This window comes from Hypanus sabinus, chromosome 2 (genome assembly GCF_030144855.1).
Source record: "Hypanus sabinus isolate sHypSab1 chromosome 2, sHypSab1.hap1, whole genome shotgun sequence".
Classification (NCBI taxonomy): domain Eukaryota; kingdom Metazoa; phylum Chordata; class Chondrichthyes; order Myliobatiformes; family Dasyatidae; genus Hypanus; species Hypanus sabinus.
Genome location: NC_082707.1, coordinates 48,891,826 through 49,036,004, shown reverse-complemented (window position 1 = coordinate 49,036,004; position 144,179 = coordinate 48,891,826). Strand labels below are relative to the sequence as shown.

General features: G+C 39.4%; 1 long non-coding RNA gene across 2 annotated transcripts; it reads left to right on the top strand.

Annotated features, from left to right (window-relative positions):
• Positions 1-40,516: 40,516 nt before the first annotated feature.
• Positions 40,517-100,871, top strand: LOC132404680 (uncharacterized). Of its 2 annotated transcripts, none has more exons than XR_009515643.1 (3): positions 40,517-40,636; positions 76,451-76,518; positions 81,365-81,675. It is a non-coding gene; the product is annotated as an uncharacterized LOC132404680 (long non-coding RNA). The 2 variants fall into 2 exon arrangements; XR_009515642.1 differs by lacking the exons at positions 40,517-40,636; positions 81,365-81,675 and adding exons at positions 60,481-60,549; positions 100,813-100,871.
• The last annotated feature ends 43,308 nt before the right edge of the window (positions 100,872-144,179 follow it).

Genomic DNA, 144,179 nt, shown 5'->3' with positions numbered 1-144,179 from the left:
TATTAATTTTCCTGTAATATTCAGCTCATTCGAAATAATTTCTTCCACCTTTATCAATATTTAGAAGAATGAGGGGTGACCTCCTTGAAACCTATCAAATGTTGAATAGCCTCAATAGAGTGACTATGGAGAAGGTGCTTCCTATGGTGGAGGATCTAGCCTCCTCCGAATCGAGAGGCATCCTTTTAGAATGGAGATGAGGAGGAATTTCTTTAGCCAGAGAGTGGTGGATCTGTGGAATTCATTGCCATGGGTGGTTGTGGAAGCTAAGACATTGGATATATTTAAGGCAGAGGTTGTTAGATTCTTGATCAGTCAGGGAATGAAGAAATGTGGGGAAAGGTTAGGAGGTTGGGGCTGAGAGGGAAAGTGGATAGACAGACAGACAAACAAACAGACATACTTTATTGATCCCGAGGGAAACTGGGTTTCGTTACAGCCACACCAACCAAGAATAGTGAAGAAATATAGCAATATAAAACCACAAATAATTAAATAATAGTTTAATCATGCCAGATGGAAATAAGTCCAGGACCGGCCTATTGGCACAGGGTGTCTGACACTCCGAGGGAGGAGTTGTAAAGTTTGATGGCCACAGGTAGGAATGACTTCCTATGACGCTCAGTGTTATATCTCGGTGGAATGAGTCTCTGGCTGAATGTACTCCTGTGCCTAACCAGTACATTATGGAGTGGGTGGGAGTCATTGTCCAAGATGGCATGCAACTTGGACAGCATCCTCTTTTCAGACACCACCATCAGAGAGTCCAGTTCCTTCCCCACAACGTCACTGCCCTTACGAATAAGTTTGTTGATTCTGTTGGTGTCTGCTACCCTCAGCCTGCTGCCCCAGAACACAACAGCAAACATGATAGCCTTGTAGAACATCCTCAGCATCGTCCGGCAGATGTTAAAGGACCTCAGTCTCCTCAGGAAATAGAGACGGCTCTGACCTTTCTTGTAGACAGCCTCAGTGTTCTTTGACCAGTCCAGTTTATTGTCCATTCATATCCCCAGGTATTTGTAATCATCCACCATGTCCACACTGACCCCTTGGATGGAAACAAGGGTCACCGGTGCCTTAGCCCTCCTCAGGTCCACCACCAGCTCCTTAGTCTTTTTCACATTAAGCTGAAGATGATTCTGCTCGCACCATGTGTCAAAGTTTCCCACCGCCGCCCTGTACTCAGCCTCATCTCCCTTGCTGATGCATCCAACTATGGCAGAGTCATCAGAAAACTTCTGAAGATGGCAAGACTCTGTGTTGTAGCTGAAGTCTGAGGTGTAGATGGTGAAGAGAAAGGGAGACAGGACAGATCAGACATGATGAAATGGCAGAGCAGTCTTGATGGTCTAAATCACCTAATTCTGCTCCTGTATCTTATGGTGTTAAAGATTAGCTAACAGGTGATTTTCTAGTTCCTCAACATAAAGGATGACTTACTACACTTCTATGGCTGTTTTTGAGTTCTAAGTACAATGTAGTATCAGCAGACTCTGATGCAGGTAGTACTTTACAGAATGTGACTGGTGAGCGGGTAATTTGCTTATTTCATTTGTTTAACAAGTGCACCTGCTTCCCTTCCGGAGCCCTGTAACATGCAGCAGATTGGAATATAGACATACTTTCTTGCAGTATTCACAAATCACCATCCAAAAATTGGGCACACAGTGTATAATTAACTCTCATGAATTTTATGTGAGGAAACAGCAAAGAAATCAACATGATACACTTTATCAGCTAGCATTTCTTGTACATGCATTGATGATGTAACTTTGCATTATGGAAAATAGCAATGTGGGCTTTTTTTGTAGGAATGCAACAGGATCCCCATCCTATACTCTCAGTAATGTGGGGTGTCACCTGTGGACAGTCTGCCATTGTCTAAATGGCCCAAAACTTCGACTGTACTCTTTTCCATAGCTGCTACCTGGCCTGCTGAGTTCCTCCAGCATTTTGTGTGTATCAGCTCCCTGGTGCTTCCTCTTTTCTAATGTGTCCTGTCTATGTCCTTGAAGCAAAAATGAGGGTAGAGAAAGCTGTTGTTCACTAAGACATGAGGTTGGTGCTAAATCTGGATCTCAGTGTTTAAACATTTGTTTTCAAGTGGATGAAGGCTGTGCTGATGGAAATCCACCTTTGATGACATGTAGCTCCCGAATGGTGGGAAATAACCATATTTGGTCATAATTGTTGAGATTGAAAGGGTTGGCTTAAGAATGGTGTTTTGAGGTAGTGGTATGATGTGCCGAGAACATTTGTTTTCTCATTTCTTAATGTACAAGCCATTCTCTTGTATACAATAATGAAAGAAAGAATGAAAGCTTTGAGCTTTGCTTCCAGATGTGCACAAATGTAATTACCATCTCCATACTCCAGCTCCAGTTGAAGTTGCAGGGACCTAGGTTCCAGAGAGGAACTGACAAACATTGAGTATCAGTTTCCTGATTATTCAGTAAATCAACTCCAATCTTGTGGTGGTGCATGTAGTAGTCTTGCGAGGAGGACTTGGGAATGGATTGGTCTTCTTTAACCTCAGACTGCAATGGGATTGGTTCTGCGGTAGATATGACGCTGGGTCTTAACTCAAAATATTGATCATCCCCTTGCCTTCTACAGACGTTGCTTGTCCTGCTGAGTTCCTTCAGCAGTTTGCTATTTGTTCTCTCTCCAGATTCCATTTTCTGCAGCCTTTTCTGGATCTATTAGAGAATTTTATGGTTTGCATTTCACCCAGAGCATATAGCAAACAGTGATGAGTTCCTGAGGACAACTACATGTGTGAAGAATCCTCCATAATCCCTCTCAAGTGATGGTTAAAGGCTTTTGTGAGATCAAAAATCATGTGCAGTGGTTGATGCTGCTTCCTACAATTGTCTTCAATTTGAGGTGAAGCTAAACTCACGTCCATTTTGCTGCAAAGATTCAACATTGTAATGTTGGGATTAATTTTTCAGTCATTGGGAGGAGATGGCTGAGGAGAACATTTGTGATGACTCCCCTGTGACATACTGAAGGAATAACCAGGATTTGTCTTTCAGAAAAATGTTGACAGTTACGACATTGCTGAGATATCCTGGCTTACTTTCCTCTTCCCTGATGACCGTCTTGTTGTCCTTGATAACCTTTCCACCATTTTCAGCTCTTAAACTGTGGGTGCATGGGTGGCTGAGCTGCATATAATCTTGGCCATACTGAAGAACAAGTCATGTTTGTTGACGAGATACTGGATCACTTGTAGTCTTCTCATCCTGCATGCGTTCCTTCAGTCACAAATTTTTGTTTATTGCACTTTACCTTTCACAAGTACACCAATAAGTTACCTTTTCACTGAAGTTGTCATGGCCTTTCAAACAGGAAGGTACATATATTAGCTTTTATGATCCGTCATTTCTAAATCATTCCCATCAAACTAGTGAATGTGCACTCTGATAGAAGAGCCAGAGTATAGTATTTCTTTGCAGACATCTCTTCTTTTGATTGCTTTACCACATTGCCAAACATTGAACAAATTTTATAGTTTTGTTCTGCAAGCTACACTTCTAACCTGATATCATCTCCAACACAAAGGTGGTCTGTATCTAGCCCACTGATTTATCAGCTCATCTACCAGTGAAGCCACCATCCACCTCTGAATTGTCTATGATATTTCCTCCCACATTCCACATTCTTTATCGATTCTCTCATGTAATCTTTTTTTGTCATTTTCCAAAATTTATCAATTTTTTTTGAACAGTATTGATTTCTAGTCCACTAGATAAATTTAAAAGCTGAATGTCAGGGTCTTATTCCTCCATATCTATATAATCTCCTGCATACTCTCAATTTCCCCCAGACTCTACCTTCCATTGATTCTGTCTGCACCATTCCATACCCTTTGAACCCTTCTCTGCTTCAAAATGTTTTGTGTATCCTAAAATTGAAATGAGTCTCATTATGAATGGAACTTTTTTGTACATATCACTGATTGTAATGACTTTGCGTTTGGCTCACTCTGGAATTCATTAAGTACAGAGAAAGTGATAATATATTTTCAAAAAATTGCTATTATTTCGGCAGACTTACTCTGCAAGGTTTTCACCTTGTATGGAATGATGTTATGATGATGCTCTTCTGCCCTTGCAGTATGGTTTAAACATTTCACCAGAGAAACCTGGCTGTGGAATGAACAGATGTTTATTTTTTTTCACGAGAGCCAAGCTTCTGTGGAAGTTCTACAGTCCAGCTTCAGAGCATAAGTGGGTTATGTCATCTTGTCCATATACTGTGTCAGGAGAATCCACAATTGCATCTCCCTGGATGGAATAAACAAGATTACAGGTTATACATTTCACTAACACAGATGTGGTTCTAAATGCGCTGAAGGTGTTTGTGTTTTGCTGAGAAGAACATTCATCCATGGATTCCCAATAGAAAGATGTAGACATGCTACTGTTTTAAATGTGAATGCTATGGAAATCTTTTATGATTAAACAATATTATTCTCTTCATTCAGCATCTTCAAAATTTCCCTTAGGATTGTTTGTTTGATATTTTTCATGATAAATATACAGCCATGATTGACTTCACTTCTTTATTTGGTATTTTCATGAAATAAGCAGCTTCCATGCTGAGAGAATATAGGGTATCCAAGAGAAACAAATAGTCTGGATATGAATAGCTCTCAATAATGCCTCTGATGTCAGTGTTTAAACAAGCACAACAATCCATTGCTAAGAATCCACAAGCTTTTTTTGTAATGTGAACAAGGTCATCCATATCGATGTGTAATTTGGGGTACAAGCACATCGGCTAGAACAAACTCAGCCAGCACTTGGGCTGTGAGAAATAACCAAGAAGTGGTAGACAAGAGCACTGAGTTTTAACGTGCAAAGTCCCTAAAGATCTAATCAGCTGCTGCAAGTGTGCTCCGCTTTTTGTGATTGAAGGTTACAGAAGCCAGCTGGCACACCTCACTTCACCATGGGGTGGTACAGAATCAGCCGTGCAAAGCCTTGACAGCTGTGAATCATACTGCCACATTAAGCTTTTAATTGTTTAAAAAAAACCTTTTTGGCATTATAATATGCCACCTTGAATTATGAAAAACCCTAAAGCATGAGGCACATTGCAACTTATACATGTTTAATAACATTCCTGGCATAGTTTTAAAAGAATTTAATAAAAGCAAAGATGCCTTCTTGGCCACTGGGAGACTACAACATGTTGGGGCTTTGTATGAAAAGTGAAGTGATTGACATTGACAACTATCTCATTATGGAAAGCTGCGAAATGCCTGCTTTGAAAGAATAACAACCATTATCATCACCATAATCATAAGGGTAGCAAAAAACAAATAGAAACAAGTTATGTCTGTGTTATACACAACACTCTTGCTAAATATGTACTCCTACGATTATTTTGGAATATAATCCTGTGGTACAGACCAACTAAATCTAGTCTAGCTCTCTCATCTTGAGACTTCAAAGTGCTTGGATCAAGACTAGAGCTGCACTGTCACTTTGTATGCAAGTACTGGAAGTGTTGTTATGGGGACTCATAATCAGCAGGGAACCCAAATGGTTCTGTGGTAGCTATGTTGCAGTGCTCTTCTCCCCATCCCGTGACAACATATTATATTTCTTCAGTTCCTGGCAAATTGGATGAGTGAGCATGATGGTAAATCTCATGAGTTTATTTCAATTCCAGTAGGTAAAGGGAGTTTGCAGCTGTATGATATCAGGAGGCAGTGATATTCAAAAAGGGAAGCAAATAGCTGAAATAATGGAACTTAATTTCAAAGACAGCTTTACACACTAGCTTCGGCACCCAGCAACATGTTATTTCCTATTGGAAAATGAAGCAAACCTAGTAAGGAAGTCATGGAGGTTGCTTGAAGCAAATGTAAACTACAGATCATAATGCTACTATCTGGGATAATGCAAAAACACTCTAATGGCATAACCACCATGCAAAAATGAATATTATTGCATGTTCAGCCAGACCCTAATGTGTATATTGTCCCAGCTACCCTTCAATATCTTAACACACATCACTCTCCTTACATTCACTTTTTTATCACACCCTTATCATTTTGACCCACACAACACACTCATAATATTCAACCAAATCTTTATGCTATGTCCTGACCATACGTTTGTGTCATTTAGAACAAATACGCTCTATTCATCCGTATAAAACAAAGTCCTTGCTCTGAGACTCGTATATTTTTTTATTGCATGAGGAAGAATCAAAGAATGTCAGGGAGAGCCTGAGAACAATTCATGGTCCTTCAACAGATTGTGCAGATGATTGAATTGTGCAACTCAATAGAATGTCAGACTGTTTAGTCTTCTGAGATGGAATAAAGGGCCACCAAGCACATGGTGGATGTGTTAAACCTTATCCACTCACACTCCATACTACTCTTAATTAATATTGTCCTCAAGTCAGCTATCAAAGGCAAAATCTAAGTGGGTAAACTGCCGCTGGATAGAAGCATCAAGTTAGCTTCCAGAAATCTTGTGTACATTTTCAGAAAGAATTTTCGATGCATATAGACAGAAAGCTTCTGAGATTGAATGGTGGGGTTTCTCTTCATTTGCTCAAAGGATGCCATATGTGAAGACCAACACCAAAATTCCGAACTAAATGTCCATTCATTATGACTGACATGTATGTGCTAAAAATCATATTACCGATCACACTGACAAAGAATTCATAAGTTTTGTAATAATTTTTGGTAGGAAACTGTTCAGTCCTGTAAGCATCTTTGGAAAGGTCTTGGAAGGATTCCAGATGTAAAAGATACTGTGAATTTTCACAACAATTGATAAAAGCAGATCTCCAGGTTCACTTGACAGTGTGCCTGATGCCTGGAGGTTGAAGGCATTTCCAATCAATTAACACAGCAATATGAGCATCTTCAGACACTTGGATTTGGTTGAGAGGGGGTATTTTGTTTTCAGTTTCTACATCACATATTTACATATCTGCTGCACCCCCCCCCCCCCTCTTTCCAGGCACTCTATAATCAGCAGGCTGTTCATGTATCTGCTATTGCTTGTCCTGCCAATAGTTACCTTTTCTCTTCAACTACATAGAATCATAGAACACTATAGCAAAAACAGGCTCTTTGGCCCATCTAGTCTGTGTCAGATTGTTATTCTGCCTAGTCCCATCAGCCTGTACCAGGCCCATAGCACTCCATAACCCTCCCATCCATGTTCTTAACCAAATATTTATTAAATGATGCCTTTGAACCCACAGCCATCACTTCTGTTTGCAGGTTGCTCCACACTCACCTTCCCCTCTGAGTGAAGCTTCCCCTCAGGTTCCCTTTAAATATTTCACTATTTACCCTTAACCAATGACTATTAGTCCTAGTCACACTAAACCTCAGTGGAAACAGGCTATTTGTATTTACTCTATCTATAAAGCTCATAACTTTGTACACCTCTATCAAATCTCCCTTATTCTTCCAAGTTGCAGAGAATAAAATCCTAACGTATTCAACCCTTCCCTTTAACTCAGCTTTTCAAGATACGGCAACATCCTTGTAAGTTTTCTTTGCATTCTGCCAATCTTTTTGATATCTTTCCTGTAGGAAGGTGACCAGAACTGCACACAATATTCCAAACTTGGTCTCATCAATGTCCTATACAACTTCAACATAACATCCCAACTCCTGTTCTCAGGATGTTGATTAATGAAGGTCCAAAGCTCTTTTTATGACTCTGTCTACATGGGACAGCACTTTCAACTAATTTTGGATCTGTTCAGATCCCTTTGTACCACCACATGGCTCTGTGCCCTACTCTTCACTATATATGTTCTACCCTGGTTTGTTCTCCCAAAGAGCAACACCTTAGTCTTCTTAGCTTTAAATTTAACTGCCAATTTTCAGCTCATTTTTCCAGTTAGTCTAGATCATGCTGAGATCTTTGATAGCCTTCCTCACTGTCAACTATAGCTTCAGTAGATGAGCCCTCCAGTATGTCTTATCTGAGCACTGTTGTGACAGTTTCCCTGAATAGAAATGCCACTACTTTCCCTTTAATGTTTCCATCTCAATCATTTCTAAAGCAATGGATCCCCAGAACACTGAGCTGCTAATTCTGCCCCTCCTGCAACCAAGTCTGGCTAATGGCTCCAATATCATAATTTCTCAAGCTGATTCTTTCTCTAAGCTCACCTGCCTTACTGACAATCACTAGATCACTATGTGATGTGCCGTATGATGTGGGTGATTATAGTCTTACCATGACCAAGTTTGTTCTTGGCAAATTTTTCTACAGAAATGGTTTGCCATTGCCCTCTTCTGGGCATTGTCTTTACAAGATGAGTAACCCCAGCCTTTAACAATATTCTTCAGAGATTGTCTGCCTGGCATCAGTGGTCAAAAAACCGGGACTTGTCATATGCACCAGCTGCTCATCCATCTTCCCACCACCTACTCCCATGGCTCAAGTGACATTGATTGGGAAGCAGGGGGGTGCTAAGCAGGTGCTATATCTTGCCTAAGGCTGTTCTGAGAGACCTATCTCCACCCCACCACCCGTTACTTACAATATTCCTTGCATTGAACTTGACGGAGCTCAGAACATTAGCTCTACTGTGCTCAACATTTAAGTTCCTTTTACTATATAAAGGCATAACATCTACTTTCCCCACAACTACCCCACTAGCTGCCCTGGCACTCTGGCTCTCAGCCACCTATACCCCTGTAAGTCTAGTTTAAACTCCCCAGAGCAGCGCTATCAAACTTCCCTGCAGGATATCGGTTCCCCTCCAGTTCAGGTGCAAACTGTCTTGTTTGTACAGGTCCCACTTTCTCTGGAGGAGAGTCCAATGATTCAAATACCTGAAGCTTCTCCATCCTGCATCATCTCCTTAGTTTCCTGTAAAAAAGTATTAACTTCCTATTTCTAGCCTCATTAACACATGCCACAGGCAGCAATTCTGAGATCACTACCTGGTTGTCAAGTCCAGCTTAGCACCTAGCTCTGCCGGATCTCATTACCCTTCCTGCCTACGTCATTGGTACTGATGTACACCATAACCTCTGGCTACTCTCCCTCCCAATTAAGAATCCTATGGACTTGATCTGAGATGTCCCTGACCCAGGCACCAGGGAGACAACAAACCACCCAGGGATCTTATTCTTGTCCACATAATCTCCTCTCTGTCCCCTTAACCAACTACTTCTGTGCACTTCTCTTCTGAGTCACAGAGCCAATCTTAGTGTAAGACACATGAATACTGTGGCATTCTTGTGCTAGACTGACCCTCCCCCAATAGTATCCAAAACAAATGGTTGTTATTGAGGGGAATGGTCCCAGGGATACCCTCTACTGATTGCCTATCCTTGCTTCCTCTCCTGATGGTTATCCAGTTACCTGTGTCCTGTACCTTGGGTGTAACTTGCTTCCTGTATCTCCTGTCAATCAACCCCTCAGCCTCCCAAATGATTGGGAGTTCATCCAGTTGCCTAACTCAGCCTGTAGGAAGCTGCATCTGGAAACAAGAAAGCACAAATGGCACATGTAGTATTGTGAGAGAGCTTCTAAGTGAAGATCACATAGGGGGAATGCCAAAGGATTCCTCTTCAAAGTTTCAAAAGGTAACTGTCTGTACAAGTTGTGTGAACAAAGCCTTTTGGAAATGCCCCATAAAGCTGTATGAAGTTATACTGGTGAGTGACAGGTTTCAGTTCCTTTCATTGCTGTTTGTTCACACTTTGATTTCACTGGTGCATGCAAAAATCATGGACCCAATCTAAACATGATTAATCTAGCCTTATTTGACCTTCTAACACATTGTAAGTGGCCACTCACTTCTCAAAAAGAGCATACTCAGTCCTGACCTGACAGGTTTTGGTCAACTACAGAAGCAAATATATAGGGGTGGATCCCTAATGCACATTTAAAGCCTAGAATCTCCTCCCCCTCTTGTTTTCCTCCATCCCACACCAATTATTGCCAAGCTTTCCACTCAGCTATTGAAAAATTCAGCCCAGTGCTCTGGCTGTGTGACTTGTCAAAATTGCAATTCATTTTTATTCGAGTTTGATGGACTCCAGCTTCACACCCTTACAAAGTGAATCAACATAACATCTGCATTGCAGGGTTAAATCAATCATGCATGAGGTCCTCCAAGTTCTGAATATGCACATGAATGGCATCTGCATAAAACAGAGGCTGTCTTGGTTTCTGAGAAACTTGAGATCGGCTGCCAGTGTCAAGCTTGAGTTGCTAATATAAATGAAAAGCTGACTTTCTGTGTATATATCCATCATTCTTTCACTTAATAATTGTACAATACTGATGTCCAATGTTCTGGTTTTAACCTGTTACTAATATTCACTTTGTTATATGGATTATAGCATCTAGTTTAAATTATTTAAACTGTTTTAAGTATAATTCTTCCCATTAAACAGATTTTGTTACTACCATGGTAAATATTTCCTTGCTGTGAGGATCCTAATATCTAATAATTGAAACAATTTTGCTATTACTCTTTCCCCACAGACACCCATCATTACTATAGCACTAAAGCTTACAATTTCCTCTCCTTAAACATTGGAAGAAGACAAAAGTCTTCAAGCATGATCCAGGCTCTAAATTCTCACTCCCACCCATTGTTCTGACAGAAACCTAAATGGCCTAGTAACTCAATTTTGCTGGAGAGGTATTCTTGAAGGGTTGCTACATGGCACCAACAATTTCTTTTGGTTGTGAACCCTCAGAACAAAATTTAGCAGTAACTAAGGGGTTAGGTGCAGCTGAATGGTCCAGCCACATCAGACTTCAAGCAAAATGCCTTCTCAGAGTGTTCAAAGAAAATTAGCCAGTGATTTCAGAAAATTCAGGAGTGGGTCCAGGTAGTGAAGAAGTGGGTGAGGAGGATGGAGTAGATGGCAACCAGTTGGTTATTGGTGTAGTTTGAGTAACATCTATAAATCTGGGGTAAATGCTTAGAATGCCTTGAAGTTCACCTGGAGTGGAAACATGAGATGTCTAAGTGAAGAAGACCAGTACTCATATTCAGAAACTTATTGTAACCTGAGGTGGAGGTCAAAGTTCAAAGTTCAAGGTAATTTTATGTCACCATGTGTTACACTGAGATTCATTTTCTTGAAGGCATTTGCAGTAAAAATAAAGAAACGCAATAGCATCAATAAGAAAGCTTCTCACAACTATGACAGACAAAGAACCAATGCGCAAAAGACAGCAAGTTGTGCAAATACAGAAAAAAATAATAAATAAGCAATTAATATTTAAAAGATGTGGAGTCCTTGAAAGTGAGTTCATAGGTTGTAGGATCAATTCAGTGATGGGGTGAGTGAAGTTATCCACTTTGGTTCAAGAGCCTGATGTTGAGGTGTAATTTCTGTTCCTCAACCTAGTGGTATAGGACCTAAGGTTCCGGTACCTCCTTCCTGATGGCAGCAGCAAGAATAGAGCATTTTCTAGATGGTGGGGTCCTTGATGATGGATGCTGACTTCCTGTGGCAGCACTCCTTGTAGATGTGCTCAGTGGTGGGAGGACTTTACCCGTGATGGATTGAGTTGTATCCACTACTTTTTGAAGGCTTTTCTGTTCAAGAGCACTGGTGTATCTATACAAGCCATAATGCAACCAGTCAATATATTCTCCACCGTGCATCTATAAAAGTTTGTCAATTTTTCTGATGACGTGCCAAATCTTCACAAACTTCTAAGAAAGTAGAGGCACTGCTGTGCCTTATTTGGAATGACACAGAGGACAGATCCTCTGAAATTATAATGCCGAGGAATTTAAAATTTCTGACTCACTCCACCCCTGATCTGCTGATGAGAATTGGCTGATGGACCTCTGGCTTCTTACAACTGTAGTCAATAATTATCACTTTGGTTTTGCTGGTGCTGAGTGACAGGTTGGTGTTGTGGCACCACTCAGCCAGATTTTCAATCTCCCTCCTATATGTTGATTTGTCACCACCTTTGATTCGGCCAACAGCAGTAGTGTTGTTATCAAACTTAAATATGGCATTGGAGCTGAGCTTAGCCTCACCAACACAAGTATAAATTGAGTAGAGCAGAGAGCTAAGCATACAACCTTGCTGATGGTGATTGTGGAGTAGGTGTTTTTGTTAATTTGAACTGTTTGCAAGTGAGGAAGTCGAGGTTCCAATTGCCCAGTTAGGTATTGAGACCAAGGTCTTTGAGGTTTTTGATATTCAATATAGAGCATTATTAAAACATAGTTTTTCTTTAAGTGCCCAATAACAGAGCACCCTGGAGCAGCACAAGCAATTTCCTGGGCAAAGTTCTAAATGCCCCAATAGTGGCCTTCATTCCTGCTCGTACTAACCCTGGAAGAATATTTAAGATTCTTCTGACACGCTTATTTTTCAATACTAGAAAACAAAAAAATATATAAACGCAAAGCACACATTGAACAACTATCTTGGGAAAGGTTCAGTGTGTGGGATTCAATGGACTTATTAGAAGCAAGACTAAAGGAGAAGCTGACGTAAGTGAAAATATTCTGTAGGTGGATTATGACTTCAGGATCATGAGAATGCAGAATTGAATTAACCTCACATTCAGCAGTGACCTACAGTATCAAAAAGGTCCTGTATAACCATAATAATAATAAGGTCCTGTATAACCATAATAATAATAATTCATGGTGAATTAATAGAATGCCTTCCCCACTCCACCCACAAAACCTCAAAATTCCAATTCAATTTTAATTAATGCATTTAAGACATGGAAATGTATGCTGATGGCAATTGAAACATGAGGTACAGCAGAATTATGTGTAAAGCATAAACCATTCATCAAACAATATTTCTGCAGATCATGCCTTTCAACACTTGTACAATTGCAGAGATTGCAGAAAATGAAATATAAATCTTTTCACTTTGGACTTTTATAAATTTATGTTAGTTTTATGTGTGCACACTATAAAGTGGCTGCACAATCTTTCTTTATTAAGTGCAGGCTTTAGTTTGGGGTTTGACCATCACTACAGCTGAAATAGAGATGGTGGTACAGTTCTAAATATTTGGTGCATTAGCTGTTACTTGGGAGAGTGCAATGCAAATTGAGACAACAGCCAGAGGGGAAATGAAGGAATGTGGTAGTAGATACTTTTCATTTGCAATCAGCTATTGAATTACTAACTCGAAGAAAAATCAATAGAAATAAAAATGATAATCTCACCCTCATGTCTCAACAATAGTGGCAGCATAATGCAAAGGTTAATTATTTTCCTAACCTATCTAAAACATCCATTAAAAATACTGATATCACTACTATATGCTACAAGATATGAGGTCATGACAGAAGATTGAGAAAGAAATGTTTACTTCTGCTAGGTTAACTACAAGCCACTTGTCTACTTCTCTTTCACTCAATCAGATGAACTCAGTGGACCTTTATTAGTACCTCCTGTGCTTAGTCAAGTGGCCACTAAGTGTATGTTCATGTCTTCTGCTGTTGTAGCCCAAGGTTCGATGTGTTGAGCATGTTCTATGTGTTACGTTCCTGTACTCTTTTCCATAGATGCTGCCTGGCCTGCTGTCCTTAGTATTTTGTGTTGTGTTGTTTGGATTTCCAAATTCTTCAGATTTTCTCTTGCTTGAGCATTCAGAGTTGTTCGTCTGCACACCACTGCTGCAACACGTGCTTATTTGTGTTACAGTCATGTTCCTGTCAGCTTGAGCCAGACTGGCCCTTCTCCTCAGACCTCTCCAACTCACAAGACATTTTCATCCACAAAACTGACACTCACTGGATGTCTTTTGTTTTCCACACAATTATCTGTAAACTCTAGGCACTGTTGTGCATGAAAATCCCAGAAGAGCAGCAGTTTTTGAGATATCAAATTATCCCTTCTGGCACCAACAATCATTCCAGGGATAAAGTCATTTCTTTCCCATTTTGGTCTGAAAGAAACTGAGTGTCCTTCCATGTCTGCATGCTTTTACGCATTGAGTTACTGCTACATGATTGTCTAATTAGATATTTGCTTTAACAAGCGTGTGTACAGGTGTACATAACAAAGTTGCTACTGGGTATGTATATGAGCACCAAATATTATCTTCCTTGCTTTTTATAACAGAACATGAGACTATCTGGCACATCAGGCTCATGCTAGTTCTTAGTAGAGTAATCACATTGGTCCCTTTCTTGCTTTTTTTATTTCCCTGAGGTTCTGTAATTTATTCTACCTTAATTACTCAATAACTCCCTGTCAATTCTTTTACCACTTATATCCTCAAAATAGTAAGTTATAGCAGTCTACTAACCTACAAGAAAATGATGGAATATCTCTGTAGGTCAGGCAGCATGAATTGAAATGGAAAAAGAGTTAATGATTCCAATCAAAGACCTTTCAACAGAATTGGAAAGTGAGAGAACAATTTTTATCCTTCCTCAGTTTCCAGCTCTGAAGAAGGATTTTTTTTACCTGAAGCATTAGATCTGTTCCACCCTCTCATATCTGCTTAGGACATAGAAGAGATAATTTAGCTAATCAAGTCTACGCAGCTTTTGGAATTCTCCACTTAACTGCCTGCAACCTATGTCACAACCATCAGCTCCCATCCACTTATAGGAAAGATGTGAGTACTGTAAACTGGTAGCAATGCAGAAAAGACGTACAAGGATGCTGCAGGACTTGAGGAACTGAGTCACAAGGAAAGGTTATATTGGCTAGGACTTCATTACTTGGAGTGCAGGAGACTGAGAGGTGATTTGATAGGGGCATTTAAAATCATGAGGTGCATTGTTAAGGTGAATGCACTCAGCCTTTCCCCACGATTGGGAAATCAAGAACTAGAGGACATTGGTTTAAGTAGAGAGGGGAAACATTTCATAGGAATTTAAGGGGTGAATTATTTTACTCAGAATATGGTATATATGTAGAATGAGCAGGCAGGGGAACTCATTGAAATGAGTTGAAATACAGCATTGAAATAGGTCCATGGATTGGAAGGATTCAGAATGTTATAGGCCAAAGGCTGACAAACAGTATTAGCATAAATAATCTTGGTTGGCATGGGCCAGTTTGGCCAAAAGGCCTGCTTCCATGTTGTATAACTCTATGACCTGGAGTAGGGGTAATTTATAGGAGCTAATTAAATTACCAGCCAGATCTTTAGAAACCAGAGTACCAAGTAGAAAACCATGTAGTGGTAACAGTACAAACTTAGGAAAGTCAACCTGAGGGCACATTAAAACACAGGTGCCCAAGACTGTGAGGTAGTAGGTAGCAGTACTGACTGCTGCACTACCACTCTGCTTCATGCTGTACATTCGGCTGGTTCTTTGGGGAGGGATTGAGGCAAGAGAATGGCTACAGTTGTCTGAGTGCACTAGCTACTCCTGTTTGCATCTTTCTAGTTCACAAGCATTTGGTTAGCTACATCTTTGTCCATTGCCGAAGCTTCCAGTCAGAAAATAAGGGACTCTCCTACAAAGTATAAACTGGATCCTTAGATACAACCAGATTTTCGTACATTTTGAATCTACACAGCTTAGACATGCTAACCATCAGCAAAGCTGGCTCAATTAACATCTATATCGATTTTTCTAACTTCTGGTAACCACTCCCTTTTATTTTCCCTCATTCCTATGGCCTTCTTACTTTGCTTTCCCTCCCCTGCCCATCACTCCCTTTGATTTCCTACCTCCTTTACATTATCCCATGGTTTACTCTCCTCTCCCATCAGCTTCCTTCTTCTTCAGCCCTTTGCCCTTTCCAGCCATCGCCTTCCAGCTTCTCACATTCTTCCCTTTCATCCTCCGTCCTCCACCCACCTACCTCCACCTCATATCTGGACTCACCTATTACCTGCCAGCTTCTGCTACTCCCACTCCTCCCACCTTGTTATTTTGACTTCCACCCTCTTCATTTCCAGTCCAGACGAAGGGTCTTGGGCTGTAATATCGACTCTTCATTGATTCTGCCTGAACCTCTGAGCATTCTGTATGTGCTGCTCACGATTTTCAGCATCTGCAGAATTTTTTATAGCTTATTTTAAAGTTCCTTGGCCTTTTGATTGAAGATTGTGCTTTCAAGTTCCACTTCAGGAGTTGATTATATTTTGACCAGGGGTCTTTGTAATACACAGACTGATGCTCCAGACATTTAACATGAGCTGCATTTTTAGAGTTTCCTTCTTTTGAATGGCTCATTAAATTTAATTTCAACTGCTTGATCAATGGAATGTAAAATAATCCAGTACCCCGAAGAATAATCTGTGATACTTTGTTTGCAAATTCATTAACTGGTGATGGGGAAAACCTAGAGGTAATTTACCAGTGCTTATAAAATCCTCTAGTTCATTCATTTTCATTGAAGCCCAAAACTAAAAAAATGAGCAGATGCTGTGGTTTGAAATCACTCATATGAAGAAAGTAGGTTTGGATCTGGGATAGAGAGGACTGAAAACGTTAACTACTCTGAGAAGTCAGCTGGGGTGGGTGTGGTAGGTTCTTTAGCTTGGCGAACGTGGGACTACTATCAGGTTAGTATAGGAGAGTGGTTGATGGTCCATGTGGGCTCAGTGAGACAAAGCCCAAGTCTCTGTGTTGTTCCTCTCTGTGACTTTATGGTCATTAAATCTCCAGAAGGTGTTGTTGCATTATAAAGCTGTGTGAAACACACAAAATTTGGGATTTAACCTGAACATGTCAGGTTCAGAGAAACACACCTGAGAAGTATGTATGTTGGCAATTTTAATCTTACGTATTGGACACAATGCTAACAGCAGGTCTGAAATTTCAGTGGCTCCATGCCTTTCCAGTTGTTCTGGAATTTGCCTGTGAAACAGGTGAGACCCCTCAACCATTGTTTTGAGTGACCCTGAGGAAGCATTTCTTTGTAGGAAATAAGTTAGTCATTTGTTTAAGAAAAATTTTGAAAATTCTGTAGGTTATCTTCCCACTGAATAAACTTCAGAATTTTGAAAGTAGTTACTGTACTTTTCAGCTCACTTTATGTGTAGGTGTCCAGAGGAGAACCATGAAGGGCAACAAGCAGACCCGTCCTAATCTACCTGCAGATGGACAAGGGAGAGGGCAGCAGCAGTGCGGAAGAAATGGTATAAAGGATTTACAGGCTGCAGCTGTGTCCATGACATGTCCACGGGAGTTCAGGGTACCATGGCAGATGGTAGCAGGTCTCTGCAGACTTTGAGAGGAGGAGCTGCAATCTCCTGGAGCTAGTAGACTAACTCTTACCAGTAGCTATGAAAGTGGATAATGCCCTACATCCTGAGCCTTGAGATCCTTTCATTGCTCGGCTACTGAGATCTGAAGGATCCCAAAAATGTCCACCCAAAAATAGACTGGCAGGTGATGGATGCCTTGCTAACAAAAGTATATCAAATTATTGAGATCAGTGAGCTAGAGCTAATGTCTCAGGTGGAGGAGACTGCACGAGCTCTCAAGGTACCCTCTACATCAACTAGGAACACTTAATATTGATACCATGAAAATTCTGGTGGTCTGTTTGCTCTTTTTCTACGAAAGTGCCCAATATACATGCAATGCCTCAAATGTTCATTCATCCTGTGGCAATCCCCTAATTCTGGTCCATTCATCCACCAAGCATATTTCAAGGCTGTCTGCTTGGAAACAAGAGTTACACATTAAGACGAGAATAATAACTCTAAGCAACAGGTCAGGTTTAGCTTAAACCCACCCACAGACATACTCACCAAATAAGCTGTTGGCACACTGTCTTTTCAGTTCAGGCTGAAGATTGCAGTTATTTTCAATATGTAGCTTTTGAATGGGATTCACAATATGCTGCACTCAACATAATATTATGCAGTAGTGCTAATTGGAAGCAGCCTACTTGGATGACAGGAAGAGGAAGGAGAGCATTAAAAAGGTCTATTTCTATATTTGATATCTCTTTTTTTCCTTTTCAGGGTTCTTTTGAAGGCCCTGACCTGGGGTTACATTCTGACTTTTGTTCTTTGCAGGAATGGTTCCCGCTCTCAGGGCCTCACAACCGGCTGCTTTTTAATATATCAAGGATGTGACCTGGAAGACCAGTGCACCTTCAGGATAACGGATTTTCGTGGCTCTGGAGACGGGCTGATTCAAGGCCGGTGCCCCTGACTGGGGCATTGGGAGCAGTGGGTTAGCTGCCAGTTGTATGTCCAGGGCATGGAGCTCAGAAGAGGTGATGCAACAGACTTCTAACATCATGGATAAGTGAGTTGATTATTACGTCTCCCTTCTTGCTATGAAGCAGGGACACCTCTTTTTCTCCCCCCTTATTAGCAAGAGAGAGAGTCTGTCGAATTACCATGTGAATGAGTAGTCTTTGGGGAACTACAGGTCTGTATCTTTATTGATGCCTTGCTGCACGCTTGAGTGCTCGGTGGAGGGCACCAATGCTTGTTTGTTTTGCTGTTGGGAAGGGGTCATTGTGTTGCTGCTGCTGGTGTGTGGGAGGGGGAGCTGGGGGGGGGTTGGGCTCTAATGTTTAACTGTCATTCATTCTTTGGATCACTCTTTTTTCGTGGATGTTTACGAAGAAAAAGAATATCAGGATGTATATTGAATACATTTCTCTGACATTAAATGTATCTTTTGAACCTAATGAAGAAGTTGCACACCAAATCATACACAATATAGTCATGTCCAGAGGTGTCCTGAGTCCTCCAAGATCTATTGAGCCTCAAGGTATTCACCCATCTGCCAAGATGGCAACCAGATTTGCCTTTGCCAAATTGCAACAAGTTCTATGCACAGTCCATGCTTGCCTCTTCACCCACCATGACTCAGTGTCTAATCTCTATTGACATTTGAAAGCCATTAATGCATTAGAAGGGAAACGATAGAAACAAATAATTTTCTTATGTGAGCTGAATGGGGTGAAAAATTACAATTTATTCTTGTATAAAGCCCCCTTTTAGAGTCCCTTGCGCAGCAAGTAACCGGCAGCTGTTATCTTCCTTAAAACTCCTCCCTGGTTCAATCGCTGTAAGTTCAACCAGGACCAGCAGCACAGATCCCTTCTCTGACAGCTGAGATGCTCTTGTCTGCCATCATCTGGGCTTGGGAGCTGCCGGGATGTCCCTGCCACGTCCAACTGCAGCTGCATATTTGTGGGATAAAGCATCAACCTGTAGAACAAGGAATAGTAATCAGGGCAGATAGAGGGTAAGTATTTTGATAAATTCACTGACTTCAATGGACCTGTATATATTATAAATCTTATGGACATACCAAACTTCACTACTCACAATTACCTGCAGATCAGAAAGGGCACGTAAAGACAAGGGCACGTGTATTCCAGCCGAGGTGGCATTTGTAGTTTGTCCTCAGGGAGGGTCTGACGGCTGGCAATTATCCAATTGCTTGCTACAACAAAATTAGGCCACTTGCTTCAAACTCTCTGCAACTGTGGAATCCTATTATGATGCATGAAAACACCTCTTACATTGTCTGCTGCCACTCTGAAGGGCAGTTCTGCATTCAACTGAGCAGATCTTGGAGCATCCTGCAACCTCCAGAATGGTAATTCTGTCTCTGTTCCACCTCCATCGTATACTCCTCCTCATCGGATGTGTGATTTTATGGATGATAAATTAAAAATCTCTTTCACTGGCCCTTAAAAGCTGAGAATGTCTGAGCCGGTGCATGGCTCGCAAGTGGCCTGCTCTGAGAGGAGCCGTCATTACCTGCCTATTGCTGAGGGGAATCTTCTGTGGGAGCTCAAAGATATGAATGATCTCTGAAAGCTAGAACAGCTAAGGTTTATCTTTGCATATTTGTCACTTGATATTGATAATGGTGACCATGAGAAGCCAGCATGATATTGTGTAAGGAAGGGATTGAATGCAAAGAGCAGCAGGCAAGAATCCAGAAAATAAATATATATTTAGACAGAGAAGAATGTTTGCAAAGTAACTTGACATTTAAAGTGCCACACTGGAACATGTGCAAGAAAGAAAATTGAGGACTTGAAATCACATTTATATCAAGGCATAGGTAAATATATAAATGCATTTGCCTTTCCAGATCTGATGAAGGCATAGAACATTTTACTTTGGTGAATCCAGCAGCAAGCCCCACAATCCTGCTATCTATAGCAATTACTTCCTGTGTTAGTTGCTGGATTCCTCTTTCTATTCACAGGGAACATGATATTCCCACAGCTCCATACAGCTCACACTAAGGTATCTGAAAGGCTTAGGGTAACTTTTGCTTATCTGCAAACTGTTTTACCTGTATTGATTTTGCTGTACAGCTAATCCCAGAGTTCATTAGGTGTGATACTTGTGCTGTATGCTTAAATAGTAGGTAAAAAATTGTGTTATGTGTATTGCCATCACATGCACTCAGCTGAGTTTGTCAGGAAGCCCGGATATCTTAGGCAGGGTTAAGTGACTTTAACAACATGTTGTAAAAAAAATCTCTGCCTCTCCCTGCATATTGCAACTCTTCCCATTATACCAGCCCAGCAGTTTGCCATATTGTTCCCTGTAGTAGTTTACAAGTGTTCATTAGTTCAGCAATGTTAACTTTTGATATCTTAGAAGCCATTATCAGACTAAGCAGGACTGGACTATCAATAAACAATACTGTGATATAGCTACTAATATAATTAAAACACTTCTTGAAAACTTACTCTCCATCTCAGTGTTAATCTGCCTGTCAGCATTTTCATACCACTGAGCAGCACTAGATGGGCATGGGGCTTCTCATGTTCGACAAAGTGAGCTGGCTGGAGAATCAAATCAAATAAAGGAAGATGATATGTTTCTTCTCGTTACTGTCTGTGAACTCTAAAGTTTAAGACTAATCCAGATCCAGATTGCACATCTGCTCATAAGATGTTTTGTCTTGCCCCTGGTCCTAACAGGAAGTGAAACAATTTATTCCTTTTGTATGTCTTATAAATCTCCTTCAGGATTCATCTAGCAGTTTTTACATATGAGATTGCATTCATTCAGACCTCTCAGTATGATATGCAGGTATTCCAAAAACAAAGATTTTTTTTGTTGTGATTTTAGACCCATGAAGATTTATGGCAATATTTTGAGCAATTTTATTATCAGAATATCTAGTTGGGCCTCAAAAATATTATTCCTTACTTTATAAGCCATTACATGTCTAATATCCAGATAAACTGGTGTTAAGATACAAGTCATGTTTTACAGTTTTCTTTTTGGATATGAAAATACTTAAATATGGTAAACTCAGCCTCTGACTTAGCCCTGTGGCCATAATATTTTTCTGTGCCTGGCACAGGTTGGTTTTGGTCAGTGAAGTCTTATGGGAGGTTGACGATATCTAAAAGCTTGTTTCCCCTCCCAACACAGTCAGCTGAGAAACGAGGGCAAACTGCAGTGTGAATGTCAGTGTAGTCCAGATTCCCACACCTACATACTCATGCTGGAGGTCAGATGTGGGCACATAGAGGCCACCATTGAGATCAAGAGAATAGCTTATGCTATATATTTGTCCCTAGAGTTTTATGACACTCATAACTCATATTTCCAACAGCACTGTTCGTTTGCTTATCTTTAAATAAAGTAAGATTAGCCAATTATGTTTTATTTTAACTTATTTTTGTAGTTGTTGAAGGCTCAACATATATTTAAATAAATGCCTAACTTCAACAATAAGGAATCAAATGATTTAATATTAAATAATAATTAATAGTAAATAAGTCAATTTCAACATTTTATCAGGGAAGTAGGTCTTTGGCAGCTCCTTGTGAAATGCTGTCTGTCAGTATTGGCAGTGACATCTCGCGGCCTGCTCGTGATATCAGCCACCTCCACTCATGGGAGAGCTGTGGAACTGAAGCCTAGAATTCTTTGGAAGTTGTGCCACTGCAAAAGGTTAATGCAGCCCTAAGGCTGGAGATCAGGCCCATTAAACATTTCCCATTTTGAACTAAGTTTTCTGAAGAAGCAGAGTTGTTTGCATTTCCATTTTGAAAACCCCTTTGATGATGGGTATTAATGATGTAATATACTGGGATCATAGAACATAGAACAGTACAGAAACAACACTTTGGTCCATGATGGCTGGGCCGACCATGATGTCAAAATAAGCTAATCATCTGTCACTGCACATGATCCAAATCTCTTCATTCCCTGCCTGCACATGTCTAAACACCTCGTAAACATCACTATCGTATCTACTTCCGCTGTTTCCTTGACAGTGCGCTCTGGGCACCTACCACTCTGCATGAAAAAAAATGCCTTCACACATTTTATTCAGCTTGTATAATATGATTTCTTGATGTCTACACTAAACTCTATCTGATAAAGGCAAGCACACTAAATGCCTTCTTATCTATTTTGTGTAACCCACACAAAATGCTGAAGGAACTCAGCAGCCAGACAGCATCGATGGAAGAAAGTACAGTCAACATCTCAGCCAAGACTTCAACTGTACTTTTTTCTATCGAAGCTGCCTGGCCTGCTAAGTTCCTCCAACATTTTGTGTGTGTTCCTTGGATTTCCAGCATCTGCAGATTTTCTCTTGTTTCTGATTGGATTATCTATTTGTGTTTTCAATTTTAGGGAGCTATGGGCTTGCACCCCAAGGTATATCTGCACATCATTGTTCTTAAGGGTTTGACCTTTCAAAGTAAGCATCTCACAGTTGTCCAAATTAAGCTGCATCTATCATTTTCCTGCCCATATCTCCAACTGATCTATAGGCAGCTATACCCTTTTACAACCTCCTCACTATTCACATTTCTGCCAATTTTTGTGTTGTTAATAAAATTATAATCAGCCCTGCTATATTTACATTCAATCATATATGTCACAAATAATCCAGTCTAACAAGATACAATGGGTCCCATGTGCTTTAATCTTCTGGATCAATTTAACATGAAGGATCTTGTCAAGTCTGCTATCCTACCCTCGTCAATCACCTTCATCAACTCCTTTATCTCCATTCTGCAGGTAAAGCGATATGCCCCATCATAATTCCACTTCTGCTTTCTTTGTAGTGAGTAGAATGTACAGCAAGTTACAAAGGAGGAGAGGGTTGTCTGAATGGACCAGAGACTTAGGATTCTGATTTGGTTAGCTAGCTTATTAGTTGGCCTGAAAGTAGAAATAATGGTGATGTTGTCATTGAGCAGCAGATCATTTCACTATTGGCCATACATTGAGTGTTTTCTTGGTGTGTCAGTTTAAGTCATTGATGCATTCCTCAAAAGGACAGCAAATCACTGCCCACCATCCTTTCTCTGAAAGTACAGTCACACATGCCCACAGCTAGTTATCTAGGCAATTCTTTCAATTGGTCACATGAAACTGTCTGAAATGGGGAGATCAAGGGCAGGGATGTGTCACTGGTCACCAAGGACTATATTGACTCAACTACAACCCAACAGCCTTCCAATAGCCAGAATGCAACTACAGAGGGACTATGTGTTATCAGATTAAAATGTGCAAGGTTGTTAAACCCAACTTCTATATCTTTTCAATTTTTATATTGTTTGATTATTTTCCTATAAATTATACTGAACATGAACACAGCTGAACTGTATCCATTTTTATGACAATTCACATCATTCATTAAAAGAAGACAATCACACCTCACCGAAGTATTCTCATGCAGTGGTACTAATGGAATCACTACTGAGTTACCCATGGAATGCATGTCAATAAGCTCTGTTAAGTTCAGTGCACTCTATGAAATTTGGTAGATGTCTGAACAACCTATAATGTTCTAAAGTTGTACATTAAGATGCACTGAAGTTAGCAGATTGTTCAACAAGTAAGAAACAAATAAAAAACAATATCTGTTCCACTTTGTAATATACAGCATCTAAGCAAGTCCTTTGATGCATGGCAAATGTGTGTTAATATACACAAGAAATGTTTTTAACTAAATAATAACATCATTAGGAAAGCAACTAATGTTGGAAAAATAGCAATGCATTAATGTGAATAGTGTACATAATTTGCATATTAAAAAGTCACCTGTTAGCCAATTCAATTTTGAGGCAAGTGTATCATTTTTTTTAAAAAAGAAAGCTGTTTGAACGTTGCTTCTTGAACCTTTGACAACCTCATTCCATCTGCAAATGTAAATACATGTTTTTCAAATATGTGGCTTTGGAGATATGGAATATCATTAGTTACGAATTCCCAATGGCTTGGAAGCCTTTTGAAGGTTTTATTTTTGCACTTAATGTGAATGTTAAAAATCAATCAGAATGCAGCTTAAAAAACATGGCAAAGTCATCAATTATAGAGCACTGTGTATTATTGTACTGAAAATTAAATATAACCATGGAATGAAAGGAGGAAATTTTTGTGTATTTTCATTTTACCTTCATGACAATCTTTCCTTTAGATTAATGAATCTCATCATCCAATGATTATTATTTTAAGGCCATGATCATTAGCAGTTGTTGACGTGCTCTTTGCTAAGGTAACTAATGACAGCAATTAATACATTCAACCACAAAAAGCAGAGTGAAAAGGAAATTGCTTGGATTTGTACAGCTGACGGTATGGCATAAGTGACTACAGAGGCAAATTTGATGTTCCTAAAGTATTAAATGTTCACTGGAGTAGGACCTCCTGAGTAGGTTTGGAATTCCGTTAACCTCCCTCTTTGCTAAGTGCCTCTGTGTCATTTTTTTTACCTGAGTTGAAAAATGAATTCTAAATTAATTGTTGATGGTGGAGGAAATGGAAAGGATTATAATGCCATTGTTAACACTGCCATATGTTATAGGAAGGTAGTTTTATGCTCAAAGCAAAATCATAATCTCTAGTGTTATGTACACCTGAATTAAACTGTAACACACATAATGAAACCATGCTTGGAATCATTTGCAATCTCAAATTAGTTCTGCAAGCAGGTGTTAACATTTTTACATTGGGGATCAGATGTAAATGCACTATTATGTTCAGCAAGCTTGGAAATAACAAGGCTGCTGTTTTTACAACAGATTTATATGTGTATCAGTCATCTTTGCCATCTCGCTTATCATTTATTAACTGAATGGTTTTACTCAGTAGTCCTTTAACATGCAGTCAAAATGCCTGAATTTCCTGAAGCAAAATTAATTAAATACCATGAAACTGAAGAGCTGATTTTAAGATGCTGGTGTAACAAGGCCAGCAATCTTAAGCAGCCTGCACAAACTAGCCAACAATATAGTGAGCTGAATCCCTGGGACTGTCTGAAGTGAGTTCATTTCTATAATTAGTAGGAGCTCTCTGCACTGTCACAGCCTTGTCATGGAAGCATGTTTGGTGAGGAATACAGAAAATATGGTGAGCAGTCAAAAGGGATATGATTATTTAAAAGTAAGAGGCCAGAGACGGGGGTAAATATTGTTTCAGTCTTCATCAAGGCTCAGCATGAATCTTTTATGTTTCTATCTAGCTTTACACAGGCTGCCAGCAAGCAGGGAGGAGGCTGAAAGAACTGTCAGGCAAATATTGAATGCAGAAAACCCGGTGTGGCCTCAAGAAATGGTGTGTATGCAGAGGTGATGGAAAGAAATGTCAACCACCCATTGCTTTGATGGCTGGTGATGTTGATTTACTGCCATACAAGGTAGGCAGATGAGAGGAAGTGCTCTTACTGCTACTTTAAAGCAACTTCCTCAGCAGGTGATGAACTAGTATGCCTGTCAGAAGGTAGCAATTGGACTTGATATTCACTGAGGCATCCATAGTAACACAGCTGAAATTGTGGTGCATTTCAAGATGTGTAGCAAAATAAAAGAACTAAACAGCAGCATATGCTCAGTCAAATATTCTAGTTCTTCCTTAAAAATTGAAGCTCATTTGAGATCTCCATTATGCATGTCCCCACTTTAAGATTTTTTTCTCATTTCTCAATGGCACTGACCTTCATTTTTTGTTTAAATCCTTATTTCTCATAACTTAATCAGTACCATATTTTTAAATTAAGAGCATCATGATGATGAATATCAACCAAATTCTGCTGGAAACTGTTTCAAAGAATATAGTGAAGTCTCCTCTGCAATGCAGGTCAGTTTCCATTTATAATACAATCTTACTCTTGGCAGCCCAACTCAGAATAAAGATCACACTTTCAAACCTCTGCCAGTCCCCTTGGTCACTACAGCCGTTCAGTACTATCTAATAATAATAATCACCTGAGTGAATATATCAACTTTAAGAGACTGCATCATTTTTGACCCAAATTTTCATTTGTAACAAAACAGCATATAGTACATAACCTTTGTAAGTAAAGTGAAATTCAAAGGCAACCTAGCTTTAATGGCTGCGCACAATTTATTTTAACCCACTGTTTCCAATAACTTTTTCAATCAATTTCTGTGGATCGATGGTTCCGCTTCAATGCCACAACAATTCTATATTGCTCTAATTTTATCAAGCTCCTTCTAAAGTCGACACAAGGACCAGGAAAATGGTTGGCTCTTCTTGTCCTATAAAAAACTCCTGGGACTGAGGTAGTTATTCTTTGTCTGCTCACAGTTTGTTTCAGACATGGAGATATTGCTGACCTCATTTTTGGAGCTTGTTCAAGTCATAGTGCTGTTGCTTCCCACATTTTGTTGGTGCCCCAGAAGAAAAGGGGTATGCAAAAAAGGTTCACAAAGGAAATTCTCGTCACCTACACAGTCAACAGTGTTTTTCCTTTCCCTTTTAATGAAATAATGTTGAAGCATTGCGCAACAACCAAAGCAATTAACCGGATTTCCCTTCATCAATTTCTGAATTTCTGTTTTTTTGTTTATGTCTGTGGTGCTGCTTTGGAACTACATCCTATTTTAGAAGCTAATCTTTTCCCTTTGTGAGTAACAATGTTATATTTTGCATTTCATGTTAATGTGTTTCAAACTGGAAATCTACTTGCAAGCCTTTGTAAAGTTTTGCTCTTTTGAACCAACTTCTATTTTCATTTAAACATCATCATGTAATGTATGGATCTACTTCTTTTAGAACAATGGCACCCCACCCACCCAGCACAAAATGTTGATCTACACATGAACGTTGTTCCCTATCCCTCTCCCTGAAAATGGAACTGGTTACAGGTTCAGCTTTGCCTATAATTCCAGAGACTGACTACAACTGATTGCTTTCTAAGATACCATTAGAGAAAACCTCAGTGATGCTAAAGACTTACACAGGTGAACTGGTGTCTCCCAAAGGCAAACTGAAAGTAAATGTGATGTATGGAAGCCAAATACAATAGTTAGAGCTTTATGTATTGAAAAGTGGACAGCCAGCTGCTTTTGGACTTGAATTCCTGAGAACAATCCAACTAGACTGGTGCTCAATCAATGTTCTCAGTGTGACATCAACAGGCAGCGCCAGCCTAAATGGTAGCACTAACCAGAGACTGGCATGCTTAATGCTAATTAGAAGGTATTTGAGAAGGGGATTGATAAACTCAAAGGCATGAAGGGCAGATGAAACAGATAAACTGGATGAAACAGCAACTGCAAGATTCCATAAAGCGCATCCAGTGCCTTAGGCATTACGTCCTTAAGTAGATGATGAACTGAAGATCTTGGAGGCATCTAGCATTCTCTCCAAGGTTGAGTGGAGAAATTGGACCATGGCCATTGTCCCAGCAATCAAGAAAGGGAAGGCTGGAACCATTTGCATATGTGGGGATTTCAAGGTGAGCATCAACCCAATGCTGTGTACTGTGCAGTATCCCCTGCCATGAATAAAAGACATTTCTGCATCTTAGGCAGTCAGAGAGAGATTTTCAAATATTGACTTGTCAGAAACCTATCTGCGAATGGAGGTTGAGAAGTCAAGCAAGAATGTTTCTTACTATCAACACTCATATCAGCTCCTGCAATTTGGCAAAAAGCAATGGACCAGATGCTCCAAGATATCCCTGGATCACAAGGTTACCTTGCTGGAATCATTGTGACTAACAAAAATGATGAAGAGCGTCTCCAGAAACTGGGTAAATGCTTACCAGGCTGAATGAGTATGGTCTGCACACAAAGAGAGACAAATGTGTTTTTCAAGAATGAAGTCTCATATAGTGGACATGTCATTGACAAGTATGGCATACATAAGTCATAAGAGAAGAATGAAGCAGTGTTACAGGCACCCAAACAGGTAATGTGTCAGAATTCAGGTCATACTTGGGCCTTGTAAACTATTATCACCAGTTTCTACCAAACATTGTTACAGTGCTGCATCCATTGATTGCACTGTTACAGGCAGGAACAAAGTGGGAATGGTCAGAAAGATGTGAAAGAGCATTCAAAAACACAAAGAGACTATTAACATTTGATGAACTGCTCACCCATTATGACCCATCCCTGCCCATCAGACAAGAGTGTGATGTATCCCTTTATGGCATTGGAGCTGTTTTGTCACACATTATGAAAGATGGAACTGAATGGCCGATTGTATTTGCTTCAAGATCACTGACGCACGGAAAATGCAACTACGCACAGATCAACCGAGGGGACTTTATGGGGAAGTTCCACCCACTACTTCTACAGACAAACATTTGGGCTGGATACTGATCATCAGCCTCTTGAGTCCATTTTCATCCCCAGGAAGGGAATTCCAGTAATGACTGCTACCCAGTTACAATGTTGAGTACTATTTCTAGGAGCCCACTCTAATGACAGGTGTACCAAACAACACAGCAATGCTCATAGATTGTCAAGTCTTCCAGTATTGGTAACTGAAGAAGAAAAGTCTTCATGCTGTGACCCAGAAGAAGTGTTTCACTTCTGGTCCATTGGTGGACCAGTTGCTGGTAACAAATTCTAAACTACAAAGGGACCAAAGAAACGACCCGAAGTTGTCGGAAGTCTGTGATATCATGATGCAAGAATGGCCAGCTCATGGTAACCCTATGCTTCCAGATTTCTCAGCGAGATAAGACCAACTGTCGGTATGTCAAAGAACGCTGATGTGTGGATCTTGTGTTGTGATTCCCTCCACACTGTGCACTAGAGTGTTAGTCAATAGGTACAGTCAAGATGAAGAGTCTCACCTGGAGCTATGTGTGACAGCTGAGAACAGATAAGCAGACTGAACACTTGGCTGAATCTGTTTGGGATGCCAAAAAAGTTCAAAATGCAATCCCTCTGGCACCGTAACACCCACGAGAGTGGCTCTCTTCACCATGGGAAGGAGTGCATATTGGTTTTTCTGGTCCATTCATGGACTCAATGTTGTGGATGCTCATTCAAAGTGGCCGGAGGTTGTACCAATGAAGTCAACCACCTCAGCAAAGACTGACTCTGCCCTGAGGACTATCTTCACCAGAAACTGCTTGTCAGAACAAATAGTGAGTGATAACAGATCACAACACACATCAGAAGGATTCCAACTGTTCATGAAGAAAAATGGCATCAGACTTTTCAAGTCAGCTTCTCGTCAACAAAAGGGTTAGCTGAAAGATTTATCCAAACCTGCAAGAAGTCCATTAAAGCAACTGACAAGGAGGACTTCTCTCTACAGCACAAGGTGGGCAGCTTCCTTTTTGCGGGTCAGAATTCTGTTCATGTGATGACAAATCAAACACCTGACATGCTATTCATAAGCAGGAATCGGAGATCTCAGATAAACCTCCTGAAACCAGAACTCTGGAGGGATGTTCAGCCAGTAGCCAAGTGAAGCAGCAAGGAGCTTCAAGATTGGACAGGAAGTCCTAGCACATGATTACCGAGAAGGCAAGTGGACACCCAGTAGGATAGATGCAAGAACTGGACCACTGATGTACACGGTGGATGCTGGATATTAGACATGGAGACATCATGTGGACCAGATACTGGATGCTCAACCAAAGAATGCACTTAAGTTGATTGCATCCAACCAAGCAGACTCATTGCAGTCACTGGACTTACCTCTCAGTGATGATGTAATTGACAGCAACATGACACTGTAAATCAAGAATGCTATCTTAGAAAAGACACCTACTAAACCTGATGCCACTCCACAGGTCCAGAGGCGCTATCCTGAAAGAAACAGAGTGCCACCCAAAGTCTGAATCTTTAGAACCGTGAAGTTAGTTATGGACTTTTATTGTGAAAGCACATTTACTTGGAATATGGGTTAATGAAAGGGAAATTGAATGTTCTGTACAATATAATTTTATGCTGCTGTAATCTAAAGGGGGAGGAAATTTAATGTATGGATTCATTTCTTTTAGAGCAATGATCCTCCCCACCACCTTGGCACTACATATTGATCTGTTGTCGATGCATTCGCATTGTTCTCTCTCTCTGTCTGCAATGTGAATACAGCAGTTAAAGCCATCTTCTGTGTGCATGCTTTTATTTAGTTGATATGAGTTGTGCACAAACCCAACACATCATATGTGATTTTTGAGACAAATATAAATAACTATTGACTTCTACACAATCAGGAAAACTCACCAATGCCTCCATATTGTGAGGAGGTTGAAGAGAACTGAACTGTGTACATCTATACTCATTTTGTTCTATAGATGTGCAGTAGAGAGCATCCTAGCATACTGCATTACCACATGGCACCAAAACTGCACTGTGGTGAACAGGAAGGCTCTACAATGAGTAGTCAAAACTGTCCAGTGCATCACCAGCACCAGCCTACCCAAGGATATATATACAGAAAGGAGTTGGTAGCATACAGGTGTTTTTGGGCCAGTAACATCATGAAGAATCTCACCCATCCTGCTCATGGTCTCTCTGTCCTACTCCCATCAGGAGGAGGCTTCATAGCGTCCACGCCTGGACCACCAGATTCAAAAACAGTTGCTTCCCCATGCAGTAATGCTGATCAACACCTCCACATCCTTCATCACCATTACTTTATCATTTTCTGTTAGCCACCTTATGTACAAACACTTCTGTACCTAGCATTACTTTATGAACATACAATCGATCTATGCATTTATATTTATTGCTGTTTTTTTAATTATTGTGTTGGTTATCTTATTGTATTTTTTGTGCTGCATCAGATTCAGAGTAACAATTATTTTATTCTCCTTTACACTTGTGTACGGTAAATTACATTAAGCAATCTTGAACCTTCAAGTGCATCTTAGTCAAAATGAACTTTATACAACACTGAATAGTAGTAATTCATATTTAGATAGTAAAATATATAGCTGAACCTTGTTTTTACATAAAAAATGTAATACATGCTGAATATATTGATGACACATATCATTAGCTTCAATTTATAGCTGCAGTTTTAGATCTCCAGGATCTTCATTGCCATTAATTGCTGTTAATATTGGGCAACTTTATTTGCTAACTGTTTTGGAAAGTAAAGGAACATTGTCAAATTAGTTTATATAAATAAGGTACAGTGTCTATTGAATAACTGTTGATCAATCAAATATACACTCTCTAGTCACTTTATTAGTGACATCTTAGTAACCCAGTGTGAACTTCTGCTGATGTACCTATTCACTTCAAGGTTCAAAGTGTTGTGCATTCAGAGATGCCCTTCTGTGTACCACTGTTGTAATGCATGGTTATTTGAATTACTGTTACCTTCCTATCAGTTTGAACCAGTCTGGCAATTCTCCTCTGATCTCTTTCATTAACAAGGTGTTTTGACCTACAGAACTTTCACTCACTGGATGTTTTTTGCATCTTACTCCATTCTCTGTAAACTCTAGAGACTGTTGTGCATTAAAATCGCAGGAGATCAGCAGTTTCTGAGACACCAAACCACTCCACCTGGCATCAAAAATTATTCGGAGATCAAAGTCACTTAGATCATATTTCTCCCCCATCCTGCTGTTTGGTCTGAGCAACAACTGAATCTCTTGATCATGGATGCATGGTTTTATGCATGGAATTTCTGCCACATGATTGATTGAAAAGACATTTGCATTAACGGTCTGGTGTACAGGTATTCCGAGTAAAGTGGCCACTGAGTATATATTAAAAAAATAAAACCAGTATTTCCTTCTGCTTAAAGGCTGGTGGATCATTTATAATCAGTTTTATATCAAGGGAGTTATGAAAAATAGACATAAAGTGTATTGGTAGATATGACTGTTGTAGAAAGTTGAAGATACATATTCAGGTAAGAATATAGGTCCTAGTGTTATACAATAGTTTATATGCACAGATACTTTAACTTACTTGACTAAGACTACAGAAATAATTTTGTAAAGAAAGTTTGTCACTTGGCATGATGCCTAAAAAATAGGAAATAATACATATATTGATAATTTTGAAAAGTAAGGACATGGCTGTTTGAGTTATAAACTAGTTGGTGTAACATTCAGGCTCATCTTTTGAAAATAAATGCAAAAAGTCAACAGTTCTTTCTGCTCTGTGCTGGAATTAAACAACCTGTATCAATGCATGGGATATTAAATAGTATCAAAGAATGCATTGCCTGAAATAGAATTAGATGAATTTTCAACATTAACAATTGAAAACAAACATTAACAATTTGTTAACCAATAAGAATGCTTAGGGGTCTAGCACATGGGATCATCTTTCTCTATGCTGCAGAATTTTAATTTTGCTTCAGAAAATGAAAGATAATATTTCAAGCCTCAAAAAATAGGATATTGATACCAAAATAGATTGTACATGCTCATATACAAAATAGTTGAGGAAATCAGCAAGTCAGACAGCATCTATGGAGGGGAATAAACAATCGAGGTTTCATGCTGAAACCCTTCATTTGGACTCGACCAGGATCTTGTGTTTGAGTCATACAAGCAGAATAACATTTTGCACCATTTGAGCAGATCATCTACCTACTTACATTCTGTAGTCATTAATTTCCTGATTTCACATGTCTAGTTGATTGAGGCACATTTGCCATTTTGTCTGTAGCCAACTCAGCTAGAAGGGCTCAGGATTCCTTTTACTTCTTCTCTTCCTGCACAGCTCTTTTCTGTATGGCCAGTCCGAGCACCCACGATCTACTCAATATGACACAAAAGCAATGTTTCAGCCATTCATTTTTGTTGCTAAGTAGCTGTTCTTTGGTTTTTCATCATGGGCTGAACTACAGACTGCTTTTGAATGAAGACATAATGATTATGGATAGACAACACCTGCATGATTCTTCATGTATTGTAAACCAACTGGACCCTGATGAGGAGAAGTCCGTTTTGTTTTCAGTATATCTCTATTGAACGGAGTAATGCAGTGAATGGAATAAAGTTTTGCAGCAAATGGAGATGTGTTGTTCAAGTGTTTTCTATATTTTTTTTAGCTAAAAAAGAAAGTATTATATTGTGCCACAATTACAATTCCGCTTTAATCTCTAAAGGTTCAAAGAGCAAAAGAGAAACCGTGGAGCACACAATATTTGAAAGAGAATAGTTATAGAACAGATGTTCTTTTCTGTAACATCGAATGTGAAACTTATTTTGGGACAGATGGCCTTTGAAAATTTCTCAGTAGTTTGAGATTAAATTCTATCAGATTACTAGAATGCACAAATATTGCTTTTCTATAATGCATTCTAGAATATTGCAATTATAAGGGTTGGGTAATTATTGAACATGATCTTTTTTAAAAATAATGTTGTGTATGTAACTGTACCTTGCTGATAAATGCTGGCATTCTTGAGAATCAAGCAGGTGAAGTGTTATTGGGGACAGGCAGGAATGCAGAACAGATGTAATAATTAGATCAGCAGTGATGTTATTGAATGGCAAATCAGATTTGAGGAGCTGAATGGTTTACTGCTGCTCGGTTGTGCTCCTGTGGTCGTATGTTTCTGCAACTAAAAGGCTTTGAACTTCACCATAAATATATCCAAAACATGGAAGTTCTGAACTTACTGAAAGGCTCCAGATGAATCTGTCAGTACGTTCTGCTATTGGACTCTGGATGAAGTACACAGACTCATCTTGCTGAGAACTTTCACTAGAAACCTCTTTATGGACTTAGTGCCAGGTTAGATGACAGAGGCTCTGCAAACCTCATCATGTCCATGGAATAGGAATAGTTGCATGGAAAAAGTAGGTGCAATTAAAAAATATTCATTAAAAAATTAACATCCTAAAATTGCTTTTTAGATCATTTACATGTTTTACTTTTTAATGAAGATTTTCCTGTTTATTTCTTTTTTAATATTTTGTGAATGTTTCTGAAGACAAACAGGACTTCACTAACTGTTGAAAATTGCCATATTGTTGATGTGGCTTGTTTTGGCCTGATCATGTGACTGTTTAATCACATGACCTATTAAACAGATTGGGCCTTAATGGGTAACAGTGGAGTAAAAAAGAATGTGCATATTGAATGGAAGTTGGAGAGTCCTGATGAAGAGTTTTCAATCATAGCATTGACGGTTTATTCTTCGCCACAGATGCTGTCTGACCTACTAAGTTCCTCCAGCATTTTTGTGTGTGTGTTCACCGAGAGTAATCTACATAATTACAAGGACACTATGCATTCTCCACGCTGACAACACAGACTGTCAGGGTTAAACCCAAGCTGACTAACTGGACCATTCTCCAGGGGACTTTCCTCTTGTAGCTTCTGTCATTTCCTGGTTCTCTTGCTTCTGCCATTCTTCGACCAGACCTTAAAACCTCTCAGAGTTCTGGTCTTTATCAATGTGTGTGTTGTGTGGTTCTCCCTCGACATTAATTACCATCTTTGAATTGAAAGTAGGTGGATCATTGTGCACACAATGATACAGCTGGGGCGGGGGTCCATACACTGCAGGATTCAGGTTTTGGAACCTCTTAAAAAGTTGATGGTCTTTCATCAACATATCTATTGTTTGTATGACACTCACTCAAGGGCTTGGTGGGGCTGTTGATTAGATCCCAGACCTAGGGAATTAGAAGCCTTTGTCTCATGGATTAATTCCTTCAAGGAGAACTAGTTGTACAGTATTTCTAATGATATGATTTCTCTGAGAATGAACATGTTCTGCTGCTTCCTCAGAAATATGACATTGTCCATCAGAAACGTGGTCCACAATCAGTTGAACATTGAAAGACTGGAAACTTTTACTTCAAATATTAATTGAATCCTCTACGGGAACACAGTTGCAGGCAAAGGGCGCCTACACTGATGGAAACCGGAAATTCTGCTAAATCTAGGTGTCTGACTCTCCTCTTGGTCACTGTCAAAGACAAATTATATGAAGCTACAGACTGCTGCTAATGATGTAGTGAGCAGCAACTGAGGTGACATTCAGAAGCTTGTTCCTACTGTTTGGAAAGATCTTGTGACAAGGGCTCTGAAAGTCTGTTTTACCTTCCGTGAAGAGAATTCTGCAGGCCCAAGAACATAGCTAGAGATTTTCCTGTGGAATGTCACCATCTCATTGGCAATGTCCAGGGATCACCATGCTCTTCAACAGACAAGTCCCAAAAGAGTGTTGTTCAATATTCAATTCTGTAAGGTGCTTCATTTGTCCAGTGATAAGGACAACATCACAGAACTTAAGATACACAACACCACACTGCATATAGTTAAACACAATATAACCTTCTACAATAGTACTAAGAAATAGTGCATGTGATTTAAAATACAAACACACATAATAAAGCTGGTAGTTTTTACTATCAAATGTGCTATGCATACTATATATTTAATTTTTCAAAACTAGATGTTGAGGAGGTGAATGGAAGAAGGCACAAAGCTCAAAAAACTGGATCAGGCTCTTCTGGTGCTGATAGACAGGGACTTGCCGTGTAGTATGTGTGGAGCATATGTGTAATACCCTCTACTATTTGTCGAACCGTTTTATTGTTTATCTCTCATGGATGCTGCTGAGTGATTCCTGTTCCTGGCCAATGGTTTTACTACTTATTCTGACAATTGTGTTGAGTGGGCTGAATTTGATATTGCTCATTGCTCTGAACCATGCAGTGATGTTGGAGGTTAATATTGATTCAATGAAGCATTTATAAAACGTCTGGAGAATTGATGGCTGGACGTGAAGTTTCTGCATCTTCCTAAGGAGAAATAGCCATAGTTGGCACTTGGAGTGTATCAACTCACTATTTGTCTTAAAAGTGATTTTGTTATCTATTTAGTTGAGCCAAGGTACTTGTATTCTCCAGCATGCTCTATTGACCGGCCACTTTTTTCAGGGTTGGGACAGTGTTCTGTTGTATTCTAAAGTACGCTACTATTAACTTAGTTTTGCTGGGGTTCAGGTCCGGATAGTTGTTTGTACACCACCCAGCAAATTTATTGATTTCCTCATTGATGTAGTCAGCGAGTTGGTAGTGTCAATGATGACTGTATAATCTGAGTACTTGATGTACTGCATGTCTGATTCTAAGCTTCTGCAGTCATCTGTGTACAGTGTGGACAAGACTGGTTAGATAACCAAGCCCTGTGGTGCTCTAGATGATATTTGCCTGTTGGTGCTCATATAACCATTATATCTCACTTTTTGAAGTCTTTCTGTGAGGAGGGAGGGGATGAGGAGTATGAGGTGGAGGGGTTTCCATTCATTTGCTGGAATTTGTGTCTCATGAGATGGGGTTGCATGGTGTTAAATACACTGGAGAGATCTACAAACAACATCCTAACAAATGATCCGACTTCTTGAGAAGTGTGTTTGCAGTGACATTAGTCCTGCATCATCCACACCCCTTTTTGACCTATAAGCAAACTGGAGTGGGTCAGTGAGCCCACTTCCCATCACCTGTAGCTATGGTAGGAGGAGCCTTTCAAAGGATTTCATTACCAGCAATGTTAGAGCTCCAGGATGGTAGTCATTATTGCAGGTGGTATTGCACTTCTTGGGAATTGGGCCTATGATGGTGGTTTTCCAAATGGAGTGTTCAGAAAGAGAGCAGTTGAAGAGATGACAAAAAACCTCTGACAGTTGTCTACAGCAGCGTTTCTGTAGCCGTCCACTGATGTGTCTGGACCTGATGCTTTACTGGGTTTCTTCTCTTGAATGCTCCCTCCACCTCTCTTGGATGAAACTCTATATTGGTGCTGCTTGATGCATCAGATAGCAGAATGGTGGTCAGCTCCTCCATCTCCAGTGTGAAGCTGTAGTAGATCAAACCTGCAGTAAAACCCGTTCAGTCTTTCTGTAAACCCTACACATTCCTCCCAACTTGCGGCTTTTTAGGAAATAGGGTCTTCCCACATGGGTATGTCTTTCCCTCACACCCTAATATTTTGAACCTATTCCGTGTGGACAGTCTTTGCTACACTGTTGCATCCAATAAGGGAGTGTTGCTAACAGTGTCACTAGTGAGGCACCAATTAGCTGGGTATCTCAGGAACCATCTGATTGTAACAAAATTGCTTTTTGTTTAAGAAAACTCTCTAAATCTGAAAGATTCTGGAATGCTCTGAAAACCTGGGCCAACCAACTAGTGGGAGTATTCAAGGATATTTTCACCCTCTCACTGCTATGGGCAGAAGTTCCCACTTGCCTCAAAAAGGCAACAATTATACCAGTGCCTAAGAAGAATAATGTGGGCTGACTTAATGACTATCACCTGGTAGCACTCACATCTACAGTGATGAAATGCTTTGAGAGGTTGGTCATGACTAGACTGAGCTCCTGCCTCAGCAAGGACCTGGATCCATTGCCATTTGCCTATCGCCACAATAGGGCAATGGCAGATGCAATCTCAATGGCTCTCCACATGGCTTTAGACCACCTAGACGACACAAACACTTATGTCAGGATGCTGTCCATCGACTATAGCTCAGCATTTAATACCATCATTCCCATAATCCTGATTGGGAAGTTGCAAAACCTGAGCCTCTGTACCTCCCTCTGTAATTGGATCCTCAACTTCCTAACCAGAAGACCACAGTCTGTGCGGATTGGTGATAACATATTGTTACATACTCGTGACACATGACAGTGGTGCCCTTGTCACGTGATTGGGGTTGAAGTTATACTGGACTTGAGGTAATGGTCTTGTGTTGGTGGAATGACATCATTTTCCCACCAGTAGAGATCATGTGACAGGTTTGTTTTTACAGGTTATAAAAGGTAGACCCCACCCTGTGAGGAGGGGCAGTTCGTGGCTGGATTTGCCAAGTTGACTTCATGCCACTGCGTGTTTTAAGTGATGACGCAGTTTAGTTGAAAGATGAAGTTTTATTTAATGCCTAAAGTTTAAAAGGTCATTGCCAGCAGGTTCTTTACGATTCTGCTAGTTCGAGAAATTTGTGGAGAGTGAAGATCGAAGTTCGAGAGTTAAAGATTGAGGAGAATCGCTTTCTACGGTGAAACGGGTTTCGACCTTTGTTTGATCCTTATTTGGAAGGATTTCGTTGACTATCTTCGTGTTAATCCCTGGGTTTTACCAGAAAGGATTGAAGGTAGTGAAGAAGGAAAGGTCAGTGCCTTTAAGCCATTTTGTTTCGTAAATTCTTCGTGGGAAGTTCGACGTCAGGGATCAAAGCAAAGCGACGTGAAAGAGAATTTGAATCATCTTATAAAGTCTCTCCTTTTAAATGGACTGTGAGCATATCGAACTTTTGGCAATACCACTTTAAAGAACTGTTTTTGCAATATCGCTTTAAGAACCGTTTGGGCTGCCGCTCAGCAGCTGTTTCCGGTTACGTTAGTGTTTGTTTACTTTTGGGGGGTTTGTTTTTTGTGTTTAATAAACGTGTTGTTTGTTATAAGAAACCTTTGCCAAACTCATATATTTATTGTTGCCTGAATACGTAACAATATCTTCCTCACTGATGATCAACACTGGCGTACCTCAGGGCTGTGTGCTTAGACCACTACTCTACTCTCTATATATATCTCTATATGACTGTGTTGCTAGGCATAGCTCAAATACCATCTAAAAATTTGCTGATGATACAACCATTGTTGGTAGAATCATAGCTGGTGACAAGAGGGTGTACAGGAGTGAGATATGCCAACTAGTGGAGTGATGCCACAGCAACAACCGGGCACTCAACATCAGTAAGATGAAAGAGCTGATTGTGGACTTCAGGAAGGGTAAGACGAAGGAACACATTCCAATCCTCATAGAAGGATCAGAAGTGGAGTGAGTGACAGTTTCAAGTTTCTGGGTCAAGATCTCTGAGAATCTAACCTGATCTCAACATATCGATGTAGTTATAAAGAAAGCAATAGAGTGGCTATACTTCAGTAGGAGTTTGAAGAGATTTGGCATGTCAACAACAACTTTTATAGTTATACCGTGGAGAGCATTCTGACAGACTGTCTGATATGGGGGAGGGGGCTATGGCACAGGACTGAAAGAACCTGCAAAAGGTTGTAAATCTAGCCAGCTCCATTTTGGGTACTAGCCCTCAAAATACCCAGGACATCTTCAGGGAGCGGTGTTTCAGAAAGGCAGCGTCCATTATTAAAGACCTCCAGCACCCAGGGAATGCCCTTTTCTCACTGTTACCATCAGGTAGGAGGTACAGAAGCCTGAAGGCACACACTCAGTGATTCAGGAACAGCTTCTTCCCCTCTACCATCGGATTCCTAAATGGACATTGAATCCTTGGACACTACCTCACTTTTTTAAGTATACAGTATTTCTGTTTTTTGCAAGTTTTAAAAAATCTATTCAATATACATATACTGTAACTGATTTACTTATTTCTTTATTATTATTCCTTTTATTTTATTCATTTGTTTTCTCTTCTAGGTTGTGTATTGCATTAAACGACTGCTGCTAAGTTCATAAATTTCATGTCACATGCCAGTTATAATAAACCTGATTCTGATTCGTCTATAGTGAGATCTAAAGTGAACCAATCATCAGTTAGTATAGGTTCCTTTTAGAAAGGGCACAAGTGAAATAAAAAATGAGGATGCACTCCTGATTGTATGGTGTGTGGTCATTTGGGTGTTAGGTTGTACACTCTCAGTGCTAACTATGCCAGCAAGGAAGGAAACACAGTCCAAGTCCAGTAATGCCAATAGATGATAATGAGTTCAGAAAAACTTGGAGTGCACTAACATGAATTGCATGTGGATGTGCCTGGGCCAATTTTCCAGTCGTTTCCATTTCACCTAGAAAAGATTGCTCACGTAATCTAACTAGATTAAATAATTATTCTTGTGATTTGAACATAAAAATCAGGTGTTCCTAAAATACCAGAGGAATTCAACAGGTCAGGCAGCATCTATGGAAGAGAATAAACAGTCGTCATTTTGGGCTGAGATGAAGTCCCAATGAAGGGTCGCAGTCTAAAATAGCTACTGTTTATTCCCTTCCATAGAAGAAGCCTGACCTGCTGAGTCCCTCCAGCATTTTATGTATGTGTGTTGCAACATTTGCAGAATCTCTTGTGATTATGAGGTGCTCCTAGATTCACTTCAGCTTCCCAAATGCACTTCAAGTGGTTCTTGAATGAGGTGAATGTGCGCAACATGAAAACTTTGTCTTTTTATTTCACAGAAATGTTGTTACTGCATGGGAATAAAATAGTGAACCAGATCCAACAAACAATCCGTGCTTTATTTACAATTTAAATTGTTTCTCACAATTAACGGATGATTTTTTTCTCTAACGCTGCCAATGGGGAGAGCTGTTTATCAGATTTGTGTACAAGGAAGTCTTGGGCATGCTGCCCTCAATTTTCCATCCATTAATATTAATGTGTGCAGTGAGTGAATAAGGCTCCCACTGGTACTGCAGGCCAGGAAAATCAGCTTTCTAGTTTTAGTCGTTTCTTTCTTACTTATTCTTATGGATTGTATAAATAGACTGGATGATGAGGAGCCATGGGATCTGATTTCAGTGTCATTCTTGGCTCCTGCTGGAACCTAGTAAGTAGAAATGTTATAGTTGAAGAATTGGATCAGTCACCATTGGAATACGAAATTTACTCCAGATTTGCTTGTCACATACTTGCTATTTATTTTCCTTATAGCAGCTTTAGTAAATATTTGATCATTCTTGGCTCAAAATGACATGTGCCATATTTTGAATCCATAATTTATGTAGATAAAAGAATCTATCACTAATACAGTTATTAATGTATCCTGTTTGCGAATTATTAGTATGCATATCTTAACAGTTAGTGAAAGTAAATGCTGAAAACTTGACACCATGAAATGTCATACCTTCTACAACTGTTCTATTCTTATTGGTTTTATAAGCACTGAAAGAGACTCCATGAAGTAAAATATTAGTTGATGTCAACCATTCTTCTGCTGATTAGTTCAACTTCTCAATTAACCATAATTTGAGACTCAACTGCATTTAGCAAGTGGCTTTCAGAAGAGAAGGCATTTACAAGCAACAAATGCTATATGACTCAAAGTTCAAACAAGAGAAAATCTGCAGACACTGGAAATCAAAGTAATACGCACAAATTGCTGGAGGAACTCAGAAGGCTAGGCAGCATCTATGGAACAGAATAAACAGTTGATCTTTCAGGGTCTCAGCCCGAAACATCAACTATTCACTCTTTTCCATAGGTGTCGCCTGACCTGCTGAGTTCCTCCAACATTTTGTGCATAAGACTCAAAATAAGCATAATATATGATGACTAAAATTATTTAAATCTCTATGCAACAGGTAAATGTGAAGGTGCATTTCTTCAGATTCTAAATCCATTTCATTGTTATTGTAAAAATAGAAAACGATTAGTGTGAGGAACTAGCATACATTATCTGATTTACAGAAATCACAGGAATAGACAGTGAAAATGTTCATAGGGTCCTGTGTATAGTGAACTTGATAAATAGCACCAATAGTACAGGGTTCTGCTGAATTTCTGATGAAACACAATTTGTAATTTGGCCCACAATGTTGACTTATCACAGAATCATAGAAATGCTACAGCACTGAACAAAGCCATTAAGCTCACTGTGTCTTCCAATGCAATTTATCAGTTCCAACCTGCAGCCCCTTCTTCCTCAACACAGAGAGTAAAGGAGTAAAAGTGGGCAGTTTGTCTCCAGAGAAGAAGCATTAGAGGTATGAATAAGTGAATTTGAGGGTGGGATGTTAATGGTGAAGTGGATGAAAATCTTTAGTTTTACGTGGGTGCAGAGGGCAGCACCACTGCAGTCGCTGAGTTAAAGAATAAAAAGTTGGGACATGGTGACAGAGTAGGTATTTTTGTACTCAACTCTTCCACCTAAGTGAACAGTCTCCCTCTATGCATTCTGGCCAGATGCCTCATGATTTTATATACAACACAGAACAGTACAGCTCAGGAACAAGTCCTTTGGTTCACCATGTCTGTGCCAACCATGATGACAAGATAGCTAATTATGTCTGTCTGCACAAGGCCTGTATCCTGCTATTTTCAGCCTGTTCTTGCATCTGCCTAAATGTTTCTTAAATGCTGCTGTTGTACCTGCTTCTACTACCTCCCCTAGAAACTCATTCATTACACCTAACATTGTGTAAGAACACGTGCCTGCAAATGTCATTCAGATATTTCTCCTCTCACTTTAAACATATGCCCTCTATTATTTGACATTTCCACTCTGGGACAAAGGTCTTGAATAGCTACACAATCACCTTGGTGAGACAGAATCACCCACACTGAAAGCTATCCCCTTCCCTCAATTCCTCCACCTGCACTGCATCTGCTGTCAGAATGAAGCTTTTCACTCTAGAATGAAGGAGATGTCCTGCTCTTTCAAAGAAAGGGGCTTCCCTTCCTGCACCATCAATACTGCCCTCAAGTGCATCTCTTCTATTTCACACATGTCTGCTCTTACCCCATCCTCCCGCCATGCTACCAGGGATAGTACTCCTTTTGTCCTTACCTACCACCCCACCAGTCTTCATGTCCAGCACATAATTCTCCAAAACTTCTACCACCTCCAACTGGATCCCACCACCAAACACATCTTTTCCTCCCCCCTCCACTTTTGCTTTCCGCAGGGACCACTCCTTATGTGACTCCCTTGCCCATCCGTCCTTCCCCACTGATCTCCCTCCTGGTACTTACCCTTGCAAGCAGAACAAGTGCTTCACCTGCTCCTACACCTCCTCACTCACCTACATTCAAGGCCCCAAACAGTCCTTCCAGGTGAGGCAACACTTCACCTGAGAGTCTGTTGGGGTCTTATACTGTGTTCGGTGCTCCCGGTGTGTCCTCTTGTATAAAGGTGAGACTTGACATAGATTGGGAGACCACTTCACTGAGCATTTATGCTCCATCTGCCAGAACCAGCGGGATCTCCCAGTGGCCACCCATTTTCATTCCACTTCCCATTCCCATTCAAATATGTTCATTCATGGCCTCCTCCACTGTTGTGATAAAGCCGTACTTAGGTTGGACGAACAACACCTTAGATTCTGTTTAGGTAGCCACTAACCTGATGGCATGAACATTGATTTCTCAAACTTCCAGTAATGCCTCCACCCCCTTCACCATTTTCCATCCCCTTGTCCCTCTCTATGTTATCTCCTTGCTCACCCTTTGCCTTCCTCTGGTGCTCCTTCTTCTTTCTTCTTTTCTTCTTTCTTCCAATGGCTTTCTATCTCTTTCACCAATCAACTTACTAGCTCTTTGCTTCATCCCTCCCCTTCCAAGTTTCACCTATTGGCTGGCATTTCTCTCTCCTCTTCCCCCACCTTTCAAATCTACTCCAGTGTTTTTTTTCTCCAGTACCACCAAAGAGTTTCTGCCTGAAACCCATAGATGCTGCCTGGCCTGATGAGTTCCTCCAGTATTTTGTGTGTTGCTCGGATATCCAGCATCTGCAGATTTTCTCTTATTGTGAATTGACTGTTCTGTAAACTTTTGACACTTCACTCATAATTAAAGAGGACACAAAAATCTGTGTGAAGGCCCTAAAAATCTCTTTTCTTGCCTCCCTGACATTGTTGTGGTTATATCCTTTCAGGCCCTATGGAATTATTCATCTTAATGATTTTCAAATCTTCTAAGGCCTCATCCTTCTTAATATTGACATGTCCTGGAATATCAATATATTCCACCCAAGTTCATTATCATCCATGTCCTTGTCCTTAGTCAATACCAAAGTGAAGGACTTACTTAGGACTTCACCCATTTCCTCTGATTCCATTCTTAAATTTCCTCCCTTGTCTTTGAGTGAAACCTACACTATTGCTCCTAATGGACATATAAAATATGGAACTCTTCTTAAAAATACTTGTTAATAACTTTTGATGGTTTCTTTTAGCCCTCATAATTTCTTGTTTATGTTCTTTGCTGCTTTCTTAAGGACCCTGACTGATTTTAGCTTCCGAAACCTTACGTATGCTTCCTTTCTCCTTTAGACTAAACTTACAGTATTTCTCATCATCCAGGATTCTCTGGCCTTGCCATCTTTGGGTTTCAGTTGAGCAGAAACATGGTTGACCTAAACTTCAATCAAAGGGCCTTTAAAAGACTCACATTTGTTGAATTCAAAGGCAACATGAGTGAATCTGCAGATGCTGGAAATAAATAAAAACACAAAATGCTGGCAGAACTCAGCAGGCCAGACAGCATCTATGGGAGGAGGTAATAATGACGTTTCGGGCTGAAACCCTTCATCAGGAGTGAAGTAACATGGAATGGTCGGGGGGGGGGGATAAGAAGTGGGGGGAGGGATGAAGTAGAGAGCTGGGAAGAGATAGGCTGGAGGGAAATGGGCTAGGGGGAAGGTGGAGAATTATGGGAAATAAAAGAGAAAGAAAGGTAGGGCTTGGGGAAGAGATTATAGTGAGGGGGGAGAAAGAGAGGGAAAGAGAACCAGACTAAAATAATAGATAGGGATGGGGGTAAGGGTGGGGGGCAGCGGTATCAACGGAGGTCAGTGAGTTGGATGTTTATGCCGGCAGGAAGGAGGCTACCCAAGCGGCAACGTTTGTTGAAAAACAAACAACATGAAAAATCAACATTTGTTGAATATGGATTTGCCCTCTTAATCTACTTCTTGCCTCATACTGTTGTAATTAGTCTTCCTGCAAATTGGAGCTTTCATCTGAGGACTAGTCTTATTTTTCCACACAATGGTTACTGTTCTCAAATGCTCTTTCAAATACTTCCCCACAGAAACTTCAATCGCTTGGCCAAACTTATTCCTCAGTTTGGCCCATCCTTAGTTGGACTATTTATCACCACAAGAAACACTCCTGGATGCACCCAACAAATTCTGCACCATCTAACCCTTGCCCCTGAAGGTGTCCTACTCAGTTTGAGGATATTACAAACATCCGCTAGTGTACCCTCATGTTTTACAGCTTGCAATGATCTCCCTGGAATTCTGCCGTTTGGGAGGCCTATATTACTAACCCCATCATAGTGATTGCAGCTTTCATATTCTTAAACTCTAGCTACGTGGCCTCACTGGATGAGCCCTCCAAGGTGTCCTAAGTGCAGCTGTGACATTATCCCTGGATCAGTAGTGCAATGGTCCTATCTCTTTTACTTTTTTTGTTTCACTCCTGAAACAATAAGCTGCAATCTGTGCCCTTCTCTCAACCGAAGTTTCTTAATGGCTGTATTATCATAGTTCCCTGTAATAATCCATACTTTACCTTACCTGCTATAAAATAATGCTGTATTAAAATAATTACAATTCAATCCAGCTTTGCAGTTGTGTTCAATATCTTGGCTACAACTGATACTTCTGATCCTGAACGTTTATCATTTCTCTCTCAGCTTTCTTGAAGGAAAACAGTTTCAGCCTCTCTATTCAGTTCTTGTAAATGTACTCCCTCATTCCAGGAACCATTCTCATAAATCTTCTCTGGACCCTCTCCAGTGTTTTTATATGCCTCCCATAATGTGACCAGAATTTAACACAAAAATATGGCTAAACATGGACTAATGTTTTATGAAGATTCAGTATGATTTAATTTCTGTAATATTCTATGTGTTCATTGATAAAGCCCAAGACTGTGTGTGTCTCATTAACCAGCTCCTTAAGCAGGTCTGCTACCTGCAATCACTGCTACAACTGTGCCTCCAGGTTTCTGTGCTCCCCTTTGTAAACAGTATTGTTTATTCTATGTTGTCTCCATTCTTCATATTGTCTACATACTTTGAATTACATTTTATTAACTTATTTGAGGTAATATTTTATGATGGTCTGGAGGAACATTGTTTCATTTGGTTGTATCTGCATATGTAGAGTCAGATGACAATAAACTTGAACTTACTTCAAAATGCTTCATAATTTTGCTGTATATTTTCATTTGATAAATCTCCCACTCATTGGCAACTTACGAAAGGCATCAAGCAGTGTAATGTTCCCTCTGCTGTTTCTGATTTTTAACTCTCTAGCACTGTAATATTCCTCTTAATCATCACTCCTTTCTTTCCTTTGTATTTGTGACCAGGAACATTTGATAGTCAGTTTGGCCCTTTTGTGCCAACTACTGGGGTCACTGCAGCTGTAGACATTCAATGCCTATCATTCACTAACCTCAGTTACCACACTTCACTCATTCAGAGGTATGAGTCATAAACCAAATTCAGTTGCATCATTTTATATCTATGCTCACTCTCCCAAGTAAAATGTTTATATTGGACAATCTTGTGTGAACTTTGACTTTAATTTTATCATAATTTTCCTGAAGCTGACTGTATTGTTGGTGTACTCCAATGCCTGTGAACTGCCTCACTTCATCAATGCCCTGCACCATTTCCTTTTCTTCCTGTATATCAACACCTGAGCTTCTGTCTTCTGTTTCCAGTTTAGCTTTTGTCTTCTGATTTTACCCTCAGGCTCCCATCCCTTTGCCAGACTAGTTTGAACCGTCTTCAATTGCACAGGCAAACACCTCCTGAGGGTATTGGTCTGATTCCTGTTGAAGTTCAACCCACACCAATGATCTCAATCTCTCACGAATCTTAATGTCCTCTCTCCTACACTGTTAGTTCAGCAATCTATTTTATTTTCTTATATCTGAATGTACTCATTGGATATTGAATATCACTGCCTTTATCTATCTATTTATTAAATTTGCACAGTTTATATTCTTTTGCATATTGGTTGTTTGCCAGTCTGTTTGTGTATATTTTTTCATTGACTTAATTGTATGTCTTCGTTCTACTATGAATGCCTTAAAGAAAATAGGTCTCAAGGTAGTATATGATGACATACTTGAACTTTCATATTAAAATTTACTTAGAAATTTTACAAACTCTTTCCTTCTTGCCTATATGTTGCCTGCAGAATTCATCCCTCCTTCTGTCTGTTTCATTGGTACTGCTATAGACCACATCTGGTTGTTTATCCTTCCTAGGTCTATCAAAAATATATAAAGTATAGAATGGTGCTTAAAAATTAGGAAGACAGTCAAGGTTCATGAAATATTGTTGACAGACAGAATTAGGTTAAATCTGAAGATGTTTTAAAGACAAATGAAGAACAAGGTAAAGAGGAGAATCTATGAGGGACAACAGGAACAATCTGAACATGTTGATTTCAGGTCTATCTGTAAGTTAATTGTTTTTACAAAACAAGCTGACTTTGTTGATGGAGAACTGTGTGAAGGAGAGGGTGCAGGCTCCATAAATAAAGAGGAGATACTCAATGTCCCAGTGGGCTGATGGGAGGGTTGGATAAATATTGCCCTAGTTTAAATTTTAAAATCTTTGCTGGAATATCAGATATTTGAAGGGTGGCATATATATTCCTCTTTTCAAGAGTGCAGTAGGGAAAAGCCACCAGTTGTAATTCTGAGAGTTTGTCATGAATAGTAGGGAAATCACAGGGGAGAAATTTGCCAGACAGGATTAATAGTCATTTGGAAAAGTAGGGTCTAACCAGAGATAGCCAGCATAGGTCTATCAATGATAGATCTTGTCTAAACTACCTCATTGAATTTATGAAGAAGTAACAAATTGTGTTGATGAGGGCAGTGTAGTTAATGTTGTTTGCATGGACTTTAGGGATTTCAAAAGCTCACAGAAGGTTGGAGTCCAGGGTATCCAAATTGGCTTAACAATAAAAGCCGGAGGGTGATAGCAGAGCGTTGTTTATTGTAATGGGTTATGTGTGATTAGTGGTGTTCCACAGAGTCTGGTATTACGAATTTTTACTGTTTACATTATTTGGATGCTGATCGAGGCGTCATGATCAGTAAGTTTGCAAAAGATGGGAAGATTGGTGAAGTTATTGACACATGGGCAACATTCTTAGTTACAGTAGTGGTCATCAACCTTTTAAAGCCCAAGATCCCCTACCTCGGTCTTAGTGAAAGGCAAGATTGACCCTAAATCAGTTAGTCACACGCATGCACACCAGGCAGAAAAGACCAGAAGTAAAACCCCGCAACCTGGAAGTAGAAATAATGTATGAACACCAGGGGTCACCACCCTTTTTTGCACCGTGGACTGGTTTAATATTGACAATATTCTTGCGGACCGGCCGACGGAGGTGGGTGGGGCGGGGTGGTGGTGTTAAACACGATCGGAATACAGCGATACTCGAAGCAGTTTCCTTATGTCCGATCTATTCCGCAATTTAGTTTACGTGGCTCTCAGCATTTAGCTTCTGTCCTGCTGCTCACGTTTTTACAGCTGAAAAAACTCAGTGGATTTGGCTTTAAGTGCAGGATGTTTGGACTCAAGGTGCCAAAGCAATTTTGAGTGCTTCATTGCCTCATTAGACAGCTTCCTGCCCGCAGCTGATAGTGGGTGTGGTGAGAGGACAAGGTAAGGGCCGGAGGTCCCCATGCCAGGGCCGCAGCGGTCGCAGTCCGGACAGAGTGAGCGACTGACTGAGTGAGGAGTGCAACAGGGCGCGTGCTGTCCTCTTTGTAGGTAGGTAGGATCTATCGGCCGACAAAAGTTTGGCTCGAGGGATGACTTTCAGTAGATTGCAGCGAGGTAGCTGTTCTGCTACTTACAAAACCCTGAGACCCTGAGATCATCTGTGAATATTTTAGCACCGGATTCCCCACAAACATTAGGTGTGCTAAACAGGTTTAGAGGCGGCGCCCGTCTGTCCGCGCTCCAGACCAGTAGCAATGACACTTGCCCCCAGCAGCATGAGGTGGCCGGTTACCCAAGGCCAACCAGTGATCCCTGGCACGAGGGTATCACTACACTTAGGTGACTGATGACCTCGTGCGGGTAATGACTTTGTGTACGTTCAAGTTCAACAGTGGGCGTGACAGGGAATGAGGAAAGGTGCAGCTGACTTACATCATTTCATATTGCCAAATCATATCGTTTCCACTGAAGTACACTGTAGTGCGTGGTGGGGGAGCTACACACATGCACATTGGGCAGAAAGAACGGAACTAAAACCCCACAACCCGGAAACAATCTCTCAACAGTATTTGTGTATTTATTTTTCATATTTTTCAAGATCTACTGGGAAAGTATCAGAGATCAACCAGTCGATCACTATCGACAGGTTGGCGACCACTAGTTTACAGGTTGATACTGGTGCGTTGGTGAAATCGATTGAGATGGTGGTTAATTCTGAAAAACTATGAGGTGAAATATTTTGGGAGTGCTAATGAGGCTAGCATATACTCCATGAATGGTAGAGTTTTACTGAAGTACAGAGAAATCTTTCTGTGCCCTGCCTCCTTGAAGGAGGCGGTGCAGGTAAATAACATGATTACGAAAGCATATGAGATACTCACCTTTATTAGCTGGTGCACCAAATACAAGGCAGACATGTTATACTCCTACTTTATAGTTGGCGTTCTGCATACAGTTCTGGCTACCAACTATAGTGCAGATATGACAGCATTGGGGAGTGTTCAAAGAATATTGCCTGGGTTGGAGTGTCAAAATAAGGTTTATTATCATTGACATATAGCATGAAATTTGTTGTTTTGTGGCACTAGTACAGTGCAAGAAAAAATATGATACGTTACAATAAAACAATAAATGGTGAAAGTGAGGAATAACAAGGTAATTTTCATAGATTCATGGACAGTTCAGAAATCTGACAGCAGAAGGGAAGAAGCTGTTCCGAAAACTTTGAGTGTGGGTCTATAGGCACCTGTACCTCTTTGCTGATGGTAGTGATGAGGAGAGGGATTCTCCTACTAGTATGGACTAATTTAGGTTTAGTTGGTTTTCCTTAATAGGACATAATTGAAGAGTATAACATTATGAGAGGAATAGATAGGGTAGACTGCAGCAAGATTTTTTTCCTTACCAAAGGTGATTAAAACTAGCGAATACAGATTTAGGGAAAGATGTGAGAAATATCGAAGAGATTTGAGAGGGATTACTTTCATCCAGAGTGCAATGAGCACTTGGAGATAGTGGTGGAACTAGAGATGCTGACAAAATCTAAATTGATCATTTTAATCACCTAGGAATTAATAGGTTACATGGTAAATGGTAGAAGATTGCATTAATATGAATGACTGGATAATGAGTGTGTAACAGGCTGAAAGACCTATTTCCATGCTGTTCAATTTTCTGACATCCTTGCCTCTGGCTCAGATAAAATAATCTGAGGTTAGGACTATGTTTCCAATTTTCCGTATGACAAAGGAACCATTCAACTCATTGAGTCTACGTTGGCTCCCACAGCAATCCTAATCTCATTAGTTTTCACTGTTACAAACTCACACTACATTCCCATCAATTCTGCCACCCACCTGGCAACTTAAAGTGGCCAATTCTCTCAATTTGCACATCTTTAGAAAGTTGAAGGGAACTGAAAGAAATCATCCAGTCACAGGGAAAGAATGCAAGGTCCAAATGAACTGTACCAGAGTTCAGAATTGAACCTAGATTGCTGGAATCATGAAACAATAGATTCTGTAACCTGTGACTGCAGAATCATCTTTTGGTCGCCCTAAGTATTGAATTTTTTTCTCTCTATTGTTCAGTGAAGCTTTTTCCTCCACTTTTGTGCAATCAAGCTACTTGTAGTTCCATGTTCTTAACTCCAGTTTTATTCCTCTGAAGAACCACCACCCCCAAATTGTCCATATGGAGAAAATCTGACCGGAAGGGGTGAACTTGTTTTCTGTTGAACAGAAGAGGCTCTGGAGTGATCTGGTTGAAGTTTTTAAAATTAGTGTAGCTAGTAACTAATTAGTGTAACCAATTCTCTGCCACAGGAAACAGTTGAGGCCAGTTCATTGGCTATATTTAAGAGGAAGTTAGATACGGCCCTTGTGGCTAAAGGGATCAGGGGGTATGGAGAGAAAGCACGTACAGGGTTCTGAGTTGGATGATCAGCCATGATCATACTGAATGGCGGTGCAGGCTCGAAGGGCCGAATGACTTACTCCTGCACCTATTTTCTATGTTTCTATGTTTCTAGAATCCTTTTCCTCCCTACGATAGGTCAAGTAAAAGAAGAAGGCATAGGCTTAAACTGAAAGGAAGGAATCTTAAAGGTGATTTGAGGAAATGTATTTGAAATAGTGGTTGATAACTGCAACTCGTTTTCAGAGGAGGTGGCGGAATCAAGTACAATCTCTTTGTTTAAGAGACATTTAGACATGCATTTGCAAAGGAAAGGCATAGATGTGTGCAGACGTTGCAGGTAAATTAAACAGCAAAAAGTCCAGCATTAACACTTTGGACCAAAGGACACATCTCTGTGCTGTATGGCTCTGCACTTCTCTTATTGTTGGAAACTATTCACCACCCACCTTGCTGAATGCATTGCTCTCACACAGTTGAGCCAAAAGCCAATGCAATTCTCCCACAGAGCTCTATCTCCAAAGCCTCTCCCCCATCCCCCACCACATTAATAAAAGCCTGAACTCTCAAGACCACTGTTCTATCTGGATTAGTGTACAAACTTCTTTGTTGTTAACAAGGACAATCCTATGAATGACAATACTTCTAAAGGAGAGGATCAAAAATAAAAACAGCACAAACGGTAATAAAAATATACTTCTGCAGAAATGTTTTCTGTAGGGAGGAACTTCACAGAATAAAATTTTTCAAACAATGTGGCCCAATAAGTGAAATATGTTTTGATGTCATAAGCACAGTTGGAAACTTCATGGCAACTTGACTGTGCAACATTTTCACTCTGTACTTTACGACATGTTTCTCATTATTGGAATTCTCAAGTGTTTAGGGACTGATGTTTATTTCATCCAGTCGTATATGAAGACTTGAGCCATTTCTGGCAGGAGTAAAAGAATAAAAGATCACACAGTTCCCTCCCTGAATTATGAAGAATAAAGAAAGAACAGATGCTGCTAACACCACCAAAAAGTTCTTTGTTACTGATGTGTGGAGGAGGTGGAAAAATGTTTAATTTCTTTTGGGTCCCAGTTTCTAGTCTTGGCTTCCTTGATCATCTTTATAACTTCTCAGCTGCAATATATCCTCCATTTGACAATGTAAGGTAGCCAAAAATAACAAAGCTCTGCAAACTTTACTTATTTAGGATTTATAGGGTGGATTTTTGTGCTGGTGGCTGTTCAGCCTGGATGTGTATATTAAACACTTTGGCAAAGAACAGACCAGATACTGTGTTTCTGAGACTTGCACCTACTGACCTGCAGAATTAAAACTGGGATTGTGATGGGGGTCCTACTGGCACTAGTGATGTCCAGCACAGGCTTGTTCATCCCTCATTGCAGATTCGTATTGCACGTTGTGTGTTGTTTGGTATGAAAGATTACACAATTTCAGGCACAAAATGATGATGTAATTATTGGCTGACTCTAACATCTCGGTTCTGACAAAATGGTACCTTACGTCCATTGGAGGAAGGAGGCAATATGTTTGTTTGTAATATATCGTTCAAAAGATATCATCATTGTCAGGCCATCACTAACTTCAGGCCGCAGTAGGGTGTCAGTTTAAACTTCTGTGCTTATGCATCTGAATTTGGATACTGAAATCTTGCTTGTCTCATCACATGAAACAATTTATTTTTAAAGAAGGACCTTGCAATTAGAGATGAATAATTTAACAAATTAATATAAAAAATTCAATATTATTGATAAAATTGCTCAAGAATTATTTATACAAATATTGAAATTATGTTGAATGACAGGAAAAATAAGTATCAGAATTTCACTCTGTCTTATGAGCTAACTGATGAAAGAAGATAATCTCATACATAAAACACGATTAATTGAGGTAATGCTCTCTTGTTCTTCTTTTTACATAAATACTTTTCTCCTTAGATTTGTATGATCCTTGAATACTTTGCACAACATATTTTAATATTTAATGATTTTGTTTAGGGACTTTTTCTGACACCAACAATTAACAAAATTCTTCATTTTAAGAAAACATTTTTTTATCATGAAATGGAGAAAATATCTGTCATTTGGGCCAGCATGACAGCATAGTGGTATTACAGCGCTGAAGAACATAGTTTAATTCCAACTGCTGTCTGTAAGGAGTTTGCATGTTCTCCCTGTGAGTGCATGGTTTTCCCTTGGGTGCTCTGGTTTCCTCCCACATTCCAAAAAAGTACAGGTTAATAGGTTAATTGGACACATGTGTGTAACTGGGTAGCACCGGCTTGTTAGTCCGGAAAACCCATTACCATGCTGTGTTTCTATATTAAAAATTAATTAAAATTTAGACTTTTCTTTGCATGCTGACTATAAATAATTTACTTCTCACTTACTGCATACCAGTCATGTATTTTCCTCTCTAGGATTATCTCAGGTCCTTGAATATAAAAATGAAGAGAATGAAACTATCCAATATCTATACGAGAACATGGAATTAGAGCAAATTGGCAAGAGACTTTACACCCTCAGAATTATTTACTATGAAATTCTTAATAAGTGTAAGGATAGGAATTTATAAAAGGCCCAAAGCTAATGCCAAATTAATGGTGAGATTAAAACACAGAATTCATTCTGTGCACACAACACACAGACTTCAGGGGAAAGTAATGTTCCGGCTGAAAATAGTTATCTTACTGGAGAACGAGAATTCGTGGGTTTTCGAGCCCATGCAGCCCAGTGGGATGCTGTAAGGTGGAGATCTACACATGATCCATTTTTTTAGCTATTCGTATAGCATCTATATTGTTTCAGTATCAGGCACCAATCACTCTCTGGACAGTTATGACCAAATATTTGTTTGTCCTTTTTTGCAAGGATTTCAATCAATTCAGTTTCACCTGAGTATTAAGTAGACACTCATACTGCATAATTAAAATTACAATAAACTTCCGATTTATTTAATATAAATATACTTAAACTGCCAGTAATTAACTTTTAGTATCAGTTAGTGATATTAATTTGGGCATGGCTTGAAACCCCAAAGCTCCTGATTTAGAGGCAATTTAATTAAAGTCCCTCACTAACCAACCATGGTTAGTGTTTTGCAACCAATTGTGGCTAGCCTTTAAGTAGGAATCAAGCAAAAAAATCATGGAACAATTTGGAAACAGTATTATACCTTAAGAAAGTTTAGCTTGTGGTTAAACTCAAATATTTATCAATAGTTAATAATTGTGGTTCAGCAACAAACCAGTGCAAAAGTAATAGAGTTTTCAATAACAGCTTTCTTCAGTTGACAAAAATGTAATTGTAAGGCTGAAACATTGAATGGCTTCTCCTACACTAGTCATGCACTAAATCAATTTAATTATACCATTAGGGAATATCAGTAACACAGAATTTTAAATCTCTATGAAATTCATGTTGAGCAAACTAATTTATTTGACATTCATTCAACTTCTATTGATGTTCTGATATAGACTGATCTTTTCATGTGGAAAAGGAGAACCATTATCAGTATAAGGTATTCAGTGGAATATTTTTAAGGATTTTATCTTTGACATGCATAAGTAAATTGCTTTATTTAGCATTTATCATTGCTCCATAGTTCTGTTGTTTTCATAATTTTGATCTTCCACAATTATCCTTTGTGGCAGAGGATGTGCTCACAAGTTTCAAGGAAAATGTGATTTGACTAATATCTTATTTTGCTAAATATTGTGTTAATCCTCTAAAGCAGTGTCATAGATTCATGCAGAAATCCAAGAGGGCCTGAATGAAACTACCATGTGATAATGAAAGGTGTTCAATGGTCCAGAATTACAGGAAAGATATTGCCATAGACAGAAGATTGGCTGACTGGCAGAAGGCAAAGAGTGAGAATAAAGGGGTCTTATTCTGGTTGGCTACAGGTGACTGGTGATGTTCTTCAGGAGTCAGTGCTGGTCTGCTACTTCTCACATTATATGTTAATAATCTGAGTGATGATGTTCTTGTCTTTGTGGTCAAGTTTGCAGATGATATAAAATTAGGTAGACATTGCCAGAAGTTCTGTATTGTATTTCCATATGTTTTTCAGTATAACTGTCAGTAAGCTTAGGATTTCCACATTCACGTGCATAGCGGGTCATTCCTAAGTAGCTGCATTGCCAACTGTGTCCTGGAACTGGACTGCTCCAGTGTGCAAGTTCTGGTGATCTCTGATTACAAACTGAGAGGAGTCTGCTCAACTAACCAGAACCCAATTAGACCTGGCAAAAGTGATTATGGTTAAGTATTAAGTGTTTTAAAAAAAATCTTTTACAGCAGGTGTTTTTTTTTACCTTAAATGTAATAAATTTCAATTAATAATGTTTTTCTAGTTTAGGTATATTCTTAAATCTTCCTGGAAATCTGCGTGAAGTAACGTAGTCTGAATGACGGTAACAAGAGTGAGCAGCTTGGTATTGACTACAACATCCAGACCTTTTAATTCAGATAATAATTACTAAGCAAGAAGCTAAAAAATAAACTGAAGAACAAGAATCTTTATTGTCTCAGGGAAAGTCTTAAGCATTTAGAAAGTGGTTAATAATATTACCATATTATAAAACAAATATTCACAACAAGTATCTTCATGTATGTAATATGAAATAAGGTTATCTATGTACAGGAACTTTCATTCTTTCTTTGTCTATTACTGCCTAGCTAATGCAGTGAGAAGATGTCCAGGGTCCATGGAATTTGGGGAGAATGTTATTCCTTTGTTTAAGAAAGGGCCCAGAGATAACTCTGTGAACTATAGATCAGTGAGTCTTACTTCAATGGGATGAAAATAATTGGAGAGGATTCTTAGAGACGGGGTTATAAGCGTAGTCTGGCGAGAGAGGCAGGGCATGCCTCACATGCCTGGTTGAATTATTTGAGGATGTGACAAAGTACATTGATGAAGGTGGAGCAGTAGATGTGGTGTGTATGGATTTTAGTAAACTGTAGGCTTATTGTGAAAGTCAGGTAGCATGATATTCAGGGAAACATGGCTGTATGGACCAGAATTGGCTTGTCCAAAGAAGGTAGTGGGCTGTTGAAGATGGAGCATAATCTGTCTGGATGTCCATGACCTGTGGCGTTGAGACAAAGGTTGGTGGAGTTGTTGTTAGTGTAGGAGGTTGTCTAAGGTTACATCAGGACATTGACAGGCTGCAGAGCTGGGCTGAGAACTGACAGATGGAGTTCAATCTGGAGAAGTGTGAAGTCATTCTCTTTAAAAGTAAGTGGTATTATTCTCAGTAATACAAAGAAACAGATGGATCTTAGTGGTCCATGTCCATAGATCCCTCAAAGTTGCAAGTTAATAGGGTGGTTAAGAAGGCATATGGTATATTGGCATTCATTAATTGGCTGATTGAGTTCAAGAGCTGCAAGGTAATGTTGCAGCTCGACAAAACCGTGGTTAAACCACACTGGGAATATTGTGTCCAGGTCTGGTTGTTCCACTATAAGAAGGATATTGTAGTTTCAGAGGGGGTGCAGATGGGATTTACCAGGATGGTGCCTGGATTAGAGAGCAAGTTTTATGAGGATAAGTTGAATGAGCTATGGCTTTTCTCTTTAGAGGCAACTTGATAAAAGTGTAACAGATGATAAGAGGCAGTGATTGAGTGGACAGCCAGAGACTTTTTTATAGGGTGGAAGTGGATAATAGTAGGGGGCATGTTTTTAAGCTGATGAGGGGCAAGAATAGGAGGAGTGCCAGAGGTACAATGTGTTTTTTATTACACAGAGTGGTGAGTACAAGGAACACACAGGCAGGGGTCGTTGCAGAGGTAGGTTCATTAGGGGCAATAAAAAATTCTTTGATGGGTACATGGACAATAGAGAAATGGAGGACTATGTTGTAGGGAAGGATTATATTGATCTTAGAGTAGGTTTAAAGGTTGGGACAACATTGTAGGCCAAAGGAATTGTTTTATGCTGTAGTGGATAACGTTAATTCAGATTCAGTCTTTCCACAGATCTGCTAATAGCACTCTCTGACAATTTTATAGATACTTTTATTGAAGTGAAGTAAACCATATTTTTACATACAGATACACATCAGAAAAGAAAAACAAGCAAACAAAAAACAGAAAAAAAATACTCCCTCCCTACGCCCCCCCATGCCCACAGCCCTGGTATGGTAAAAGTTTCTTCCTCTGTACAGCGGAGACACTGATGTGCAATGGAGAGTGGTCGAGCTGCACCTTCCTGAAATACACAATCATCTCTTTCGTCTTGTCCACACTGACACTGAGGTTGTTGTTCTCACAGCATTTCACAAACCTCTCTTCCTCTTCTCTGTATACCGACTCATTGCTACAGATGATGACTATCAGTTGGCAGTGCGGTCGTAAGACAGCATCCAGCTGCATGGACAGCAGAGGCCTGAGCGCTAAGCCCTGGGAAGCTGCAGTGCTCAGTGAGACAGGGCCTGACATGTTGTTGCTAACGCAGACTGACTGAGGTTTTTCAGTCGTGAAGTCCAAGATCCAGTTACAGAGAGGGGTTATTTGACAGATTGCATATTTTCTCCCTCTCTGCCTACCCTCGTTAATCTATCAATGAGATAGCTTCATAAGCAGTGTATCATTGGCTTCACTTGGATACACATTGTCCTATTCATCCCTCCAAATCCTCTCTGCAACCTTAAACTAACTTATTTCTCACGTTTTCAACACTATTGAAGGCTCTTTGACCTGAAAGATCAACTATGTTTCTCCTATCATAGATGCTGCCTGGCCTTTTGAGTATTTCCCACGTTATTTTGTTTTGAGTTTGGATTTTAAGCATCTGTTTTCAGATTTTCAAATGCAAAATACATTCAGTGGCCACTTGATTAAGTACCTCCTGATCAGTCTGGTCACTCTCCACTGACCTCTCTCATTAACAATGCATTTTCACCCACCATTCACTGGATTTTTGTTTTTTTCACCATTCTCTGCAAAGTCTAGAAACTGATGGTATAAAAGTCCCAAGAGATCAGCATTTTCTGAGATACTCAAACCACCCATCTGGCACCAGCAATCATTCCACAGTCAAAGTCACTCAGATCACATTTCTTCTCCATTCAGATGTTTGCTCTGAAAACCAATTAAACATCTTGACTGTGCTTACCTGCTTCTAATGCATTGAGTTGCTGCCACATGATGAGCTGTTTGGGTATTTGATTTAACAAGCAGGTGCACAGGTTTACCTAATAAAGTGGCCACTGAGGGTAGTACTTCAATATCGACCCGACAGCTGATTGCTCAAAACTCAACATAGGCCATTTTCTCCAATAGAGTTTTATGGAATGCCAGGTTGTTATTTACCAGCGACTCACTGGACCTGTGGAATGTTTTGCCAATGTAAATGCTTTCATCAAACTGAATATGGACAGTAATGTTTTAGCCTTTACATTCATGTGACTGGTTTAGAGTCAAGGCAATCTTTATTTTTCCTGCTCAAAGCATTACACAAAATCAGCCATCAATTCAGGTGTCCTTACTGTACAATAGCACACTGAGATGAGTATCTGTAGTTCATTAGCCCCTCACAATTAGCGGAATACGTAGGAAAATATCTAACATTCATATCAGGGTATATAGATGAACAGTGGAGAAGTGGCTGAAATACAAATTTAAGTAAGTTGCAATTTGTTTTGTAATTTGATTTCATGTCTATCAATGTAATCCTAAGATTGATTTTTATCACCACCATCCCTACAAATATATTGACGAGTAATTAATTAATCAACTACAGCAAACAGAATAGATACCACAAGGAATTACCCAACAGCAATTATTATATTTAAAGTCACCTATATAAACCATTTTAAGAAAGGGTCTTACTTTTGATGTCCTATTGATGGACATGAAATGTCCATCAATGTCTATTATATTTTTAACTAATTAATATCAGGAGTAATTTGAATTTTTTTTCCTGATTTCTTTAATATTCTCCTCTGCTAAAATCAATAGCTGGTTCAACTGCATTGAATCAACTATGTGATGATAAATAGAATTTACTTCCACTGAGATGAATACTTACCTTAATACTTCAACTCCAGATAGCAAGTTGTGCTAAAAGAATGCCTTCCCTTCGATTCCAGACGACCAAATTTTAGCCACTTACCAAAGTTCAACGCATACCCAGGCCTGTTGGAGCGCTTGTTAGATATTTGCATATTAAATACAATTTCTGTCATCGTTTACTAGGAACAGATGCACAGCCATTTTAAATTACCCTCAGTTGCTGTAGACGTGTGAGACCTCAATTTGACATACAACCTGGCAGAGCTAGAAAGGGGGAAATTAAGGTCGATTTCACCATATGTGCAAATACCACGCTGCCGAATGTGTTATTTAGTCTGCTTTCAATCCAGGAACAATATATTTCTTAGAGTTAGATCTAAAGATAAGGCAACACTCCATTATTGACAACTATTGTTGCTCCCTGGCAGTTTTACTGTTGCAAAATTCATACACCTCAAGTCAGGTCAAAGTGACTTTTCATATTGTTATAGATTTGAAGAATTTTTTTAACTGGAGAGCACGTTGTTGGAAAGAAGGTAAAGAAAAAGAACATGTGTCAGAGGCCTGACAGGTAGATCTATTTATTTGTTTCTGATGTAAATTGTGTATTGTGAAATAACTAGTAAATGCCTTGAGTTTTGATACTGATCTTTTAATTCCTTTCATAATATATATTTCATTTTCTTCTGAAGGAGTTTCTGTGCCCCAACCCGCTATATTCTTATTTATTTGAAGATATGAAATAGGCTCTTTCCTCATTATAATTCTAACCATTATGAGTAAGTTACACATACACAATTGAAATTGTCCATGTGTGAGAATATAGCAAGGGTGTGGAAGCAAATACAAGTTCTAGGATACACTTGGCATGGTTAACCATGTCTAAATGTGATACATAATATTTTTATGAAAGCAGAGCTGTAGAAGCCTTGACCCTTTTGGACATTAAAAGAAATTGCTGAATTTTCTATGGATTTACAGAAATTCCCTTGAATTTTTGAAACTTATATTTTATTTCCAAGTTTTAGGAAATAACTAGTAAAGAGCAGCTCTTTAAAATGGCCCAGACAAGATATCTCCTTGTTTTTTTGCTGAATATTAGCTAAAGAACCTTGACAGTTATTTGGCGTTTGGAAAGTGAACCTGGACTTTGGGCTAACATTCTGTTTAAAGAGTTAACATGTCACTTAATGCCTTCTAATCTAGAGGTGAAAGTGCTGCCAATTGAGCTAATGTTTCTGCTGAGCATTTATCAAATGAGCAAAAACATGGTCAGTCGTGGAGGGGGAAAACAAGAACGGACTGAATTTCTTGTTTTTTAAAGAAATATAAGTTAGACATGTGTATTGAGGTCAATGTTAGCTTTTACGGGTATCATAATACAAATGAATTCACTCCTGTAACCTAAGCTGAACATTTTACCAACACTTACTAAAAAAAGTCAATGTTTGTTTTACTAGAAAGTTTGAGTATAAATTTGTGAATTCACAAGGTTACGATCAGTGGCCAAAACCTGTGCAAGCGTGATTCATAGATGATCGGTTTCAAGCACTCTAAATATAGTTCATCTAAAACATCTGTCAACAGTAAGTGAGTAATTTTGAAATATTCTCTCCCTATGTCACTACAATGGAGTCAAAGCAAAGAATTGTTGCACAGCTTGCAGATAAAAATACTCAATACGCAGATATATATTCCCTAATTGATTTGAGCCACACAGGTAAATCTTAGACCTTTTAATGAATATCATTTAGATGTCTAAGTTAATTCAACTAATGTTAAAGTGTGGTAAACAACAGACAGAGTTCACATTGTGGGGTCTAAAAACAGAATTCTGGCAACTTTCATCTCCAATCTGGATGTCATCACTTCTGCTATAGATTTCACAGACAAACAGAATAAGCTTGCAAATAGAACTGAATTAACAGTTTATCCCTGTCTCTAGCTCTTTCATGCAACAAATTTACTTCAGTTTCCTTACTTTTCTTGAATATAAAAATATTTATTTCAATAGCCACGATCGATTCCTGAAAGGATTACTCCTTCACTTGTGGGAGAGCTTTGAACAACTGGACATACTTACACAATAAGGGGCAAGTTATACAAAAATTAGATGTGAAGAAATTTCATCTTTGAGTTGTGAATATATTTAGGATTCTTAGAGACTGTTGGATGCTAGATCATAGAAATATACAGGATGGAGATACTTGGATGGTTATTGAATTGAGGACAATTGGAAAATGACATGAGAATTTAAGGCCAAATTAGGACAGATATGGTCATATTGAATAGCAGAACAGGCTTAGACAGTTGACCCCGGTTTCTGTTTTTGAGGCCTTGTGTTAAGAAGAACATAAAACTGAACATATACCTGAACCTCATCATGTATTCCATTTACCATCCTCACACTACCTTTGAAGTTATTCTTTGTTATCTTGACATGCTTGGACATTGATGTTATTTTCCCCCATTCCTGTATATTTTGACCATTTAAGAAGGTTTATACAGGTTTTAGAGATAGATATACAACAGGTGACAGAGAAGGAATGCCAGGGTCAGGGGTTGGCAGAGTTGCAGATGCACCCAGCCCTGAGACACCAGGCAGGGTAATTTGATTCCAAACAATTGGCTTATTGATCATTACAGAATGTCTCTCTGATGTTTCCTGCTCCCTCCCCTCTCCTGCTTCCTGCCCTTTTTCCCAACTATGATACCCCTCTACCTGCCCCCTTCCACAATAGAGATCCATATCAGAATCAGGTTTATCATCACTCGCATATGTCATGATTTTTTTTTCCGACAGCAATACAGTGCAATACTTGAAATTTCTACAGTAATGTGCAAAAGTATTAGGGACTATATATATATATATATATCAAATTCCAATAACCATTAGATTTTGTCTAGTTCAGCATTCTGAGTTTAGAATATGAATGATAGATAAAATGCTTGGTATTAAATAAATAGATGCAAAATTCATCGCCTTTAGCTTTTATTAAAATGATTGCGCAATGGATAGGACAGAAATGGACATATATTTTGAAAACTATTTGAAATAAAAATGTGTAAAAAGTGAAGCATAATGTTTCTACTTCAGGAAGAATCATTGAGGTGTTTCTTTACAACATATAAGGAAATACAGTATTGGTCAGTAAGTACCATTTGGTAGCCCTGCTAATGATACTTTCAGCCTCTTTCCAGGTGGCTGACAGTAGATAAGTGCATTGGTTCCATTGTGTGAAATAGATTGTGCTGCCCCAAGGTCTGTCTCTCATGGTTTGAAAGTTACTGTCGGTCTAGATGTGGCCTAGCATGTTATATTTTTTTGTGTATGCATTATGTTATTATTCTTTGTTTTTAAATATTAATACCAATGAGTGTAAAACCAACTATTGCTTAGTTAAACTCCTTCCATAAGAACTGACTGAAGTACATCAGGAACTTAAGATTGAAATTAATCAGCTAAACCAGCCCACCATGATGTCATTTGTGTAAAGAAACATGCTACCTTCCCCAGCCCCAAGTAAGTACACATAACAGAGCCTGGCTTGGAACTAAATATTCTTGGCTCAATATCAAGAGAGACACACAGGGGGAAAGGGGACTGGGTGCAAGCCTATTAATTATGTTAAGAGACTTTTAAAACAGAAGGTCCTTGGATAAATTCTGTCTGATTGAAGATAGAAAACAGTATGCATTTTAATTCAAAATAGGGAGTGCATTTTTAAGGTACTAAACAGTAAAAAAAGAGTTTTAATACTGTTGGAATTTTAACTGCCATCAAATGAAATAGTATACAGCAAAATGAGATGTGGTTCCTAGGTAACATCACTGTTTCCCTAACAGGATCCTGCAGAACAAGTAAGTTATTGTCTTAGTTCTCATTCTGGGTGATAGATCAGGCGTGATGTGGAACCTGATGGCAGAAATGTCTTTATGAAGCAGTGACTAGACCTAATTACATTGAAAGGGGAAATTAATGAAAAGAGTCAGTCAATTAAGAAGACCCAGTGAAAAGATAAGAGAACCAAGATGCTGTTTTGGAGTATAGTCACTGTTGGAATGCAGTGGCCATTTTTTTCTTGTAAGGTCTTACGAAACCCCAAGACAAGAAAATTATTTCCAATGGTTTAAAATTTCTTGATTTAGCCCTTTCTCTGTGCTCACTCCCCAGATTTTCTCCACTCATGCATTTCTGCAGCACTGCTGTCTAATCAATGTCAAGAATTAGTTGTCAGAGCCATTGCGAAAGGAGAACCACACCTCAGACAGCTTATCATTAGGCCCACTCCATTAAGATCCAGGTGGATCTCTGCTATCAATGGCTATTCAGTATATTTTATTGCATTTATTGATCAGGGATAGTTGAAAATTATTTCAATGAAATTAAATAAATAAAATATACTACTTAGTACTTCGCTTCGGCGTGACATCAGCATTGAACCCTGGAGAGAAGGTTCCCAAGTTCGAATCCAGTCAGGCCGCTCCTGGACACGCTTTCCATCCATGCTGGGTTGAGTATCGAGCTCGCAACTGGGCTTTGTAAAAAAAAATTGTGCTGTGAGAAGGATGTGGGGACCACTCACAGAATCTTTCCTCCAAGACAACCATTTGAAAAAATAAGTGGTCACCGAGGCTCTGGCAGAGTATGGCACATAAAACAATTAAAACATTAGAAATAAAAATACACTTAAAATGCTTAAATGTGATAAACACCTTAAACATTAAGATTAAGTGAAGAAAAATGTACTTACTGCATTAACTTTCTAAGCTAAGTTCACCAACTATTCAAATAAATGTGACATACAGTGCCTATAAGAAGTAACCACCCCCTTGGAAGTTTTCATAGTTTATTATTTTGAATCACAGTGTCAAAGTGAAAACATCTCTACAAAGTGATCTAAATTAATTACAAATATAAAACCCAAAATAATTGATTGCATAGGTATTCAGCCTCTTTAATATGACACACCAAACCATGACTGCTGCAACCAATTGGTTTTAAAATTCACATGATTAGTAAAATGAATATCTGGTTTTGGAGACCTGTGTGCAGTCAAGATATTTTAATTGATTGTAGTAAAAATACACCTGTATCTGGAAGGTCCAACTCCTGGTGAGTCATTATCCTGGCAAAAACTATGCCATGCAGACAAAAAAATACTCCAAGCATCTCTGCAAAAAGGTTATTGAAAACTACAAGTCAGGAGATGGATACAAAAAAATTTCCAAGTCGCTGAACATCCCTTGGAGTACATTTAAGTCAATCATCAAGAAATGGAAAGAATATGGCACAGCTGTAAATCTGTCCAGAGCAGGCTGTCCTCAAAAACTGAGTGTCCATGCAAGAAGGTGACTAGTGAGGGAGGCCACCAAGAGACCTTTGACAACTCTGGAGGAGTTACCAGCTTCAGTGGCTGAGATGGGAGAGACTGCGTATACGACAACTTGCCCAGATTCTTCACCAGTTGCAGCTTTGTGGAAGTGCGGCAAAAAGAAAGCCACTGTTGAATAAAATTCACACGAAATCTCTGCTAGACTTTGCCCGAAGGCACATGGGAGACTCTGAAGTCAGCTGGAAGAAAGCTGTATGGTCTGATGAAATCAAAATTGAGTTGTTTTGGCCATCAGACTAAATGCTATGTTTGGAGTAAGCCAAACACCACACATCATCAAAAACCCACCATTTCTACTGTGAAGCACGGTGGTGGCTGCATAATCCTATAGAGATGCTTCACTGCAGCAGGCCCTGGAAAGCTTGTGAAAGCAAGGGTTAAAAAGAATGCAGCAAAACACAAGGAAATCCCGAAAGAAACCTGATGCAGTCTGCTAGCGAACTGCGACTTGGGAGACAATTTGTTTTCCAGCAAGACAATGACTCCAAGCATAAAGCCAAGGCTACACAGGAATGGCTTATAGCTTACAAAGTTAATTGAGAATTTGTGGCTGGACCTTAAAAGGACTGTTCACTCATGATCCCAATGCAATCTGACAGAGATAAAGCAGTTTTGTAAAGAAGAATGGGGAAAAATTGCAATGTCCAAATGAGCAATGCTGTTAGAGATCTATCCACACAGGCTGTAATTGCTGCCAAGAGTGCATCTACTAAATGCTGACTTGAAGGAGTTGAATACCTATGCAAAAAAAAAATATATTTTGTGTTTAGTATTTGTTATTAATTTAGATCAGTTCGTAGAAATCTGTTTTCACTTTGACATGGAAGTCTTTTTCTGTTGATCAGTGTCAAAAAAGCCAAATTAAATCCATGGTGATTCAACGCTGTAAAACAAATCATGAAAACTTACAAGGTGGGGTGAATATTTTTTACAGGCACTATACAACCGACATCTCTGGTGTAAAATTGAGAATCTGGAAGCAAAGTGCTCAGAACATTTACATTTGCTTTCAAGCTGAGGAACAAATATCACAAGTGAACAACTGCTGTCCATAGCTTCGTTTAATTGCACTTGTATTTTTCTAAGAGGACTATGTTGACTTCTTCAGGGAAATTAGCTGTGATGAAATTCAGAGCCAAATTTGGGCTATAAAACTACCTTACTTCTGGCATCATGTAGCTACAGTAATTCCAAAAAATATGCCTCCAGGATAAGCAATCACAACTCCAATAAGAAGTTCACAGACTGTTGAAGGAGTTTGATGTGTGTGCACACTTTGACAAGAAGAAACATGCAGAGCAGGAAGATGTTATAAATCATTGTGCTTTGACGTCAATACCATTTTTGCACTCCAATCTGTAGCCAATATTCTGTCTTAACTTCACATAGCTGAGGAAAGTGTTTCAACCCACTACCAGTAGTATTTACAATGAACATTGTATACTTAATCATTAGTTGTTGAATTATTCTTCCAACAGCTGCAGCACTGTGCATGATTTTTGGAGCTTTGTTATACTTGGCTAAAGTTTCAGTGGTCCAGTGGGAATCATTTGGCTGGACTTGAAGATTTTTTTAATCATTTAAAATCTAGGGCTGAAAAAGTTGCAAGGTGGCATCATGATCCTTCCTCTGGGAAATGTCTGGGAAAATGAAGAGAGGTCTTTCAGGGGCAGCAATTGCTGAGGTCAGAGAATGGAGAGGACTCAGGGGAATTGGGCGGGGTACTTTGCTTTCAGAAGGCCTCCATATCCATTGAGGGGTTCAAGAGCAATTTTCTTATCCAAAACTCTTGAAGATCAATGTTTGAGACTTCGTTACTTCACAAAATGTGAACTCCCATCTGTTGTAATGAGGAAGCTGCATCAGAACAATGTCGGGAGCTGACAATGTAACTGTGCTGTTTAGCATACATCTGGTTCCTTTCAGACAGCTGCTGGAGATATCACTGCAGTGTCTGCAGGGAAGATCACTGAAGCTCTTCATTCAAGCTAAAGTGCATTTATTTCTTCTGAGCAAGTGCAATTTTGCAGATTGCAGGGTGTCACCCTGTACACATCTCCACTGCATTTGGCCATCTTCACCAACCAAGAGGCATTCCACTATATCACTAAACCACATCACAGCAAATGGACACTTATTTTCCCGGCACCAGAAATAATAATTGTCTTCAATCCACGTCTATCTGGCGGGTGGTGTAGTAGAGATACATCACTACCAAAGGAGGTGCAACACACTCCTTTCCTTTGTTCGCCTGTAGGTCACCCTTGGGCAAGGTGTAGCACCTGCTTAGGGTTAGTTGAAGCCATGGGAGCAGGTGGTGGATGGTCATTTAAGCAACTGGTGCATATTACATCCAGTTATGTGAACACTGAAACCAGGCAAACAATCTTTAAAGAGAATAGCTGGGGTCACCCATCCTGTAAAGACACTACCCAGAAGAAGATAATGGCAAACTACTTCTGTAGAAAAATTATGGTTACAAGACCATGATTGCTCACATAATGCAACACGACAAATGATGATGATACCTGAATCACTGTGACAAGTCAAAAACTGATAATTGGATGGGTAGATTTACTCTGCACTTTGCATGGTTTACAATTTTTGATCAGACACTGGGTTAAGTATAATCATATCATTATGAGCCAACAGCATTGCCCACATATATTTAAGAAGAATATAGAGAGGGTACAGCAATGGACGTTGTTTACAAAATCATCAGTAAAGCATTGAAAAGCTCTATATGTCACATAGGCCCAATAATGAGTTAGTAAATTGGATTTAAAATTAGCTTGGTCATAGAAGACAGTGTAGCAGAAGGGGGGTGCTTTTCTAACTTAGGACCTGTAACCGATAATATTCCACAAGGATCATGCAGGGACCTCTATTATTTCTAATATATATGCTACAAATTAATAATTTAGATGAAAATATAGATGATCTTGTTAGTAAGTTTGTAGATGACACAAATATTGATGGAGTTGTAGATGTTGAGAAAGGCTGTCAAAAGGTACAAAAGGATATGGATCAACAGAGAAATGGCAGATGGTGTTTAATCTGGAAATGTGGGGTGATGTGCTTTGGGAGGTTCAAATGCAAAAGGAAAGTAGACAGTAAACAGCAGGACTCTGAGGGACATTAATGTGCAAAGTAATCTTGGGGTGCTAGTCCATAGATCTCTGAAACTGGCAACACAGTGGGTAGGGTGGGAAAAAAGGCATGAGGCATTTCGTATGCTTACCATTAACAATCAGGGCATTGAGTATAAAAGCTGAAAAATCATGCCACAGCTGTATCAAAATTCGGACCGACTTCATTTGGAGTGTTGTGCATTTCTGGTCACTGCACTATAGGAAGGACAGGGACATTTTAGAGAGAGAGTAAAAGAAATTGGCTGAGATCATGCCCAGATTACAGAATATTAGCTACAAGAAGAGGTTGGACAAACTGGGTGTTTTGTCTGAAACATTAGAGACTGAGGGGGAAATCTGATAGTAAAATATATAATTCTGAGAGCATAGATGGGTAGATAGTCAGAGTTTTTACCCCAAAGTGGAAATGTCAAATACCAGAAGGCATTGGTTTAAGGTGGGGAGGGAAGTTTAAAGGAATTTTAAACAAGGTGGTAAATAGCTGCCAAGGGAAATGGTGGAAAAAGATGTATAGTGACAGTTAAGAGGTACAGTATTTGGACATACACATCAATAGGCAGGGAAGAAACAGGTGCATTCCATGTGCAGGCAAATGGAGTTAGTTTAAATTCATTTCATGGTTGGCACCGACATGCTGGGTCAAGAGCCAATTCCTGTACTGTTCTATATTCTAATAAGCAAGCAAGGAATTTTCAGCAAGAGAAACAAGGAAAAGAAGAGAGTCTAGAGAGTTGATGGCCTCTGTCTGGGTTCTACAGAATCACATACTTGGAAGGAAAAGATCAACCACAAATAAAGCTCATTACTCCTTAAGTATGTTCTTGGCCCCATGCTCTAACTGCAATGTCGTGTTTGGACACTATTCTGAATTCAAAACTCTGTCCTTTGATATCAGTGGATCTGTATTGAGGACAGAAAATTGGAATTTCGCATGCATCTGTTACCATATTGTGTAATCTACCCAAGTGAACTTATTATTCTTCAATTGCTCACCATCACCTTGCATTCTTTTCAATAACACAAGACAGTATCAGGATATGTATATTTTAATCCATTTAAAAAATTCTATTAAAATATACACATGAAAATGAGTTTTTCACCCACATTTGACAGAGTTACTAAACAGCTGGTGTAGTGTATGTGATACTGGCAAGTGATTTGAACTGAGGAACTTGTAGGTGGTCTCGGAGAGTGATCTCGAGCTGTTCCCAAATTGCAGGATTCTGTTCAATACTGTACAAATTTGTCTAAATCGCCTAAATCACCAACAACAAATATGATAGGGGAATACAGTGAGCAGGTTTATGGAACCATTCCCATTTGGTCAGCAGAATACACAGCAACTTATGCTGCTTTGTTGCAGAATACATCAGTAAAATGCTGTGATGTCCTGCAAGCTCTTGGAAAAATGCTATCAAAATATGTCTATGAAGATTCTCACTCATCCAGGCCATTGTACATCAAGCAGTAGTAAATCAAGACAACTGGACTTGTTGTGTGGTCTAGAAGATGTTTTGCCTCTCATCTGAGAGGCTTCTTCAGTTCTGATCCATGGTAGAAAAACTACCCACCATGGATCAGAACTGAAGAAGCATCTCAGATGAGTGGTAAAACATCTTCTAGACAACACAGCAAGCCCAGTTGCCTTGATTTACGACTGCTTGATAGTATCAAAATAGTTTCCAAAGCAGAAGTCAGAATTTTTAAAAGAGCTGTAATTGCTGTTATGGATTTATAACTTCACCATCAAAAGGTATTTCACATTGGGCACCACAGGTGGTCAAATGGAAGTGACCACATATTGTCTGTAGGGATGGAAGGGTGTAGGTTTTCACAAATAAACAATGTGAAGCATTTTATGTTGTAGAAAAACTGTAACAACTCATTTTTTGCAATCCAAAACCTGAACATAGAGCACAGTAACCGAACTTCACGTAATTATGTCATCACGTTAGACCAGCCACTCAATGTCAACAGTTATGAATTATGTACATTTCCAGAAATTATATTACCCTACACAGGCTCTACCACAATTCACTAAAACCTGTCTGAAGCTCGGATGAGCCGCCTTGTCTTGGGTCCCAAGTTCCATGGGTGGACAAACAGCCTCGGGCTCATCTAGAGATATGTTAACATGCTTATGGTTATGTATTGATGACAGTGCCATTGTAGTGAATCCTCCAAAACCTTGGTGGGCCAGTTGAAATACATTCAAATTTACCCCTCTTATCTATGACAAAAGTTTTTGCTCTGCTTTCCAAAGCAGGGAACAGGCTGTCATAACAGGGCCCAAGGGGAAGAAGGTATGCATTAGAGGTCGCCAACCCGTCGATCGCGATTGACTCATCGATCTTTGAGACTTTCCCAGTAGATCCTGAAAAAAATGAAAAATAAATACACAAATACTGTTGAAAGATTGGTTCCGGGTTGTGGGGTTTTAGTTCCATTCTTTCTGCCCAGTGAGCATGCATGTAGCTCCCCCACCACACACTACAGTGTACTTAAGTGTCCCCAACCACCAGGCTGTGAGGAAACGATATGAGTCAGCTGCACCTTTCCTCATTCCCTGTCACGCCCACTGTTGAACTTGAACGCACGCGAGATCATTACCCAAGTGCATCAGGGATTACGGGTTGGCCTCAGGTAACCGGCCATTTTGTGCAGCTGGCAAGAAGTGCCGTTGCTACTGGCCTGGAGCATGGACAGATGGGCGCTGCCTCTAAACCTGTTTAGCAAACCAAATGTTCATGGGGAACTCGGTCCTAAAATATTCACAGACCTCATTCAGGCTCAGGGTTTCATAAGCAGCAGAGCAGCTACCTCACTGCGATCTACTGAAACAAACTTTTGTTGGCCGATAGATCCTACAAGGGGGGCGGGCAGGTGCCCTGTCGCTCTCCTCACTCGGTCGATCGCTCTTTCTGGACTATGACCGCAGTGGCCCCGACATGGGAACAGCCACACCTGACCAAGGCGGCTGGCGGCGGGCAGGCGGGATGCTGGAACTTGGGCCCAGAGGCTGCCTAATGAGGCAATGAAACCCTCAAAACTGCTTCGGTACCCTGAGTCCAAGCACCCTGCACTTAAAGACAAACCGGTTGAGTTTTTTTCAAGCGGAAAAAACGTGAGCAAGCAGGACAGCAGCTGAGAGCCACGTAACTTAAATTGCGGAATAGAACTGGACATAAAGAAACTGCTTTTGGGGTTGTGGGGTTTTACTTCCGGTCTTTTCTGCCTCAGTGTGCATGTGTGTAACTAATCGATTTGGAGTTGACCTTGCCTTTTACTTGGGCCGAGGTAGGGGCTCTGGGGCTTAAAAAGGTTGGTGACCACTAGTGTGCATCATGGAGGACAAAAACAATTGAGGTGGAATGCAGGTCCACAGGAACACAAAAGCACTGTGTGCTCCAATGAGAGGTAGGAATAGGTGCAAAGGAATTGAATTTATTGAGGAAGATGGAACGCTATTGATCAGGCGATCATAGTGTCAGGAATAAAATTGCCTATGTACCAACTCAGCTGCAGACAACTGCAGGTCATCTTGGAACTGTTCTGAGGCCCAGCAGGACCCATGGGAGGTGATCATGCCACCACTAGTTCATCACAGAGGCCCTCAGAGCAACTTTTAAGGAGCAGTGAAACCACTCTCATAGGCCATTTGACTATGGGCGTTACACTGTGGTGTGATGTAGCCTAACATCAGGTTTCCTGGCCAGAGGTCTAATACGAATTGAGGACCACGGTCAGCTGAAATATCAGGATGAGGTGCCAAACTGAGCAGCCCGGGCACTGATGAATGCCTAAGTCATGCCTGTGACCCTCATCGATGTGAGAGGGGCTATCTCTGGCCACCTAGTGGTATGGATCATCTGGTAAGGAGGTACCTGAACCCGCAGGTGGGATGGGAGAGAAAAGAGGACCAACAAGTTTAATGTTGACGTGGTCAAAACACTGCTCATGGACATCAAAAGGTGCCAATGGCCCCTGGATATAACGGTTAATTTTTGCCAGATGGCATTCCACACAGGCTGCATTCCAATCATACACATCCTTTGTAAGGCTGCACCACACAAACTTTAGGTTTTTTTTCTCTATTTCTCTCTCACAATAACTCCTTGCCTGTTCTCCATCTCCCTCTGGTGCTCCTCTCCCCCTTTCTTTCTACCAAGGCCTTCCGTCCTATGATACTCCCCCTTCTCCAGCCTTGTATCCCTTTTGCCAATCAGCTTCCCAGCTCTTAGCTTCATCCCTCCCCCTCCTGTCTTCTCCTATCATTTCGGGTTTCCCCCTTCCCCTCTCTCTTTCAAATCTCTTACTATCTCTTTTTTCCATTAGTCCTGACGAATGGTCTCGACCCAAAATGTCAACTGTACATCTTTCTATAGATGCTGCCTAGCCTGCTGCTTTCCACCAGCATTTTGTGTGTGTTGCTTAAATTTTAATACAACCAGTTTCTGTGAGGCCTTTCGGCCTGAACATGAGAGGCTGTGTGAAATCAAAAATAGTCCATCTCCAGTTTGCGGGCATTATGGGGCAAGGCTGACTGATTGACACATTGCACGGAGAGAAACCCAAGCTTCCCCAAAGTTAATGTCAGCCAATCTCAGGCTCCTGGCTGCTGTTCAGTATGCCTGGACCTCTGGGTCAGTAGCTTGGCCGGCTGCTGGACCGGCATAGCCAACCCCTATGTGCAGAGCCTCAACAGCCAGGGCAATACTTTTCCCCTAGATATGTTGTATATCAGTTGTGAACTCAGATATGTAGACCAGGTGACATCGCAGCCGTGCAGACCAATGGTCTGATATTTTGGCTATAGCATGCACGGGGGATGGGGGGGGGTGGTGGTGTTGTGGTCAATGAATGCTGTGAAATGGTGGAAAAAGAAATGAAAATGGAAGCCAGACAGATTGAAACCAAGAAGTTTATGGTCAAACGTGCTGTACTTCCTGTTGGGGGATGGAGCTGGCGGCTTAGGAAGGTGAGCATTTGGCACATGTCTCTGATCAACTGTTGGTGCACAGCACCCAAAGCATGGTCTGAGGCATCAGTTGGGTCTTGTTAGAAAGAACTTGTTTGGTGACATCAGATAGTCTGGTCAAGTCTTCTGAGCAGTTAAACATGTGATTAGAGGTATTCCCTTTAAGCACACTATACAGGGGAAGCACAAGCTCAGCAACTTGCAGAAGGAAGCGGATAGAAACTCACCATGCCTAAAAACTCTTGCAGTTTTTTTTTAGTAGTGTGAGGTGGTGGAAATCCATAATAGCGGCCACATTAATGGGAGGGGTGCTGCACCTTCTGTGGAGATGCAATAGCCGAGAAAGTCAATGGCTGACAACCCAAATTGACATTTAGCAGGGTAAATGATCAATCTGTGTTGGCTTAAGCATGTGCAGAGATTAGATAAATGTTTGGATTTGGGATGAACTGGCTTCAGTGATTTAAATGATTTTGATGTACGTTATGAAGATAAACAAAAAGAAAATCGAAGTCTTTTAATACAGAGTCCATCAGCCTGCTACATTTCTCAGCCCAAACAGCATGCACAGAAACTCAAGAAGGCCAAATGGGGCTATCACAGCCATTTTGGGAATGTCCTCCGAGCACACGGGCACCTGATGGTAGCCTCTATCTAAGTCAATGTTGGAAAAATTTAACTTTTCGGCTAAGCATGACGAGAAGCCTTGGATGCGTGAGATCAGAGACGGTGACCTCGTTAAGGCGTAGGTAATCATCACATGGAGCTGCCTTAAACTGGCAACTACCATCAGACTTAGGGATCACATGGAGGCACGAAGTCCAGGGGGCTATTCAACTGGCATATAATGGCAAGTCTTGCACTGTTGTCCAACTCAGCTTTCGCAATTGCCAGCGTTTCTGGGTCCAGTCTAAGTGTGCAGGTATAGACTAGTGGACCAGTCGTAGAAATGTGGTGCTTGACCCCATGTTTTGTGACTGTAGTGGCGAATGTGGGCTTGGTGAGGTTTGGAAATTTGCCCAACAGTCGAGTAAACTCACATGCGGTGATGCATGAGCTTGACAAAGGCTTTGTGGGAAACCTATTGGGGGAACTGGGTAACGACACAAAGTCCTTGACATCCACATTCTTAAGATCAACTAATAGTCCTTGGGCACTTCAGGCAGGACAAAGTCCCATATGTAACATTGCCTAATGAAGCAGAGCGTCCTGTAAGTCTGGGTCATGCTGCCATTGATGGCTGCCAGTGAGGTTTTGTCGCTCTTTGCCTTCTCATCAATAAGTGATGCTAGCAGCACATTCACTTGACACCCGCGTCACACAGGAATTGTTGCCCTAAATGGGTGTCTGCAATGAACAGCCCTGGCTGCTGTAACCCCATAGTGTTCACAGACCTCTGACGTCCAGATGTGCTGGCAATGTCAAAGCTGCAAGCTGTCAGTACTTCTGGTGTTCATACCAAGACAAGGATGGTAAAAACACAGATCCGGCATTGTCTGTTTGGAGGCCATGCTGGTCAGGCTTATTGAGGCAGGGAACGGAGGAGGAATTATGCACCTCTGCTTGGCTGAGTGTAGACCATAGGTGTCAAACTCAAGGCCTGCGGGCCATATCCGGCCCGGCGTACAATTATATCCAGCCCACAAGATCATTTTAGATAGATCTATTATTTTAATTATTAATGGCCCGGCGATATGAAGCCTATGATTGTAAGTTGATACCAATCATAAAAATAATGCTTGCTCAGCAGTCTCCTTCATAAGAAATGGAATTTGTGAAGTGAAACACTTTGTAGTTATTCCAGAGACTGAGACACATGAGAACAGGCTGAAAAAATGGAGGCAATGAAAGCTGCGTTCGCACGCGCCCAACTGATTCGGCCCGCATGAAGCTGCATTTTGCCCAATCCGACCCGTGACCTAAAATGAGTTTGACACCCCTGGTGTAGACGATCAGCCATTTTAGCAAGCCCCCTTTAGTTCTTCATGGGTGCATTACCAAGGGCTATACAAACTCCACCAGGCATTTGCTGTATGAAGAGTTCTTTAAAAATAAAAGAAGGATGATGATTTCCTGGGAGAGATAGCTCGTGGTCTATCAGCTCCTATGACTTAGCATCACCGAGGCTGGGAAAGGAGAGCAACTGTTAGGTGCACTCAGACTCTATTAATCCAAAATTCTGTAAAAGGTGAGTTCAGCGATCAGTATTTATCATGTTCAAGGGGGTGTTCAAGTAGACTCACTACTCTCACAGCTGTGGATCACTGAGCAATGCCACCACACAGAAATATTTGATGCTGTCAGAGGAGATTTCTCACATTGAGAGTTGGGCCTCAGCTTGTACAATCCAAGCAATGGCATTTTGCTCCCAAAACTCTGGCAGTGTCAAAGTGACCACATTGGCCGACATAATCAATAACTCTGGAATCATCTTAGGGCATTGGGGTCACCAATGTAGGTTTTCACAAATAAAGTGATGTGAGGTATTTTATGTTTAAGAAAGACCAAAACAACTCATTTACTGTACTCCAAAACCTGTACACAAAGTGTGGTAACCAAACTTCATGTAATTATGCAATCAGGTCAGTCTAACCTCTTAAAGTGAATCCCAACTCAGTGTCAGAGGTTGTGAATTATGTACATTTCCACCAATTACATTGCCCTACTTGGGTACAAAACTCTGTGCGAAGTCCAAGTGAAGTTAGAACTGGACTCCTTCAAGCTTGCTAACAGAGAGGCAAGGGGATATAGAAGTATAAAGAGTGAAAAGAGTGGAAATGTGTTTGTTTGGTACAAATTGGTTTAAAAACCTGTTGCGTGCAGTTTTGGTCACCAAATTACAGGAAGGATATTAATAAGGTTAAAAGAGTACGGAAGAAGTTTACAAAGATGTTGCTGGGACTTGAGAAACTGAGTTACCGAGAAAGGTTGAATAGGTTAGGGCTTTATTCCCTGGAGCATAGAGCAATGAGGGGAGACTTGATAGAGGTATTTAACATTATGATGGGTATAGATAGAGTGAATGCAAGCAGACTTTTTCCACTGAGGCTAGGGGAGAAAAAAACCAGAGGACATGAGTTAAGGGTGAAGGGGGAAAAGTTTAAAGGGAACATTAGTGGGGGCTTCTTCACACAGAGAGTGGTGGGAGTGTGGAATGAGCTGCCAGATGAAGTGGTAAATGCGGGCTCACTTTTAACATTTAAGAAAAACTTGGACAGGTACATGGATGAGAGGTGTATGGAGGAATATAGTCCAGGCGCAGGTCAGTGGGACTAGGCAGAAAAATGGTTCAGCACAGCCAAGTAGGGCCAAAAGGCCTGCTTCTGTGCTGTAATGTTCTATGGTTTCTATGGTTTCTAAAATAAAAGATGCATTTCACACTTTGTAAACTTTTGCTTCTGTGGTCAATGCAAGGAATTTATAGACCTGTTGGTTTCAATTTCAAAGAGGCAGAGTTGAAAGAAGACAATGAAACAGGTCATTCAAGAGCTGGTGGTTGATCAGAACAAGAATCTTAATTCTTTGTGGTAGAAGGAATGGATTCATATTGATTGTTGGAATTTCTCATGCATCTACAATTGAAAACATGTGTAACTGTGACGTCAAATCCCTACCCCTTGACATACAGGTTTGAAGAAAATGGGAGGCAAACCATGCAGCACTTTTTATTTATCGCTGGATGTGCGTGCAGTAACAACTCCAACACTTCATTAAGGAAATGTAGAAATCTGAGTTGGAAGAAATTTGCACTTGTCTACCGACACAAAGCATTGCATTCATGCACGAAAAACATCAATGTGTTGCAGATGCTGGAAATTTGAAAAAGAAAGAAACAATGGTAGAAACACCCAGCAGATCAGACAGCATGTGTGGAGACGTCAAAGATCTTTCATCAGGTCTCAAAGGTTCTGGCGAAGAATCTTAATCATGAAACTTTATTTGTTTTTTTTTCTTTCCACAGCTGTTGTCTAATGTGCAAAGTATTTCCCGCATGTTGTGGTTTGTTCATGCATTCAGGAGCATTGTCCTGTAAGTATACACAATTTCTACAGATTCTGTTTCATAGAATTTATAAAGGTCATTGAATCTAAACCATTCATGCAAATGATAAATAATACAACATTATCTTCTTCACATCTTCTATTTTTGTATATGCACTTATAAATGTTACATGATTTAACCTTTCTTATGTATTATTTTATATAGTTGATATTAAGTGCAATTAATATTATGTGTATAATTCTCTGAGCCATCAGTAATAATTATCATTTTGATTAGCATGCTTTCAAACAAAAAGCTTTGTGAAATTTGTCAGCAAATGTTAACCTTTCATGTTTGCAAGTTATGTACAATATGGTGGCTTTCAAAGGTCCCAAATGAAAGACTTGTATTTTACATCTGGATACTCATGCAATGTGGGGAAATGCAGCAGGCACATATCCTCATGCATGCTAATGAAATAAAGGTTAGGTAATCTATTTTAGGTGAATACTTTTTGGATTAAATTTGGAAACCTGTATAATCTGCTTTTCAATGAATTATATTGTGGGAATTTTGGCTTTACTTAGAAAGATTTAATATGTCATTAAAAAAAAACCTACCTCTAAAATACAGAAGTTGCTCAGCATCACACCAGCAAACTAATTCAATAGTTAAATTACTATAACTGGATTTGAAGTGATATCCTTCTCATCCAAAGTATACGGCACTGAACCTTTCATTGATATTAATAAAGCAGGGGAAAGGAACATTACATTTTCCAACGGTGTGTAATAAGTCATTTTACACAAATTATTGTTTGATCATTTAGAATAAAGATGAGATTAAAACTCATATACAGTGGCTACAGTTAAAGCTCTAACAATACATTGAAGTGAATTACTACATTGATTGTTCTAATGTTTGAATAATCATTCCACCATTGATCAGTATTTAAAATGTCATCTATACCAAATGAATAAAAAGTTAAAATGTGCAGGTGAAAATTTCATATTGTCAGCTTTGGTCCTGGCTGTAAAAAGATAAATGGAGATAATTGAATAAGTGAATAAGTGAATGGAGAGAGATAACAGTGGTAAGTTTGGGATGTGTATTGAAAGCCAAAAGAAGGTCTATGTGCACGAAACAGTTTATGATTGAACATGTAGCGAGATACAATGAAAAACTTAGTTTTGCATGCCATCCAGACAGATAATTTTATCATACTCATTCAAAGATTCAAAGTACATTCATTATCACAGTATGTATGCATACACTATATTACCCTGAGATTCGTCTTCCCACAGACAGCTGTGAAAAAAAGCACACCATGGAACCCATCGTATACCCAACATGCAAAAAAAGAATAAAATCATGCAAACAGGAAAAGATGAGCAAAAGACAGAATATAAGACATCAAACCACAAAGTCATTAAAGCACTCTAAGAATACTCAAGTTAGTTCTGTTAAGTTCAATTTAGTGCTGTGGCATTTGTTGACTGCAAGCTACAGAATCAGTCCACACTGATCAAAATTGCACAAGATAGCCATAAATGAAGGATTAACTTGAAATACACCGTAACTTGAATTATAGAATCCAATCCACAAACTGTATCAATTAAACCTTGCCCAAGACCCTGGCACCGGCACCATCTTTCAAAAGCCTCAAGCGAAAGGGAGAGAGAAGTCAGTCAAATGTGGCACATTCCTTTGTCAGCTGCAAGAGAAAGACCGGTCGCATGCAGGCACCTTCCTGTGAAGTGAGCGAGAGGGAACAAGCGACCAGTGAAATGCAGGCTGAACACCCACTCAACTTCTGTTCTCATTCTCAATGATTTCAATCTTGCTCGAGACTTTAATCAGCAAGGTCAGCGAGAAATAGAGTTGAACATGGGTCCGTGCCTGTTTCCAGGCTCCACACCCTGCTCGAAATCTCACCAGACTCCCTTGAAGACATCAAAACAATAGATCACACAATCAGCCCAAAAACACATCATCAAACTGTAAATCACAGGCTCCAATAATAGCAGAATTATATTTGAAAGTAGTAAAATAAGTAGCTTAGTGTACTGTCATAAGGACACTGCCATTGGTTGCATTCTTCACTGTTGCGATCTTCTGACAAATAATTGAGGTAATCCAAGGTAAAACAATAGTGGAATGCAAAATGAAGTATTACATGTTACAGAGGAAGTACAGTACAGGTAAGCAATAAGGTATAAGGCCATAACAAGGTACATTGTGAGTTAAGAATCTATTTTATCACATTTGGAGAACATTCAATTGTCCATAAATGACAGGATAGACATTATCCTTCATCTTGGTGGAATGTGTTCTCAGACCGTTGTATCTTCTGCCTAGCAGGGGGCGAAGAGAGAATACCAGAGGAATATGTGGGGTCTTTAATTTTGTTGGCTCCTTTACTGAAGCTGGAGAAGTGTAGACAGAATTCATGGAAGGGGTGGGGGAGGGGTTTGTTTCTATGATGTACTGACCTATATCCACAACTCCCTGCAATTAGCCATGACACATCTGGATAGGATGCTCTTTATAGTGCATTGATTAAAAACTGGTGAGGTACAGTATGTAAGGAAATTAATCCAGTCAAAAGTGTAGAGACTTGTATTTAAAACAATCTTAAGAACTTTATAAGAAGATAAAAAGTAGATCTACACACAAAATGCTGAAAGACCTCAGCGGGTCAGGCAGCATCCAACATCTGCTGAATCTCTTATGTTTCCAATTTTCACGTCCTGCACGTTGAACGGTTCTTTGGTGTCTTAGAACCAAAGAGTCCTACAGCATCATGGTATGGATTCAAGCTCTTTGTCTAACCTGATGACCACAATACCTACCCAGCTAGTCCAAACTTGCTGCACTTCACCCGCATCCCTCCAAGCCGAACTCTGCCATGTACACGTCTAACTGCTGCTTAAATGATATTACTGTACCTGCCACAACCACTTCCTCAGGCAGCCCATTTCATATACTCACCACCCTCTGCATGAAAAAGTTGTCTGCCTGGTCCCTTTAAAATCCTTTTCCTCTCACTGTAAACATATGCTCCTGGCTTTTGTATTCCCTAACCTGGGAAAAAGACTGTTACCATCATCATCGTAATCATTATGTGCCATGTCATGTGACATGGACGATCATGGCCTTCCATGAGCATGGTTATTCTTGGCAAATTTTTCTGCAGAAGTAGTTTGCCATTGTTGCCTTTTGGGCAGTGTCTCCAGTCACATCAGTACATCTTCAGTGATTATCTGCCTGGTGTCAGTGCTTGCATAACCAGGACTTGTGATATGAACTAGCTGCTGATATGGCTATTCACTACCTGCTCCTGTGTCATCACATGACCCTGAACCTTGCCCGAGGGTGACCTGCTGGTTAGTGGAGGGAAAAAGCGCCTTTCCCCTCCTTTACTAGAGACATCTCCACCCCGCCACCCAATTTAAGTCTCTCATAATTTTAAGAATCCCTATAAGGTTGCCTTTCATTCTTCTACATTCCAAAAATAAAGGCCTAACCTGCCTAAGACTCAGGCTCTCTAATCTTGTCAATGTCCTTATAAACCTTCCTCTGCATTCTTTCCAGTATAGCCATATTTTTCCTATAACAGGGTGAAGAAATCTATACTCAGGACTGCAAGTGTGGCCTTACCAATGATCTATACCGGGGGTCGGCAACCCGCGGCTCCGGAGCCACATGTGGCTCTTTTACGTCTGTGCTGCGGCTCCCTGTTGCTTTGGGAAATAATTGGTTGTGGCGACCCTTTTCCTGGCACATCCGAACCGACTCACAATTAGATAGCCTACGGGGGTTTGCGAGCACAGAGCTTTGGAGCCTCTGCGCCATGGGGGGCAGGTTGAGGGAGGCTTAAAAGTGAGGCTGAAGATTTCGAATAAAGTTTTTTCCTTCGACTGCAGTTACCGACTCCGTGTCGTAATTTTAGCGCTGCGTGTAGCACACCGCTACATGGTCAGTATTTAATTAAAATGTATTTTATGTTAGTTTGTTAGTTTTTGAAATGTAAATCTAAATTTGAAGATTATGGTGATCTTGTACAATCTAAATAAGACGTTGTGGCGACCCATTTCCTGACACATCCGAACCGGCTCACAATTAGCCAGCGTTCCGGCTAAGGGAGATAGCCTACGGGGGTTTGTGAGTACTTGTCTTTTGCAGCATCCGCGCCCATGGGGGGCAGGTTGAGGGAGGCTTAAAAGCAAGGCTGTTTAGTTCGAATAAAGCTATCTTTTATTTTGACTGCAGTTTACTGACTGCGTGTAGCACACCGCTACAACGTGTTTTTATCGCTGGCTGTCCAGAGGGGAGGTGCTGAAATGCTTTGTCGCGTGTCTGGAAGAAGTGAAAACTTTCCTGGGCAGCAAAGGGCTCAACTTTCCTGAGCTGGAACAGCCAGAGTGGCTGGAAAAGCTACACTTCATGGTAGACATGACAGCGCACCTGAACACGCTGAACACAGCTCTTCAGGGGAAAGGACGTACAGCCCTGCACATGTTGGAGGATGTTTTGGCATTCGAGCGCAAGTTGACGTTGCTTGCCAGAGATTTACAGAAAGGCACATTGTCTCACTTCCCCAATTTGAGAGAGTTCAAACAAGGTCACGACATGATAAATTCAGAGTATTTACATTCTGCAATCATCGCAATGCAAACATCATTTGGGAAACGCTTCTGTGAGTTCAGAGAGGAAAAAAACACATTATCCTTCCCGGTCAGTCCCCTAAGCATCGATCCATCCCTACTGAATACGACTGCATTGTCAGGTGTGAGTCAACCTGAACAAGTATGATAAATATTTTAATTGCCTATTATTTTACGTATATTCATATGTTTTCATTGTTCAGTGAAATAGTCCTTTTATTTTTCAGGTTGACAGCTGGCTGACGTTATTTTTGGTTTGCTGCTGGCGGCAAATTTAAGTTTGGCGTTTTTCATAAATACAAGAAGGACTCAAATAGACGTTGAGTATTTTACTTAAAAGTAACCTTCAACCCAACGTCTTTTTTTCGGAGTTCAAAATGTTTTTGTTGCATGCAGAAATGTAATTTCATTTTCTCTGCAGGAGTTCATCAATTTCATAAATGCAACACATTATAGTTTGTTTATACATAGCATAAAGGCAAAACAAAACATTGTATGCAGTGTTATTTCATTTTAAATATCAAACGGGTTTTGCGGCTCCCAGTGTTTTCTTTTCTGTGGGAAACGGGTCCAAGTGGCTCTTTCAGTGGTAAAGGTTGCTGAACCCTGATCTATACACTACAACAGAATCAGACTATCTCTGTAAATACTGGTAGATCATGTCCCTCATTTGTCAAATACTGATAATGTCAGGGAAGCATCCTCCCATGGAATGTATGGGGATTCTCTGGTGCTCTGGTTTCCTCCTACAGTCCAGAAATGTACCAGGGTGGTTAATTAGTCATTGTAAATTGTCACATGATTAGTTTCGGGTTGAAATCAGAGTTGGCAGGGTTTGGTAGAGCAACACGGCTCAAGGGGCTGGAAGGGCCTACCGACTTTGCACTGTGTCTCTAAATAAAATTAATTAAAAATATAAAAATGGCTGAGATTTTCTCCAATTGTTCTTCAAACAGATATAGTCTAATGGATTCCATGAAAGGACAAAGAGACAACATTTTCATATTGCTCATGTAAAGTGCAATAGACTGTATTGCTGAAGCATATTCCGGCAAATCATTCCAGAAAAAAATAATGTTCATTGAACCTCCTCTATTTCTGTAGTTTATTCCAGGGACTCTCAACTCTGAAAACTCTGACACTTTAAAAAGACAGTTAATCCTTGCAGATATGCAAAGGCTAACCCAACAATTTATAAATACTTACTTAAAATAATGCATATACTTTTATGAGCACAATTTAAATTGTAGAAGATCATTAATGACAACATTATAACAACATTTCAGCTTCAACAAACCTATATGAAGAAATGCACTTCTGCTCTGCATCAAGCGCCAAACTGCTGAAACTATAGCACTGGTTTGATATTTATCCAAAGTTTCCAAAATACAAAATTTCTTATTTTAATCTTGTAGATTAATGGTTCAATTATGTAATTTACTTGACATCACATTACCAATTATAGAGGCACAGTTGGTTGGATGCCCAAGTGAAAGTTATTGGCTATCAACATTGAGTCACTGATTAAAGGTTGGAGTTACTTTAAAATGTGAAACTACTGTTTGGTAATCACTGCTGCAATATCAAATCACTGAATGTTATGCTAGTTGAGTCATTTGCAGGTTTTTGAAAGGCAAGTTCCTTTAATTTCCACCAATAAACCACAATAATCCGGCAATTTGCCATTTGGATTGTTTCATTCAAGTATACCCATGCCATCATCAAAAGTTCAGAAATTCAATTATATGTAGACAACATATGGAGGGAAAAATTGCTGAAAAATCTGGATCAGGAAAATGAACATTTAGTTTCAATATTGAAATTGTAGGCAAAGGTCCTGAATTTCAGTTCAAGAGAACACCTCACAATTAATGTCTATACAGGCTTACAGATAGTGCTAATTTTATTAGCCATGATGAGACATTTCTATAAGAGGACCTTTCAAGAAAATATGTTTGGTTACTTTCATTCATCTGGTAAAACCATTTCAGAACTGTCAAACTGAGAGCAGTCTTACTTTTGGCAATGATATATTATAGCATAAATTTGGCAATGTAAAACACTGACTTCACAGCAGGCTGTTGAAGATTCTAGCAGTAGGTCTACAGGGTATTTAAGTATTGCTGATTAATTATATCTGACGGCATAGTCCAATGTACTGAATACAATGGATGGTTAATTGATTGACTACCAATTGATTTAAGCGCCTGTGGACTATTTTTAATGGATATTAATTGAAAGTTGATCAGAAAAGCCAGCTATTAATCTTGTTCTTTTTTTTTTTGCAGTATAGTATATCTTTTAGTTGCTAACAAGTTTTGGAGTAGTTTTATTTTTTTCTAGAAACGATATAGTTGCAGGAAATCCTAATCAGTGGAATTACGACACAGTAAGGTTGAGGGTACAGCAGGCTGCAGGAAATAGGTCTCAATTTCAAAATATTTCTCTATACCAATGAAGCAGGTTTGGTAATGATATTCACTACTCTTATTGATTAATTATTGGACTTAGGTGTATACTGACTTATTTCAAAATACGGAGGTTGCACAATAATGTTGTTAATAGTGAAGATGATTCTTAGAAAGGCCAGTCTTACTTAATCTGTGACTGACTGAGTCTGATTATTTGATCTACCGTTAGGTAGATTCTAAGACTTACTTTACTGTTCCCTCACAACACCAAGCAACAGCTACTCCTTAACTTCTCAGTGCTTGTAGTATTCATGTCCTACAAGACTTTTCAACTGTCCCAGCCTCATCATTGGATCTCAATAGAATTGCTTATTATAATCTCCTTCCTTTAAATACCATGGACAACCTCAACAACCTCTCCACCACCCCAAAATGTCAGGACTGAAGCAAGAAGCAAAGTCTTTGTCAACACTTGTGTATGTATGAGCTTGTTCTAACATTCATACCACTGGCACAGACTGCTCTTACAACTTCAGACCAAGTTTCCCTTACAGATGGAGAAAAACTCTGGGCTATTAATGTACATTTCACATTGATGTGCCCGACAGCTTGCTGTATGCACATTAGACAGAATGTACCATAGATAACAACAGTGGTTATATTTTCAAAGAAGTATATCACTGGTTATGCAATGTCTTGGGCTGCCCTAAAGTCCTGAAATGTGCTATATTTTAGAAACTAGAGTAAATCAATATGAAAACTGATACAAGTTGAGTCTACTTACTCCTGAGTCTATGAGAGATACTACTTACAAAGTTGGGCAGTTTTAAGATTTGGGTGGTAGTGTTTTATCTACTTATTCATTCAGAGGACAAGGGAGGTTCAGACAAGGCCACCATTTTTTCCATCTGTATTTTTTTCCTGACCCAGCAGGATATTTCATACAGTGGGATAGACTCTTCAAAGTCACCTGGAGATACAAGAGACTGCAAGAGCTGGAAATCTGTGGTAATGGACAAAAACTTGAGGAACTCAGTGGGATAGGCACTATCTATTGGATGGAAATCGACAGTTAATATTTCAGGTCAAGAGCTTTCATCAGAACTAGATAGAAAGAGGAAAGATAGCTAGCATAAAGCAGTGGAGGAAAAGAGAGTTAGCAAAAGCTGATAGATGATAGTTGGATGCAGCGGAGGGAGGGGGAAGAGTAGGGATCATGCAAGAAGTTTGGAGATGATTGTTGGATGTGTTGGAACTGAAGAAGATGGTAACTGATCAGAGAAGAAAGTGAAGTATAAGGATGAAAGTGGTGAAGTGAACTAGTGACAGAAAATTGTGGGTGATGGGCATATTGAGAAGGTGAGAGATAGGGTGATGGAACCCAGTGAGATAAGGGAAAATGTACAGAGGGGAGTGGCTTCCAGAAGTTAGAGAAATCATGCTGTCAGGTTGGATACTGTCAAAATGGAATACAAGGTGCTGCTTCTCTAATCTGCATTTAACCTAACTAGGTAGTACAGGAGGCCATGGACAGATATGGCAGTGTGGTAATGGAAGGCAGAATTAAAATGATTGAAATGCTAATCACTGGGAGATCCTGGCTGGTGCAAGAAACAAAGTCAAGCCAACTTTATTGTCATATGTACAAGTATGTTAAAGCACAAGTGCAATGAAATGCATACTTGCAGTAGCACCACATGCACATGGCATCATATAAACAGAATTCACTACATAAACAGAAATTATCCACCACTTTACGAGGAAGGAGAGGAGGAGAATAAAATAAAAAGTCCACTTCATTGTAAAGTGATCATAGTGGTCATGGTCCTGTCAAACTGTAGTGATCAGGGTTTTGCTGGTTGATTCAAGAACTGAATGGCTAAAGGGAAGTAACTGTTCTTAAACCTGGAGGTGGAGACTTCAGCTTTGTGTCCCTCCTGTCTGATAGTACCTGCAAAAGGATGGTGGGAATTTTTGATAAATTTTGCCTTCTTGAGGTATTGCATCCTGTAGATACCACTGTTGCTGAGGAGGTACATGCCTGTGATGTATTGGGAAGAATCCACTACTTTCTGCATTCCTGCACATTCAAATTGCCACACCAGACTATGATGCAACCAGTCAAGATATTTTCATAAGTATGACCATAGAAATCTCTGAAAGTGCAGGTGACAATCTGAACTTTAACCTCCTCATAAAGTAAAGACAGTGACACACTTTCCTTCTTATTGAGTCTATGTGTTAGCACCCGCCGAAGATACGCAACAAAGCAATTCCCCTAAATCTGTAACACGCACAACACGCTAGAGGAACTCAGCAGGTTGGGCAGCAGCCGGGGAAATGATCAGTCAATGTTTTGGGCCGAGACCCTGGCTCCCACCAATGTAAAGGCAGGAGCACCAGATGCAGTAAATGTCTCTGATAGATTCAAATGTGAAGAACTGTCTCTGTTGGAAGGACTATTTAGAGCCCTGAATGGTGCTGAGGGAAGAGAAGTAGAGGCAGGTGTATCACATAGCATGATTGCAGGAAAAATGTCTGGAGTGCATTGGCGGGAGGGGCAGCAGACAAGGGATCACAGAGAGAGCAATCCCTGGTGAGAGAGAAATGGAACGGAAGGTAAGATGTTGTCTAGTGGTGGAATCCCATTGGAGATAGCAGAAATTCTGGAGGTAGATATGTTGGATGCATAGGCTTGTGGAGTGGTTGGTACAGAATAAGAGAACTCTGTATTTGTTATATCTAAGTGGAAATTGGGTGAGGCCAGGCATACAGGAAATTGTGGAGATCCCTGTATGGGTAGCAGTAGGGTGGGGACACGTTTCATGAAAAGGGTGAACAGATCAGGAATCTTAGAGTGGAAAGCATCCTCACGAGAACAAATACAATGGACATACAGGAACTAAGAAAGGGAATTGCATCCCTGCAAGAGACAGGTTGGGAAGAGGAATCATTGAAGTGAATGTATGAGTCAAATGAGTTTGTAGAAGATTTCAGTGGATAATCTGTCTCCAGCGATGGAGCCAGTGTGATCAGGAAAGGAGAGAGAGGTGTTAGAGTTGGATTAAGTGAACTGAGAGGTTGGCAGGAACTTGGTAGCAAAGTTAATGAAATTGTTGAGCTCCACATGAGTGCAGGTTTAGCATTAGCACATTTGCCAGTATAACAGAGAAGGTGTTGAGTGTGTAGGTTTGGAACATGGATTACTCCACTCATCTAGCAAAAAGGCAAGCATAAATAGGGGCTACTGCTTTGGCCCAGAGAAGGTAGGAGGAGCTGAAATAAAAATTGTCAGAACACACCAAATCAATAATATGGAGCTGACGCACAGTTGCAAGAACACATAACTTTGGATGACAACTTTGGAAATCCTTGTAGACCTGGTGTACTCATAAGTATTTGGATAGTAAATTGTTACAAGAATGGTAATCGTAAATTATGTTATTTTAATCGTCTTTTTAACAAGTTACTATTAATAATTTTGAACAGTTTTCTAAAATGCTCCATTTATTTAAATGTCACTATTATCATTTTATTAATAGTAAACAATGAATACATGTAAATAAACAACAGGACATCCACTTTCCTTAAAATTCCTAATATTACTAATTGATTAATCAATAATAATCTCGGATCAAAATGGCACACAAGAGAATTTTTAAAAAGATTATCACCTATGGGCTCAGCAAATAACCCTGGGGGGGGGGGGTGGTACCCATGTTGAAGATGTTGGGGAGGGTAGAGATGTTCTCAAGAACATCCCACATGTTCCTAATGTATCAGCTACTACCAACCCTCGTGGCTGTGCATTCCAGGCGCTTACTACTCTGTAAAAAAGTTACCTCTGACCTCTCCAAAACCCTCCTCCATTTATCTTAAAAGAATATCTTCTGGTATTTGCGATTGCCACCCTAGATGAAAGGCACTGTCTGTCCACTCTATCCACTTATAAGCTGAATCATGTCACCTCTCATCTTCCTTCATACCAAAGAGAAAAGGCCTATTCTCCGTCAGCTTTTGCTCATAAGACATGTTCTCTAATGTAAGCAGCATTCTGGTAATTCTCCTCTATATCTTCTTTAAAGTTTTCACTTCCTTCCCATAATGATCTTCAAAATTATCTTCAAAAGAATCTAAATGAACAATTTTTTTGAAAAAATATGACTCAAGCATGACGAGCCACCTATGCTGTTCTATCCAAAAGCCTATGATCTCTGTTTAGAATTAAATTAATAATTGAGCTGCTTCTGTCCTCCAGGAGAGAATTCCAAATATTCACCCCTTTTCTCACTGCAGAAATTTCTCTTCACTTCAGTGATAAATGACCCATCACTTAAAAAAAAGATCTCTGGTTAGAAAACATCCTCCCCACTGAGCCTTCTGAGAATTAAGTAAGTTTCCGTGAGGAGCGTCATATTAGACTTTGTAAAATACTTGATGTATATCTGGAAAGTCAAAATGACAATTTAGCTCTTTCTGATCTGATACAATGTGGGGTCTGTGTGTCTGTTAGTGAGTAAGCACTATTATAATCTGTAGAATGTTGCTAGTAGTTGGATTCTTTCTTAGGATCAGGCACCATTAAAATGTGAATGTTAATAAAATGGTTTAATAGTTGGATTGATGGATTAACCTTTAGATTTGGTCTTATTGCTTATATGTAGACATTAATGCCCATTTGAAAGCTTAACGAATGCAAGGAGTGACCATCACGAAGTTAAAATGATTTATGGTATGAGGACTGTGTTGATGGATGCATGATGCTCCATTGAGAGAAAAAATAGAGTCTGTCTCTGTATCTCTGCACTTGTGAAACTTGTATTTTGGGGGGTGCCTTTCCTGGCTTTCCTTTCCTTCACCAAGAGCTGGAGATTGCGATCTGTGCCCAGGTCCCGAGAGTGGTATCATGAGTGAATCGTAGTTCTCAGACAACAGCCACAATTACGTGGCGACTAACAATCATGAACCCCAAAATCTTTAAGCCTTGCAGAAATCTTTGTAGAAACTTCTGTGACTTGATATATAGTATTTTGCATATATTTGTGTTTTCTATTTTATGATAATGAATCAAGTTTAAGTTACTTTTTTGTGCTTGTATGCTAATTACCACATATACTGGACACTTAAATTGTCGGGACTGATGAATCCAGCCCCTCACCTGAGGTCACCTCATTTTACTAAATTCTAAAGAACTATCTCTCCTCATGTGCCAGATATACCAGCCCACGAAACAGTTTGCTGAATCCTCATTGAACTTTCTATATACCATTATATTCTTCTGTTAGTAAGGAAATCAATGATGTACTTAACATTCTGAGTGCGAACACATCAAAATACTGCATCACTTTGCCAGCAAAGATCAACGCAAATTTTGCCTTCCTTGATGCTCACTGAACCTGCATGTTTACCCCAATGCCAGGTATATTATCAAACCCAGGAACTGATGATCAACATCACTTCCCAATCTCTCATAATTTAAAAAGTACACTGCGATTCTGTATTTCTCTATCAAAATGGATAAGCTCACATTTTTCACATGGTGTTCCATTTGTCATGTTCTGACTTATTCATTCAGTTTACCTATTTTTCTATTGATATCATTTGTATGCGTGCCACTGCTTGCATTCCAACTTAGCTTTGTGCTGTGTTCCTGCAAATCTCTTGGTGGGTTACAAGAAACAATGAGAAACAATTCCAATACAGACAGGCAGAGTGCCAAAGAAATCTCTTCAAAAATCCCCTAGAGTTGGGGCTGGGAACTCTTCAATTCCAGCTGTAATAAGTTGATCCTAACAGGCACCGTGCCTCATAAATCTGAGCTTAACTGAGCCAGAATGCTTTAGGAGTGCAAACCCATGAAATTTGGAGCTGCTGCAGCACCAGCCTTCATTCTGCAAATCCGAAACCTTCCAAATCAGGCCAGTCAGTATTTTAAAAAAGATCTTAAAGATAGCTTATACAAAAATAAAAAGAAGGTCATTCAGTTTCACTGCTCTGTGCCAGCATATAATATCCACGCAATTCACATTTTATAACTTCTAATTTAAAGGTAGAGCCTTCCATTCCTTCTTTTTTCTCATGCACACGTCTAACTTCTCAGCAAACAGATTATTCTATTCATGCTGCTTCTTAGTAGTGCACTGACACATAGTAAGAGCATTGATGAAGTGTATATGGATTTTAGTAAAGCCTTCTACAATATTTCCCATAGTAGGCTCATTCAGAAAATTAGGACACATGGGATCGACTGAAACTTGGCTGCATGTATTCAGAATTGGCTTGCCCACAGAAGGCAGAGGATGGTAGTAGATGGAATGCATTTTGAGTGGATTTCCACGACTAGTGGTGTTTCACAGGATCTGTTCTGGAATGCCTACTCTTTGTGACTTTTAGAACAACTTGGATGAGGAAGTAGAAGAATGGATTAGTAAGATTACAGGTGACATCAAGGCTGGTGGTGTTGTGGATAGCGTAGAGGCTGTGGTAGGTTACAACGGAATATTGACAGTATACAGAGCTGGGCTGAGAAGTAGCAGATGCAGTATAATCTGGAAATGTGTGAATGAAACATATTGGAGAGTTTAATTTAAGGCAGAGTACAGGATTAATGGCACGATCTTTAGACATTTGGAGGAACAGAGGGAGTCTTGATGTCCACATCTATAGGCTCCTCAAAATATCCGTGCAAGAGGATAGGGTGGTTGAGAAAGTTTATGGATTGAGTTCAAGAGTCATGAGGTAATGTTACAGCTCTATAAAACTCTAGTTTGACCACACATGGAGTATTGTGTTCAATTCTGCTCACCTCATTAAAGGAAGGATGTGGAAGTTTAGAGAGGGTGCAGAGGAATTTACCAGCATGCTGTGGGATTATGGAGAAAGGTTGAGCAAACTAGGACTATTCTGTTTGAAGCAAAGGAGGATAGAATGTAAGTTGACTTGATAACACCATATAAAATGATGATGCATAGATAGAGTGGCTTTTATTCAGGGCAGAAATAGGTAATATCAGAGGGCACAATTTTAAGCTGATTGGAGGAAATTATAGGAGGAATGTCAAGATAGGTTTGGTAAGTGTGGTAAGTGCATTGAACTCACAACTGGGTGTAGAGGTGGAGGCAATCACATTAGGGGCATTTAAGATAAGCAAATGGATGAAAAAAAGTGGAGGGCTTTGTGGAAGGGAAGTAAGTGCATAAAAAGAAACTTGTTTTATGGCATGTTATAGTTCTGCTCACCACATAATAGAAATTATATAGAAATTATCTGATTGAACACAAGGTCGATTTGCAAGAAATTAAATATGGCTGGAGAATTTTAGTCATGAAGAGAAATTGATTTCACTGTGTTGTTTTTGTCAATATGGACCACTGGAAACAATGAGAGTTTCCGGTGAAGTTCATCATTATAAACTTCTGAGAAGTCTAGAAATGGTGAATAGGAAGGATCTATTTTTTTTAACAATGAGACAGCATTTTGGATCAAAGTCTTTACTAAATGATTTGGAGAAGGGAGTTTAGGAAAATATTGTTAACCCAAGATTTTGTAAGGCATCTGTAATTAACAGTCTAATAGTTGATAAAAACAGTAAGTCAAGTCAAGTCAAGTCGCTGTTTATTGTCATTTTGACCATAAACTGCTGGTACAGTACACAGTAAAAATGAACCAATGTTCCTCCAGGACCATGGTGCTACACGAAACAACACAAAACTACACTAGACTACAGACCTAAACAGAACTACATAAAGTGCACAGAACAGAGCAGGGCAGTACAATAATTAATTATTAAATAAATAATCAATAAACAAGACAATAGGTACAATAGAGGACAAATTTCCATGTAATAATAAATGATGTAGATGTCAGTCTAGACTCTGGGTATTGAGGAGTCTGATGGCTTGGGGGAAGTAACTGTTGCACAGTCTGGTTGTGAAAGCCCAAATGCTTCAGTAACTTTTGCCAGATGGCAGAAGGGAGAAGAGTTTGTATGAGGGGTGCATGGGGTCCTTCACTATGCTGTTAGCTTTGTGGATGTAGTGTGTGGTGTGAATGTCTGTAATGGCAGAAAGAGAGACCCCGATGATCTTCTCAGCTGAATTCAGTGTCCATTGCAGAGTCTTGCAATCCGAGACAGTGCAATTTCCGAACCAGGCAGTGATGCGGCTGCTCAGGATTCTCTCGATACATCCTCTGTAGAATGTGGTGAGGATGGGGGGTGGGAGGTGGACTTTTCTCAGCCTTTGCAGAAAGTAGAGATGCTGCTGGGCTTTCTTGACTATGGAGCTGGTGTTGAGGGACCAGGTGAGATTCTCCGTCAGGTGTTCACCAAGAAATTTGGTGCTCTTTACGATCTCAATGGAGGAGCCATCAAAGTTCAGTGGAGAGTGGTCACTCCATGCTGTCCTGAAGTCAACAACCATCTCTTTTATTTTGTTCACATTCAGAGACAAGTTGTTGGCTCTGCCCTAGTCTGCTAGCCGCTGCACCTCCTCTCTGTAAGCTGACTCATCGTTCCTGCTGATGAGACCCACCACGATTGGTGGGTAATCGAGCTGTGTATTGCAGCACAGTCATGGGTCAGCAGAGTGAACAGCAGTGGACTGAATACACAGCCCTGAGGAGTCCCCGTGCTCAGTGTGATGGTGTTGGAGATGCTGCTCCCGATCCAGACTGACTGAGGTCTCCCAGTCGGGAAGTCTCATACATATAAAATCTTTTTGCATGAAGAAGAAGAGCCATAAATTCAAAAATCTGGGACTAGAACAAAGAAACAGGATTAAACTAAATACCCCTTTATGTTGGTTGGTATGTATAGGGTAGACCTTACAATCTCCTTTATTTGTCATACATTTCTATGATTATGTGATTTCATACTTGCCTCAACTATTTTTTGTGTTGGTGAACTTTACATAATAATCACACATAGGATTAAAATATTTCTCCTGAACTTTTAAAAAATTTATTGGTATTCATCATATATGTATGGAATCTTATTCTACCCATAACTATCACATTGTCTAGTCCACAAAACGGCCAGAATCTTATTCAAGTTATCATCAGCTTTTCATTTTCCAGATTACATGTTCCAGCCTCTTCAATATTTCTGTACTAAATGTAGAATTCCATAACACATATAAAAATTTATTTACATTTTCCCCAGTCCTCTATTTCTTTTTCAGATAATAGGCGTGATGAGGCATGCTGTGTGTAGTTTAACTGAGACTCTATATGCTTGAGCAAGAGTTTTCTTTTATTCAGTTTAATCCATTTACTAATGAACTTCAGTAAAGCATCTGCTTTTCTAATAGTCTTTTTAACCATGATTTTACCAAAAATAATTTGTCTAATTATACCCCAGGTTAATATATTGCTCTAACACATTTACATTCTTATTTTCCAAAGAGTTAGAGACATCGCTATATCTTTTTGCTAATATTCACCACCACACATTTTGCATTAAAAAATAATTAGACATACCAGTACTTCATTTTTATTAATGTTGTGTCTTTAGTCACAAAATTCTCATCTAAACTACAGACCTAATTTTCTAGCCCTGCTTTCCTGATGAAAAAAAAATCTGCATCGCTAATACATCAAAAAGGACATAAAAGTTCTCTTTAGTATTGTCACTATTGACCATTGCATTTTGTTGTAACATCCTGAGCAACATCATAAGTGATGAACTATAATATGTAAAATGTGTTTTTTAATCAAGCTCAGTGGTCAGTTGTAACTCTCTGCCCAGAATATTGTTCCAACAGTGAAAACCAACACCAACAGATGCTGGAAGCCTAAACAGTATCTATGCTTCTTTATCCAAAGGTGCTGCCTGACCTGCTGATTGTTCTCCAGAATTTTCTGCTTTTACTCCTGACCATAGTTTCACATGGTCCCAATCAAAGGACAGCAGCCTTCACCCTTAGAATAGACACAGGAAGTGCTGAGTTCTTCCAGTAGTTTATGTGTTGCTCCAGATTCCAGCATTGCCACTCTTTTGTGCCAATCTTAGAATAAACTCCTTATGCCGGTTATTTTTTCTGATATCAACCAAGATGATAAACAACTCAGTAATTCACTTGGGCTTGTTCCAAATCTTTCATCAAAAGTTCAAGAAGAGAAGGATCAACACCAATCATTCCCGGTTGTTTTTAAGCATAACCAATGAACAATAAAATAGAGGATACTGTAAGAGTGCAATGGATCTAAGTGTATCATAAGAACAAAAGAACATAAGCGATAGGAGCAGGAGTAGGCCAATCGGCCCCTCAAGCCTGCTCCGCCATTCAACAAGAACATGGCTGATCCAATCTTAACTCTAGTTATCACTGAATCCCACAAGGCAACAGAGCCAACCAACAGGGCACCATGCCGCCCATTTTAATTTATTATTCATCCCGCCCAAACCCATGTGATCACCCGGGGAAAAAAAACGATTTGCCAATTGAGGAGAAAAAATCTGGAAAATTCCTCTCTGACCCATCCAGGCTGTCGAAAACTGGCCCAGGAGATCACATGGCTGATCTAAACCTAGCCTCATGTCCACTTACCTGGTCGCTCACCGTATCCCCTAATGCCATTTTTATCCAGGAAAATGTCTATCTCCGTTTTGAATTTATTGAGTGTAGTAGCTTCCACAGCTCTCTGGGGCAGTAAATTCCACAGCCCCACTACCCTCTGAGTGAAGAAATTTCTCCTCATCTCAGTCCTGGAACGGCATCCCCTTATTTTAAGATTATGCCCCCTAGTCCTAGTTTCACCCATCATTGGGAACATTCTCCCCGCATCCACCCGATCAAGCCCCTTCACAATCTTATATGTTTCAATAAGACCGCCTCTCATTCTTCGGAACTCCAATGAGTAGAGTCCCAATCTACTCAACCTCTCATCATACATCAACCCACCCATCCCCGGAATTAACCTAGTGAACCTTCTCTGCACTGCCTCGAGAGCCAGTATGTCCTTTCATAAATATGGACACCAGAACTGCACGCAGTACTCCAGGTGAGGTACAACTGCAGTAAGACCTCCCTGTTCTTATACTCCATCCCCCTAGCAATAAAAGCCAGCATTCCATTGGCCTTCTTGACCACCTGCTGCACTTGCATACTAACTTCTTGTGTTTCCTGCACCAGGACTCCCAGATCCCTTTGCACAGAAGCACTTTCCAGTTTCTCTCCATTTAGATAATAACTTGCTCTATTATTTTTCCTGCCAAAGTGCAAGACCTCACACTTGTCAGTATTATATTTCATCTGCCAGATGTCTGCCCAATCACTCAGCCTATCTATGTCCCCCTGCAGGGTTTCAATGTCCTCCGTACTCATTACACTCCCTCCCATCTTTGTGTCATCAGCAAACTTCGATACATTGCACTTAGTCCCTTTCTCCAAATCATTAATATAGATTGTAAAGAGTTGGGGTCCCAACACCGACCCCTGCGAAACACCACTAGTCACCAACTGCCAGTCTGAGAATAAACCATTTATCCTCACTCTCTGTTTTCTGTTAGAAAGCCAATCCTCCAACCATGCCAGAATATTATCCCCAATCCCATGATTTTTTACTTTAAGTAATAATCTTTGGTGTGGCACCTCGTCAAATGCCTTTTGGAAGTCCAAATACACCACATCCACTGGTTCCCCTTTATCTACCCTATATGTTATGTCCTCAAAGAACTCCAACAAATTTGTCAAACATGACTTCCCTTTTGTAAAGCCATGCTGACTTTGTCCTATTAAGCTATGTTTATCCAAATGCCCTGTTACTGTTTCCTTAATTATCGATTCCAACATTTTGCCAACCACAGATGTTAGGCTAACTGGCCTATAATTCCCAGCCTTCTGTCTATTGCCCTTTTTTAATAAAGGAGTTACATTAGCATTTTTCCAATCTGCCAGGACCATTGCCGAGTCCAGCGAGTTTTGAAAAATTATCACTAATGCATCCACAATCCCGACCGCCAATTCCCTTAAGACCCTAGGATGCAAGCCATCCGGTCCAGGGGATTTATCCACCTTCAGTCCCATTAATTTATCAAGTACCATTTCCTTGGTGATTTGAATCGTAGTTAGCTTCTCTCCCCCTAGAGAAGTGGGGATATTTTGAGTGTCCTCTACTGTAAAAACTGATACAAAATATTTGTTCAGCGTTTCCGCCATCTCCATGTCCCCTACCATTAATTTCCCGGTCTCATCTTCTAGGGGACCAACATTTACTTTAGCCACCCTTTTTCTTTTTATGTAACTATAAAAACTCTTACTATCTGCTTTTATGTTTTTCGCCAATTTACTTTCATAATCTACCTTCCCCTTCTTAATCAATCTTTTTGTTATTTGCTGCTGATCTTTAAAAGCTTCTCGATCTTCAATCTTCCCACTAGATTTAGCTACCTTATATGACTTTCTTTTTAGTCGTATACTTTGCTTTATTTCTTTACTTAGCCATGGATAACTATTTTTTCTTTTACACCCTTTTTACTTCAGTGGAATATATTTTTCTTGATAGTTGTAAAATAACTCCTTAAATATACACCACTGACCAAGTGCCGATCTACCCTTCAATCTATTTTCCCAATCCATCTTAAGAAATTCCGCTCTCATACCATCATAGCCTCCTTTATTTAAGCTCAGTATGCTTGTTTGAGATCCAACCCTCTCATCCTCTAATTGAATATGGAATTCGACCATGTTATGGTCACTCATTCCAAGGGGATCGTTTATCAAAAGGTAATCTAATGGAAAATATCTGTGCACAATTTTCTCCACTTGCAACTGTGCTGATCAGCATTATCTTTACATGATTTTGTAGCATTTGCTAGTGTTTTAAAAAAATGACTGGAGAGGAAAATCAGTCCGCAAAAGTGAACAAACAGTTTGAGGTGGAACATGATTTATGGATTGGAGAGACAAAATACAACCTGAGCCGAAAGTGAGATATCATCTAGCAGATTAAAGGGATGCAGAAGAAAAAAGCATTAACATGTGGTACAACTAAAATCAACTGTTACCTTTCAGTTAGCACTCGGATATGACTCACTGAGAAAAAAACTATAGGAAAATACTGCTCGACAAGCAACGTGATGGAAACCAGGTTCTCCAAGAGCAATGTGCAGAGATTAAGACTCAATAACAGTGTGGATTTCACCATTTCAATACAAATAGCCTACTGTTTGAAAAAAAATCAAATTGTGACTGCATAATAATTTTTTTCCAGAATATAGCTTGATCTATTTAATGTCATATTAGTTTCAGATTAAGGTGTTTGTGAAGCAAATTCATCTTGAATCAATAAAACCATTCAGAACATGTTTCTTTAAAAAAAATCGACCAAGAATTTCAAAGCTGCAGATTTGATTGATTTGTATGAAGCATGGTAATAAACTAAGAATTTATTTGGAAGAAAATAAGCAGCTATGTTTTTGACTGCCTACCCATGACACTTCAGATAATAGATATCTAACAGATTGCTGTTATCTACATATTTTTTATTTGACCAAAGATAAAATCGTTACTGTTGAATCTTTCACATGACCCAATTAAAGGTGCGTGAAGACTCACACACAAAAGAATGAGTGTGACTGCAATATCTGACAGGCACATTGAAAGATTGTGTCAAGCTAGCCACTACATCAAAATCACACTCCCTCTGAGCAAAATGAAACATGAGAACATTATCGTAAAGATGCTCATAATAAATGGAAGAAAAAAGTAGGGAAAAATGATAAATAGCCAAAAATATCTATAATCTGAGTACAATTAATCAAATAGTTTGAGTAGGTTACAACTTGTTCCTATCCCAGCTGTGTGCTCATGAGCAAAATTTCATAAGTGATTTTCACATATATTAAAAAGTGGCCTATAAGTTTGTCTGCACAGTGTCATATGTAATTGGATTGCACTGGAGAAGATTCAAAGGAAATTCACAAAGATGTGTTCTGAGATGGAGTGTTTTATTTGTGAGGAGAAACTGGGTAGACTGAGTTTGATTTCATGAAGCACTGGAGGCTGAGGGTGGAGCCCAATGAGGTACAAAGGCAAGGGTCGAAGAAATATTTCCCCTGACTAGAAGTGTCTATTACTAGAAGGCACAGGTTTAAAGGTAAAGCTCATTAGATTTGAAGGGGACATCAGAGACCTTCACCCACAGTAGCTGAAATCTGGTGGTCACTGCCTGAGAGGATTGTGGAGGCAGGCACTCTCAAAGTTTTTATCAGATATTGAAGACAGCACTGGAAAATACTATAATATTGCTGGAAAGTGGGACGAGAAAGGGCAGGATCTTAATAGTCTGTAATAGGTATATTATGGGCTGAAAGGCCTGATTTTCATACCATAAGCTGTATGTCACTGCAGAAGTGACAATCGCATTAACATATTTCTGACAGAGTTAAGTCTATTCATTAGTATGGATGTTATGTCCAAAATTTTTTCCACCAAGATTTTCAACCGCATTGATTTGAATCATTATCGATGATTTTCTTGAACAGAAGAATTCACTTTTCATAATGTTGAAGATTTAAAATTGAAAATTACTTGAAAAGTCAGATTCATTTGCCCTCTATTCATCGACAGAGCTCTTCATAACCTACTAAAAGAACACCCCTCAGACTGATCAAGCTCACATTTGTGTTGCCTCTCTGGAGTAAAACAACTCTTTTTTTGCTTAACTCCTTCTGGTATTTCTATACATTGAATTTTGAGGGCAACCTGCTGAAACTGCTTCATGGGATGAGATTGTGAAGGCCCTTGGGTTAGTCTATTTAAGGAGTGCTATGATATTTGTTTATCTGAAGTTAGAGCTGAATAGAGAACTGTTACTACCATGGGAAATATGGGTCTAAATATTGCCCTGTTAAGCAGAGTGGCTTTGCAAGAGGGATCCCACTATCGCACATTAGGAAATAGTTGTTTCAAACAGTTTTTCAAAAAGCTTTTCATAGGGTCAATTTAGATATTGCTAACATTCTAACACGGAAAAATGGTGCAAATAACTTCCTTGGCCTATGATGCTTGAAACCATGCATTCAATGCAACTAGTATAATTCAAACATTGATTTCCTGTAAATTCTCAATAATTGTTTGTGATTTTGAGAAAATTCTACAATTTCCTCAGTTTAAATTTTTTACAGAACCAATTAAACTGTGGAAAGTAACGTTTTTATTGATTAGTTACATCTCCAAGGGACTTTGAATTATGAATTACACTGTGGTATAAGTATTTGCAAAGGAAATATCTTTCATTAATCAATGATGGAAAGGATTATAATGTAATTTGTAATTTTATATTTGATGAGGAAATCTCCACTCTTTTTATTGATGCAACAAAATAGGATTTGAGCCTAGCCTTTCAATCTCTTTTGTAGGATAAGTTTTGCCCCTTATTGATTCTAATTTTAGAAGCATCTTACTACCAATAAGAAATTGAAATTCTTGTGATTAAACCTCATTTGGATGCTGCTGATGTAAGTTAATTTCTGCCAATGTAGCTTTACAATAATGGTAAGATTTTTCAGCAAGTGGGTTGAAAAAAGCAATTAAAGCTGTCGTTGAATGGATGAATGCTTCAATTTCCCTTGTTGCACCGTGTGCATACATGACGATGCATGTCAAATTCAAAACCATCCTAAATAGAATTCATAAAATGATAATTGCAAGATAAATTTAATATAGCAGCATAACATATTTTTGAGAAGAAGCAGGACAAACAAGTTGAACATTTAACTATTGGATTATCAGTGGGAAGGCTCACCTTGGAGGAAGGGGATTGATGTCCATCAGAACGATGTTGCAGAGCAAAATACTTGCACAAGGTTTGCAACATACTTGTGAATGACAGTACAAATTATTTTTTATTTCACACTAGAGTGATTCATGCTAATCCAGTATCCACCTGGAATATTATATTGCTGAACCCCACATCACAATTTACCTGGTCTTGGTACAGTTGAACACGTTACACTAACATCCAATATTGAGCCAAGACACCATGAGACATTTAAATTATTAAACTTAAGTAATTTAAACTTCAAAAGTCAATTTAAACTTTAAACAAATTGTATTTTAAATCTCATATTAGGCCTGCAATGCATATTGAAATCAGTAAACCATGGGATCCATCTTACTCTATTTCTGACGCTGTGGAGCCCATTGCTGGACTTGCAGTTCTGAATCTGCAAGTCCAAGACTACTGTGTCTGACAGCACCAGAACAGATGTCCTGGTCTTACTGCCATTTAAGCAGATTAACATTGATGGTTCTGTTCTGAGCAGCCAGCATTAGCTTGCAGATTCTAGTCCTTCTTTCTCATTTTGGTCAGCTGGGATAGGAGTGAATGAATTTTTCAGAACAAGCATCATGTCCATTTCCATTGAAGAAGTCACTGATGCACTGTTCCCAAAGGGCTACTTATCCATCTTCAACCATGTGTAAATAAAGAGTAGTGGAAATGGCAGCAGTTCCTTGGGGGCAAGGGATATGATTGATGACTGGTGGTGCTTTAGCTGCTCACAGTCAATCTTATAAAGGAGCTCAAATGCACGTGATTCTTTTCCTCAATTTAAAATGGCCAATAATACTCTGGAAACAGGTTAAATTTCAAAAGGAGGCACTCAGCTGCTATTGCCAGACACCTCAGTTTTTCACTGATTGCCTGCCAAATTTGCAGCAAAAAAAAAACACTCATTTGGCTTTTCCTGTGACATTTTCACTCTCTGAGTCTGAGGCTAATCTATCTGATCTACAGATTTCCATGTAGTTTATGTGCAAACAAACAGAGCAGATTGTGGTGATAATCTGTATTCTTTAATTATATTGTACTTTCTCTATAGGGTAAGCAAGGAGAACCGTGCACAATATTCCGGGTACACTAACTTCATTTCAGGCCTGCACTGGCAGACACTTCCCAGTTTCTACCCAGAAGTCACCTACCACTCACTTCAATCTCATCACTTGCAGTCTATTTAAACCCAGCTCTCATCCACAGATCTTGTACACCCATCAAACCACCCTGCCTCAGTTAGTTGCTCTAAGCTTTCAGTTACTTAGTTGTAATTCTCTGTTCTCTCTTGTTTTGAGGTCCCTCATGGCATGTTATTTCCAGCTTATTATTAAAGTTATTGCTCATTGCTAAATTGTCTCCACTGCTCTGTGTTTGGGTCAAGCCTCCTCATTTCCTGACATCCTCTTTATTAAAAGGAATCTCTCTTTATTGTTCAGTCCTGCCAAAAGGTTTCACGCTGAATCATTGACTTTACTTTTGTTCCATAGATGCTGCCTGGCCTGCTGAGTTCCTCCAGCATTTTGTGTATATTGGTCGGATTTCCAGCATCTGCAGATTTTCTCTTGTTTACTTTTATTAAAAGGTATGCCCCAATATGTTGGAAGATATGGACAGTAAGCACTCTATACTTAGAAAAAATGTTATGAAAAACTAAGAATAATTGAACTGCCATTCATCACAATTAAAGAATGTCTTTTAAAACAAGAAAACTCTCACACATACCCTCCCCAGTATGATATTAAATCATTGTCCTAACCTTGCACTAACATGTAAAATTGCACATTGATACATTATAATAATTTTCCTGATATAAATCTATGGAGGCTGCATTCAGCTTTGGACAGTGGCCTTGAATAGCTCTTAACCTTGACAATCTGACTAGATGGAAACATGTCATCATAGGCTGATTGATAGGTAACAAGACACTAGCAGAATGGTAATGATGGGATCATTCTAGGAGCACACAGCTGTATCGCACTCCACTGAGCCCTTGCCACCTTCCCAGTGGGCCATCTCAGCAATCCTCATTCTCGTACTGGAGCAAATAGGGCTTGATTGTTGCTGATGTTAAGCTCTGTAAGAAATTCCATCTGCTCTGTGTTAATTTACCTCATAGGCATATTGCTTAGATTTGTTCTTCCTTTCTAACACTCACTGCTCACATCAACTGTTCCATGTCCATGTGCTCAGTACTCTCTGTGAACTTCTCCTTAATCGCTGTATGAATTAATTAATAACTATCATAGGTTGTGTTTTGTAGTTATTTTTTCTCTCAGAAAGAAAATATCAATAAATGTGTTGTGTGGTATTGGCTCTTTATTTGCAGTTTAAAACCTTCATGTGCTTTTAGTTCTGTCATTACTCATTTTCAGGGAATGCAATGAGAAGCTTTTTGATCAGTGGCCTGGGTTATATACATTGTTTTTTCATACTTTGTAATCATTTAAAAATGCAATAAAAAAAGTTTTAAAAAAAAACAGAAATTCTTTACCTGAGCGTTCTTGGCAGAAATCTCATTCATTCATTATGGTAAAAGTAACATGAATTCCTCAGAGCCCTGTGGAGCTCAGATATCGAGAGCAATGATAGTCCCAAATCGAGTGGTTTCTGGATCTATGATTTTTCCCGATGTTGCCGTTTATGTAATGACTATAAGAAAATTGAAGTTAGTGACTGGCTGACAATATATAATGGTGTTGTGCTTTCTAAAGATCAATAGCCTGAAGCATATGGAGGTGTAGGTGTGATTCTTGGAAGTCTTGGGGGGAGTGATAAGTGCTTACGCATGCATGGATGTATGTGAATATTTGGTAAAATTCTTGATTATTTTAAGGTAAGGATGGGAGTGTATTGTGTGGAACAGCATGTGAGTTGGCAGAACATGTAATTTAATATTAAATGCATGGACCTCAAGTCACTGTGTAGGATGATTAAATATCTAATATCCTTGCTGCTAGTCTCCTTTCATTGATTGATTTGCTGTCTACTCCCATTGCAACGTGGCATGAGGACATTATGTGTTGAAGAACCTTCTACTGCACCCCATTAATCCAGAAATTCCAAGCCAGATCAGTCTTTCAGAGAGTAAAATCCAAGAAAGCATCTGGCCAAATATTGGTAATGGTCAATGGGGACCTGTCAAATATCTTTAGCCTCCTAAGGAAGTAAATGAATTGCTGTGCTTTTTTGGCCATGGCATCAAAATAGACCATGATCGGTTATAGGTGAACATGCTCACTCGTAGAAAATGCTCAACGTTCCCAACTTTACCCACTATTGACATGGACAGAAGCATGTACACTGCACCCACTTCCTAAAGTTATTAACTATTGTTGATGCATCATGGCTTGGTATGTAACATACTCATAGTTTGAACACGGGACAGTGGGATGATGTAATGATCTTGAGAGTGGGATGATGTAATTGTCTCATGACCATGGACTGATGTTATGTCACGTGATGACATATTCCAAATGGTATTTAAACCAAGCCCACAGTCTGTGACGCAGTTCTTATTCTTATTTTTGTGCAACGTTGTTGTTGCCGGTTGGAGGTGTGGAGGATCCACCAGCTTTATTTTTTGCACGTTTATTTTTCCCTTACAGTCCAGTATCAAGGAGTAAAGGCATTACAGGAGTTATCCAAGTTCAAAGGATTGGATTAAGTTAATGGGGAATGATAGACTTTTGTGACTTCGTTCAGGAATTGTGGCAATCACATTTGCGTTAAACCCCTGCAAGGTGGGGAAGGTTTGTGCAGTGACCACCCTCCAGTCAAAAGGTCAGTTCCTTTTATTTCTTCGTGATTTCTGCAAACAAGTCATCTCCTGGCTGTGGGTTCGGCTGATTTGTCATTACTTCGAAGGAGTCGTTTGCTTCGGGGGAGTCTCTCCTTACTGACTGTATAAGTCGCATGGACTTTTCTGAATTTATCACTTTAAGTCTGTGCTTGGATGAGAACTTGTTAAGAACAGTTTCTAAGTTTGACTATTTGTTAGATATTTCCACCTAACTGTTAACTTACATTTAAGTTAGTCGTTTGTTTACTTTTCTAAGTTTTGAGCAGAGGTTAATAAATCACGGGATTTGTTTTAAACCCTGTCTCAGTTTCACATTCATTGGTGTTGCATTTGTAATGGGTACGATAACTGCTCTTCTCATGACCACAATAAATTTAGAGAGTTGTGGATACAGCTGAGAACAACATGACACGACACAGAGTTATCCTTTCCATGGACTTCTCACTCTCTCCGTAAATGTGCCAGGAAAAACAAAGACTCTAGTCACCCCAGACATTCTCTTTACTCCCCTCTTCCATTGGGTAGTAGATACAAATGCCTGAATGCACGTACCACCAGGTTCAACAACAGCTTCTACTCCACTGTTATTAGACTATTAAATGGTTCCCTGGAGCAGGATGGACTCCTGACTCACAGTTTACTTAGTTACAGTCTTGCACCTTATTGTCTACCAACACTGAACTTTCTTTCAAGCTGTTATATTTTATTCTTATGGTTTTACCTTGTACTTCCTCAATGCATTGTGCAATAAATTTATCTGTATGAATAAAATGCGAGACAACCTTTTCACTGTACCTCAGAATACTGGACAATAATAAACCAGTTTCAATTCTAGTTGTGTCCTGAATGACTGAGATAATTGCTGTCATCCAAATATTCCTTAGCTGTTCTCTGTTGGAGATGTATCATTGGGATACTGTGATTCCACTTTGGATACAAATGCATCGATAGCAGAAGCCTGAGTTTTCACTGCAGCAATCACATGTCAGGGGTTTTGGATGGAGCTGTAGCAGAAAATCAGTCAGCAGAGGCTGCAAAATTGTTGGTTACTGAAGTGCGCCTCACTTCTATGCTCAGAATTATTGAAAGTGGATTATTGTACAAAGCTAGAATAGAGACACAAGAAGCTGCTGATGCTGAAAACTGCTGGAATTGGCTAAAACAACACCTGTGGAGGAAAGAAAAGTGATGGATGGAGTTTTTGGATGGGATCCTGCATCCAGACAGAAAGTGTTGAGGAAAGCAGCACTTTTGAGGGAAGAATATAGTAGCAAGAGGGAGGATTGAGAGGCAAGATGTGCAGGTGATAGGTGAAATTAGATGAGGGGGGAGGGTGAATGTTTGGGGCAATGATGGGCAAATGGAATCAGAAGGAAGAGGGAAGGAGTGAGCATTGTAACAGAGAATGATAGCTGTTTAATGAGAACAGATAGACACCTTCATTATCTGGTTCTATCTAGTGTTTCCATGCCATCCCCCACATTCATCTTTTTCCACATAGCAGCCTCACCACTTCCCCCCTCCCCATCTCAACCTGGCATCATCTGTCGATCATCCCTTTCTCATCTGATTTCACTTGTCTTCTACCAGCCTCTGTCTCCTCACTCCCTCTCACTTCCAGATACTGGCTTTACCCACTAAGCTCCTCCAGCAGTTTGTTCTTTTGAATAAAGTCATACAGGTCTGTGAATGCACAATCCAATTTACTATGCATGCTACATCCGTAATCAACCATAGCTTCCAGAAAACTCCAAAAACCATGTCCAACCATCTCAGGCAATGGTCACACTCCAAAGCATCGTCATAACATGTTTAATCAATACCAGCTAGCTTTAACTGATGCCAAGTGGTGCAGATCGATAACATATCATGTCTTTTTTTTTGATTTCCAGTGCTTTCCATATTGGCTCTACTTCTTTTCAGAAGAATGGATTTGCTTCAAAAAAAAAGAGTTTAATTCTAATAAAAAACAAATAAAAGGAACCCATATTAATAATACTCGTTTCATGAACCTTAAGAAGTTATATTACAATTTATGGAACAAATGGCATCATCACTGAATGCAGTCATTTCTGCAATGCACTTGTGCTTAAGCAGAGAAAGGTACATCCTTCCTATATCAATTGAAGTTATCTATTCCAAACTGAGCTTCTATAAGTTGTCTAATTTTCCAGAGTTAATTGGGCATAAATACCATAACTAAAAATATGCCATCAGTTATTAATTCTATAAATCACAGATTTTCTTCAAGATAATTCTTGTGCAACTATTCAAAAATGTAATGGTATAATAGTCATTTTAGATAGTGAGTGAATTCACTTGAATCAAAGATTCAGAGACAATGTTCTATTATACAGTCTGCATTGATTAAAGCATGTGCTACAATTTCATTAAATTCATATTTAGGAAGATCTGTTGTTCAGAATGTTAAATCAATTATTGCAAGGTTTGCATAATTAATTAATATACAAATCCATTTCATGGATCCCTGCAAAGGATATCATGGTTATTGATTACATGCACAGCTGTGGCTAATGTTGTGTACAACCACCTTATTAACACATAGTTGTTGGATGTCAATCCAGAAGCAAATTAGATTTCCCTTTACCTCAGGTTTCCCTAAAAAGAGCATACAAATATTTATCTGTGTATTGTTTTGTTCTGGGTTCATGATGTTAGTTTTTGTATAAAACAGTCATGTTTTTGCCATTTCTCATGAGAAATTTCTCATTTCACTTGGTTTTAGTGTGCACAAGAATAACAGAAAACTATGATTTAATTTGACATCTCGCAAGCAGCACCAACAATTTATACAATGTGGATCAGCATGGAAAAGTGACAATTAAACCTTGACTTTAATGCTTTAGGAAATGTGGCTGACCTCCAGAATAGTATAATACAAGCATACATAATAGATGAGGTAGAACCAGCAATTCAGTAGACCTTTCCATTTTGATATTCTTGGAAACTAATGCTGTTTTTGAAGGGCCAATTAAAATTGACAGTAGAGAAATCATGTGTGTAGCAAAAAGTTCCAAGTAAGTTTCAAACCAACGACTTCCTTTTTTATTTTATCATATTATGCTTTTTACTATGTCATGTTCCATATATGAGTTACCTGAGCAACCAAGCAAAATAATCTTCATTGATTAAACAACAATCTGTACTGCAATATATTCATTGCATTGTATCTGTATATATATGGACAAATAGAATGTTGAATCTAATTTGAGTCAGCAGCTTGAATATGAAAACCATGAAATTCCCTTGGATTCATTCTCCTATCCCAGTGTGGGGCATTAGATCATTGTTATTCCATTCTAATAGTGGAAGGAAGGTAAAATAAGACTAAAGGAAAGTCCTTTTCTGGTATTTTCTGTAGCTTCTCAAATTTTTTGGAATTTGATTATCATTTGCCAGTTAAGATTATAAAGTTCAATCTTACAAATATGTTTTCAGTGTGACATATATAGAATGCATTGACATTAATTTTTTTGTATAATCCAAGTGTTCTTCCAGACCAGCAAAGCCTTCCACCACCAACCAAATAACCAAATTTAAAGGTCCTCAGAAAATGGCACACAATCTCACATAATTCTATCTGAAGTCTCTAGCTCTATTAGGTGGTGATCAGACTCTCAGGCCTCTCCAGCCTCAGGAATATTGGGGCCATTACAGCTTTGACAACGGTATGCATAGGAGTTTGATGTATTGCTAAGATTATAAAGACTGCCCAAAGGCACTGATGTCAACTATTACAACAACTTTGATTTTGCTTTGAAGTGTGAACAGATGAGAGATGTTTAATGCTTCAGGCAAATGCAGGTAATTTCAAAAGTGAATTATTTCACATCCTGCTGTGTCCATTTAGTTGTTAATTTGCACATACATACATATATATATATATAAACGCTATTTGCTGCTGCTACAATCCATGATCTCTAAATCAAGGAATCAAATCACAATAACAAAGGACTATAAACAGGGTTTATAATTAAACTGCAACAAGTTTTAATTTTCCTTTTTTATGATTTTTTATGTAATAAATAAGTAATTGCAGTAATTTATTAAAGTGAATCTGGCAATTTCAGACACACTTTTAATTTAAGAATTCCAAATATTATCTGGGGGCAGACTGGGGGAAGTGTGGAAATAATTGAACGGGTGAAGCAGTGAGGGTATTTTACTTAAATTGAAAAAAATGTTCAGAGTTATTAAAAAGTGGAAAGTAGAGTGATAGGAGAACTGGCAACAGATTAATCATCTGTGTTTTGTGCATTCTTATCTTTTACAACAGATGTTTCAAACACCTGCAAAAGGTTGAAATACATTTCAATTGAAACCATTAGACCCTTGACAAAGATCATGAAAGGGCAATTAGTGCAACTTCTACAGTTGCAAATACATTGAAAACCAAATATTTTAGAGATGTTCCGATCTCATCTCAATGAGAAGTATGTGCAAAGAATTTTAAGTGGTGATGACCAATACCATGTTGACGATTATTTGTCATATTATAGCTGAAAAGGAGGAACAAAACATTTTAGGCTAAGCAAAGCAAAAGTGAGTCATCATTTTTGATAAGTACTATATTGCCTGCACTCTGCTGCAAGATATACAGTGCTGTGCAAAAGTCTTAGGTATATATATATAGTTTGCGTGCCTCAGTACTGTGTTTATTTATGTGGAGTGGAGAACAAGTTTGTAAATCTGGCGGAAGCAAAGGATGTTGGGAATGGTGAGAGTTGAGCGCCAGGGAAGGGGTGTGAGACAGGTGGCAGTGAAGAAGTACCAGAGGCAGGAGCTGGTGCAGTTCCAAATACTTCCAGCACTGAGACACCAATGTTTATTAATCATTACAGAATATCTCTCTAGAGTTTCCTCCACCCTCCCCTCTCCCTTCCCCTTTTCCCATCCATGATTCCTACTCTCAGTCCACAATGGAGACCCATATCAGATTCAAGTCTATCATCACTCAGGCATCAGTGCTACAGTATTGTGCAAAATTCTTAGGTACCCTAGCTATATATATTGTATGTACCTAAGACTTCTGTAGTTAGTCAAATAAAGCTGGCTTATTTTTCTGCTTGTCTTTTGATGTTCCTATTTAGGAATTCAGTGCAGTCATAATATTTCAAATACAAATATTAGAAGTTCAAAAGATTAACTTTATATTTGTGGAGGTGGGTAGAGAATAAAGTTCATTCATAGTTTATCCCTGGTAGTAGTACATGGGCAGAGTTGTTTTTTAGCTGTAAAATTAGAAGAAAACAGTTTTCTCCCAAAATTCTGCAATAGAATGGCTTCCGAGATGGCCATCGGCATGCTTACATGATCCTGCTGATTGCAAAAAGCACAGCTATAATTGTTCTAGCTCAAAGATTTTCAGTTTTTTATTTACAATTCCACTGTACTCCACCAATTGTGAACAAGTGCGATTTGCGGAAATTAGTAGTTTCAGAAACAGCATTATGCATGAACTTTCAGCTTTGCAAAAAGCAATTGAGACAAAGAGGTTTATGTCAGTGTTTGTGTACAACATGAGCCTCTCTCAATCGTACACCATTGAATATTATAATAAAATATTTCATTCCCTTTTCCCCAACCATCTACCAAGCTTCCATTTAAATAATCTGTGCTTGAGGCAGCAAATCCTACATTCTTGCTACCATCTGACTAAAGAGCTTTCTTTGAATTCCCAGTTGGATGGGTTGAGCACTAACTTCCTAATCTTTCCTTTTGGCACTGATGGCATTCAGTAATATGCTTATCCAGTTTTGTATGCTTGATCCGGTCCTTCATTAATTATATTTTGCAAATGCCAGAGCAGAATGATGATTTCTCATCAGCCTGAAGCCTTAGATTTTCAATTAGAACAAAGCTGTGTCTACATAATGAGTCTCAAACCACAAAAGTTTGTCTTTCCAGTGAAATTAACTCTCCTAAAGTTTAAAAAAACACTATTTTTAAAGGAAATCTTCCAAATACATATTAAAGATCTTTTGAAATAAATCACAATGGGATTTGTATTTGTCTGGGGGATATGAAATCTAAAGATGCTGAAACATAATTGTGTTTTCTTTACAAAAGGAAAAAAAAACTGAAATAAAATCTCAGTAACCCAGCCAGCTTCAACGGTGATCAAAACAGGCTGAAAAATCCTTTATGCTTGTTGTCCTGAACTGTTTGAAAGAACTTGCATAGTTAAAATTACAATAGAGCTAATAGGGAGCAAATATGTTTCACAAATACAAAGCTTCTTCATTAACTGAACTTAATGATGGAGAGAAAGGAACAATGAATATCCTGCTTTTAGATAAAAGAGTCATCTAAACACTTAAGAGAATACTGAATAAAATGAAGACTTTGCTTCATCATTAACCCCAAAAGCCAAAACTTTAATCATCTCAAACCCTCAATAAGGACTTAACCAATCCATCAAAGTCAAATTTTAATAGAAGCAGATAATGAATGGGTGAATAATCTGCCCTTAGGAAGATGGTTGCTCAGTAATAACTTTTAAAACATAGAACATAGAAAGTAGAACAGCACAGCACAGTGTGGGCCATTCAGCCCATGATGTTATGCTGACCTATATAATCCTAGTCCATGACCAATCTAGCCCGTCACTTCTACGCAGTCCACAACACAGCATTTTTCTTACTCCAACATGCCAACCTGAGAGTCTCTTAAGTGTCCCTGTGGTACCACCCCATACAGTGCAATCCAGGTACATGTGACTCTGTGTTTGAAATAAAAACTTATTTCTGGTACCTCCCCTAGTCTTTCTTTCACTTACATCAAATGGATGTACCTTGGTATTGGCCATTGACTCCCTGGGAAAAGTACATTGGCTGTCCACTCTACCCACACCTCATCATTTTGTACAACTCTATCAAGTAACCTATCACTCATTTTTGCTCCAAAGAGGAAAGACCATAACTTGATGAATAAATAAGTATACTCACTTTGCTGTGTTGTCTGTCCTTGCTTGTATGAAGGTGGTTTACCTATTTATACAAGTACTTCTCTGACAATAGATCTGTAACAGCCTAACTAAACATTGTATGGAAATACAAGATAACACTGATGCAGACATGCTTTATACATTTAAAAAGGGGCTTTATTAATGCAACAGAGTTAGTTAGTTTTTCAATGTACGTCATTTGGCAATTTCTTTTTAAGCTTTTTTGGCCTGTAACTACACAAATGTGCACTTTCATAGCGAGATTTGACACCAAGCATGTCACTTGTTTTCTGTAGATGTGTCTTGCGCATGCCCAGTAGGAGGAGATTCACCCAAATACCTGTTTTAATGTGGACGGAGGCATTTTCAAAAAACACTTGGTGTGGACACCTATCATTTTTATGTGAAACCGGCGCTTTCAAAATTATCCGGTCCAGTGTGGACGTAGCCTTTGTAACTGCTGCAAAGCCAGCAAGAAAGATATTCGATGAAATTGTTGCAGTTTTACAAAATCACTTCAGCCCTAAACCAGTCAAAAGATGAAAGCCTTTCTGAATACGTTGCAGAACTATGCAAAATTTCCCAGAACCGTTACTTTAGAGAAGGACTTTCTGATGTATTAAGGGACAGGCTTGTATGTGAAATGCATCGTCAAAGAGTTCAGATGAGGCTACTGGCAGAAGGAGACCTAATCTCAGAAACTGTGCAATTTTAGAGACTGCAGCAAAGGATACAACAGAACTACAAAATAGGAGGTTAGAACGTGAAGTGCACAAAAGGTCCTGGAAGGGTGCAAAAAGCCAAAAATGTTATCAATGTGGCAAATCCTCCCATGATGCAAATGACGGTTGGTTCATAGAAAAAGTTTGCAGAAAGTGTCACAGACAAGGTCACATAGAGAGAGTGTGCAAGGTGGACAAAAAGCTTAACTGAGTGAAAAGACTCAAAAACAAAACTAAGCAAATGTATAAAGTTACTGAATGTAAAACAGAATCAGATAACATAAAGTCTGGCAAAGGTGAAATATCATGGCTAGAACTGCATAGCATTACTGAAGCAGATTGCAACATCATCTGGATCACAATAGATGTGTCTGGTGTAAAAATGAAAATGAAGCTGGATACAACTCCAGAGACTGACTACAACAGACTGTTTTCTATGATACCATTAGAGAAGACCTCAGTGTTGCTAAATACTTACACAGGTGAAAAAATGTCTTCCAAAAGGAAGCTGAAAATAATTGTGATGTATGGAGGTCAAACACAACAGTCAGAGCTTTATGTATTGAAAAGTGGAAGGCCACCACTTCTCAGACATGAATGATTGAGAAGAATTCAACTAGACAGTCACTCAAACGAAGTTCTCAGAGTGACATCAACAGGAAATGGCAGCCCAAATGGTAGTATTAACCAGTGACAGGTACAGCTGCTTAATGCTAATGAGAAGGTATTTAAGAAGAGGATTGATAAACTCAAAGGTATGAAGCGACATTTGAACTGGATGAAACATCAACTCCAAGATCCCATGAAGTGCATCCAGTGTCTTACACACTACATCCTAAAGTGGATGCAGAACTGCAGAGATTGGAGACATCTGGAATTCTCTCCAAAGTTGAGTGGAGCGATTGGGCCACACCAATTGTCATGGTGATCAAGAAATGGAAGGCTTGTGTTCACATATGTGGGGATTTCAAGAGCAATGACCCAATATTTTCAAAAGTCACCAGGCACGGATGGCCTGTTCAATGTAACCCCATGTTTCCAGAGATCCCAGCAAGCCGAGACCAACCGCCAGTATTTCACAGAATGCTGATGTGTGGATCTCATGGTTCCCTCTAAACTGTGCACCAGAGTGTTAGAAAATCTGCATGAAGGACACCTGGGCACAGTCAAGATGAAGAGTCTTGCATGGAGCTATGTGTGGAGGCTGGAAATCGATAAACAAATTGACTTGGCCAAAAGATGTCTGGGATGCCAAAACATTCAAAATGCACCCCCACAGGCATTGTTAAAACTTTGGGATGGGCTGTTGTAACCATTGCAGAGTACATGTTGACTTTGCTGAGCCATTCATGGACTCCATGTTTCTGTTTGCTGTGAATGTTCATCCGAATTGGCCAGATGTTATACCAGTAGTCAGACTGCTCATCAAAGACTCTCACTGCCCTGAGGACTATCTTCACCTGAAATGGCTTACCAGAACAAATTCTGAGTGACAATGAACCACAGTACACATCAGTAGATTTCCAATTATTCATGAAGAAAAAAAGCATCAGACTTTTCAAGTCAGATCCTCACCACTCAGCAACAAATAGGTTAGTTGAAAGGTTTATCTATACCTTCAAGAAGTCCATTAAAACAATGGACAAAGAGGATATTTCTCTACAGCACAAGGTGGACAACTTCCTTTTTGTGTGTCAGAACTCTGTTCATGTGATGATAAATCAAACACCTGTAATGCTCTTCATGAACAGGAATCTGGTATCTCACTTAGTCCTCCAGGGAGAAGTACAGAATAACACAGATCAGCCAGTTGCCAACTGAATCAAAAAGAAGTTTTGAGATTGGACAGGAAGTCCTAGCACGTGATTGCCAAGAAGATAAGTGGAAACCTGGTAGGATAACTACAAGAACTGGATGACTGATGTACACGGTAGATGTTGGAGATCAGACATGGAGACATCCTGTGGATCAGATACATGATGCTCAACGGAAGAACACACCCAAGTCAATTGCAGTCCAAGAAGATGGATACATTAGAGTCACCGGACTTACCTCTCAGTGCTGGTCATGTCATTGACAGCAAAGTGGCACAGGAAACCCAGAATGTTGTCTTAGACAAGATACATACCAAACCCAATGCCACTCCAGAGGGGCAATGAGAACATTATTGCTGACAAGACACCTGCGAAACCTGATTCCACTTCACAGGTCCAGAGGGGCTATCCTAAAAGAAACAGAATGCCACCCAAAAGACTGAACCTTTAGAACCATGAAGTTAGTTATGGACCGTTATTGTGAAAGCATGTTTATTTTGAATATGGGTTTATGAAATTGAATGTTTTGTACATATACAGTTGTATGTTGAATTAATCTAAAGGGGGAGGAAGTGTAATGTATGGATCTATTTCTTTTACAGCAATGACCCCCCACCCCCTTAGCATTACGTATTGATCTGTTGTCCGTGCATGCGCTGTTGTCTATGCATGTACATTGTTCTCTTTCTCATTGCAATGTAAATACACCAGTTAAAGCCATCTTATTTAATTAACATGTAGTGGTGCACAGATACAACACTATCCTCATGAAACATGTTCACTAATCCTGGCAGCATCCTGCTAAGCCTTCTCTACACACTCTTTAAAAGTTTCCACACCTTTCCAAAAAATGACACAACCAAAGCTGGACACAATGCTCTAACTGTAGTGTGTCTTGAATTTTATTGAGTTGCAACATAACCTTGTAGCTCTGGAGCTCAATCCCCTGACAAAGGAAGGCCAACACACCATGTACAGCATAAGGTGGACAACTTCCTTTTTGTGTGTCAGAACTCTGTTCATGTGATGACCAGAGTAATCACCCTATCAGCTTGTTCGATATCTTTGAAGGATATAGAAATGCGGACCACAGCATCCCTCTATTCCTCCACACCGCTAAGCATCCTGCTACTAGCCTTATACACCACCTTCAAGATCAATCCTCCAATGTATTTTCATTCATATTTTTTAGATTGAGCTCCATCTGCCTCTTCACCCAGCTCTGAATCTTGTGATTATCATTGTAAGCTCTCATGAGTTTCAATGGCTAGCTTTACTCCTTATTCTGCACCCACCTTCTTTTTCTGGCTTCTGCCCCTTTCTTTTCCAAACCTGATGGAGGGTCTCAAACTGAAATATTGACTGTTTATTCCCCTCCATAGGTCCTGCCTGACTGATTGAGTTTCTCCAGCACTTTGTGTGTGCTCAAAATTGCCTGCATCTGCAGAATTTCTTGAGTTTTAAATTTTGCTTAGGTTTTGTGAGATTTTAAGAGGGATGAGCAAGTAGGATTGTGGTCTAGTTGCGGATATTAATGAAGATGAACCTGTGCCTGTCAGAGTACACAATTAAAATACTTAGTCTTAAATCATACACAAAAGACCAAAGAAAATGTTTGGATCTTTCGTGCTATGAGTTGGATAGCTTTAAAAGCATGATGGAGTTATGAAGTGAGTATGTACAAAAATGGAACACTTTTCATTGAAAATAAAATGACACAAGTATTTATTGCTTTCTTCTATAGGACTATTGATGAGAGTCTGGCTGGTACCCTTCAGATCAGGAGACTAGACATATGTAGGTTGGGTAAAGTTGGGACCCATTGATTTGGTTCAGTGTTACAAGTTTAACAGGTGAATCAAAACCCAAGTGATTTTGTGACAGATTTGAGATGGGCACTCAGAGTAAAATACAATTTTGGAGGAGATGTTGCAGAGTTGAAAAGTTTGTTTAATCCAAGATGTTCACCAGTACAGGAGATTGCTCATTGGCTAAACTCTAAAGTTGGTTTGATGTTGTCTAGACTACATAGACAGCAGACAAGCCAGCACAGGATTTGTAATATTGCTCAGCAACGATGATGTGTGTTATGTTTATTGTTATTAAAGGCAAACAGCATGAATAAAAATGTTAACCTATCTTTACTCAAAGCATTCTAGCAATGACTAATTCTACACAAGTGCTTGTGACCTCACTTACCCCATCACTTCTGATTCAGTGTGACTCACCTGTTGTACACTGGGAACTGCAGTTGCATACATAATAACGCAATATGTTAACAAGTTGTGGCCTAGTTTCATTTCTTCCTCTACAAAGAGAATAAAGATCAGAAAAAAATGTCATTGTTGTGTTAATACGTATTATTAAATTGAAGTGCAAGCATTAAGTATCTGTTTATTATAAAAGGCAAAAGAGGTGGGGGTGTGGCACTGCTGATCAGAAATAGTGTCACGGTTGCAGAAAAGGAAGAAATCACAGAGGGATTGTCTACTGAGTCTCTAAGGATGGAAGTTAGAAACAGGAAGTGGTCAATAACTCAGTGTATTTTATAGACCACCCAATAGTAACAGGGACATTAAGGAGCAGATAGGGAGACAGATTTTGGAAAGGTGTAATAACAGGGTTGTCATGGTGGGAGGTTTTAATTTCCCAAATATTGATTGGCATCTCCCTAGAGCAAGGGGTTTAGATGGGGTGGAGTTTGTTTGTCATAAGTTGGGTGTTGAATCAAGTCCCAACTGCAGGACACAGACACTGGAGTCCCGGAAACAGGATGAGATGAAACCCCAGGACGGGACGGGATGCAGTCTAGGCAGGGGAAGCAGGACCAGGACCGGGGACTGGGAACAAGGAGCCTGGGGTGGACTCCAAGCCCGAGACTGGCAAGACCCAGGTTCTGGGTCCTTGTCCTCAGGCTCAGACCCCCAAACCCAGGTGAGAACGTGATGAGCCTTGGCTAGGGACTTGAGGTCTTGAGACTTGGGTCAAGGCTGCAGGCTGGAGGCTGCAGTCTTGGGGTGAAGGCTTGGGAACTTGGAGGCCGGAGCTAAGGGGCAGACTGGGAACTGTACATCAACATGGAGCCGGGACTTACCCTCCGACAAGCCGGGACTCATCTTTAACAAGGCACCAACATGAGACATAGAGACATAGAGCCAAGACTTATCCACCAACCAACCGGGACTCATCTATAACTCCACACCAAGGTGGGGCAGGACCATCCATCAGGTAACGACAGGACAGCTCGACTTACCCCACAGAGACAAGGGCAAGACAAGACAGATCCCCCCACAGGGCAACAGCAGAACGGCCAGTCTTACCCCATGGGGCGAGGACAGGAAGAGACAAACACCAAGGAACAACAGACAGTTCCACCTCTGCATCAGAGTAGCTCCAAGTAGCCATTACAGCCAGCAGCCCTGGTTGGCTACGGAAACAACCGGATCCCTACCTAGCTCGGAGTGGCTGACGGCCCCCCAGCTCGCCCAGGAAACAGCTGAATCCATATCACAATGACCACCAACTACTACCAGCAAGGCTCCCAGAAGCCATGGTTCTCCAACATAGCCCCAAGGATGGCAAGAGTCCATTCTAACCTTCCATCTGTACCATGAATATCTTGACAAGAGAATCTCTCAACCACACTCAATACCAGGGCCACTTATATTCCCAGTTCCAAGATGAGCCTCAGGTGTTTCTAGTTAAGTCCAACTGCAGCAAGGGACCGTCGGAAAACCCGAAGTCCGGCGTCCACGGACCAGACTGAACCACCACATTGTTAGTTTTTTTCAGGAAAGTTTCCTGACACAGTATGTAGCTAAGCCTACAAGAGGAGAGGCTGTACTTGATCTGGTATTGGGAAATGAACTCATCAGGTGTCAGGTCTCTCAGTGGGAAAGCATTTTGGAGATAGTGATCACAATTCTATGTCCTTTACCATAGCATTGGAGAGGGATAGGAACAGACAAGTTAGAAAAGCATTTACTTGGAGTAAGGGGAAATATGAAGCTATCAGGCAGGAACTTGGAAGCATAAACTGAGAACAGATTTTCTCAGGGAAATTTACGGCAGAAATGTAGCAAATATACAGGGGATATTCCAATGAGACAGAGAAAGGGTGGTAGAGTACAGGAACAAATGCTGTTGAAAATCTAATCAAGAAGAAAAGAAAAGCTTACAGAAGATTAAAAAATCTAGATAATGATTGAGATCTAGAAGATTATAAGGCTAGCAGGAAGGAGCTTAAGAATGAAATTAGGAGAACCAGAAAGGGCCTGAGATGGCCTTGGCAAGCAAGATTAAAGAAAACCTGAGGCATTCTACTAGTATGTGAAGAGCAAGAGGATAACACGTGAGAGAATAGGACCTATCAAGTGTGACATTGGAAAAGTGTGTATGGAACAGAAGGAGACAGCAGAGGTACTTAATGAATCCATTGCTTCAGTATTCACTATGGAAAAGGATCTTGGTGATTGTAGGGATGATTTACAGTGGATTGAAAAGCCTGAGCATATAGACATTAAGAAAGAGGATGTGCTGGAGCATTTGGAAAGCATCAATTTGGATAAGATTCCAGGACCAAACGAGGAGTACCCCAGGCTACTGTGAGAGGCGAGGGAAGAGATTGCCGAGCCTCTGGCAATAATTTTCATTATCAATAGGGGTAAGAGATGTTCCGGAGCATTGGAGGGTTGCAGCTGCTGTTCCCTTATTCAAGAAAGGGAGTAGAGATAGCCCATGAAATTATAAAGTAGTGAGTCTTACTTCAGTGGTTGGTAAGTTGATGGAGAAGATCCTGAGAGGTAGGATTTATGAACATTTGGAGAGGCATAATATGATTAGGAATAGTCAGCATGGCTTTGTCAAAGGCAGGTCATGCCTTACAGGCCTGATTGAATTTTTTGAGGGTGTGCCTAAACACATTGATGTAGGTAGAGCAGTAGATGTAGTGTATATGGATTTCAGCAAGGCATTTGATAAGGTACCTCATGCAAGTCTTATTGAAAAAGTAAGGAGGCAAGGAATCCAAGGAGACCTTGCTTTGTGGATCAAGAACTAGTTTGCCTGCAGAAGGCAAAAACTGGTTGTAGATGGGTCATATTCTGCATGGAGGTCAGTGACCAGTGATTTTGTTCTGGAACCCTTTCTCTTCATGATTTTTATAAATAACTTGGAAGAGGAAATGGAGGGATGGATTAGTAAATCTGTTGATGACACAAAGGTTGGGGGTGTAGTGGATAGTGTGGAGGGCTGTCAGAGGTTACAGCGGTACATCGATAGGATGCAAAACTGGGCTGAGAAGTGGCAGATGGAGTTCAACCCAGATAAGTTTGAGGTGGTTCATTTTGGTAGGTCAAATATGATGGCAGAATATAGTATTAATGGTAGTACTCTTGGCAGTGTAAGGATCAGAGGGATCTTGGGGTCCAAGTCCATAGGACACTCAAAGCTGCTGCACAGGTTAATTCTGTGGTTAAGAAGGCATACGGTGCATTGGCCTTCATCAACCATGGCCTTCATCAGTTTAAGAGCTGAGAAGTAATGTTGCAGCTATATACGACCTTGGTCAGACCCCACGGAGTACTGTGCTCAGTTCTAGTCACCTCACTACAGGAAGGATGTGGAAAGTATAGACAGGATGCAGAGGAGATTTACAAGGCTGTTGCCTGGATTGGGGAACTCATCCTTTTCTCCTTGGAGCAATGGAGGTTGAGAGGTGACCTGATCATGATGAACAAGATAATGAGAGGCATTGATCATGTGGATAGTCAGAGGCTTTTTTCCAGGGCTGAAATGGCTAACATGAGAGGACACAGTTTTAAGGTGCATGGAAGTAGGTACAGAAGAAATGTCAGCAGTATCTTTGTTTATGCAGAAAGTGGTGAGTGCATGGAATGAGCTGCCGGTGACAGTGTTGGAGGCAGGTATAATGGGGTCTTTTAAGAGATTCCTGGATTGGTACATGGAGCTTAGAAAAATAGAGGGCTATGGGTAACCCTAGGTAATTTCTAATGTAAGTTCATGTTCAGCACAGCATTGTGGGCTGAAGGGCCTGTATTGTGCTGAGGTTTTCTATGTTTCTATAAATGTGATATTAAAGAATATCTATAAATCTACAAAGCAAGATCATAAGCAAACTCAAGCAAGCAAGTAGGTGAAGCCTACAGGAAGTGTAAAGAATATTGTGTGTATTAGGTAAGTGAAGATGCTGGTGAGCTGAATCAATCAAATGATCTGTACATGTTAGGTCACATTTCTATATATCAATGAAGTTTGAGGGAATAAAGAAGTGTTAATAGGAATTGGCATTAGTGCTGTAGTACCAATCATACATGAGCAGGAATTTAAACAACATTGGCTGGATAAAATCAAACATTTACCAACATATCTACACTGGGGAAAGGATTAAAGACACAGAGACAGGTGAGGTCAGATTGAGAATGAAAAACTCCCTCTTCTGGTTTTTCCAGGGCAAGGATCCAGATTGATACATCAGAACTATCTGTTAATGGTAAACACACAATATGCTGGAGGAATGCAGCAGGTCAGGCAGCATCTATGGAAATGAATACACAGTCGACATTTCAGAACAAGACCGTTCTTTGAGATTCTGAAGGAAGGGAGAAGATGTCAAAAGAAAAAGATGGGGGGGGGGGTGGTGAAAGGGGAAGACTACAAGCTAATAGGTGATCGGTGAAACCAACCAGGTAAGTGGAAAAGATAAAGGACTGGAGAAGAAGGAATCAGACAGGAAAGAATAGGAGACTATTGGAGATAGGGTTGAAGGAGGTGCACCAGGGGGAGATGATAGATAGGTGAGGAGTCTAGGAAAGAGGCCAGAGTGGGAAATAAAAGAAGAGGGAAGAAGGAGGTCAAAAATCATGAAAGGAGAAATTGGTGTTTATGCCATCAGGTTGGAGGCAACCTAGATGAAATATGAGGTGTTGCTCCCCACCCTGAGAGTAGCCTTCTTGGCAAAAAAAAAGGCCATGAACTGCCTTGTTGGAATAGGACTGAGGTTAAGAATTAAGGTCATTGGTCCCTGGGAAATCCCACTTTTGGTGGGTGCAGCAGAGGTGCTGAACATAGTATCCCCCCACTTTACGTTGGGTCTGATCAATATAAAGGAGCCTGCATCGGGAGCAGTGGATACAGTAGACCATCCCAATAGGTTTGCATTGCCTCACCTGGAAGGACTGTTTGGGTCTCCGTATGAACGTAAGGGAGGAGATGAATGGGGAGGTGTAGCTTTTCTGTCATTTGTAGAGGTATGTGCCAAGGGACAGATTATTGAAGAGAGACAAATGGACAAGGAGTACTGGAGGGAGAAATTCATACAGAAATCAGAGAGTCGGGGGGAGGAGGGGGAATAAAGATGTGTTTGATGGTAGGTTCCCATTGAAGATGCTGGAAGTTGAAAGAATGATGTGTTGGATGCAGAAGCTCACAAAGTGGTGGAATTTTCTGGTGATCAGTCATTTTAATTCCTATGTCCGTTCCTGTTCTGACGTGTCGGTTCATGATCTACTCCTTTGCGATGATGAGGCCTGCTCAGAGTGAAGACCTCATATTCCATCTAGGTAGCCTCCAACCTGTTGGCATGAGTATCAATTTATCCTTCCAGCAATTTTTCCCTCCTCCTTTCCTACACCATTCCCCACTCTGGCCTCTTCCTTCTTCACCTCCCCCTTGAGCCACTCATTCTTCCCTTTCTCCCATGGTCCATTCTCCTCCCCAATCAGATTCCTTCTTCTCCAGCCCTTTACATTTCCTACCCTCCTGGCTTCCCTTAATACCTTCTAGTTCTTCCCCCTTTCCCTCCACCGATCTTTTTATTCTGGCATCTTCCTCTTTCTTCCGTCCTGAAGAAGGGACTTGGCCCAAAACGTTCATTTCCATAGGTACTGCCTGACCTGTTGAGTTCATCCAGCATTTTACGTGTGTTGCTCTGGCTTTCCATCATCTGCAGAATCCTATGTTTATCAAAGATACAGCCAGTTTGGCAAAAGATCAGAGCATGAGGAACACTTTGTATCAGTTGTACATGATGTGCCTTGAGGTATTTAGTGGTGAAGGAGGAATTATTCAAGATATGAAAAGAAGTGGAATGCTATGTCTTTTCCTCAAATCATGATTTTGCCTTATATTCTAAAGAAAACAATTGGGAAAGAGCTGAATTCACTACAGGAAGCAGCTATCATTGAATTGGTTGACACTTCCATTAGGAGTGAAAACATATGATACCATTGGTCTGTGTGAAAGTTACATGTTAACAATATTTAGAGAAGTAGAGATAGACAGATACCCGCTATCAGTTATCAGCTGGCTCAGCAAGCAACAAAAGAGATTTTAACAAGTCTTGATGTATAACGTACTTACCCGAAGACTGAGTTGGACAAATGTTCAAAGAAATACTTAACAGAACTAGCTGCCTACAACTGTTTCAATGCAACAGATTTGTTATGAGAAGGCACCAGTTGTGGTAATCTTCTAGAGAGCAACAGTTAATTTTACCTAAAGATTCCCAACTGAATAAGGCTATCTGGAATGACAAAGGAGGAACATGAGTGGAATCTAAAAAAAATAAGTACTTTGATGTCTCTGTAAAGCATGATAATGGCTGAGAACAAATAAATGTGGTCTATCTTAGCAATAAGATAGATGATAAAGTATTTCAATCAGTAAAGGACAAGAGTACACTCAGTCAAATCAACTTGGCTTATGTATGGTTCTTGCTAGCTATAAGCACCACTTTATGACCTCTACCCAAAGTGCCAAATCATGAGTTAAATTGGAAGTGTATAGGAAAACAAGAAGCTGTGTTCTGAGAGTCAAAGCAGCTGGGTGCTGAATTCACAGTTTTCTGTTCATTATGATCAGGCCAAGCTATTACTGCTGCCCAGTGAACCATTACCTTATGGCATAGTGCAGATTTTTCACACAGTATGGAGAATGAAGATGGGAAACTAATTGGTTTCACATCAAGACCTTCTTTTGAGGCAGAACAATGCCACTCACAACTTGACAAAGACGGCCTAGCTATCGTAGATTAAGAAACCTCCACTTTTTTACTGCCAGAACATCATAATTTTCATAGACAGAATGAAAGGGGTACATTTGAGAATCCAAGAGGCAACTGCATTAACCACATGTGATAATAATCTGGCGTTCAAAAATGGATATTCCAGTTAGAATGTGATTATTCTGAATCAACTGCCAATTTGTGTGTCTCTAATTGGAAATAACACTGTAAGATGAGGTAGCATCATTGTAGAAAATGTGAACAGGACACCAGTGACTGCTACCGCTTGATACTTCAACAAGACAATACTCTACCCTCTTGTAGGCTTAATAACATACCTATCATGCATGGAAGGAGTGATGAATCGTGATTACCTGATTACTAATAAAGGTACAGTAAATATTCTGCATGGAATGATTCTTTGGAGATTCAGACTTACTGTTCCATCATGAAGAAGAGCAACTACCCTGAAGGACTCCCAGCTCTATTCCAAATGAAGCAAATTGTTGGTTGTTTTGTTTGGTGACTTGATGCAAAAATTCTTATAGGTAGACATTTTTCAGTTTTTTTTTTACCAGCCATCTCCGGTGGACAGATGACAAGACAAAATAAAATGGTTCCGCAGATGAGGAAGCACATTGTGAAAGCTGCTGAATTTAGCATTGTTTATTTGTTGATATTCTTCCCTTGCGTCGACTGAACTGAGTACTTATAATGACTCCAGAGGAAAAACAACTTGAAGATACTGAAAGACAATGTCAAGAACACAGCAAAAATCCAGCAACTACTTCAATTAACCTCTGGCTCTGAATTGTGATGAATATTCACTTTCTGGGACCTGAGGGGTTTATTGCTAAACTCAGCCATATGACCTATCCAAAGAGACAGAATTATTGGTGATGAAGTTGCAAGCAGCAATCAGTTTGAAATTGGAAGCACAGCTTTGCAAAGTAAGCTAGTTCTTGAAGTGTAGGTGATACAGCATATTCTTCCTATAGTGAGGGTACCCAGAGATATCTATATCAGATAGGGCTTAAAATCTTCTTTGGAGTTTAGTGCTTTGTTGACTAAGTAACCAATACCATCACAGAATCAACAAACCATAGGCAAAGGTATATGATTGTAGATTTTGCATTGTAAATATGTGAAACTTCATTGTGATCATAGTGGGCATATATTTCAAGTCAATGGAAGTAATTCTGATTGGTAGGTACAGCTCAAGGAGCAGTTTCAAAGTTGAGAATGATCTTCATTTCACATAGTCCTCCAGAGATGTGTTTTGATGGATAAAGAAACTTATTAAATTTATTAGTACTATTAAAGTCAAGTTTGTGTGGGGATCCACATCACTCAACTGAAATGGTTTGGTAGAAAGGGAAAATTAGATTGTGAAAATGACTGAAAATGCGGCAGGTGGAGAAACTGAGATAATTACATTTGCTCTACAACAGAGAAAGTAAACACAGATTGTTTGATCGTTTTGCTGAATACCTATGTTAGTTCTGCAGGGAACCACAGTTTCCTGTTGTCTGCCACTTCAATCTCTCATCCCACTGCCACTGTAACCTATCAGTCTATGGCTTTCTGTGCCGTAACAGAAAGGCTCAATGTGGACTTCATCTTTTGTCAGGGGTAATTGGATCTATCCTAAATTCCATAACTTCAGTCCACATGATATCTCAGTCTATGTCTATTATCTATCTGTGAAATTATCTCTGCTCAGTTTTCCCTTCCTTTAGTTTTTCTCTTTAGGAAGGAGAACATGCTCAGCCTGAGATGCCGGGCTTATTCTCTTGCTCTGCATTTTGCACCTCCCGTGCTCTTTTGCCTATATGCTTATGCTCTCACTCTATGCTTGCTCCCATTCACTCTTTGATCAGATGTCTTTGTTTATAGCATCCCATGATCACCTGGTTTTACCTCACCAAAAAAAATCCTCACCGATACTACCTGCATCTTAGTGAGCTTCATTTCTTTCCTTTTTCGATAAGGTGGTCTTCAACTTGAAATGTTGATTCTACCTCTCTACCAACAAAAATGGCCTGTTGATTATTTCCAGCACTTTTTGTGTTGTGCCCATCCCCCTTCCTACATCGTACAACGTTCCCCCCCTCCCACCAACCTAGTTCTGGCAAATAGTTCCCTCTAAGACTCAGGCAATAAACACACATTTGAAAAGTGTAACATCTGAACTTATTATGCTGATTTGCAAAATGAGTGACACAGTAACATAAGAAAATTGTATTTCTGGACACAAAATTCACATTTCAGTAGTTGATTCATTAGCAGCTCTTGGCACCAAAGAAGACTATTCATCTACTTACTGTATATCTATGGTTGCCCTTGGCTAAAACAAATTAAACCCAATCTCAATTCCTTGCACCTTCCTTCCACTTTGTATATTTATCTATTTCAAATTACATTTGTATTTCCTTTAGAAAAGTGCAATATCTCTTTCATCCATCTTTTCAGAAAGCACATTTCATGATTAATGTGCATAGTATATGAAATAAGGTGGTTGATCTTGTTGCAATATGATAGATTGCCAGGAATGATGTTGTGGCCATCACTGAATCATGGCTGAAGGATGATTGTAGTTGGGAGCTGAATGTCCAAGGTTACACATTATATCAGAGAGATAGGAAGGTAGGCAGAGGGACTGATATAGCTCTACTGGTAAAGAATGGCATCAAATCAGTAAAAATGATATGACCCATAGGATCAGAAGATATTGAATGCTTCTGGGTTGAGTTAAGAAACAGCAAGGATAAAAGGACATTGATGACAGTTATATACAGACCTCCCAACAGTGGCTGAGAGATGGACCACAGGTTACAACAGGAAATAGGAAAGGTGAGACAAAAGGACAAAGTTATTGTAGTCATGGGAGATTTTAACATGCTGGTTGATTGGGAAATCAAGTTGGTAATGGATCTCAAGAGAGTGAGTTTGTTGAAAGCCTAAGAGATAGTTTTTAAAGCAGTTTGTCATTGAGCCCTCTAGGGGATCAGCTATTATGTAATGAACCAGAGTCGATTAGGGAGCTTAAGGTAAAAGAACCCTTAGGAACCAATGATCACAATATGATTGAGTTCAAGTTGAAATTTGATAGGGAGAATGTAAAGTTTGATGTAGCAGTATTTCAGTGGAGTAAGGGAGATTACAGTGGTATGAGAGAGCTGTTGGCCAAAGTAAATTGGAAGGAGCTGCTGGTAGGGGCATCAGCAGAGCAGCAATGGTGTGCATTTCTGGGAAAATGAGGAAGAAGCAGGAGACATGTATTCCAAAAATGAAGAAATACTCAAATAGTAAAATAGTACAATCATGGCTGACAAGGGAAGTCAAAGCCTTTGTAAAAGCAAAAGAAAGGGCATACAACAAAGCAAAAATTAGTGAGAAGATAGAGGATTGGAAGTTATTAAAAATCTACAGAGAGCAACTAAAAAATCATTAAAAGAGAAAAGCTAAGATAGGAAAGTATGGTAGCAAATAATATCAAAGTGGATAGTAAAAGATTTTTTCAAGCATTTTAAAAGTAAAAGAGAAATGAGAGTGGATATAGGATCACGAGAAATTAAGACAGGAGAAAAAATAATGGAGGACAAGGAGATGGCTGATGAACTAAATGAGTATTTTGTTTCAGTCTTCATTGTGGAGGACACTAGCAGTGTGCCTGATGTTGTACTGTCTAAAAGAAGAGAAGTGGGTGCAGTACTATTACAAGAGAGAAGGAGCTCAAAAAGCTGAAAGACCTAAAGGTACGTAAGTCACCGGGACCAGATGAACTGTATCCTAGATTTCTGAAAGAGGTAGCTTTAGAGATTGAGGCAGCATTAGAAATGATTTTTCAAAAATCATTGGACTCAGGCAGCGGAAAGGAAATTATAGACCATTTAAGTGACATCAGTGGTTGGGAAGATGTTAGAGTCAATTATTAAGGATGAGGGATGGAGTACATGGTGATACAGGACAAGATAGTACAAAGTCTGCATGGTTTCCTTCAGGGAAAATCCTGCCTGACAAACCTGCTGGAATTCTTTGAGGAGGTTACAAATAGGATAGATAAAGGGGATCCAGTGGGTGTTGTATATTTGGACTTTCAGAAGGCCTTTGACAAGGTGCTACACATGAGGATGCTTACCAAGTTAAGAGCCCATGGTATTACAGGAAAGTTACTAACGTGGTTAGAGCATTGGCTGATTGGTAGGAGGCAGCAAGTAGGAATAAAAGGATCCTTTTCTGGTTGGCTGGCAGTGACTAGTGGTTTTCCACAAGTGTCGGTGTTGGGACTACTTCTTTTTATGCTTTATACAAATGATTTAGATGATGGAATATAGGGCTTTGTTGCCAAGTTTGCAGATGATATGAAGACTGGTGGAGGGACAGGTAGTGTTGAGGAAAAAGGTAGGATGCAAAACGGCTTAGACAGATTTGGAGAATTGGGCAAGAAAGTGGCAAATGAAATACACTGTTGGAAAATGCACAATCATGCACATTGGTAGTAGAAATGAATATGTAAAATATTTTATAAATGGGGAGAAAATCCAGGAATCTGAGATGCAGAGGGACTTTTGAGTCATTAAGCAGAACACCCTGAAGGTTAACTTTCAGGTTGAGTCAGTAGTGAGAAAGGGAAATGCCATGTTAAGCTTTCATTTCAAGAGGTTTAGAATACAAAAGCAAGGATGTGATGCTGAGGGTTTATAAGGCAATGGTGAGGCTGCACCTTGAGTATTGTGAACTGTTATGGGCCCCTCATCTTAGAAAAGAAACGCTGGCATTGGGGAGGGTCCAGAGGAGGTTCACAAGGATGATTTTAAGAATGAAAGGGTTACCATATGAGGAGCATTTGATGGCTCTGGGTCTGTACTTGCTGGAATTCAGAAGGATGGGGGAGTGGATCTCATTGAAAACTTTTGAATTTTGAAAGGCCTAGACAGAGTAGACAGGGAAAGGATGTTTCCCGTGATGGGAAAGTCTAGGAGGAAAGGGCACAGACTCAGGATAGAGGGGCGTCCTTCCAAAACAGAGATGTGGAGAAATTTCTTTGACCAAAGGGTGGTGAATTTGTGAAATTTGTTGCTACATGCAGCTGTGAAGGCCGGGTCATTGGGTGTATTTAAGGCAGAGAATGATAGGTTCTTGATCAGACATGGCATCAAAGGTTATAGGGAGAAGGCTGGGAACTGGGGTTGAGGAGGAGATAGAGAAAAAGGATCAAACAAGATTGAATGACGGCGCAGACTCAATGGGCCAGATGGCCTAATTCTGCTCCTATGTCTTATGATCTCATTAAACTGTCTATTTTATAAGCTTAAACTTTCTTCTTTACCTCCATAGCAAATGATAATCCCTAAACATTTTATTTCCAAGCAGAGCAACCCATCTTTCATTAATTTTGACGGAAGGTCATTGCAGTAAAATGTTAACTCTATATTCTTACTGTTGGTGTCTGACTTGCTAATCTGCAAACTATATACAATAGTAGTGGGCCAGGGATTGACTAAATACTCACCTGTCTTTTAAGACACATAGACACGATGGTCTAGGGACTCTAACATATAATTCAACATTCATGATTAATTTGAATTGAATATCTGAAAGCAATCAAACAGCATTAATTCTCCTTACATGGAGAACCCCATTCTTCATTGTTTCACTACCTACCATCTCATTCTGACATCATGCTTTTAACCAGTGCACTTCTCTGTCACCAGATTTCTTACTCATCCCATCTGATGCCTGAATCTTTACAGCTTTTAAAGTAATTAGTACTTTTCATATGAAGTTTCATCAAATGCTTTTGTAAGCCTATGGATACAATGTCATTCAATTTACCATGGCTGATGGATTGTCATGTCCTCAAAGAAATCAAAGCTTACTCCTACAGGAGCTTCTCTGTTTAAACAGTAGCTGCTGTTTACTAAATTGATGTTGAGCAGATAACCCTCAAGTTCACTGCTACAAAGCAATGTCATTATTTCACATACAAAGAAAGTGAAACCAAAGCATCTTTACTTGTCAACCATTCTAAATGTGAATATTCTCTGATGCCTTTAATTTATTGCGAGTCTCCAGACTCCTGATAATCCTATTTTCAGAGCAGCTGTGGTGGGATCACTGAATAAAGTCAGCAGACAGTAGAAAGTAGTTATGTTTATGAAACTTACAATATTAATCATCCTTTAAAATAATTATAGCTGCACAAACAAGTTACGAGCATGGCTAGTACTTTGCTAGATGTTTAAGTGTTATACTCTCATATCAGAGTTACAACTATTAAATGTCAATTACTGTCCATACTGCCTAAGTCCAAAGTAAATAAAGAAAACTTAAAGATTTGAAATCAAAACTCAGTGAAGGGTGTCATACTGACTGTGTCTACTGGAGAGAGCTTTAGACTTCTTGCTAATTTAATGCAGGGTGGATTGCTGGAATGCTGTGGCACCTTCAAAGTCCCTCTGAACACTGGAATCCGGAGCCTTAATCTTTGACATTATAGAGTCAGAGTATGGGATCAAAATCCAATTGAGCAGAAACACTGGTACCGGTGACTTGTTGGGCTTAAAAGAAGCAAGGGAAACAGTCCAAGATTTTGAGCAAGTATTTATTTTAACTGAAAAAGTAGGGGAATTTAACAATTAGTTTGGGTAAAACAGTAAATACTAAAATACCAACTGTATTTTAAGACTGTTGTTCCCCATTAATTGAATGATTTTATTACATAGAGGGATGGCAGGATACCTGAGATCTATGGGGTTTCTATGTAGGAATTTTAGGATGCTAGCCATATCCCAGACAGCCACAGAGGGAAAAAAGTGCATCATTTCTGGATTTGGAGTTTAAGTGATAAATATCCATGGAACTGAGCATTCTGTAAGTAACATGTTTCAGGAACTGGTCAACCTGCAGCACAGCGTAATGCAGACAGATGGAGCACTGGATAACAGTTAGGTAAACCAAACAGAGCAGACAGGTAGTTCAAAAGATCCTTGAAGGCACCTGGAGATTTCTGGAGCAAGGGAATCGGATGTGGGAGAAGTGGGCCTTGCACAGTCCAGATCTATTGCATATCAACATAGCTGGGCAACAGTATGTGTAGGGAGGTTCTCAAGTGTTGCAGGGGCAGTTTAAGTTAATTTGTCAGGGACTGAGCACAGGAAGCAGACACTTTAAACTTTGAATAGGAATTGCAAAGAATTGCAAAAGTTGGAGTGTATTGTGTCCTTATCTACATTAATCCCATTTATCCACATTATGTACATAGCTTTAGCAATTTAGGTACCTGGCTAGATGTTTCTTAAGTGAGATTATCAGCTTCCAATACCTCTTCACAAAGTGCATTCCAGATTCCAAACACATTCTGTGTGGAAAAAATCTAACCCCAGATGCTTTATAAGCAACTTACCTCTCAATTTAAACCTACACGCTCTTGTCTTAGACAGTCCCAAAGGGGACTGCTAACTACCCTAATTCTCTCCATCATAATTGTATATACCTCTATCAAGTTATCTCTCAGCATCCTGTACTTCAGAGAAAACACACCCAGCCTTTCCTGCCTCTCCTTATAACTGAGATCAAGGCAACTTGCATCATTAAGGACCTAAACATGTTCGGGACATGCTTCTCATCTCTTTGCTACTATGAAGATCCACATTTAATGTTTTAGAGATAACTTCTTCCCCTCTGTCATCAGATTTTTGAATGGTCTTTGAATTCATCAACACTACCTTACTATTCCTCCTTTGCACTAGTATTTTTTTCAAATTTTTATTGTAACTAAGAGTAATTTATGATACCTTCACTGTACTTCTTCCACAAAACAAATTTCATGACTTATGTCAATGACAATAACATTGGTTCTGATTTTGATATTCTGGTGAATTTCCTTTGTGCCCTCTCCAATGCAATCATGTCTCTCCACTAAACTCTATGTGTTGCCTAAACACTGTCTTGTAATATTGTATAAAGGTTCAAATAGAAATAATGTAAGTAGAAAAGAAGTGAAGGAGTTTCTGAACTGGGTTTAGGAAAACCCAGTTGATCTCTGGCTCAAGGAGGACATGGTTATGTGAAATGAGTTAGATATGTGGAGTAAGTATCAGTTAGGATAATTTAGGAAGCAACAATCACAATATCATTTGCTTTTAAATAGCCATGGAATAGGATTAGACCTCTCCAAGGTAAAAATAGTCAAATAGAGAATGGCTAGTTTCAAGAATATTGAACAGATCTAGCCCAAGGAAACTGAAACCAAAGTTCAAAGTTCAAAAAGTTCACAGTAAAGTTATTATCAACGTATATATTTGTCATCATATACAACCTTGTGATCCATTTTCCTGCAGGCAATCACAGTAAAACAAGAAACACAATAGAATTAATGAAAGACAACAGGACAAACAACAACCATTGTGCAAACAAAAAACTACAGTGCAAATACAAAAAGAAAGAGAAAAATAATCAATAATATCAATAAATAAAAAAAATAAGGAGTATGTGAGATGAAGAGTCTTTGAAGGTGAGTCCAGTTCAATGGGAACAGTTCAGTGATGGGGTGAGTGAAGTTGCATGAACTTCTTCCCTTTGGTTCCAGAGCCTGATGGTTGAGGTGTAATAACTGTTCCTGAACCTGGTGTTGTGGGTCCTGAGGCACTTGTACCTCATTCTGTGAAATACTCTGCCACAGACTACAGTGGAAGTCTATTCCAGTCGTATTATTTATGGTGGAAGTTTATCATTTCCTGACCGGTCAGGGATCAAAAGATGAGAAGGTAGGTGTATGGGGCTGAGTGGGATCTGAGATCAACCATGATGGAATGGCGAAGCAGACTCACTGGGCTGGATGGCCTAACTCTGCTCCTAAATCTTATGGTCTTGTGGTCTTATGGTCTTCCTGACTGCAGCAACGAAAAGAGAGCACAACCTGGATGGTGGGGTTCCTTGATGATGGATATTGCTTTGCTGTGACAGTGCTCCTTGTAGGTGTGCTCAATGGTGGAAAAGGCTTTACCCATGAAGGACTGGACTGTACCCATACTTTTTGTAGGCTTTTCGATCCAAGGACATTGGTATTTCCATAACAGGCTATGATATTGATGCACCATCAATAACTCACACTGAGACGTAAAGGCGAGATATCGGCTTTTATTGACTGGAAGAAGGAACCAGCAGTGAGTGACCACCATACTACATCCTGGAGACTGAGAGGCCGGGCCCAGGCTCTGATTGCCTTTATACAGGGGTCTGTGGGAGGAGCCGCAGGAGCAGTCAGCAGGGGGCGTGTCCAGACAGGCACGCGTAGTTCACCACAGATGCATTAACATGAAACTTGACAGGAAAAGCAATGACAGGCTTTAAAGTGGAGGTGAGTGAACTGAAGTTCCAATCCATTAGCAGTAGACAGAAAAGCAAGAAAACACACCCAGATCTCCCTGGACAGCCACAAAGAGAATAAGACAGGGAGAAAACAGAAAATAAAAGACCCTACAGCAGATTCAATCACAAACAAGAGAAAATCTGCAGATGCTGGAAATCCAAGCAACACACACATAATGATAGGGGACCTCAGCAAATCAGGCAGTATTTATAGAAAAGAGTACAGTCAACATTTTGGGCCAAGCCCTTTGGCAGGACTCAGCCCGAAATGCTGTCTGTACTCTTTTCCATAGATGCTGCCTGGCCTGCTGAGTTCCTCCATCATTTTGTGCTAGTAGCTTACAGCAGATGTCAGGTTGCTTGAGAGAGTTCAGAGTCATTTCCTGAATGAAATAATAGAGGTAGTAACAATGGGTTTGAAAAAGATTATTAACTTTATAGTGCAGACTGTCAACTTTGCAGTGCTCTTTAGTGCAGACAATTTAACCTCAGCAGCACTGAAAGCAATGGAAACAGTAACCAGGAAAGAATTGTTGGTTACTTGGACTTTAGCCATCCAGCTTATCTGAGCATCAAAGTGTTCAATTTTATCTTGATTTATGTTATAAAGGATGCTTTGATGTTTATGGCTTTCCTTATGATTCAAAGATCTGGTGTCAAACAGTTTCAAACTAATTTCATTACTTAATGTTCTCTTGTTTCTTTTCTATTTGGAAGAATTCTTTTTATCGCTTCATTGTTTTGGAGTACTTCTTTAAAATTAGTTTCTATTTGTGTCTTGAGCCATTTAACTTTTTTATCCTACCTTTTCCTCAATGAGAACTTACTCCCTGCAAGGTTTTTAAGGATTAATTGTTCTTTCTTATTTAATGTTTAGTTTGTTTATCCATTTAAAGCTAGATATGCCTTTGATTGATGTTTTGGATCATAGGTACTTAAAAGTAAACTTTTGCATCGAAGCTAGATGAAAATGTTCAAGGACAAATTTTGAACACAAATCATGTAGTTCATTTAAAGTTTAGCAAGGTGTCTCCTGCATCGATCAAAAGATATAATTTTATTGAGGGGGTAATGTATTTTTGTGGATTGCCATAAAATTTAAACCAGGCAATTTTACGTGAATCATTGCAACTGTTGTGCAGGGAGTATTTTGGATTGTAGAAAGAACAAAGGCCCCTGGATGACCAAAAACATTTTAAAATACAATAGGAAAAAAGCAGGATATACCAAATGGTGTGTTGCCAGAGAGACATGAGAGGGAAATTAAACATAAATCAAAGAGGCAGAGACCAACTGGCAATTTTATGATGAAGACGGGGAATAACAATGAGTACAAGAAGGAGATAGAAAGCTTAGTGACATAGTATCATGATAACAATCGTTTCCTCAGTGTCAGCAAAACATTGACTTCAGGAAGACAGGCAGTGCACATGTTCCTGTCTATATCAACAGCATTAATGTTGAGAGGGTTGCGAGCTTTAAGTTCCTAGGAGTGAATGTCACCAATCTAAGCATGTAGATGTCACAGCCAACAATGCTTACCCGAGGCTTCAGTTCCTCAGGAGGCAAAAGCAACTTGGCAAGTCTCTGTCAAGTCTTACAAAATTTTAATCAATGCACCATTGAAAGCTTCCCATCTGGTTGCATAATGGCTTGGAATAATAACTACCTGCAAGAAACTGCAGAAAGTTATGGATACAGCACAGCAAATCATGGAAACCAGCTTCCCCTCTTTGGACTCTCTCTATACATCTTGCTGCCTCAGTAAGGCAGCCAACATAATCAAAGACCCCATCCACTCCAGAAATTCCCTCTTCTCCTCTCTCACATTCAGTAAAAACACAAAAGCCTGAACACACGTACCACCAGGCTCAAGGACAGTTACAGTGTTCCCTAGTACAACAATTTGGACTTTTGACATTATCTACCTCATTATGAAAATGCACCTTATTGTTTGCATCCATTGCACTTTCTCTGTAGCTGTTAAGGTTTATTTTGTGTTGTTATTGTTTTAGTTTTCTACACTGCACAATGATCTGATCTACATGAACACCATGTAAAGCAAGCTTTAAAATGTATCTCGCGTTACAGTATGTGACAATATTGAACCAATTCTAATTCCAATTCCTATTCAGTCTTTCTTTTCTCAACTTAAATTTATACCATCTCGTTCTTGATTCCCCAACTCTGACGAAAAAGACTGTGTGGACTGCCTCTGTGTATGGCCCTGATGATTTATACACATTTCTAACATCATCTCTCACTCTCTTATACTCCAATGAAAACATTACTGACTTGCAAGGCCTTTGTCCATAACTGAGCCACCCAAGTCCTGGAAACATCCTTGTGAATCTATTACAACTTAATAGAACCTTTCCTGTGGCAGGAATACCAAAACGGAACATAATATTTGAAATGCAGCCACAATAACATCGAATACAACTGCAACATAACATACCAGCTTCTATAACAATGCCCTGACTGATGAAAGCCAGTGTACCAAAAACTGTCTTCACCACTCTATATTCTCGTGATGCCACATTCAGGGGATCATGTACTTGTACCCTTTCACTCCTCTGTCCTACAGCTCTCCCCAGGGCCCTATCATTTACTGTGGAACTCCTAGCTCATTTGTCTTTCCAAATTGCAACAGCTCACACTTAGCAGATTTACACTCGATTTGTCCCATCTTGGCCCAATTACCCAGCTAATCAAGATCCCATTTAAGTCCTGATAATCATTTTCTTTGTCAGCAATGTTACCTATTTTAGTGTCAGTTGCAAACCTACAAATTATACCTTACACTTTCTCATTCAAATCATTGAAGTAACAATGTGCTCAGCACTGGTGGAAATGTAGTAAGAAAACATATTATTTAATGTTTCTTCAGATCTCAGAACAAAAGGTATTGGACTTTGTTACATATGATTTTATACCTGACCTGTTTATCTATAATGTGTGAGGGCATCGATTTAGAAATCCTGGAAACAGCCTACAGAGCCAGTGTTTGTTTAAAAATACTTTCTTCATTTGCAGGTTGATGTACCTTTGATGAATGTCACACAATCAGACAACATATGTTCAAGCTGTATGTAACCGGCAGAAAAAAGTAATGTTCAAAGACACCACAAGGAAACCACAGGTCCTTTCTGATTCTCTCTATTATTTTTGACAAAGATGAATTTGCACAAATGCTGTTGCTGTGGTTGCAGTGATTATATGGATGCTCAAACACAAATACATGCCACAAAACAAAATTATTATGCCACGCCTGTGTGACTAAATCCAAGTGAAAGAACACCTGGTCCCCTTATTCTTGTTTGTGTTTTTATTCCTTTATTGACTGCTTTGCATGACTTGGAACAGTCATTAATAAAACATAGCAACCAGGAAGGGAAATTAAATATCTCTGGAGTCCAAGTTCAACACAGTCCAATCAATGGTTACAATTTTCAAACTGTTCAGAGCCATTTCATTGATGACTGCTCTTTCATAATATATTGTTGGCATAATAGTGCTAGAAAAATCAACAGAAATTAATATAGTACAAACATATTGATTTTTCAATGTATAACCAGGTATTTTATGCACAATTAATTAATGTTTGTAGCACAATGTTGTCATCTTTCCAAAGTGTAACATAGGAGCTGCTAAATGCCCCAAGGACTGAAATTACCTTCAAGGTATGTATTCTTAAATCTGGCTGGTCTGCAGTAGTTATCTGCTTCAATCATCACAAAGTAATGAAACCCTACATTTTAACATTGAGATCCAGGATTTTGATGTCACAGCTAATGCTGCAGTGTGGTAACGTGCAGGTGTTGGTGTTTGTTTCCCCACAGGCCTTTCTTTCTCATCTCTGTCATGTCGGGGGCTGGGAGCAGTGAGTGAGAGATGCATCATCAAAAATTAATAGAACAAGAACAGAAAGCATGTTATCACTAGCTTATTTTGTGTAACTCTTGGTTTCTTGCCTCAAAGGGGCAAGAGGAAAAGCAGATTGATCATGAAAATATTCAAAAATTTTCACATATAATTGAAAAGTTGATCACGTTCTACATACTCAACATTATTGGGAAGCTTTGAGTGACCATGCAGAATATTCTTCTCAACTGAGGAAGCATTCATTTGTAAAGAAGATGAACCATGCATATTTGAATACTAAACATTTGCTTCTGGAGTAATGGACTCTAATTCTTCCAAGAATATTAGCAATGTTTGCTAATTGCAGAGTAACTGTGCATTTTACAATAACACTATTCATTATTTTCCTTGCATTCCTTTCATCGAAATGGAAGTTAGGTCCTTTGAAAGGGTTGCTGATTAATATTACCTCAGTCATACCCTGGCATCATTGAGAGCCTACTGCAGATTTTCCACATTCTATTGTATCTCTGTTGCATCTGAGCACTGCAGCACCAGTGCTCAATGCATTCAATTTTGTTGTGAAGTGACATTTTGTTCATTGTTTGGTGAAGAATGACTCTCCACCTCTCCCAGACAAGGAGGTTCCTTAGGACTGGGAATTGAAATCCACTGTAATCTTCAGGACTCACTTCTTTCGAGGAGGTTTGAGTGCTCTGGAGATTCAAGATGCACCAACTGTGGCAAGTAGCTTTTGCCATCAAGTATAATTTAAGCAGTGTCAAATCTTGTTTAAAATGGGACTGATTACTCTTCCTGAAAGTCAATGTTAGTGTGTGTACAAGTTTCAAAATGCCAAAAAACTGTTTTCATACAAATAGAGTTTCCTGAAAAGAGCAGAGTGTCATGTTTAGTCAGAACCACTGGTTGTGATCTGCTGATGAAGGCGTAATTCGATTCAGGTGCAATTGTGGAATCAAAGAAAATGTATATGTGGTTTGGAAAAGAACTACTCAGCCTCGTCTCAACCTCCAATATTTCAAACAAATCATCATTTGCTTATCCAAACTTTTCTGCTTGGTACTATTTTCCATTCTGGCAATGCGATTGAAAATTTCTTCTGTAACCTCTTATATTTATCCTGTAACGTGGTGACCAGAACCATGCATAACACTGTAATACATTATGGCACTAAGTACCTGAATTTATATTGATGATCTATTAGTTTTAAGATGTAAACCCTGATATTTCTTTGCATCTCCACACAATTTTTAAAATTGCCTCCTCCCCAAAATGCATGAATTTACTTCCTCTGGATTAAATTCCGGTTGCATTTTCCCCAGTTAACAGATTTCTATGTATTTCTGCAGTAGAAACTTCTTTTCAATGTCAACTTATAATAAATTTTTGTTTTAGCTGCAAACTTCTCCATCATGCCCCTTAACACTGACAATTGATTCTCCAAATTGGTTTTGGATTAACATAACATTGGCAATGGATCATGATGAATATATAATTGTTACTCTATATAACAATAACATTTCTTTCATATAGAAATACCTATATTGGCAAGCTTAGATACTAAGTCATTGATGGGGCAAGACAGCATTAGAGATGTATTACTTTCAAATACCACAAGTATATGAATTATATGCTGACTAAAGTGCTTACTCCCATAGGGCACATTCACTTCGTGGCAACGTATAATGGCAGTTATCCTGGCAACCTATATTATCTATGAGGTTGGGAACAGTACAGGCATCATGCTTTGACCATCTAAACTTATAATCAATCAGATTATAAAGGGCAAAAGAATAATATCTTTACCAACATCTCTCTTATCCTGTGGATTATTTCTTCCCTGTTGGTATCACTGCACATGAAGCTTTGAGCTTTTAATCTGCTCATTTTATGGCTTTCTAGCTGGAGACACTTACTCTTACTCTTTGGCTGGGTGGGTGAGAGGGTCTACAACTTTACTATTATAAGAGAAACAAAACTATTAACATAAACTTATTAGTTTAAATGACATTTTTTCCCATCTGAATCAAGAAGAATACCAAGACAAGTATAACTGTTCTCCTAACATCCATCTTCATCATGTTTGCTTATCCTTATGGACAATTTGTAAAAGCAGTACTCTGGGTATGCCTGTTCTCTTGTTTGTCTTTGCACTGAAACACATCCACATGTTCAGAACCTTAACCATACCCCTTCTTGTCAAGTGTTCTTATAAACATGAAAAGTAAGATTGAGTATATTTATTTGTTTATTTCCATTTATTAATGTACTATTACATTTCATAAACATCACAAATACATGCTTTGTTATTGAGTAGTTTGTATCGTTAAACAGATGAATCCATGAACCTACTTCATTCCAACAATTGTGTCCAAAAGCTGAAAATAAAGAGAAAGCTACAGATACAAGATAAAAAGTTAAATTGATATTTAATTATTTCATGAAAGTAAATGAAGTAGATCATATATTGTGTTTAGCTCAGGTGACACTGAGGTCAGTACTCAATTGCTTTAAAAAACTATGTAGTGAACAGGACTTGTTTAAACTGTGTACTAGATTATTTAACCTACTATTCGAATGACATATAGTTCCAAAATATATTCTGGTGTCTGTGAAGGAAAATTTAGGTGACTTTTTCAGAGTTCTGTCATCCTCTTTACCTGCTTTTCAGTTCCTGGACCTGGAATGAACTTGAGACATTTTGAATGTTAAGATTCAAAGTAAGGCTAGCTCCTGAAGATATCTGCTCTTGGTCGTACAGGGTCTATTGAGAGATCTTGGGTATAAAGGAAAAAAAGGGGAAAATCTGATGAAACATTTCTCTATCATCATTCCTAAATGGCACTTGACAACCCTACCTATAGCATTGTGGATCAGAGGACAGAACAGGACTTGATTTTATCCTCACTCATGTCCTCTTCTGGTAAAATTTTCCTGGTTGATCTTAAGATGGTAAGAACAGAAGACGTAGGAGCAGAATTTGGCTATCTCACCCACTGAGTGTGATCTGCCATTCCATCATGGCTGATTTATCTACCCTGTCAATTCTATTCTCCCAGTAACCTTTGACTCTGTTTCAAATATATCCAATCCTCCTCAACTGTTTGTGGCAATGGGTTCAACAGATTTGCCACTATCTGCTGAAAAAAAATTCTCTTCATCTCTGTTCGATGCAGACATACTTGTTTTCTGAAGTTGTACCCACTGGTTCTAGACTCCCACTCTTCCTCCATTGGAAACATCTTTTCTATGTTCACTATATCTGGGCCTTCCAATATTTGAGAGATTTTAATAAAATCTCTCTTCATTCTTCCAAGCTCCTTAGAATACAGACCCAGAGGCACCAAACGGTCCTTATTCATTAACCTTTTCATTCTTGAGATCACTCACATGAACCTCTTCTGGACATTTGCTGAAGCCAGGACGTCCTTTCTGAGAGAATGGGCCCAAAACTCCAAATACAATCTGATTAAGCTCATAAAACCTCAGCATTACCTTCTTGCTCTGAGAGTGAAAAGGGAACATGTTAAAAATGAGGAATTTCATGATAGTGTGGTGTGGCAGAAGTTACAACAGTATATTTATTTAATTTATTTTATTTTATTTGGAGATACAGTGCAGAACAGACTAGCGCTGCACCACCCAGCAACCCATTTACTTAACACTAGCCTAACACAGGACAACTTACAAAGACCAATTATCCTCCTAACCAGTATGTCTTTCAACTGTAAGTTTTCAGTACTGAAGTAATTGCTGAATGTATTGTTATACAATTACAATATTTAATTATACATATTTGTCTTTTGCAGAAAAGAACATGTGAATAGCCTGCATTTTGGATGAAGGCAGATATAGATACATGTCAGAAATCTGAAATAAGGCAGAAAATACTGGGAACTTTCAACATACATGTATCCTTTGTAGAAAGAGAAACATTTAATGGTACAGAATGCTTCATCAGAACTATTCTGATGAAAGATTTTGAATTTGAAACATTGATCCTTATTCTTTCCATAGATGCTGTTTGACTCTTTGATTGTTTTCTGGATTTACTTCAGATTTCCAGTGTCTGAATTTTTTGTTTCATTTTCTCATGTAATCCTGCCAAGTATGCCAACTAAGATACTGACCTTCTGTTAGTTGTAAATATTAACTGTAAGGGACAAAAACCTTATTATAAAAGGAGAGATTTATATTTCAGAAATATATGCTGCCATAAGAACAATTATTATTTACATGCTATTATAATGGTTGTGTCTAATGTAGAGGAATGAGAGGAATTAAATTCAGACTTTGGTTCACTGTATTATTATTGAATATTTATAATTCACCGATCATGACTGCTGCTTTTAGAAAGTTTACAGAAAGAGATTAAAGGAATAGCATTGGCCTGAAATGTTGACTGTTCATCCCTCTCCATAGATGCTGCCTGATCTGCTGAGTTCCTCCAACATTTTGTGCTTGTTCCTTTGATTTTCCAGCATCGGAAGAATCTTACATTTAAAAGTCATTTTGCCTGTTTATACATTAAGCAGAAAACATGGGAATATGTGGCACTGTGGGTTCCAATTCCTTCTTTAAAGTGGCCAGATCTACAGCAACTTCATCTTTTTCCATCTACCAAAGAAATTTTATGCCGATGTCCTTAGTCACAATAGAATCCTTCAATAGAACTCCAACTTTCAATCTTTGGGTACCCTGCCTCTTGCAGGTCTCAAACCATTAATACATATACCACAGCAGCTTCCTCCCTGGAAATTACCAGATTTTCCTGGCTCTGAGCTGGGTATTTCCCATAAGATGGTAGGAAATCCCTATATGCATATTTAAGAACTGTGAGGAAGAGAAATACTCCCAAACACAATCATTACAATAAATTTCCATGGAACTTTTCTCAGTCGTCCAATGTACTTTGATGGAAGATAATTAGCACCCCTGGATGAATTCTGTAAACGTTTTCCCAATTTTGTAAAACAGTGCTTAAGAAACTAAGAGATGGTATTAGGTTTGCAGACCAGGAAATTCTAAAATCAAGTGAAGACCATAAACCCCATTGGTTATAAATAGTCAAGAATACTCTCACTAACAGGAGATTGTACTATAACTATCCAATCTTCACAGAGCATTTCATTCCATTTTTAATCTCCATCTTTTTAGCTGCCAATACCCACTATTTGAGTGGTGCCCCCCCCCCCACCAAGGAGAAAATACTTCCATTAAGAAATTAGTTTAACCACAGTTCATTTATTTTCAGTGATATATGTTAAAATCCAAATAACATTCCTAAAGCACATTTAAAACCAAAAGGATTTTTACCTTAAACGTTTCCAAATTACAAACCATTTATAAAGCACTAAAGGATTTCCAAAACACAAAGGATTTTCAAAACACAGGTACAATCCCTATAAATAAAAAATAAATAAATAGAAATCAAAGCCAGAGGAATGGATTCTAGTTCATCCCATGTTTCCTTCATACTTACCCCAAACCTTATAAGCCTGAACTGCTTTCTACATTCATACAGTTTTTTTTCCCACTTGAGTGACTTCACACATATATGATATCTCCTCAGGTAACATTTTTACACAAAAGGTCTAAAAACCTCTTGGAGGTACAGGCTCCACCTACCCACAATCAACACAGTGAAGATAACTTCATTGGGTACATAAAACTACCAGTTATAAACAGTTCAGTTATTTGATATCCTGAATGATATCATCCATCCGGTCTGCCAGCTTCTTTGAACCAAGCAGTTTCCTCAGCTTTTTTGTTTTGAAGCAAACCAAATTAAATAACCCATTGTCTTCTACTGTACCTATTGAGCAGCAATAAACCAGGTGTTATGAGCTAGCAATCTGCTCCATAGATAAACCTTGCTTGCAAACCTGTGTCTTTAACATCAAGCTGATTACGGCAGTTATGTTTTAAGAACTGAAGACTGGCTGCTGTTTATGACCAGAAGCTAAACAAAGTTATGGTTGGAAGTTCACTTACAACTGTCTGATCTTACAAGTGGCGGCTGCTGTGTTGGCAAAACATGAGGCCCATTAGCCAAGGAAAAGAATATACATCACACAAAATCCATTAAGTATGTAGCCATTAGAATCTAACAGCCCAATAATTAAAATTCAGATTAATGAATAAATGTAATCTGTAACAATGGAAACTAACTCTCTCAGGTTGAATCATAATGGATTCCCAGAATTTGTCCTATTTATCAATACTAATTAAAAACACAATTTTCACATGCATCTAGCGGAACAGAAGCTTTGGAACATTTTTCAACTTCAATGTCTTACCAAATACTTCTGAAAAATAATCCACATTTGTAAAAGGATCTAAAAAAGCTTCTAACTAGGATTCAACAATATTTTCATAAAGTTATGAATATTCTTGCTCTGCTCATAAATTGAATATTGGTAAATCAATCTTACAGACTGATCATGTAGAGGAAACACATTTTAAATTCTTCATCTGCAATTATTTACCAGAAAATCAGTGTTCCAAATATTTTAAAGATTTCCTTTATTTGTCACATGCACATGAAAATGTCATTTCGCATCAATGAAAAACAAAGTATGTTCTGGAGGCAGCTGTCAAGTATCATCATACTTTCAGCACAACTGTAGCCTGTCTACAATTTACTAAAACTTACTAATCTATAAATATTTGGAAATTGGATGGAAATGGAGCAAAGCCACAATGTCACAGGGAGAAGATGCAGTCATATAAAGACATAAAGTCATAAAATACTGCAGCACAGAAACAATCCCTTTGACTCATCTAGTTCATTCAGAACTATTACTCTGCCTAGTTTCATTGACCTGTACCTGGACCATAACCTTCCATATCGCTCCCATTCATGTAACTATCCAAACTTCTCTAAAATGTTGAACTCAAACCTGTATCCACAAATTCCACTGGTAGCTCATACCACACTCTCACCATCCTATGAGTGAAGCAGTTGCTCCTCATGTTCCCCATAAAGAGATTTCCATCCACCATTGACCTCCAGTTGTAGTTTCATCCAATTTCAGTGGAAGGAGCCTGCTTGTATTTATCCTATCTAAACCCTTCATAATTTTGTATACATATCAGGATTCCCCTCATCCTCTATGCTCCAGGGAAATAAAGTCCTAACCTATTCAGCCTTTCACTATAACTCAGATCCTCAAGTCCTGGCAACATCCTTGTAATTCTTCTCTGTACTCTTTCAACCTACTTTACAACTTTCCTGTAGTTAGGTGACCATAACTGCACACAATACTCTAAATTAGGCCTCACCAACGTCTTAAACATTAACATATCATCCCAGCTCCTGTACTCAATACCTTGATTTATGAAGGTCAATATTTCAAAATCTCTCTTTCTGACACTTTACCTGTGATGCCACTTGCAAGGAATAATGGATCTGTGTTCCCAGATCTACCATATGGTAGTTCCAGTTCTACCATACTCTCAGTGCCCTACTGAGTTTGTGCCTTGCCCTGGTTTATGCTCCCAAACTGCAAAACCTCCCACTTATCTGCATTAAATTCTATCTGCCATTTTTATACCTATCACACTGGAAGCCTAGATAGCCTTCCTCACTATCCACTATGCATCCAGTCTTGGTGTCATCCAAAAATTTGCTGATCCTGTTTCCCACAGTGTCATCTAATGATTGATATAGATGACAAACAACAATGGATCCAGCACTGTTTCCTTCAGCATACCACTGCTCACTGTCCTCCAGTCAGAGTGGCAACCATCTACTACCACTCTCTAGCTTCTCCTGCGAAGTCAATCTCTAACTTAATTTACTACCTCATCCTGAATGCCAAGGAACTGAACATTCTTGACAAGCCTCCCATGTGGGACCTTGTCGAAGTCCTTGCTAAAGTCCATGTAGACAACATCCCCTGCCTTTCTTTCATCAACTTTCCTGATAACTTCCTCAAAAAATGTATCAGATTGCTTAGACATGAATTACCACACACAAAGCCATGTTGACTATTTTCAGTCTCATGGGATACCTTCCAATAACTTACCCAAGACTGACGTCAGGTTCACGAACCTATAATTTACTGGATTATTCTTAGAGCCTTTCTTAAAAGATAGAACACTATCCTCATGCAAGGTCCAAGAAAACACCTTGTCAGGCCATGGAGAGTTATCCATCTTGATAAGCCTCAAGACAGTCAGCATCTCCAGCTCTGTAACCCATATATAGTCCATAACTTCACTGCAGTTTTGCTTCACTTCTCCAGAGTCTCGAGTAAATGCAGAAGCAAAAAAAAAAAAATCCATTTAAGATCTTTCCCTTCTCCTTTGGCTCCGTGCCTAGATGATGACCACTCTGATCTTTGAGAGATCCAATTTTGTTCCTTGCTGTCTGTTTACTCTTAAGGGATATCCTTTTGTTCTACCTCTTTAGAGACAGTGGCAGGAATTGAACTCTGACTGCAGGTACTGTAAAATATTATGCTAAATGTTACATTGCCATGCATAAATTATGCATTATTTAAATGAAGTCCATTATTTTACTTTGCCATTGCTGTGATCTTCTATCGTTATAGACAGTGTTTCTGATTACAGCTGTTCAGACATGTAAGTAGTACTCAAGTAAAAATAGGAGTGACTAGTAAGAAGGAGACATGGAAATATCTGTAGGTGTCCAGAAAGAGCAGAAATCAGGGGGTGCTGCATCAGAATACACAAGCAGAATTTTTAGCCAGGGTCTATTTCATCACTTTAAGAATTTTTTCTCTATCATAAGTGTCTAGCAAGGATCCAGCTTAAGAAAACATAAGTGACAAGAAGAATACTGTCTGTATTCTGTGAAAATATCTCGGATGAGATATCAGAAGAATTCATCCCACAGAAGTTGTGATTGCTGGCTCTGAAACCTACTGCGTGAAGATCCGCACATCTGTGCACCTTCCTGGCAAGTACTGTAATTCTTCTCAAAATTTTCAGTCTTCTCCCACAGGTGCTCCAAAGATTCCCTGGAAGGTTATTCAGAAAGTAAAGGGATACAGCAAGTTAACAACTTCATTCAGCTTCACTTGCCCCATCATTGAACTGTTCCCACAACCCATGGACTCACTTTGAAGGATTCTTTAACTTATGTTCTCAATTATCTATTGCTTATTTATTTACTACTGTTATTATCCTGAATTTTTAACCCTCCAAACAGCAGCACAACACACTTCATTAGTTTTATTATTGTGCCTGTGACCAAAAGAATGAACCATTCAGTTCCAACAAGTTGCATGGAATCCAAATAAT